A 117,884-nucleotide genomic window follows, 5' to 3' on the forward strand; every position below is an offset into this window, starting at 1 on the left:
TAGCAACATCAGGAAGTTACCCTATATGTCAAAAAAGGGAAGGCATAAATAAGCCACGCCTTATTTTTTTTTTTTTTTTTTTTTTTTGAGACAGTCTCACTCTGATGCCCACGCTGGAGCGCAGTGGCGCGATCTCGGCTCACTGCAAGTTCCGCCTCCCAGGCTCATGCCGTTCTCCTGCCTCAGCCTCCCGAGTAGCTGGGGACTACAGGCGCCCGCCACCACGCCCGGCTAATCTTTTTTTGTATTTTTAGTAGAGACGGGGTTTCACCATGTTAGCCAGGATGGTCTCCATCTCCTGACCTCATGATCCGCCTGCCTCAGCCTCCCAAAGTGCTGGGATTACAGGCGTGAGCCACCGCACCCAGCCAGCCACCCCTTATTTAGCATAGCATCAAGAAATAACCATAAAATTGGGCAACCAGTCACCCTCGGGGCTGCTCTGTCTTTGGAGTAGCCATTCTTTTATTCCTTTACTTTCTTGATAAACTTGCTTTTGCTTTGCACTGTGGACTCGCCCTGAATTCTTTCTTGCGCGAGATCCAAAAACCCTCTCTGGGGGTTTGGATGGGGACCCCTTTCCTGTAACACCGCTATACTGTCTGGGTTCAGGCATTGAAGTTATTGGACTGCAGAGGGCACTGCCTCATTCAGTTAAGATGAAAAGCGTCGCTAGAGATCTTCCTGAGACAGCCAGGGATTCTCATTCCCAGCAAAATGCCAATTAGGGCAGATTTTAATGTGTGACCTTGACCTTCATCTATTATGGAAAGGTCTTCTAAAAAGTTTTGTGTGCTAGATCTAAAAGATCCATCTAAAGGAAACAAACTTACAATGAAGCATTGTGTATTACAAGCCCCTTGTTCCTGGGGTCAGAGCTGCTGTTCTTCAGGTCTGGTCTTTTTTTTTTTTTTTGAGACAGGGTCTCACTTTGTCACCCAGGCAGAAGTGCAGTGGCACAATCTTGGGCTCAAATGATCCTCCCACCTCAGCCTCCCAAGTAGCTGGGACTATAGGTCCATACCACCAGGCCCAGCTAATTTTTGTAGAGATGGGGTTTCACCATAGCATATGGACACCATTCTTAGGCTGGTCTCAAATTCCTGAGCTCAAGCGATCCACCCTCCTCCGCCTCCCAAAGTACTAGGATTACAGACATGAGCCACTGTGTCTGGCAGTTCTGGTCTTCATATACCAGTGCTTTGAGGGCTGCTGCCAATGTAAACAAACAATTGTACAAAAAAAAAATATGTTGAATAAGTGTGGTATAATAAGAAATACATTTGGTCTTTGGGCCTGGTTCCTGTCACAGAGATCTTAAAATCCTTGGAATTTCCTGAGTGATAAGAGTGTCTTTTGTTATTCACAACAAGCCCCTGATCTTGCATAACCATCAGTCACACCTGAACTTGTGCTACGTTAATGCATGACGTAAGGTGTGGCTCCTATTCCGGATGAAACTGCTCACGTAAAGACCAAGGGATAAGAGGACTGGAACTATCAGCCCCACCCATTGACCTTCAGGAAGCAGGCAGGAGAGGGGGCTGGAAATAAAGCTCTATAAAAACTCATGAACAGTGGGTCTTGATGAGCTTCCGGGTTTATGGATTCATGGGCTGCTTCCAACTGCTAGGAGGGTGGTGTACTCTAACTCAGGGACAGAAGCCCCTGTCTGTGCTCAGGACTCTTGCAGACCTCTTTACCTGGCTGTTCATCTTCCATAATCAACTGGTAAGTAATATGTTTTCCTGAATTCTGTGAGGCATTCTAGCAAATGATGGAACTCAAGGAGAAGGTCATGGGAACCTCCAAATTTATAGCTGGTCAGTCGGAAGTACCGGGACTTTCAACTGGCATCTGGGTGGGAGCAGTCTTGTGGGACTCAGCTCTAAACTTGTGGGATCTGACATTGACTGCGGGTAGATAGTGTCAGTATTGAGTTGGATTGTAGGACACCCAGCTGGTGTTGGAGAATAGGTCAGTGTGGGGAAAAAAACTCGCACATCTGGTGTCAAAAGTGTTCTGTGTGAGGGTGTAAAGAAACAAGTGTATTTCTTAGAATACATGCATTAAAAAACACATAAAGTTAAAGGAATCAGAATTCTTCAAAGTGGAGGGAAGAACCTGTAGTTCCTAAATCGGAACACAAGAGGGCAACAAATAACCTCCAGAGTCTTGTCGTCGAACTGCTTTTCTTTCCAAGGGGTTTACACTTCCAGTTGATTGCTAATATAGTTCATGTAGCAAGAATATTGAACTATGCCTGACAGGATGAAAGTCTCCTAATAACTAAGACCTGTACTTCATTTATAGTCGGTTTCCTTCTCAATGCCAGGCACTGCGTTGAGTACTGATATTTTAAAATGATGAATCAGTCAAGGAGTCAAGAATTTAGTGGGAAATGGCTGGGCGCGGTGGCTCACACCTGTAATCCCAGCACTTTGGGAGGCCGAGGCGGGCGGATCACGAGGTCAGGAGATCGAGACCATCCTGGCTAACACGGTGAAACCCTGACTCTACTAAGAACACCAAAAATTAGCCGGGCGTGGTGGCGGGCGCCTGTAGTCCCAGCTACTCGGGAGGCTGAGGCAGGAGAATGGCGTGAACCCGGGAGGCGGAGCTTGCAGTGAGCCGAGATCGCGCCACTGCACTCCAGCCTGGGCGACAGAGCAAGACTCCGTCTCAAAAAAAAAAAAAAAAGAATTTAGTGGGAAAGAGAAACAAGTGATTCTTATTTTTTCATTTCCCCAAAATATAAAGAAACAAAGGGTCAAACCCATTTCCATTAGTAATACTAGCTGCTTAGGATGGTGGAGAAAGGCCGGGCGCGGTTGCTCACGCCTGTAATCCCAACACTTTGGGAGGCCGAGGCGGGCAGGTGATCACCTGAGGTCGGGAGTTGGACACTAGCCTGACCAACATGAGGTGAAACCCCTTCTCTACTGAAAATACCAAATTAGCCGGGCGTAGTGGCGCATGCCTGCAGGAGAATCGCTTGAACCCGGGAGGCGGAGGTTGCGGTGAGCCGAGATCTCACCATTGCACTCCAGCCTGGGCAATAAAAGCGAAACTCCATCTCAAAAAACAAACAAACAAAAACCCAAAGATGGTGGAGAAAGATCGGGCGAGGTGCCTGTAATCCTAGCACTTTGGGAGGCCGAGTCAGCCTGGGCAACCTGGCAAAACATGCCACATCTTAAACCCGTTTTTCCTTTTACATAGACTTGATTTTTAAAGAAGTTTTAGGTTCACAGCAAAGTTGAAAGGCAGATAGAGTTCCCATGTATTCCTCGCCTTCACACACGTGTCCTCCTCTAGCATCAACATCACTGATCCAGGGTGGTACGTTTGTTAAAAATGATGAACCAACATTGACACATCATCACTCAGAGTCCAACACCACCCCCAGCTAATTTTGTATTTTCAGTAGAAACGAGGTTTCTCAGACCGGGCGCGGTGGGTCACGCCTGTAATCCCAGCACTTTGGGAGGCCGAGGCGGGCAGATCACGAGGTCAGGAGATCGAGACCATCCTGGCTAACACGGTGAAACCCTGTCTCTACTAAAAATACAAAAAATTAGCCGGGCGTGGTGGTGGGCGCCTGTAGTCCCAGCTACTCGGGAGGCTGAGGCAGGAGAACGGTGTGAACCCGGGAGGCGGAGCTGGCAGTGAGCCGAGATCGCGCCACTGCAGCCCTGCCGGGGGGAGGGAGCGAGATGCCGCCTCAAAAAAAATAAAAATAAAAATAAATAAATTAAAAAAAAAAAAAAAGAAACGAGGTTTCTCCATGTTGGTCAGGCTGGTGTCTTACTCTGACCTCAGGTGATCCGCCGGCCTCAGCCTTCCAAAGTACTGGGATTATAGGCGTGAGCTCCCGCGCCCGGCCTGCAACTACTGATCTTTTTAACATCTCCATAGTTTTGGGTTTTTCCAGAATGTCATATAGTTAGAATCATACAGTATGTGGACTTTTCAGATTGACTTCTTCCATTTAGTAATATGCTCTTAAGGTTCCTCCATGTCTTTTGGAGGCCTGATAGGTCATTTCTTTTTATTGCTGATTAATATCCCGTTGTCTGAATATACCACAGTTTATTTATTCCTTCAGCTACTGAAGGACGTCTTGATTGCCCACAAGTTTTGGCAATTAAGAATAAAGCTGCTATAAACATTCATGTGCAGGTTTTTGTGTGGGCACTAAGTTTCCTCTCCTATGGATGAATACCAAGGAGTATGATTGCTGGATCATATGGTAAGAGTATGTTTAGTTTTGTAAGAAACCATCAATCTGTCTTCCAAAGTGGCTGTCCCATTTTATGTTCTACCAGCAATGAATGAGAGTTTCTGTTGCTTCACAGCCTCCCCAGCATTTGGTGGTGTCCGTGTTCTGAATTTTGGCCAATCTAATAGGGGCAGAGTGGTATCTTATGTTTTAATTTTTATGCCCCCAATAACATATAATGTGCAGCACCTTTCCATATGCCCATTTGCCATCTGTATATCTTTGATGTGGTTTCTGTTCAGATATTTTGCCCATTTTAAGAATTTAGGTTAAATTGTTGTTTTTAAGTGTTCTTGTATTATTTTAAATAATATGCCTTTTCCAGAAGTGTCTTTTGCAAATATTTGTTCCCAGTCTGGCTTGTCTTCTCATTCTCTTGACATTCTCTTTAGCAAAGTAGATGCTTGTAATTTTGGTTTTTTGTTTGTTTGTTTGAGACAGAGTCTCACTCCTGCCGCCCAGGCTAGAGTGTGGTGGCACGATCTCGGCTCACTGCTACCTCCACCTCCCGGGTTCAAGCAATTCTCCTGCCTCAGCCTCCCAAGTAGCTGAACTTAAAGGCGCCTGCCACCACACCCAGCTAATTTTTGTATTTTTAGTAGAGGTGGAGTTTCACCATGTTGGCCAGGCTGGTCTCAAACTCCTGACCTCAAGTGAACCACCCCCCTCGGCTTCCCAAAGTGCTGGGATTATAGGCTTGAGCCACTGCGCCCCACCAATGTTTGTAATTTTGATGAAGTCAAATTATGAATTTGCGTTCTCAATTATCTCTAAGTTCTTTCAAAGGATTATGCCTTTGGTGTCGTATCTAAAAATTTATTGCCATACTGAAGGTCATCTAAATTTTCTCTTTTTTTTTTTTAGATGGAGTCTCGCTCTGCCACCCAGGCTGGAGTGCAGTGGCACCATCTCTGCTCACTGCAACCTCTGCCTCCCGGTTCAAGCGATTCTCCTGCCTCAGCCTCCCGAGTAACTGTGACTACAGGCACACGCCACCACATCCAGCTAATTTTTGTATTTTTAGTAAAGCTGGGCTTTCACTATGTTGGCCAGGGTGGTCTGGAATTCCTGAGCTCCAGTGATCCACCCGCCCCCGCCTCCCAAAGTGTTGGGATTACAGGCATGAGCCATCACACCCGGCCTAAATTTACTCCTATGTTATCTTTTAGGAGTGGTATCTTTTGCATTTTGCATATAGGTCTGTGATCTATTTTGAGTAAATTTTTGTGAAGTGTGTAAGGTCTGTGTCTACTGTCTAGATTCTTTTTCTTTTTTTCATGTAAATGTCCAGTTGTTCCAGCACTTTTTTATTTTTTGAGACAGAGTCTCACCCTGTCGCCCAGGCTGGAGGGCAGTGGCACAATCTCGGCTCACTGCAACCTCCCAGGTTCAAGTCTCCCGTGTTCAAGTGATTCTCTCACCTCAGTCTCCTAAGTAGCTGGGACTACACGTGCATGCCACCATGCCCAGCTAGTTTTTTTGTATGTTTTGTAGAGACGGGGTTTCACCACGTTGTCTAGGCTAGTCTTGAACTCCTGAGCTCAGGCAGTCTGCTCACCTCGGCCTTCCAAAGTGGTGGGATTACAGGAGTGAGCAACTGCACCCAGCCTGTGTTTATTTCAAATTACACTTGCTCATCACTGATATATAGGAAAGCAATTAATTTTTGTATGTAAACCTTTTATCCTGCAATTGTGCTAGAATTGCTTATTAGTTTCAGGAGCTTTTTTGTAAATTCTCTTAGATTTTTTATATAGGCAATCATGTCATCTGCGAACAAAGAGTTTTATTTCTTCCTTCTCAATCTGTACACGTTTTATTTCCTTTTCATGTCTTGTTGCACTAGCTAGAACTTTCAGTATTGAAAGTGGTAAAAGAAGCCATGCTTGCCTTGGTCTTTTGTCTTAGTGGGAAAGCTTCAAGTTTCTCACCAACATGATGTTAGCTGTAGTTTCTTTGTAGATGTTCTTTAAGCAGTTGAGGAAGTTCCTCTTTATTTTCAGTCTTTGGAGAGTTTTTATTTTTATCCCATACTTCATTTCAAAATGCTGAGAGTTTTTTTGTTGTTTTGTTTTGTTTGATCATGAATGGGTGTTGGATTTTGTCAAATGCTCTTTCAGCATCTATTGGTATGATCATGTGATATTTCTTTAGTCTGTTGATGCGATGGATTGCATTAATTGATTTTTCAAATATTGAGTCTGCCTTGGTTGTGGTATATAATTCTTTTTATTAAATTGTTGCATTCTGTTTGCTAATATTTTGAGGATTTTTACATCTTTATTTATGACAGATACTTTAATATCCATAGGATTTGCAGTGATGCCTGCTCTTTCATTTCTTACTTTTTTTTTTTTTGAGATGGAATCTCCAGCCCAGGCTGGAGTGCTGTGGCGAAATCTCGGCTCACTGCAACCTCCGCCTTCTGGTTCAAGTGATTCTCTTGCCTCAGCTTCCCAAGTAGCTGGGACCACAGGTGTGTGCTGCTACGCCCAGCTATTTTTTATTCTTTTTTGAGACAGAGTCTCGCTCTGTCTCCCAGGCTGGAGTGCTGTGGGGCAATCTCGGCTCACTGCAACCTCCACCTCCCAGGTTCCAGCGATTCTCCTGCCTCAGCCTCCCGAGTAGCTGGGACTACAAGCGCCCACCACCACGCCCGGCTAATTTTTGTATTTTCAGCAGAGACGGGGTTTCACCATATTGGCCTGGATGGTCTCGAACTCTTGACCTTGTGATCCGCCCACCTCGGTCTTCCAAAGTGCTGGGATTACAGGCATGAGCCACCGCGCCCGGACTAACTTTTGTGTTTTTAGTAGAGACAGGGTTTCACCATGTTGGCTAGGCTGCTCTCGAACTCCTGACCTCAGCTGATCCACTGATCCACCCACCTTGCCCTCCCATAGTGCTGGGATTACATTACAGTTGTGAGCCACCGAGCCCTCTCCCCCTTCCCTCCCCTCCCCTCCTCTCCTCTCCTCTCATTTCCTTTCCTTTCCTTTTTGGAGACGGAGTCTCACTCTGTCACCCAGGGTGGAGTGCAGTAGCCCGATCTCTGCAACCTTCGCCTTCCAGGCTCAAGCAATTCTCCCACCTCCGCCTCCCCACCACAGACGCATGACACCATGACCAGCTATTTTCTTTTTTCTTTTCTTTTTTTTCTTTCTTTCTTTTTTTTATTCAGGGTTTTCTTTTGTTTTTGAGACGGAGTCTTGCTCTGTTGCCCAGGCTTGAGTGCAGTGGCGCGATCTCGGCTCACTGCAAGCTCCGCCTCCCGGATTCATGCCATTCTCCTGCTTCAGCCTCGCAAGTAGCTGGGACTACAGGCGCCCGCCACCACGCCCGGCTAATTTTTTTTGTATTTTTAGTAGAGTCGGGGTTTCACCGTGTTATCCAGGACGGTGTCGATCTCCTGACCTCGTAATCCGCCCGCCTAGGCCTCCCAAAATGCTGAGATTACAGGTGTGAGCCACCACACCCGGCCTCCATTGACTTTTAAAAAGTTAATGCTATATAGACAGCTGCATATATATAGATGCAGTGTTCAATCCTATGCAGATTTGGAGAGGGCGCCTCAGAGGAATTATGGAGAAATCAGCGGTTATGAACTTTAGTGCATCAGAATCATCAATGTATAACAAAATGAAGAATCTTCAGCTCTTTCTCTAAGGATTTCAATTTGGTGTGTCTGTGGTGGGGTAAGAATACGTACTTGGCGACCACCTTCAAGTGATTCTGATTCAGATGATCTCATTAAATGCAGGCTTTCTTACTTTATACCAGTATTTCTCAAATTTGAGTAGGTACCTGAATCCCCCGAGGGCTTGATTGCCAGATAAACACAGGATGATCCGTTTACTGTGAATTTCAGATAAACAAAATATAATTTTTTTAGTATGTGTCTCAAATACTGTAATATTTGGGCAAATAATCTAAGTAAAATTCAAATGTGCTTCCTCTCTAAGCATCATGAGTACTTTCGAATTAGGAGTTTAAATCTCCCTTGTGGCAGATATTTGTGATGATGATTTTGTCTTTTTAGGACATTTCAAAACATACAACCTCATTAAAGGATTTTCCTCTTCATTACTGTTTCTCCTGTTAACTTTTTCTTAGTATCTCCATCCTCCTTCTGTGGTCACTTCTGAAACCAAAAGCTCCAGAGAAATGTTACAACTTATTTTTCATACTTTTTCCTCTTTTCTTTGTTTCTCCTTTTATTTTCACACTTCTTGCTCCATTTCCTCTATCTGCCTCTGCTCTCTCGTCTCTCCTTTGTAAGTCCCCAAGTTGCCCTGGACAAAATGAAATTTCTACCAGGGCTCCCCTCCTTCCTTTCTTCCTTTCTGTTTTCTTCTCTTTTTCCTTCCTTTCTGCTTTCTCCCTAAGCCATCGCCTCTGCCTGGCCGCCCCTACTGGGAAGTGAGGGGCCCCTCTGCCCGGCCAGCCGCCCCGTCCGGGAGGGAGGTGGGGGGCTCAGCCCCCCGCCTGGCCAGCCGCCCCGTCCGGGAGGGAGGTGGGGGGTTCAGCCCCCCGCCTGGCCAGCCGCCCCGTCCGGGAGGGAGGTGGGGGGTTCAGCCCCACACCCGGCCAGCCGCCCGGTCCGGGAGCTGAGGGGCGCCTCTGCCCGGCCACCACCCCGTCTGGGAGGTGTACCCAACAGCTCATTGAGAATGGGCCATGATGACGATGGCGGTTTTCTGGAATAGAAAAGGGGGCAAGGTGGGGAAAAGATTGAGAAATCGGATGGTTGCCGTGTCTGTGTAGAAAGAAGTAGACATGGGAGACTTTTCATTTTGTTCTGTACTAAGAAAAATTCTTCTGCCTTGGGATCCTGTTGATCTATGACCTTACCCCCAACCCTGTGCTCTCTGAAACATGTGCTGTGTCCACTCAGGGTTAAATGGATTAAGGGCGGTGCAAGATGTGCTTTGTTAAACAGATGCTTGAAGGCAGCATGCTCGTTAAGAGTCATCACCACTCCCTAATCTCAAGTACCCAGGGACACAAACACTCTGCCTAGGAAAACCAGAGACCTTTGTTCACTTGTTTGTCTGCTGACCTTCCCTCCACTAGTGTCCTATGACCCTGCCAAATCCCCCTCTGTGAGAAACACCCAAGAATGATCAATAAAAAAAAAATAAAATTTAAAAAAAATAAAAAATAAAATAAAATAAAATCTGTAGGAACAAATTAGGGAGTCAGGGTACTGGGGACCAGCCTACATTATTGTGTTCCAGAAGGAGAATCTGTTCTGACAGTCCTTTTGCTAGAGCAAGTTCCAAGTCAGGAAAAAAAAAAAAAAAAAAAAAAAAAAAGCAGGTGACCTGGGAGAGCTTCAAGAAACAATTGCTTTGCCTGGGGATCTGTTGGGAGAGTGATGGATGGCACTGCAGTTAGGACTTGGAGAACTGCAGGAAAAGGAGGGGAGTCATTGCCAGGCAGCATGAGGGGAGGAGGTGTCTAGAAGAAACAGCCATTCAGGAAGAGCTTATGAAAGGGGTGGAGAATGCACTGCCTGTGTATGCTGCAAGACCTTTCTGCAGACATTGTGTCTTTGTGAGCTGACTGCAGAGGCCATGTGCATGTGAAATGTATGAGAATGTATGTGTTGCTTATTTCAGATCATAGATGAACCTGTGTGAATTGCTGACTGCAAGAAACGGGAGTGGATTGTTGAAAAGATCTTGCAGCCAGAGTGCTTGTTTGTGGTTGTGTGGTATGTGTGGCTTTTTGCCAAATGCACTGTTCTGATTCCAGCTCTGAAAGTTTAGTGGAAGTCTGGCAGATTAAGCCAAGACACAACAAAGTCAGAATTTAGAAGAAAATATGGGGGCAACATGAGAGGGAAACAGAAGCTGTTACAATAAGAGACAAGAAAAGCAAGATTTAGGGAAAGGGGAATGAGAAAACAGAAGATAAATAATAGAAATTATTTTCTTAGGAAAATTTTAAAGAAGAGCAGAAAGAAAAACAACACATTCTTTCAGATATAGGCACTGCATACTTTTAGTTCTCCTGGTACTCCAGTGACATAGTTCTTAGTCTCCCTAATTTCTTTCTGGATGGTTTATCTTGAAATAATGTATATTACAGGTATATTTTGGTTATACCAGAGGATTTTTAAACCTTAACAATTATTCAGAAATGAGCATTACTGTTTTTATATAATTTAAAAAAACTTGTTGTTGTTAAAGGAGGGCTGTTGAGCATAATGAAAGTTTTGATCCAGGGATTAATTGAACAGGATTAGAGAATTTTGTGTGTGTGATTAAAATAATGTGTGAAGTGCATGACGTATTTCTTTCTTTCTTTTTTTTTTTTTCTGAGGTGGAGTCTCTGTTGCCCAGGCTGGAGTGCAGTGGCGCGATCTCGGCTCACTGCAGCCTTGGCCTCCTGGGTTCAAGAGATTCTCCGGTCTCAGCCTCCCAAGTAGCTGGGATTACAGGTGCCCGACACCACACCCGACTAATTTTTTCTATTTTTAGTAGAGACAGGGTTTCGCCATGTTGGCCAGGCTAGTCTCGAACTCCTGACCTCAGCTGATCTGCCTGCCTCAGCCTCCGAAAGTGCTGGGATTACAGGCATGAGCCACTGCACCCGGCCATGCATGACATATTTCAAAACAGGGATAATAAAATACACCTTATCTCCACATTCTAAAGATCTATGGTTATTACTTTATTAGCAAAATTTAACAGGGGCTACCTATACCTGGAATAAGATATTTAACTTAGTCATGAGATTTTCTTCTAGATTTGGTAAACACAAGGACAGCATAACTTTTAGACTGAATGTGGGCTGAAAAGAGACGTCCTCGTTGGGAGCAGCCTAGTTTTGCTTTGTTGCCAAAACATTATAACTATATATTTTGACTTCAAACTGCAACCATTACAATCTCTCTTTCTCAGCATTTTGCTCAATTAATATTTTAAACCAAAATAATTAATAGAAATTATATTTCTAACACTACTTTGCTCTATTCATTAATCTGTCTTGTTTCATTCAGCCATATTTTCCTCCTGTACTTCCTACTCTTTTTTCCATCTGCCTCTCTTTGTTATTTCTTCCTCTCTGTCACGTTTCCCTGGATTTGATTAAAGTCTCCTTCACTTTTTCCTCATCTTTCTCTCTTTTATTGAAATCACTCCTTTTCAGGTTTGTCTTTCTCCCCAGTCCTTTCTCCGGTGTCTTTGTCTCCAGCAGAGAGGGTATGGTGGTGATGCGGAGGTGGGGAATGAGGCCTGGGAGAACGCAGGCTGGGTATAGGTAGGAGAAAATGGGGCTTCAGCTGTTTCTGCAATCAGCCTACAAAAGGCTGACTTAAAACCTGCCTCTGTAAATCCCCCCTCTTCTGCGCCCTCAAAGGGTCTCTCTACTTCCCCACCTTAAATTCCACCTCCCCCATCCCCATTTCTCTAGTGACATCACTCCTTACCAGCTGTGACTGTCAGGGACTCTGACCTACTTTTGGCCACTCTATTAGGCAATAAGCCATGTTTTCTCCACTAAACTCAGGATTTTCTGCTAAACCCTCTTTGTCCCAGCATGTCAGTGGGTCCCTTTTTAAACCTCAAAACATTTTACAGTTACCTACAATACAGTCATTTTTTCATGCCTGAAGTTCGAGAAAAAGCATAATTGATAAAAAGATTCTATGACTGTAGAAAATCCATTTATGACTTAAATGGAGTTATACTTTATCAAAATAGAATCCATACATATTTGAAGAATCATGTATGTGTTAGTAACAATTTTTTGTTGAATCTTTAGAGGTGATGCTCAGTTAATGGATTCTTGGGTCCTTTGTGGCAAATTATAATGTATGTACCATTATTTTTCACATGTTAGTAAATGCTACTGAAGCATGAACCCAAACAGCAGGCATTGATATCTAAGTAAAACTTTACTAAGAAGTGGGGGGAAACTGCAGACAATCCTTTTTATAGTCTTCGGAGGGATTACAAACAGTGTTTGACAAAGTAGTTAAGAGCATGTACTTTGCTACTTGGATTCAAATCTTGGCTCTGCTATTTTGCTGGCTGAGTGACTTTGGACAAGTTACTTAACCTCACTGTGTCTCCGTTTGCTCATCTGTAAAAAGAAGATACTCCAGGCCAGGTGCAGTGGCTCACGCCTGTAATCCCAACACTTTGGAAGGCCAATGCAGGTGGATCATGAGGTCAGGACATCGAGACCATCCCGGCCAACATGGTGAAACCCCCTCTCTCCTAAAAATACAAAAATTAGCTGGGTGTGGTGGTGCATGCCTGTAATCCTAGCTAGTTGGGAGGCTGAGGCAGGAGAATCACTTGAACCCGGGAGGCAGAGGTTGCAGTGAGCCAAGATTGTGCCATTCCACTCCAGCCTGGCGACAGAGTGAGAGTCCGTCTCAAAAAACAAAACAAAACAAAAAAAGAAGATAATCCAAACCCAGTAGGGTTAGAACACTCCATGTTCTAAGATACGATAGGTTTATTATGAGACTGGGGACAGTGATGTAACTATGTGTTTCAAGTATTTCTGTGGTGTGATCCTCATGCCTAAGTCTACCTTTACCATTTATTTATTAAGCAAGTATCTAAGATGTCTGTCCCAGTTACCCAGAAAAGTTCTGGGAAACAAAACAAAAGATGGGAACCTGTATGAGCGCAGTAGCATGATCATGGTTCACTGCAGCCTAGAACTCCTGGGCTCAAGCAATCCTCCTGCCTCAATCTTCCAAGCAGCTGGGACTATAGGCATGTGCCACCACACTTGGCCAATTTTTTTTTTTTTAAGTTTTTGGTTTTTGTAGGGGTTGGGTGCAGTGGCTCACGACTGTAATCCCAGCACTTTGGGAGGCCAAGGCAGGCAGATCAACTGAGGTCAGGAGTTCAAGACCAGCCTGGGCAACATGGTGAGACCCCCGTCTCTACTAAAAATACAAAAATTTGCCAGGTGCAGTGGTGCATGCCTGTAATCCCAGCTACTCCGGAGGGTGAGGCACCAGAATTGTTTGAACCCGGGAGGCAAAGGTTGGAGTAGAGATCGAGCCACTGCACTCCCGCCTGGGTGACAGAGTGAGACTGTCTCAAAAAGACAAACAAACAAACAAAAAAGAAAAGAATTAGGAAATAGGACAGGTTAAGAATTTAGATTGAATAGAAATAAACTGATGTTTCTTTGAACATAGGATAACCACATGAACTTAGACTACTGAACAGGGCTCCCCAGTCTAAGTCTTTCATTGTACAAAAAACAGCAAGGCAGATCAGGATAATTATGGTGGTGCCAGGCCATTAGGATGCTTCCAGACTTCATTCATTCATTTAATCTGTAAATGTTCACTAATCATTCAAGGTGTTGCTGGTGACACAGATGTGTGACAGATGCACACAGCCCTTATGTGGTTTGCATATTATCATTTCTCTGGTTGGATTCTATGGATGCATTATCTACAAATTCAGTCATGTTTCCCTGCACCAAGAGAGGGTTTTTTTTTTTCCTTTAATACTTGATGCTTCCTCTATTCTTTAAATGAGAACACATCTAATGTGCCTTTCCATATTTTCTTATTTCATTTTTTTCTTCTTTCATTCTTCCCAGGTTGTTATACTTCTAAGATCCTCCCAAAGACAGGGAAATCAGGACTAGGAAATTGCTGCCAACGATTTAATTTCATTGCCTCATTTTCTCTTCAGTCAGAGAGGACTAACAATATTTGCTCAACCTTAGAATGTTGCTTGAGGCTACAATGAGTTTATAAATGTTGAGGGCTTTAAATAAAGAGCATTTTACAAATGGTTATTTTGGTCTCTAAGACACTGTGCTCAAACTTTCATGTGTCTAAAGATCATTTAGTATGCTTATTCCAAATGCAGATAAATTGCTGATTTTAGATGCTTTGAGTTGCTCAAGAAATGCAGGTACACAGGCTGATTCAGGTCAGAGGCAGAGGTCAAGGAATCTGCATTTTAAACAAGCATTCCAGGTAATTTCTATGTGGTAGAGGAAAAAAAAAATCTTAACCAGATACAATTAAAGAAGTAGGGGGAAAACCTGTATCATGTTTCTTGCCAAGACTGTGTTTTCTTTCCACCCATTCTTTCTCTTCTGTGATTCAGCCAATGTATGGTCTTTCCTCCCTTTGTGTCTGGCATCTGCATTTTCTTAGCATAGAGAGAAAGCTCAGTTTAATGTGCTGAGATGGAGCAGGGAAAAGGAGGAGGGATGTGGGTGGAGAAAGGCTAGATCAGTGTTTAGCTATTCTACTGCAAAGACTGTTGTCAGGCTGGTTCTAGCCGGCTGGCTCCAGGAGAGGAAGCAGTGGGGAGAGCTAGATTTACTGCAGCTGCCGCTACCATTCCTTATTTGCTAGTCAAGGTTCTGACATTAGACACCAACCACCTTTTCTCCAGCCACGTGAATTTTGCAGTTATAACGTTAGATAATCCACAAAGAACACTATTTTAGGTACTGATGATAACTATCTCAAAGATTAAATTCTTGTTTACAATTCTCTTTACTACTTCGAAGCCTCTAGTTTTGATCAAATCCCCGCTAGTTTCCTTGTCTTCAAACCCAGGGGGAAATGATTTGCAACAGATGATGTGTATAGGGCACTTAAAGGTTTTCGCTTGACCTGCAACAGACAAACAATTTATTGTTATTTCATTTGTAAATTATGTTTTTCTGGCTGATGTAGATATACTGTGTACTCAAGTAGAATCAGAGACGTGGGGTTGACTGGACCTGGGTAACTCTGTTAGGGAAGATTTTGTTTTCATTAAACCCTCAATTTTATAGGCCTTCCCCCAGTACCTTCATATTATACCATCAAAAACTTTAAAATGCTTTGTACTGCAATTTGTTTTCTTTTTCTTTCTTTCTTTTTTTGAGACAGAGTCTCATTCTGTCACCTAGACTGGAGTGCAGTGGCACTATCTCAGCTCACTGCAACATCCGCCTCCCAGGTTCAAGTGATTCTCCTGCCTCAGCCTCCTGAGTAGGTGGGATTACAGGTGCCCACCACCACGCCCAGCTAATTTTTATATTTTTAATAGAGATGGGGTTTCACCATGTTGGACCAGGCTGGTCTTGAACTCCCGTCCTTAGGTGATCCGCCCACCTCAGCCTCCCAAAATGCTGGGATTACACATGTGAGACACCACACCGGGCCTGTACTGCAAATTTAGTTGTCATATTCTAATCAGCTAATCTGACTAGCTGAAATGGCTAGATAACATGTGTATTTCAGCACAACCAAATGGATAGTTAATTCTAACATCTCTGTTGTGTAAACTTGGGTCTTTACCCTGGCTGTGTATTAAAATCCCCTGGAGGGCTCTGAAAAAATATTGGTGCCTGGACGCCAATGCTGATTTAATCAGTTTTTGGGAGCTCTCCTGTTGATTCTATTTATTTTTTAAAAATAGAGACAGGGGCCAGGTGAGATGGCTCATGCCTGTAATCCCAGCACTTTGGGAGGCTCAGGTGGGCGGATCACTTGAGGTCAGGAGTTCGAGGCCAGCCTGGCCAACATGGTGAAACCCCAAGTTTCTACTAAAAATACAAAAATTAGCTGGGCACCTGTAATTCCAGCTAATCAGGAGGCTGAGGCAGGAGAATCACTTGAACCTGGGAGGTGGAGGGTGCAGTGAGCCAAGATCTCGCCACTGCACTCCAGCCAGGGCGACAGAGCCAGACTCCGTCTCAAAAAAAAAACAAAAAACAATAAAAATAGAGACAGGCTCTCCCTGTGTTGCCCAGGCTGGTCTTGGACTCGTGTATTCAAGCGATCCTGTTGTCTCAGCCTCCCAAACTGCTGGGATTACAGGTGTGAGCCATCACACTCAGCCTCCTGTTGAATTTTTTTTTTTTTTTTTGAGATGGAGTACCCGTCTGTTGCTCAGGCTGGAGTGCACTGGCCCAATGTTGGCTTGCTGCAACCTCCACCCCCAGGTTCAAACAATTCTCCTGCTTCAGCCTCCCCAGTAGCTGGGATTACAGGCAACTGCCACCACGCCCGGCTAATTTTTGTATTTTTAGTAGAGACAGAGTTTCACCATGTGGGCCAGGCTGGTCTCGAACTCCTGACCTCAGGTGATCCACCTGCCTCGGCCTCCCAAAGTGCTGGGATTACAGGCATGAGCCACCCTGCCCGGTCCCTCCTGTTGATTCTCATGTGTCTAGGAATAAGAGCAAAAATCTGGAAGTGTTTTGGTGCAGGCAAAGGATGAACCCTAACTTCATCTCAAAGACATTACTTACCCATAGAGTTGGTCTTACACTCATAGGGATATGCAATAAACATAACTATTTGTATGATTATCACACATATCTAAACATTGTATAATTTCTCTTTGATTACTATTTGACTGTTTTGGTATCAGTTAGTCTTGAATAATAATAGCTAACGTTCATTGAGACTTACTATGTTATGCATTACATTTGAGTTACCTCATTCATCCTTCTATCTTAATAAAGTGGTGCTAATATGATCTTCATTTTGCTGATGAGAAAACTGAGGTTTATGGAAGTTAAGCAACAATCTCATGCTGCTAGTAAATACAGCTAGGATTTCAAATCAGATTGATCTGACTCCAGACATGCTAGGTTACTTATAGTACGTCTTCCCAGGGGATTCAATTGCCGCCCCGCCCCGCCCCCCCGCCCCGCCCCGCCCCGCCCCGACACCTCCGAACTTCCAGAAAAATATTAATTCACTGGTTAAAAATGTGTGGTGCATGATTATGTCAAGAAAAACTACTTAAAATATTTTTGAGCAGGTGTTGCTACCCAAAGGAGATGTGAGTCCACAGCCGCCTAAACATATCAACCATGAATGCTCAAAGATTATGACTGAATGTATGTACAGCCTTTCTGAACCTTGGGTTTCCAATATGGAAATGGTGTAAATTTTTGCCCCCTTATTACTTCATATAAAAAGTATGATGTATGAATTTGATCATTACTCACATAAACATTATCTTAACAATATCATGATAATGGTAATGTGTTTAAGCCTTATCATTGGCTTTGTTTTTTTAAATACCCTCCTGAGCTTTGTTTTACTCCCTATTAGCTTAAGTCAAAAGCAACGTTGTTACATACATGAGAATATCTTAGAATGTGTATGGCACATAGAAGCAATAAATTGAATAACAACTTTTTTTTTTTTTTGAGACAGAGTTTTGCTCTTGTTGCCCAGGCTGGAGTGCAATGGCACCATCTCGGCCTGAAACCTCCACCTCCCAGGTTCAAGCGATTCTCCTGCCTCAGCCTCCTGAGTAGCTGGGATTACAGGCGTGCGCTATCACGCCTGGCTAATTTTGTATTTTTAGTAGAGACAAGGTTTCTCTATGCTGGTCAGGCTGGTCCAAAACTCCCGACCTCAGGTGATTCGCCTGCCTCAGCCTCCCAAAGTACTGGGATTACAGGCGTGAGCCACCGCGCCCTGCCCTGAATAACAACTTTTAAGGGCAAGTAGCAAGTGAGTTAATAGTCATACTTCCTATCCTCAGTTTCACCAGTACAACCCACTTTTTCTGGGGATGCAGTTACCACGAATTGGATTCCTTAAGAGTGGGACTGAAGGAATAGGTTAATTAAATATTATTATTGATCCTCTGTACATTTTTTTCCCTGTGTCAATTTCACTGTGTTTATTTTGTCAGATTTTCAGTGTTAGTATCTCTGTGCTCAAGCTTCCCTTGATCACAAAATGCTTCTCTTGGTCTTGGAGTTGAATATACTTTATGTCCCAGGGGGCTGAATATCAGAGTGGAAGTAAATAGCAACATTTTAGTTCTGTAGACCTTATCCCCTTTGTTCTCAAGATAGTGTATCTATCTTATAGGGCGTTTGTTCCTCTAAATTTTGTAAACCAACTAGACGCCTATCCTAGGTTACTCTCACTGACGTAACATTATAATAGCACTAAACACTTTGAACAGCACTTGATCTGTGTCAGCTGTTAAATATTATATACTTATTAACTCATTTACTCCTTATGACAACTCCATGAAGTAGGTAACTATTTTTATCCTCACTTTTACAGCTCAGCAGATAAAGATACAGAGAGGTTAAGTTACTGCAGAGGTTCACATAGGGAGTGGAACCATAAATCCAATCCGGGCAGTCTGGATCCAGAAGTTACCACCCTGGTTTATGCTACATCTTTTAAAGGACTCTCGAGACGCTGAAGGAAATTAGTCAAAAAATTTTTTTAAAGCAGAAAATGAATTATATTGTCAATTGACTGGGAGAGGAGCAGTGAAAAGTTGTTGGCTGAGGTCACTGAGACAGGGCTGAGACCAGCAAGAAGGCAAACTGGTGAGCACATTACCGTACCTCACACCTGGTGTCTCCGGTGACTGAAGTTATTTGGAAGTGAATCTTCCATGTAAACCTGGGAGGTCGTCTGTAGCCCTTTTTTTCTCCTTAAGAAAAAGTAATAGCGTAGTTGAACATTCATATTCTTAGCCTCCTTTGGGCTATACTTTTATTTTTTATACATAGTTTTAGAATTTACAAAATGCTCTTAAAATATCTCATTTCATTCTCACAACGACTCCGGACTGTACTCTTATCTTTTCACAACAAAGGCTCAGAGGAAGCGTAGCAACTAACTTGTCCAAGGTTTACGCCGGTTTCTAGGGGGCAGAGCTGGCGCTATCCACCCCGCCTGTATCTCCAAACCCGCTTCAGCCAGGAAATTTATCATGTGGTTTTAAATTTGCCTCTCAATATACAGAGGTATTGTCTTTACTCCAGTCCCGGATAAAGACCTTCTAGGTATGAATGATCTTTGTCTACCGGAGGGAGGAACCACCGTAAGCGGGGACTCCGGGCGGCGGCCGGAGGAAGGGCTGGGCGGGAGGCGTCGGGATGCCGGCAGGACCCTGCGCCCGAGGGGGTCGGGGGCTCGCGTCGGGGTTCCAGGCACAGATTGATGGGGCCTAAGCAGGGAATGTGAGGGCGGGGAGGGCGTACAACGGAAGGGACTAATCTCGCGGTTTCGAGTTGGGAGCAAACCTCGCCCCCCACCCCCCCCATCCGTTTCCCTTTCTCAGTGAAGACGGTTTGGGGGCGGGTGGGGAGGCGCGTCCTCGGAGCGCCCTCGCGCTCCCTTTTCGCTCCCCGCGCGCGATCCATCGCCTCTTTTCCCCCGAGGCCAGCGATGGCTCGGGTGCGGGTGAGGAGCTGGGAGGGCGGCTCTCGACGCAGGTGTCAGATCCGCTCGGCAGTGCTCGGCGCGCTGGCCCGGCCCCCAGCTCCTCCGGCCGCCGCCCCCAGCCCGCCGCGCCGCCGCGCCGCCGCGCCGCCGCGCCAGGAGGGCGGGGCCGGGGCGCGCGCCGCTCCTCAGCAAGCGGGCGGGCGGCGTTCGGTCTGAGGGAGCGGGGCGGTCTCCGCCGGCGTCGCGCGCGCTGTGTGTGAGCGGGGTCGCGCGCGCGCGCGCGGCAGGCGAGTGAGGGAACGAGGAGCGGCCGGGTGTGAGTGTGTGGGAGTGAGAGTGTGTGGGAGTGGGGTGAGGGAGAGGCTGACGGGACGCGAGGCTGTGAGAAACTGGGCGAGTGTGCGAGGACGCCCGGCCAGCCTGCGGGAGCCGCGGTCGGCGGAGGAGAAAGGAGGCGGCTCCCGGTATCCCGACCCCCTCCCCCTCCTCTCCTTCCCCCAGTTCCAGCCGCCCGGCGGCCCGCGCTTCCTCGAAGGCCCCAGCCCGGCTCAGTCGGCCGAGAGCGAGGGAGGAGCCCCCCGAACCAGGTGAGCGGTACGACCGCTGTTGCCCTCGGGTGTAGAGCAGTGAGGCGAAGGCGCGCCCTCCCGAGTGGGCGAGTTCAGCGGAATGGATCCCCCGATTAGCGGGGGCTGGGCCGGGGAGGGGACCGGCCCGAGCGCGCCCGGGGTCCGGGGCTAGTTGAGGCCGGTGGTCGCCGCTCCGCGGAGTCGGTGGGGAGCGAGGCGGGGCCCGGCCTTGGCGCGTGTGCCGGGAGGCGCCGGCCCGTGGCGTGTGCGTGAGACTGGGCGAGCCGTGTCGAGGGGGCGGCGACCTCGGGCGTGTAAGGAGTATGGTTTCCCCGCCGGCGAGGGGGTGTGGTAACCCCGGGAACGCCGGCTGGAGTCGGACCCGCGGGCTGCTGACCTGTCCTCGGGATTGCGGCGACACTCCCCCTCCCCCCACCCCCGCCCCTCATTCCCACAAATTCTATGGAGCGACCGCGGGAGGAGGATCACGTGGTGCGGTCCCGCAGCTACTGTATTCGATTCCACGTTTTCCTCCTTCCGTGTAAATTTTAGAGAGTGTGACAGTCATTCCATCTTTTCCTTTGACAGCCTCTGAATGAGAAGGGGATGACCAAATAATTGCTTGTCCAGTTTTCATTCTTTAAAAATTTGAGCATGATGTAAATATTACACTACTTGCCCCTCACCCCCCCAAAAAAACCCCAAACCAGAGTGGTAATAATTTCAATCTCCCCTTATTAATATGTCCTTATCTCTGATCACACATTTATTATTCCACTGTTTTATCCCATTTGTATTGGCGAATAGCGATGGGGTGGTAATTCTGTTCTGTGAGGGGTTATTGCACTAACCATGCTCGATGCAACTGCTATGTAAGTTGTTTCAGTATGCTGTCATTTTCCCATTAGTTATATATATTGTTACCACATCTTTGTGGAGTTAGGTTCAACTCTAAATCGGTATAGAAAGTATATGGGCAGCCTACTATGCAGATTTTTTTTTTGTGGGCTTGATATGTTCATTATATTTATGGGTATTCTTAATTATTAACTATAACCATTTAAATTGAAATGTTTTTAAATCTCATTTTTGTTACTTTCACAATATTGGGTACCTTAAAGGTCATTTCTTCTATTTTAAAAAATGATTTCTTAAAAGCAATTATGAGAATACTTTTAAGATATTCATTTGGAATAAAACACTCTCTGAAATTCCGGTCTCAGAGATTTAACAATTATTTCCTAAATTTTAGTATGTAACTCTCTAATTTTAAAAATAATCATAGTTAAATTTCTTTTCCAATGGTTACTGTTTTATTTGGTTAGTGTGTCAAAGGAGAGGAGGCCTATTTTGTCTTGAGGTAATCAATCCTATTTTATTCCTTTCTAACTTGGTTAGTGCTGTTAATTTCCTTCTTTCATGTCATTGATTTAGTTGTTAGTTTGGCAACATGGCTGTTGATGTTTTTTATCTTTCTCTGTCTCCCTTTTTTCTCTCTTGTCTTCTCTTACCCCTACCAGGTGCTGGAGTCTGCTTGTCAGGGAGGGGGGCAGTCTGTGATTCTGAGAACAGAGCCAAGAAGGGGAACAGCAAATTCAGTCACATACAATCCTCCACTCGGTCAAGAGCCACTTTTCTCTTCCTGCCTTGCCCCCCGCAGGGGGTAAGGAACTGAGCGTTTAACCTTTAGCCGGTTGGCTACCAGCTAAAATTCTACTTATCTTAGTTTCTAGTGGATAGCTTTCTTATTTTGCCCATGTTTTCTTAGAATCCCTGTTTAATATACTTTTGTCAGTAGTAGTATCTAGGAGTAGCAGGGAGAGTGACAATAAATTAGCCCCTTCTTTTTTCCCTTGTCATTCAGGCCCCTTTTCCTCTCCAGAGGGAAATTACCAGTAAACTCTTCTAAATCTTCCACCCCTTCTCAGTCATACTGTGAAGAAACACACTAAAGTGGACATTATTTGACCAGTGATCACGAACCCAGCTTCAGGCATTGGTTTGTTGTGGCACATGGAGAAACATCTCTTTTAAAATATCTCCCAATTACCCTTTTCACAATTTGTATCCACCTAGGATTTGCTGCTGGGGTAAGTCACTAGATTTATTTCTCAAAGCTCCCCTCTCTATAAGCTGAAAGACTGACCAACCATGAACACTAGTAGGGGATGGGGAAAGGGGACAGAGCAGAGCCAGTTGTTCCACACTTTGGGAAGCAGGAGTAGCTTTTATCGTCTTCCTCTGGGGAGCAGGCATAGAGACATAAACTGAGTGAAAATGGGTGGAGGAAGAACTTCTATACCCACGAACAACATGTGAAGAGAGAGAACCAAACATAAAGTAAGGAGGGTGAGTTTTATTGTATGTTGCTTGCTGACAACTGTTTTGGGGGTGCTTCAGTGATATACATTCATAGAAAGACTTTGTTTTATGGCAGATTAGTTTACAAAGAGTATTCTGCAAGTGGGATTAAGTCACAAGCAAATGAGAAAAGAGCCTCTAGAAATTGTAATTATGTGGCCTGGCCCAGTGGCTCACACCTGTAATCCCAGCACTTGGGGAGGATGAGGCAAGCTGATCACTTGAGGTCAGGAGTTTGAAACCAGCCTGGCCAACATGGCGAAACCCTGTCTCTGTGAAAAATATAAAAAGTAGCTGGGCATGGTGACGCACACCTGTAGTCACAGCTACTCAGGAGGCTGAGGCACAAGAATCGCTTGAACCTGGGAGGTGGAGGTTGCGGTGAGCCGAAATTTTATCACTGCACTCCAGCTTGGGCAACAGAGCAAGACTGTCTCAAAAAAAAAAGAAAAAAGAAATTGTAATACGTTATTAGAATCTGAGGGAGGAGGAGACTGCGATAGTGAAAAAAGTATTATTTTTAAATGTTAGCTGTGCTGATATGTGGAGTTGTTTCAAGAGGTTGAGTAGGGAGATTACGTACAGATGTTGGAAATTGTCTCTTAATTGTCTCTTGGAATTTTCTGCTTGTCATATGAGGGATTGTTAAGAAATAAGATAGTACCTCCAAAAGTATGTACGTAATACATTTTAGATTTATATGCCATATGTATCTGTGTACATGTTATGTTTGTAGAAAAGTACTGACTTTCTGGCTTCATGGTAACTAATGCCATGGTGTTATTTTTAATGTTTTCTTTTTCAGTGTTTTTTTTTCCCCTCTCAAAATTGGCTTGGAGGACAAAAGCCACAGAGCTAGCCGGCTCTACTCCCCTAGAGGCTGGTCTGCATGGAACCCATCTGTTTATATCTTTTTTCTTCTTTCTGAAATTATGTTTTTGTTTTTTTTCTAACTTTGTTAACAAAGCTAATCATTTCTGGATCAGTTATATGACCGTTATGGGAAGTAAGCACAGGCCTGATCTCTTTTTTTTTTTTTTTTAAGAGAACCCGAAAACATTAATTAGGAATTTTGGATAGCTACATTTAGATTTTACAGGGGCCAGGTGCGGTGGCTCACACCTGTAATCCCAGCACTTTGGGAGACTGAGGCAGGCGGATCACTTGAGGTCAGGAGTTTGAGACCAGCCTGGCCAAAATGGCAAAACCCCATCTCTACTAAAAATACAAAAATTAGCCAGGTGTGGTGGTGTGCGCCTGTAGTCTCAGCTACTGGGGGCGCTGAGGCAGGAGAATTGCATTAACCCTGGAGGCAGAGGTTGCAGTGAGCTTAGATTGCACCACTGCACTCAAGTCTGGGTCAAAGAGCAAGACTCCATCTCAATAAAAAAAAAAAAAAATAGATCTTATGGGGACACCCATTTGCCTGGTATTTAATATTAAAATAGCTATGATTTTTTGATACTCTCTTACAACTTGATATAGCAGATTATTAAGATATGTTCTATTCCATAACTTGTCAGTGTTACATGTCAGGTTATGCATTTCCCACTGGGGATAACATCAGGGAATAAAATGGTTGTGGGTTCTTTCTTCATGGAGTTTACAGACTAATTTTGGTAATCTCTGTATTTTTTATCTGTCTATCAGTTATCCGAGCAGTGTCTGAAGGAGTCTACTGGATTCTTAGGAAATGCGTACTAATTTGTGAATTGATGAGCTGGCAAAACAAAAATCTGTTTAAGCATTTACATGCCTGATTAATTTTACTACCTTTTATTTCAAAAGTGTCTATATCAAGTTGTGACAAAAAAGATTCAAACTTGTTCCTTTCTTAAATGCTTTTATTCTGTATTCAGCTTCTTACATTTCTTTTTTTTCCTTCTGATACTAGCTTTTGGCTTCATGTTCCTATAAATTTAGAAATAAGGTCTCTAAAGTGGAATATAGAATTGCTGTATAAGATCAGACCATTTCTTACTACTGTGCTTTCCAATTTTGAGGAGTATTTGAATTTTTCATACTTTATCAGAAAACTGCATTTTGAAAAGTCAGGCAGGGTTGCCCAAATAGCAACCTTGGAATTCTTCCCTGAGGCTTTGGAGTTCTCAGTTGTTAGTTTATTCCTTTGACATGTGATTTAGTTAGCCATATCTGTAAAGCCTTGGGCTTGAGAGTAAATGAATAGCTTTCTAACTCCTTTTTCAAAGTAATATCTGGGAAGAAAATTTAGACAGAAGGCCAGACATTTATCATGTTAAATATGAAACTTGGGGACTTTGAACTGTACTGTGCATTAAACCTAGGAACTGTCTTCTGTGCCATGTTCCAGAAATAATTTGATGTAAGTTTCTTCTATTAAGTGAAATCATTAGAAATGTTTGGAGGCTGGGCATGGTGGCTCACACCTGTAATCCCAACACTTTGTGGGGCCAAGATGGGTGGATCACCTAAGGCCAGGAGTTTGAGACCAGCCTGGCCAACATGGCGAAAACCCATGTCTACTAAAAATACAAAAATTAGCCGGGTGTAGTGGCACATGCCTGTAATTTCAGCTACTCGGGAGGCTGAGGCAGGAGAATTGCTTGAACCCAGGAGGCAGGTTGCAGGGAGCCAAGATCGCACCATTGCACTCCAGCCTGGGCAGCAGAGTGAGACTCCCTCTCAAAAAAAAAAAAAAAAAGAAAAGAAAAGAAAAAGAGAAATGTTGTTTGGATTCCAGAAGAACTTTTTTAAGGCAGGGTTTTGCTTTGTCACCCAGGCTGAAGTACAGTAGTATGTGATCATAGCTCACTGTAGCCTTGAACTTCTAGGCTCAAGCGAACCCCCTGCCTCAGCCTCTTTAGTGGTTGACACTGTAGGCCTGTGCCAACATACCCGGCTAATTTTTTTTTCTTTCACTTTTTGTAGAGATAAGACCCCACTATGTTGCCCAGGCTAGTCTTGAACTCCTGTCCTCCTACTTCAGCCTCCTAAAGTGTTGATTTTTTGTAGAGATGAGGTCCCACTGTGTTGTCCAGGCTGGTCTCAAACTCCTGGCCTCAAGCAATCCTTTTGCTTCAGACTCCCAAAGTACTAGAATTACAGGTGTGAGTCACTGTGCCTGGCCCCTACCACTTTCTAATTGTGACTTTAAACAAGTTATCTAACCTTTCTGCTAGAACAGCGTCACTGCCAAATGAAGACCATAGCACACTGCAGAGGGATGGTTGTGAGGATTAAATGATAAGAATAAACCATCTCATATTGTGTTTGTACATATAATTACTCAGTATGTGAATTTATTTTATTTATCCAAATTAGCTTTGATGGTTCTGATTTCTTTGTAGAAAAAAAGCATAGAGAAATAGAAAATCTTAATTCCAGTCTTGGGTCTACTATTGTGATATCTTGGGCTGGTCTTTCTTTAAATTGGAATAATAGAAGCCTGTGTTCCTCACATTATTATATACAGATTAAGTGCCAAAATATATGTAGAAAGTGTTTTATGGGTCGGACGTGGTGGCTCACGCCTGTAATCCCAACACTGGGAGGCTGAGGCAGGCGGATCATTTGAGGTCAGGAGTTTGAGACCAGCCTGAGCAACGTGATGAAACCCCGTCTCTACCAAAAAATACAAAAATTAGCCGGGTGTGGCGGTGTGTGCCTGTGGTCCCAGCTATTCAGGAGGCTGAGGTGGGAGAATCACTTGAACCCAGGAGGCGGAGGTTGCAGTGAGCCAAGATCACACCATTGCACTCCAACCTGGGTGACAGAGTGAGACCCTGTCTCAAAAAAAAAAAAAAAAATTGATTTGGTAAGGAAAATGGTATTTTATAAACTCAGATCACTTAAACATGCTTATTTGTTGAACATGTTTTCAATCATGACTTAACCTGTAGAAAGAGAAATTGTCTTTAACAAATAGAATTGTTTAAACATAGACTTTAAGAATTCATCTTATAGCACTGGCAGACCCTAGTTTTTAAAAGTAAACCTTAATTATGTACTATGATAATGGCTTGGGTGCAAATGTTAACACGTCTGTTAAGTGTTCCCTGACTCCTAAAGTCATTCTTCTGGAGGATGTGTTATTTAACTAATGCATTAACACTTGAGCCATGGCTCATGCCTGTAATCCCAGCTATCCGGGAGACTGAGGCAGGAGAATTTTGCTTGAGGCCAGGAGTTTGAGACCAGCCTGGGCAACATAGTGAGAACCTGCCTCTAAAAGAAGAGGAAAAAATTAGCTGGGTGTGGTGGTACATACCTGTAGTCTCAGCTACTTGGGAGGCTGAGGTGGGAGGATTATTTGAGCCCAAGATTCAAGGCTGCAGTTGCGTCACTGCAGGCTTGGTGCAGAGCAAGACCTCACCTCTAAAACACACACACACAACCCCAAACTAAAACCATTTGAGCTCAGACTTTACTAAATAGGTAAGTGTTTGGGGTATATATTCCAAGCAGCAGGAAGCATGGACGAATATAATGTGTTTAGAAAATTGGAAGTGACGGAGGGCAGATTTATTTGGAGGCTTTTATAGTAGTCCAAGTGTCATAAGTTGAATATACTGGAGATAAGAGTAAAGTGGGCCAGGCATGGTGGCTCATACCTGTAATCCTAGCACTTTGGGAGGCCAAGGCAGGAGGATCACTTGAAGTCAGGAGTTCGAGACCAGCCTGGCCAACATGGCAAAACTCCATCTCTACTAAAAATACAAAAATTAGCCGGGTGTGGTGGCACACGCCTGTAGTCCCAGCTACTCGGGAGGCTGAGGCAAGAGAATCGCTTGAACCCGGGAGGCAGAGGTTGCAGTGAGCCAAGATCACGTCACTGTACTCCAGCCTGGGTGACAGATTGAGACTCCATCTCAAAAAAAAAAAAAAAAAAAAAAAGTAAAATGCCGGTGATATTAATATTTAGAAGTTAGAATTAGCTTTTTGTAAACAGTGAAAGAAGGATGGAAATAAAAATTGATGCCCAGTTGTCTGAATCGAGTGCCTTAATAAGGATAGGTACATCAGTCAGAGTTCTCCAGGGAAATAGACTCAATAAGATATGTTTATATATGTATTTTTAATTGTATATGTATTTTAAGCATTTGGCTTATGATTGCGGAGTTGCTAAGTTCAAAATCTGTAGAGTAAGCAGCAGTCTGTAAACTCAGACAGGACTTGATGTTGCAGTCTTGGGTCCGAAATTTTTGGGGAGACCAGCAGACTGGCAACTCAGGTAGCATTTCTGTGAGTCTGTCTATAAGTCCTGAGTCTTGAGGAAGAGTTCCTCCTCAGTTTTTACTTTTTAGCAAGACCTTCAACTGATTGGATGAAGCCCCTCCACATTATGGAGGGTAATTTCCTTTACTTAAGGTCAACTCATTAGTTGTTAATCACATATAGAAAATACCTTCGGCAATGTATAGACTAAAATTTAATGATCACAATGGGGAATATAGGTGCTGAACCATTTCTGTGAATAAAAATACATTCTTTGTTTTGTTTTTTGTTTTTGAGGCAGAGTTTTGCCCTTGTCACCCAGGCTGGAGTGCAATGGTGCGATCTCAGCTCACTGCAACCTCCGCCTTCTGGGTTCAAGTGACTCCTCTTCCTCAGCCTCCCAAGTAGCTGGGATTACAGGTGCCCACCACCATGCCTAGCTAATTTTTGTATTTTTAGTAGAGACGGGGTTTCACAAGGTTGGCCAGGCAGGTCTTGAACTCCTGACCTCAGGTGAGGTGATCCACCTGCCTCGGCCTCCCAAAGTGCTGGAATTACAGGCGTGAGCCACCACGCCTGGCCTTTTTTTTTTTTTTTTTTTTTGAGACTGAGTTTCGCTCTTGTCACCCAGGCTGGAGTGCAATGGCAGAATCTTGGTTCACTGCAACCTCTGCCTCCCGGGTTCAAGCGATTCTCCTGGCTCAGCCTCCTGAGTAGCTGGGACCATAGGTGTGCACCCCTACGTCCGGCTAATTTTTTTGTATTTTTAATAGAGACAGGGTTTCACCATTTTGGCCAGGCTAATCTCAAACTCCTGACCTCAGGTGATCCCGCCCACCTCAGCCCTCCAAAGTGCTGAGATTACCGGCGTGAACCACCGTGCCTGTCCTTTTTTTGTTTTAAAAAACATGCTTAACTGAGGCAACAGTGGGTGGCATTTAGTTAGGGATGCCCAGTAGGCTCATTGAAATGGATTCTGAAATTTAGTTGAGAAAGAAATATCTAGTGGGTCAGTGGTTCAGAAGGAATAAAGTTGAAACCTGGATTCGGATGACATTTCTAGAAAGTGGAAAGCAGAGTTTAAGAATGAAACTCGGGGGATCATGTGCAGAAGGAGAGATGTCGGGAGGAAAGTCACAGAAAAAGAGACTTGATAGCATACCTAAAATTTAATGAGAGAGCGTGGAAAAAACAACATTCAATGTGCTTTTTCCTGTTCTTTCAGCAACACCAATCAACACAGAAGATCCACTGATGGAGATTTCTCCTCACCAACAGTCATTTCTGCAACGGACACCAGCTAGGTGTCCTCTAATTAATTTCTGACACTGTCTCCCACAGGTTAAGTGCTCAGTCGCCAAAACGACCCCGTACCATGCCCCCCACCAGTACAGGCCTCTGGACTTCAGCCAGAAGGCTGACTGGCTTTAAGTTGGAGTTCCCACCAACCCTGTCTTTGGGTTTGATTAATTTGCTGGAGCAGTTTACATAACTCAGGGAAACATGTTTACGTGTATGTTATAAAGGATACAGATGAAAAGGTGCATAGGGCAAAGTATGGAAAAGGGGCACGGAGCTTCTTTGCCCTTCCTGGGTGCGTCACCCTCCAGGATCTGCTACGTGTTCAGCTATCTGGAAGCATTTTGAGCCCAATCCTTTTGGGTTTTTTGGAGACTTCGTTACATAGGCATGATTGATTAAACCACTGGCTACTGGTGATCAACTTGACTGTTAGCCCATCTCCCGTCTCCAGAGGTTAGGGGATGAGACTGAAAGTTCCAACCCTCTGATCATGCCTTGGTCTTTCTGGTGACCAGCCTCCATACTAAAGCTGCCTAGGCTAGGCTGCCAGCCATCAGTCAATTATTAGCATACAGAAAGACATCATTTTGGAGATTCTTATGATTTTAGGAGTTGTATGCCAGGAAACAGGGTTGAAGACCAAGTATATATTTTGTAATATCACACTTTTAAGAGACACAAATTTGTTATTTTTCTCCACAAACCTGATTCAACTCCTGTGATTCCTATCCAAGAGGGGATAGTGTTGAAAACAAGTCTTTAGTATTATTATTTTTTATCCTATGTACAGTCTTTCCCGAAGCAAGTCTGTATTAACTGACAAATGGAATAAATGCTATTAAAATTCTATTGTATGTTCCAATAGAATTCTATACAGATTCCACTGTGTGTTACAGTAGAGTTCTATACAGATTCCATTATGTGTTACAATAGAGTTCTATACAGATTCTATTGTGTGTTAGAGTAGAGTTTTATACATATTCTATTTTATATTAGTGTATTTTTTTCCTTTAGCTTTATTTTTCTTCAGTAGTTGGAATTTTGAGCTCATATGTTAAATGGATTTTCTTAGTAAGAGGTACCTTAATATCTTCAGACAGTAGATTGTGATTTTTTGCTTTTTCTGTACTAGAATAAATACCTTTGGGAAGGGTCCTCACAAGAAAGATGAGAGGGAGAGAAATGACTTTCATTTTAACTTTTTTTCTTTTATTCTGTGATGTAATAGAAATCTTTTATGCTCTCATTTGTCCTCTGTACAGAATAGGTTGACACATCCTTTTGGAAGCTTTACGTATTTGTAATGTATTTTGAGATTTTGACTCTAAACATTGAACTTTTCCTTTGTTTATTAAGGAAATTTGATCCAATAAGAAACAACGCTAAGTTTTAGATCCCAGGATGTTGACTTGAAAAAACTTTTAAAGTAGAAAAATTATTCCTCAGGTTGGTCTAATAAGGGAACTAAAAGTTGGGAGAAACAAAGTGGTACTTTCTAAACTATTACCTTAGAAAAAATTTAGGAAATCTTAAGCAGTGAAACAAATGTCTGCTTATTTCCTATTTCAGAAGATGAATGAAGCACTTTAAGATTCCCATATACTCAGTTTTGCCTGAGTATTCCAGTTTTTTATTGGTATGCTGATCCAGAAGTTTGTGTGGGAAAACTCTCAAAAATAAACTCTCTTTGTAGAATTTCTCTTTATTTCAAAAAAGGTACTTTTGTCAGTAGTATTTATTCAGCATCTGATATTTATACATTGTTTTTCTTGATACACTGGAGGAAATAAAGAGAGGATGGGATTGGTTGACCTGAGCTTACATTCTAAGAGAGGAAATACTATACGGTACTCATCTATACTATATGTGGACATTTGCAAGTGCTGCGTTTATGTTTCGCTACTGGAGAATATTTTCTTACAGTTACCTTATTGGGTAACCAAGTTTACTCCTTTAAACTACTAGGAAAAAAGTTTGCCATTTTATTTTATAGAGGACTCTACTGTCTTTTAAAATAGTGAATATTATCTGAATTTTAAGATTCTGGATCATTAGCAGGACTGTCATTTTATTGGTGCACTTTTGAGCTCCCGTACTATTTAGATTTACTGGAGTCCTTTTGACTTGTCAGCATTTCTGTTTTTTCCGGTTTTTCTTTTTTCTTTATGTTAGCAGATGGGAAAAATAGAAAAGTAGATGTTTTGAAATTCTGTTAAGAAGAGGAAACAGCTGTGCCCAAGGCTAGGAGAGAACCATTGAGGGGCAGAAGCAGGCAGGCACGCCTGGAGCCTCTACCTTTGGGATTGAAGTCTTCACCCAACACTTCTGGCATCTCAGATGTGAATCCAGTTGGAGCACCCCTAAGAAGGCGAGCAGCTGTTGCTGCAGCAGCCCTTGGGGAGGCCCCATCGCTTGGGCACCGAGGAAGGCTAGCCGCATGTCCTCCTGTGGGAATGGCAGTGTACCACTGGACAGGTTTCACTTTCCCTGGTTTCACTTTCTGTGGTTTCAGTTACGCCCTGACACAGTACAACAGGATATTTTGAGAGTGGGAGAGACACCGCATTCATATAACTTTTATCATAGTATATTGTTATAATTGTTCTATTTTATTGCTAACATCTTACTGTGCCTAATATGCAAATTATCATAGATACGTATGTTTAGGAAAAAACGTAGCATATGTATGTGGTACAGTACTATCTGCAGTTTCAGGCATCCACTGGGGGTCTTGGAATTATCCCTTGTGGATATGGAGGGACTACTGTACCTGGTAATCAGAGGTTTAATGTAGAAAAATGTGTTTTTTGTTTTGTTTTGTTTTGAGATGGAGTCTTGCTCTGTTTCCCAGGCTGGAGTCCAGTGGCATCATCTGGGGTCACTGCAGTTTCGACTTCCCAGATTCAAGTGATTCTCCTGCCTCCGCCACCTGAGTAGCTGGGTTTACAAGCATGCACCAACACACCCGGCTATTTTTTTTTTTTGTATTTTTAGTAGAGATGGAGTCTTAATCATGTCAGCCAGGCTGGTCTTGAACTCCTGACCTCAAATGATCTGCCCACCTCAGCCTCCCAAAATGAGCTACCACTCCCCGCCAGTTTTGTTTGTTTGTTTGTTTGTTTCCTTCTTTTTTTTTTTTTTTTTTTTTTTTTGATGGAGTTTCGCTCTGTCACCCAGGCTGGAGAGCAGTGGCACGATCTCCACTCACTACAACCTCCGCCTCCTGGGTTCAAGCGATTATCCTGCCTCAGCCTCCCGAGTAGCTGGGATTACAGGCATGTACTGCCACACCTGGCTCATTTTTGTATTTTTAGTAAAGACAGGGTTTCGCCATATTGGCCAGGCTGGTCTCAAACTCCTGACCAAGTGATCCGCCCACCTTGGCCTCCCAAAGTTCTGGGATTACAGGCAGGAGCCATCATGCCTGGCCTAGAAAAACATGTTGACTGAAGGCTTTGTGGCTCTTCAGAGGGGAATATTATTTTCTGATTTCAGAATCATCGGGAACACTGTTGTAGCCCATGTAATTTCTGACTACTGATGTATCAGCAGCGGAACATTTCTGCTTCCCAATTGCTAGTGACTATAACATTCCATCCTGACTGCTATTGGGGCAGCAACTGCCACACTCAGGTGAAGACCCACTGTGCAATGAAATTAATCATTGATTGGCAAGGCATGGTGGCTCACAGCCATAACCCCAGCACTTTGGGAGGCCAAAGTGGGAGGATTGGTTGAGGCCAGGAGTTTGAGATCAGTCTGGGCAACGTAGTGAGACCACATCTTTACCAAAAAAAAAAAAAAATTAGAGACCGGGCCTGTTGGCTCACGCCTATAATTCCATCATTTTGGGCAACATGGCAAAACCCCATATCTACTAAAAAGAGAAAAGTACGAAAATTAGCTGGGCATGGTGGTGGACATCTGTAATCCCAGCTACTCAGGAGGCTGAGGCAGGAGAATCGCTTGAACCCAGGAGACAGAAGTTGCAGTGAGCCAAGGTTGCGCCACTGCACTCCAGCCTGGGTGGCAGAGCAAGACTCCATCTCAAGGAAAAAAAAAAAAATTAGCCTGATGTGATTTGCTCCTGTCACCTCAGCTACTTGGGAGGCAGAGGAGACAGGTGGATCACTTAGGCCGAGGAGTTTGAGGCTGCAATGGGCTATGATTGCACCACTGCACTCCAGCCTGGGTGACTGAAACCATGTCTCAGAAAGAAAAAAAAAATCATCTGCAAACGGATGAGTTTCAAGAGCCGAGTGTCAGGCCAAGGCACGGACATAGCTTCAGAGTGTTGGAAGTCAGTGACAGAGTCTTTTAATCACTACTGATTACAAACTTTTTTTTTTATTATTATAAGTTTTAGGGTACATGTGCACAATGTGCAGGTTAGTTACATATGTATACATGTGACATGCTGGTGCGCTGCACCCACTAACTCGTCATCTAGCATTAGGTAACCTATCTCCCAGTGCTATCCCTCCCCCTTCCCCCAAACATTTTAAGGGCATTTTTACAATTCCTTCGTCAAGGGAAGCTGGGGATATTCTACGTCAGGTATTCTGGCGTGACTTTTTCTTTTGTGGAGCTTTGCTTTCTGAGATCTTCCCAAGTGGCCTGGAAGGCCCTGTGTGGCTATAACTTTTTTCTAATGAGCGTAGTATGTCTTTGGGTACAGCGTCTGGTCAGGGACACACTGTGGCCTTCCCTATGATTGTCCACAGGGAAGAGACTGAAATGCAACCCATAAAAAAAAGTCGTTCCATCAGGTTGAATTGACAGTGCAGGTTTGCACTGTACCTTTCCCATACTGTGGTTAAAATGGAAATCTCTTTTCAAGAAAAGCTTCATAGGAGAAAAAGTTTATCAGAAACATTCTGTTTAAGGAGGAGGGAGGATAAGGTTTACTGCCTGTAATATGCATGGAATATCCTGCTGTAGGGAAGCCATAGTGTTTATATATTTTTCATTTTAATGAGCCTGGTCCTTATCTTCTTTTTTGTGTGCGTGAGACAGAATTTCTCTCTTGTTGCCCAGGCTGGAGTGCAATAGCGTGATCTCGGCTCACTGCAACCTTTCCGCCTTCTGGAAGAAATTAGCTAGGTATGGTGGCACATGCTACTTGGGAGGCTGAGGCAGGATAATCACTTGAACCCAGGAAGCGGAGGTTCCAGCAAGCCGGGATCACACCATTGCCCTCCAGCCTGGGTGACAAGAGTGAAACTCCATCTCAAAATAAATAAATAAATAAAAATAAAAAGTTATTAAATATTCAGAACTGCTAACCCTAGAGCATCCGACATTAAGTTAGCATAGTTCCTTCCTAGCATGTGTGTAAGCTGAGTTACTACCATAATCCAGTTTAGATACCCTGCTTGTTTAACAGAGGCTTAGGCCTTTGAGGCAGTGGATTGTGGGGTAGTAGGTGGGTCAAGAGAGAGGTAGGTGGTCAAGTGTGGCAGACATGGCATTTCAAGGTGCTTGGGAATGTGTGCTGTTGGCTCTGATGGGGCCTCTGCCCAGCAATGCTCTGCTTTCAAACCATGTGCACTGTGGAGCAGGCCCTTCTTGCTGGTACCTGGGAGGGTGGACCATGTCCAGCTGCCACTATTCAGGAAGCTGCTGGTCTGTACAGCCTTTCCTTCCTGTAGTTTTTGCCCAGGACCTTTCCTTTTGTGTTAGATGTGCCATGTTATCTGGAATAATACTTGAATGATACTTGACATTTTGTTTTTTTTGGTAAACATTTAAAAAAATCGTTTTGTTGCTTGTTCTGAAACTTGTAACTTTTTTGCTTCTCAGGAAGGTGATTTTTAATGTTGCATTGTTCATGATACAAACTCAGAGAAGCAACACCATCTGGAAAAAAAGTCCTTTTTTGCATTTTAGTAAACAAGCTGCATTTATTTTTAAAAATTCTATTTATAGGAAGAATAAAAACATTGAGTAAGAGCATGCTGTCCTCTGACTGAAATAAATGAAATTTAGTGAATAGACCTGGACATTTATTTTGGTTATTGAGAGCCCTTTTGCTCATTCTCCAATTATTTATTTTCACTAAAGCTACTGTGTAAATGACTTCATCATTGAAGCTTACCTAGTAAGATAAGTGCTACTACCTATTTTTTTTTTCTACATACCTATAACAAAACCAGGGAAGAAAATTGAATATAAAGTTAACCACAGATACAAAAATATACTTAAGTGGGGTTTCTAGTGATGGGAAAGATGGAAATATATTGATTGGCATTTCATTTCATATCAAGAACAGAATGTTGAGGGAGGAGATAAAACAAAAAGTCAGTGATCAGATTAAAGTATATTCCTAGACAATATATAATATTGGGAAGGGTATTTAAACTTTCTGCTAAGTGACGAGCTACAGTTATTAAGTTGCAGTGCCAGTTTCCCCAAGGAAAAATGGAGAAATCATATTTCTGAAGAGGTGGTCAGTTTCCATATTACTAGTGTATAAAAATTTTAGTTTGAATGAAAAGGAAACAATATCTCTACACTTTTTTCCTGTTAATATAATTAGTATATAATCACGACATTTATTTGTATGAAATCCAGAAATCAAGTAGATTTCTTGATTTACCTTTTATGTATATTTTTTCTTCCATCTAGGTAGACGTTACATCCAAGAGGAAATAATCCAGGCAAGGAAGCACAGGCTGATCAAGATGTGTAGTTCTGTGGCTGCCAAGTTGTGGTTTTTGACAGATCGTCGCATCAGGGAAGACTATCCTCAAAAAGAGATTTTACGAGCATTGAAGGCCAAATGTTGTGAGGAGGAACTGGACTTCAGGGCTGTGGTGATGGATGAGGTGGTGCTGACAATCGAGCAAGGAAACCTGGGTAAGTCTATATACTAAGTGATCTTTTGGATTTTTACCTAGAATATGATGAATCTGCATGTTTTAGGAATAATTAGGACAGAGGAATTCTTAGCCTTGTCATTACTAAGTATCTTCTAATTATAAGGTCTAATACATTTTATGAAAGTAATATAAACACTAATATTTATTAACTTTATTAGGAAACAGTTGTGAGGGAAATTAAAGGTGACCTTCAAAACAGATAAACAATAAAACAAAGTAGGCGCATATCTGTAGTTCCAGAGGCTAAGGTGGGAGGATCACTTGAACCCACAAGTTCGAGTCCAGCCTGGGCAACATTGTAAGACACAGTTTCTTAAAAATAAAAGTAAAGATGATTCTCAAGTTCCTTTCATTTTTACTGTCTTCTGTTTTTAAAATACCTTGTTTATAAGGTGCTGCTAAGGAAATTTGTATCTTTGGAGGTTCTTTGATTAGTACTTGATTAATAAATTAGATCCATGTGATTCCTTTTTATAAAACACTATACATGTAATATAAACTAATACGGTTTTATAGGTGAAAGTGTCTTAATGATTTAACTCAATTGGTGATAAATTTTTCTAGTATTTTTAATATTTCGTATTTGTTTTGGGATTGTAGGGGAAGATATCCTAGAAAAGTATAGAAATTCTTTAGTATTAATTTTCAGAAAACTAAATTTTTGCTTTTGAAAGTTTTATGGCTTACTATAGCTAAATTGGTAGTTTCTGTCAGGGAGCATTATATGGTGTCATATAAATGGACTTTTTGACTGGCTTTCAGAAAATACTTCATAATTTAATGATAGTATAAATACATTTTAGATCACTTTCTTCCTTTGTGACTGGAATTATACTGAAGCCCCATGATTTAATTTCCTCATCAATGAAATGGAGAAAGACAGTTTTTGTGAGAATTAAGGCTATGCAAAGTACAATAAAATCTTACCTTTATCTGCCATGGCAGGATAATTTCATTCACAGGCTAACAGATCCAGAATCTTGTCTAAATTAAAAATGTTACCATAGGTTGAGTATCACACTAAGTATAATCTCTTAGCAAGCATCACTTTTATTTTCAATCCTCTTGTAACATTTATTTATTTCATCCACAGTACTTTTGATCAGTTATTGTTGCCAGAAATGTTTCTTTGTTGTTTTGCTTAAATGGATAAGTGCTCTTGTTTTTTTTTTTTTTTTTTTTTTTTTTTTTGTAGGCAGGGTCTTTGTCACCAGGCTGGAGTGCAGTGGCACTATCACAGCTCACTGCAACCTCTGCCTCCCAGGTTCAAGTAAATTCTTGTGCCTCAGCCTCCTGAGTAGCTGGGATTGCAGATGTGCACCACCATGCCCGACTAATTTTTGTATTTTTAGTAGAGACGGGTTTCACCATGTTGGCCAGGCTGGTCTCCAACTCTGAACTCAAGTGATCCACCCGCCTCGGCTTCCAAAAGTGCTGAGATTACAGGCATGAGGCACCATGCCCACCTACTCTCGTTCTCTTGAATGTAGTTACTGCCTTTATCAGGATGATGCTCACTATTTTATTTTCAATGTAATTCTCTTTTCAGTATATATTGCCTGGGTCCAATACCTAGTTATTTAGATTCAGGAAATCTGGGATAAGAGTCTACTTCATTCTTTCATTAAGTATTATTTGAGCATTTACTATGTGCTGGATAGTGGTATGGTATACGAAATAAAATAAAGTCCTCATATATTCTAAAGGATGAGGTCAACATTAGTCAATCACACAAATAAATGTAAAGTTATAACTGGTAAGTTATGAATGAAAAATGTGAATGTCACTTTGAACCCCTCTCACATCTGTGACGAAGATCCTTGATCAAATCAAGGTAAATCTCTAAAACTCAATATTTGTGACATGCTTGTTCAACTTACACAGCTTTTTCAGTGTAAGTGTGTATGTACAGTTATTATTGAAATTGGAGTCAGAAACTCAGACACTTACTGTATTGGGAGCCGTGTTCTTGAAGTCTGCATGAGAAGAGACATGCCAGTGTAAAACGTGAGTTCACTCAACACTGCTCCTACAAGGCTTCTGGTGGTTGGAAAACCAAAGGTTACAGCCATACTTCCTTATGAAATCTAGTGGCTACTAAGTAATAACACAAAATTTGGGAGGTAGAAATGGGCATCTCTATTTTTTAAAAGTGTGTAGGTTGAAAAGGATCTAGGGTTGAAAACCATTGCTCTTGATATTTTTCCCAGTTACCTAGTGAACATTTTCACTTTATTCTCAAGTGGCATTTCTGTGCCATTCTATCACAGTGGAACTTGCTTTTTTCCATCAAAGCTGTCTTGTTATTTCAGCTTCTCTGTCTCTGTTTGTAATATCACCTTTCTCCCATTAACCTAGCCTTACCATTAACATGTCTTTCTTTTTTTTTTTTTTTTTAAATTCGCAAGAGCCAGTATGCTACAAAATTTTTGTTGCTTTTTCCTTCTAAGCCATAACTGTTCTATCTTCTCACTATCCTGGGTCAGGCTATCATGGCTTCATTTTTTTTTTTTTTTTAGACTAAGAGTGAAGTTTTAATTAATAGGTAAAAGAGAAAGGAGATCAGCTCTCCTGTGAGAGAGAGGGGCACCTGAGTGGGGCTTCCCATGGCTTCAAATTTTAATGACTTTAGTTAGCCCTCTAGCTTTTTCTTTCTTTCTTTTCCTTTTTTTTTTTTTTTTTCTTTTACTTTGAGACGGGGTCTCGCTCTGTCACCTTGGCTGGAGTACAGTGGTGCGATCTTAGCTCACTGCAGCCTCAACTTCCCAGGCTCAAGCGATCTTCCCACCTCAGTAGCTCTTTCTTTTTCAAAATTGTCTTTTCCTCTCTAGCATTTTCACATCTTCATTAAACACAACTTTTATCATCTTAATATTCTTTTAAAAATCTTCAGAAGCTTACTTTTCCCCTGTAGTGTTAAATCTAATTTAAAAAATTTTCAGACTTTTTGTTGATGTGTCTCCTATATATTCAGGCATTTCTAGGAGGGTTTTTCTTTTTTTCTTTTTTTTTTTTTTTTTTTTACATTTTTCATGTATTATTTAACTCTCATATCTTAATAAGGGAGGTGATATTACCGTTATGCAGATGAGGAAACAGCCTCTTTCACAGAATTAAGTGGAGAAACTTAAACAAATTGGGATAAGGGAAATGTTCTAAAATTGTGGCCATTTTGCATAATACAGTGAAAATACTAAAAACCACAGTTCTGTACTTTAAATGGATGAATTTTACAATATGTGAATTATATCTCAAAGCCGTTTAAAAAATGTTACACGTCATTTACACATTATCTGTGCAGTGTTTTCACAGTCAGGTTAAAGAGAGGGTATAGTTGTAAATGAGTAGAAGGCATAGAAGTTCTTTTGCTTTTCCTTTTTTTTTTCCCTCATTGCCTCTCCCTTTGTGTCAGTGTATGTAAAACTGCTCTCTTGAACTTCTCTTACAAATCTGTTCTAGCTCCAATATTAGTCTTTTCTATTAATGGTGTCCTATTCCTAGCCTAAGCTTGAAGAAATCATGGAGTCAACTTTCTTCTTCATTCTCCCTTACTTCCAGATATAATGTTGTAAAAGGCTTGTCTGTTTTGTTTGTAGTATATCTGACATAATGTCTGTTCTTACTACTGCTAATGAAATCAAAGTTGCCTGAACTATTACAGTAACCTCTAAATTTGTTTCCACTTTAAACTCATCTTCTAACGTACTGTAGTCAAATTAATCTCTCGGAATTACGGCTCTAGTTATATTTGCCTTTCCCAAATCCCCTTTATGTTTTTATTGCCTAATCCTCCAAGTTTTTTGTTGTTGTTGTTATCTTCATCGGTTAAAAACTTTTGAAACATTCACCCCAATATACACCTATTATAAAATAATGAATAATGTACTGTGCTGTTGCCTGTTGTAGCACTGTCCTTGGGCTAGCAGAATTGTATTTTCCTTGTTCATCACTTATACTGACAGTGTGGTCTTGGATTTTCAGCCTCTGTGCCTCAAATTAAAACCATCCCCCGGTAGCAAGTGTGCTGATTTTTCACAACTATCCCACTGTAGTCAAACTACTGTGCCAGCTATTCCATTTCCTCTATGGAAATGGAATCAGATCTAGGTAAAAAAGACCATAGATTTCCATTGTCGATACCCAGTGTTCTAGCAGGTTTTTGTTGTTGTTGTTGTTTTAAATGTGTCTTAATTTGTCTGTCTTTGATTAATTACCAGAGCTCTGAAATAGAATTGACAAAAATATTTCCAGTTTTATGCTTGTTCTTTGGGGTGAAGGTTTGTTGACCTCTTTTTAAAAATATAACTTCGGCTGGGCACAGTGGCTCATGCCTGTAATCCCAGCACTTTGGGAGGCCGAGGCCGGCAGATCGCGAGGTCAGGAGATCGAGGCCATCCTGGCCAACATGGTGAAACCCGTCTCTACTAAAAATAAAAAAAATTAGCTGGGCCTGGTGGCATGCACCTGTAGTCCCAGCTACTCAGGAGGCTGAGTCAGGAGAATCGATTGAACCCCGGAGGTGGAGGTTGCAGTGAGCCGAGATAGCACCATTACACTCTAGTCTGGCAACAAAGCGAGACTCCGTCTCTCTCTCTCTCTATATATATGTGTGTGTGTGTGTGTGTGTGTATAATCATTTTTAGAGTAATTTTAGGTTTACAGCAAAATTAGGCAGAAAGTACAGGGATCTCCTATGTATCCTCTGCCCACATACATGGATATCTTTGCCCCATTTTGAACATCCCTTACCAGAAGGACATGTTTGTTGAACTTGATGAACTAACATTGACACATCATCACGCAAAGTCCATAGTTTACATTACTGCTTACTCTTGGGTGTTCTATAGTCTGTGGCTTTGGGCAAATGCATAATTACATGTATCCACCACTGTGGTATCATACAGAATAGTTTCCCTGCACTAAAAATCCTGTGCTCTGGCTGTTCATTCCTTTCTCTTTCTCCCTCCTGTTCATCCTCCTCCTTCCCTCCCTCTCACCCATCTCTTGACAACCACTGACCCTCTGACTGTCTCCACAGTTTTGCCTTTTCTAGAATGTTATAGTTGGCACTGTGCAGTATGTAGTGTTTTCGTATTAGGATCTTTCACATAGTAATATGAATTTAAGGTTTTTCCATGTCTTTTCCTGGCTTGAGAGCTCATTTCTTCTATTGTATAATTATATTTCATTGCTTTCATATACTGTAGTTTATTTATTCAACTGCTAAAAGACACCTTGCTTCTAATTCTAAGCCCTGGGATTATAAATTAAGCTGGGTTTTTTTGTTTTGTTTTGTTTTGTTTTGTTTTTGAGATGGAGTTTCGCTCTTGTCACCCAGGCTAGACTGCAATGGTGCGATCTCGGCTCACTGCAACCTCCGCCTCCCAGATTCAAGCGATTCTCCTGCCTCAGCCTCCCAAGTAGCTGAGATTACAGGCGCCCACCACTACGCCCAGCTGATTTTTGTATTTTTAGTAGAGACGGGGTTTCACCATGTTGGCCAGGCTGGACTCGAACTCCTGACCTCTGGTGATCCGCCCGCCTCGGCCTCCCAAGGTGCTAGGATTACAGGCATGAGTCACAATGCCCAGCCTAAGCTGGGTTTTTTGTCTTCCAATTTAATAATTATTGAGGATCTACTTAGTAATGTGGGAGATTCAAAATAACTATTACAAGTGCTTAGATGCTTAACAGCAAAAAGATATATAGAAAACCAAGTAAAAATACAAAATTGCATTCATGAAATGCCTGTTTCGTAAAGGACAATGTACAAGGTTGTGGATACAAGGATGGAAAAGACAAAATTGTCAACTCCTGAGGATCTTGTTCTGATGAAGGAGACTGACAAGGAGTCTGGCCTCAAGGTAGGGCCTGGTTGTGAGTAGAGATAGATCATGAGCTCTTTTCATATTTGGGTTACTTGGGAGTGAGTGTAGGTGTGCACCAAGGATGGTAAAGAATGAAGCCTTCATTCAAAGCAAGATTGGTACTGAGACTTGGTGATAAGTTTGGTATAGCTAGATGATGGAACTTTCAGTGCCAGGATAGAGTCCGGATTTGAGCCAGTAATGAAGACATTTTTCAGTTGTGAGTAGAATATAGAACATTAAGACATTGAGGACATATATTTTGACACCACAAAATCCATATTAAAACACATTCATTAAGAGAATATGAGAAGTCATATCATCAGTAACATTCTTTTTCTTAGTTTCTTTTGATGGGTAAAAGACCTAATTAAAAGGTACAAAGTTGGATTCATACTTTTGAGTTCAATCTTTTGACGCTTAGTGGTCAACTAATATTTGAGAAACTTTTATGTGCCAGATACTTTCCAGCGTATAATAGTAAATAAAGGGTCTCTGTTCACATGGAGCTCAGGAGTCTAGTAGAATTAAAGACTATAAACTATACTAAGCAGCTGAGGATGCATTTTAATTCCCTTTGAGCGTAAAGTATCATTATCCCTCGTGTGTGTGTGTGCGACACGGAGTTTGGCTCTTGTCGCCCAGGCCGGAGTGCAGTGGCGCGATCTCGCTCACTGCAACCTCTGTCTCGGGTTCAAGCGATTCTCCTGCCTCAGCCTCCTGAGTAGCTGGGATTATAGGTGCCTGCCACCACGCTCAGCTAATTTTTGCATTTTTGGTAGAGATGGGGTTTCACCTTGTTGGCCAGGCTAGTCTGGAACTCCTGACCTTGAATGATCCGCCCCCCTCGGCTTCCCAAAGTGCTGGGATTACAGGCATGAGCCACCGCGCCTGGCCTACCCGTTTTAAATAAGAGATTAAGAAGCTTGCCTATGGCCTTGTAGCTAGACACAAAGTGAGACCCCTTTGAATATTATGTTATGCTGCCTCAGAGTCTACTGGGACAGATTTAATACCCTGGAACCAGGTAATTTTTAAAAGACTATTTAAAAACACAAATGTTAACCAGTGACTCTTCCAGAAGTGCTAGGATATGGTTTAAAAAGGAGAATGTTAATAGGTAATGTCTGCCTTTTGAGAGTTTAATTATAATGTGTTTTGATGAAGATCTCTTTATAGGCACACCTTGGAGATACTGCAGATTTGGTTTCGGACCACCACAGTCAAGCAAATATCACAATAAAGCAAGTAACACAAACTTTTGGTTGATGGCTACTGACTAGTCAGGGTGGTGGTTGCTGAAGGTGGCTGTGGCATTTTCTTGAAATATGAAAACAATGAAATTTGCCCCATTGACATTAAAGATTTCTCTGTAGCATGTGATGCTATTTTCCAACATTTTACCCACCGAATTTCTTTCAAAATTGGAGTCAGTCCTCTTAAACCCTGCTACTGCTTTGTCAACTCAATTTATGTAATATTCTAAATCTTTGTCGTCATTTCAACAATGTTCATAGCGTCTTCACAGGAATAGATTCCATCTCCATTGGAATGACCATTTGGTCATCTGTAAGAAGCAACTCATCTGTTCAGCAATCTCTCATGAGACTGCAGCAGTTTAATCCCGTCTCAGGCTACACTCTCAATTATAGCTCTCTTGCCATCTCCACCACATTTGCTGTTATTTCCTTCACTGAAGTCTTGAAGCCCTCATAGTCATCCATGAGGGTGAGAATCAGTTTCTTCCACATTCCTATCAATGGTGATATCTTGACCTTCTCTCATGAATTATGAGTGTTTTTTTTGTTTTGTTTTGTTTTGAGATGGAGTCTGACTCTGGCACCCAGGCTGGAGTGCAGTGGCACGATCTTGGCTCACTGCAACCTCAGCCTCCTGGGTTCAAGCGATTCTCCTGCCTCAGTCTCCCAAGTAGCTGGGACTACAGGTGTGTGTCACTATGCCTGGCTAATTTTTGTATTTTTAGTAGAGACGGGGTTTTGCCATGTTGGCCAGGTTGGTCTCAAACTCCTGACCTCAGGTGATCCACCCACCTCGGCCTCCCAAAGTGCTGGGATTACAGGTGTGAGCCACCGCGCCTGGCCTATGAGTGTTCTTAATGGCATCTAGAATGATGAATGCCTTTCAGAACTTTTTCAGTTTACTTGCCGAGATCTTTTAGAGGAATCACTGTGGCAGCTATAGCCTTATGAAATGTATGTCTTAAATTATAAGATTTGAAAGTAGAAATTACTCCTGTTTGTCAGCTGTCTCACAGAGCTAAAAAAAAAAAAAATTACTTCTTGATCCATGGGCTGCAGAGTCCATGTTGTGTTAGCAGCTATGAAAATAATGTTAATCTTTTTATACATCTTCATCAGAGCTCTTGGGTGACCAGGTGCATCATCAGTGAGTAGTAATATTTTGAAAGGAATATTTTTTTTCTGAGTAGTAGGTCTCAACAGTGGGCTAAAGATATTTAGTAAACCATACTGCAAGCAGATGTGCTGTCATTCAGGTTTTGCTGTTCCACTTAGCACAGGCAGAGTCCATTTAGCATAACTTTTAAGAACCCTAGGATTTTTGGAATGCTAAATGAGCATTGGTTTCAACTTACAGTCACCAGCTGCCTTAGCTCCTAACAAAAGAATTAGCCTCTCCCTTGAAACTTTAAAGCCAGTTATGGACTTCTCTTTAGCTGCTATCAAAGTCCTAGAGGGCATCTTCTTCCAGCAAAAGGCTGTTTTGTCTACATTGAAAATCCATTGTATAGTGCGGCCACCTTCATCAATTATCTTAGCTAGATCTTCTGGATAACTTGCTGAAGCTTTCACATAAGCAGCTGCCGCTTTACCTTGCACTTTGCACTGTGTTATACAGATGGCTTCTGTTCCTAAATCCCATGAACCAAACTCTGTTAGATTCACGCTTTCCTTCACCTCCGTCAGCCTTCAAAGAATTGGAGAGTTAGGGTCTTACTCTAGATAAGGCTTTGCCTTAAGGGAATGTTGTGGCTGGTTGGATGTTTTATCCAGACCACTAAAACTTTCTCCATATCACCAATAAGGCTGCTTTGCTTTCTTATCATTCATGTGTTCGCTGGAGTAGCACTTTTAATTTCCTTCAAGCACTTTTCCTTTGCATATACAACTTGTCTAACTTTGGCACAAGAGGTCTAGTTTCTGGCCTGTCTCACCTTCTAAAATACCTTCTTCACTAAGCTTAATCTTTCAATTTAAAGTAAGAGATTGTGTGACTCTTTTTTGCCCTTGAACACTTAGAGCCACTGTAGGGTTATTAACTGGCCTAATTTCAATATTGTTGTCACAGGGAATAAGGAGGCCCAAGGAGAGGGAGAGAGATGGGGAAGCCAGTTGGTAGAGCAGTGAGAATGTACACATTTATTCAGTTTGCCCTCTATGTGGTTGCAGTTAGTGTCGCCCATTTATAATAGTAACATCAAAGATCACTGTAACAGATATGATCAAAATGGAAGTTTGACATACTGTGAAAATTATCAAAATGTGACACAAAGACACAAAGTGAGCACCTGCTGTTGCAAAAATGACACTGATTGACTTGCTTGACACAGGGTCGCCACAAATCTTCATTTGTAAAAAACACAATAACTGCAAAAGGCAATAAGTTAAAGCACAATAAAATGAGGCATGCTTGTATATTTAATCTATTTGGAGTTTGCTGGGCTTCATGGATCTAGATGTTTATTTCTCTCTAGATTAGGGAACTTAAAAAAAAATAAACTGTTGTCCCTTTGTCTTTCTCTACTCCTTCTGGAATATCCATAATGCATATTATGGTTCACTTGACACTGGCCTGTAATTCTCATAGGCTTTCTTCAGTTCCCTTTTTTTTTTTTTTTTGAGACAGAGTCTTTCTCTGTCGTTCAGGCTGGAGTACAGTGGTGCAGTCCTGGCTCACTGCAACCTCTTGCCTCCTGGGCTCAAGCAATCTTTCCACCTCAGCCTGCCAAGTAGCTGGGACTACAGGCACGCGCCACCATGCCTGGCTAAGTTTTGTTTTGTTTTGTTTTGTTTTGTTTTGTTTTGTTTTGTTTTGTTTTTATGGAGTTGGGGTTTTGTCATGTTGCCCAGGCTGGGCTTAAGCAATCTGCCCACCTCAGCCCTCAAAATGCTAGGTTTGTAAAGGTGTGAGCCACCATACCTGGCCATTCTTCAGTCGTTTTCATTCTTTTTTGTTTCTGTTTCACTGACTTGGTAATTTTGGATGGTCAGTTTTCAAGTTCGCTCCCTAGGGAAGATTTTCAATTCCGTCATTTGTTTTCTCTAGCTGTAAAATTCGTTTGATTTTTAAAGATGATTCTCTTTGTTGAACGTCTCATTTGATTCATTGATTTTTTTTTCTTCCTGATCTTGTTTATTTGTTTATCTGTAAAATTATTTTGAATTTTTTGTCAGGTACTTTGTAAATCTCCATTTCTTTAGGATCATTTACTTTTGCAGTATGTTATTATTTGATGGTGTCCTTTTTTCTGATTTTTTTTTTTCCTGATCCTGAGGCCAAGTGTTCGTGTTTGTGTAATTGGTGATGTGCACACTTATTCCAGTCCAGTGGCTTTAGCAGAGAAAGCCTTTGAATAGTCAGCTCATGCAGAGATTTCTGTATGGTGTGGTGTCTGAGTGGTTTGGACTGCCACTTGGGTCTGCAGCACTGGGCCTGGAGTCTAGCTTCATAAGTGCTTCACTTAGACCCTGAGCCTGAGTCTGCAGGAGCTGGCCAGGTGTTGGGATAGGCTTGGCACCTGAGTCTACAGTTGCTGACCTGACAGTGGGATAGGGCTGGAGGCTGGATCTGCAGGTCCTGGCCTGGAAACTAAGTCCTCAGTTACCAGTGTGGGATATGGTGCTGTGGGGAACTGCCTGTCACTGGGTTTTACTGATATAGGGCTGGTGTTGGGATCTAAGGCACATCTGTTACTTGCTTCATTCTCCTGCTTAGGGTTAGTGGAGGGCTGATGTAGGTAATGTGACACTGTCCTTCTTACCCTCTTTAATGCATTTGTCTTATTTCCATGCTACACCCAGGTACTATAATTTCTCAGTCGATTTTTTAGCTCTGATAAATGTATTTTTGTGGTAGTTGTTTAAACTGTTGTTTCTGTGAGATGACAAACACTGGACCATCTTATTTCACCAGCTTGCTAACATCCGGAAGAAAATTACTTGTTACACACAGATATCAGACATTCCAGGTCCTGATGGAGGTAGGCTTCTCATTCAGGTGAAGACTTCTCTGAAAACTCCATGTGCAGACTGTGTGCTAGTTACAATTTTCTCTTCCAGGAAGGCAAAGGATGCTCTACTTTCTTTTTTTTTTTAATTATTTTTTGAGATGGAGTCTTGCTCTGTTGCCCATACTGGAGTGCAGTGGTGCGATCTTGGCTCACTGCAACCTCCACCTCCCCGGTTCCAGCGATTCTCCTGACTCAGCCTCCTGGGTAGCTGGGATTACAGGTGCACGCCAGCACGCGCAGCTAATTTTTGTGTTTTTAGTAGAGATGAGATTTTGCCATGTTGGCCAGGCTAGTCTCACCTGAGGTCAGGATGCTCTACTTTCAAGTCATCCTAGAGTTGCATCTTCCCAAAGTCTGCCCCTGGCCCCTTTGCATATGTTCTCAGCCTGCGAGGCACACCAGCCCTGGCAGAGGCTGCAAGGGGGCAGGTAGGAGCCAAGGGGAGCCCTGCTCTGGAGTGGCTGCTGGGTAGGGCTTTAGCGCCATATAAAGCTGGTTTAACCATCTATGTTCAGGTATGTGTGGGCATAAATTTTCAACTCCTTTTGGTACACACCAAGTAGCACAGTTTTCCTGGACCATATGGTAAGAGTATGTTTACTTTTGTAAGAAACTGCCACACTGTCTTCCAAGGTGGTTGTACTGTTTTGGTTCGTTTGTTTTTTGAGACAAGGTCTCACTGTGTCACCCAGGCTGGAGTGCAGTGGTGCGATCTTGGTTCACTGCAACCTCCGCCTTCCAGGTTCAAGCGATTCTCCTGTCTCAGCCTCCCGAATAGCTGGGACTATAGGCATGTGCCATCATGCCCAGCTAATTTTTGTATTTTTAGTAGAGACAGGATTTCATCATGTTGGCCTGGTTGGTCTTGAACTTTTGGCCTCAAGTGATCTGCCCGCCTCAGCATCCCATGGTGCTGGGATTACAGGCATGAGCCACTGTGCCTGGCCCAGGTTGTACTGTTTTGCATTCCCACCAGCAATGAGAGTTCCTGTTGTTGCACATCCTCTTCATTGTTTCGTGTTGTCAGTGTTCTGGATTTTGGCCAGTAAGATGTAGTGGTATCTCTCACTGTTAAAATGTGCAGTTCCCTGAAGACATGACATGAAGCACTTTTTCGTATACTTATTTGCCATCTGTATATCTTCTTTGGTGTGGTGTCCAGGTCTTCTGCTCTTTTTTTTTAGCTGGGTGGTTTATTTTCTTATTGTTGAATTCTAAGAGCCCTTTGTATATTTTACATAACAATCTTTTGTCAGTTATATTATTTGCACATATTTTCTCCCAGACTATAGCTTGTTTGAAAATAATACAGTTATTTTTCTACACTTTCTTTTGGTTACTGTAGCATGGTATATCTAGCATGGTATATCTTTCTCTATCCATTTGCTTTTTTATTTTTAATTTTTAAACTTTTAATTCTTTTATTTTTTACCCACAAGTTTGCTGGGCCATTTTATTCTTTTTTTTTTCATTTTATTTACTGTTAAAATGTATGTTTGTCTATATTTACAGTAAATTTTCTTATAGATGGCACATAGTTGAGTCTTGTTTTTTGATCCACTCTGACGATCTCTGTATTTTAATTGGAATATTTAAACCATTGACATTTACAGTGCTGTTGATATGGTTAAATTAACATATCATGTTTGTTACTGTTTTCTCTTTGTTACCCCTGTTTTTCTTATTTTTGTCTTCCATTCTTTTTTTGCCCTTTGTCATTTTAATTGAGCATTTTAATTCTGTTTTCCCTCCTTTCTTGGCATTTCATTTATGTAGCTTTTTAAAGTGGTTACCCTAGGGTTTGCAATATACATTTACAACTAATCTAAGTCCACTTTTAAATACCCACCTCATGGGTAGTGCAAAATATTGCTAATTCCTCCCACCAGTCCCTGAGATCATTGCTGTTATTCATTTCTTTTAAGTGTTATATGTAACTGTATGTGTGTGCCTGCACGTGCACACAGACACACACACACACAGAGTGATTATACACGCAATCAAATAAAGTTGGCACTTTGGTTTGTTGTTGTTGTTGTTATTGTTGTTGTTTTTGAGAGAGACAGAATCTCTGTTGCCCAGGCTGGAGTGCAGTGACACGATCTTGGCTCACTGCAACCTCTGCCTCCCAGGTTTATGCAATTCTCTTGCCTCAGCTTCCCAAGTAGCTGGGACTACAGGCGTGTGCCACCACGCCCAGCTAATTTTTGTATTTCTTTAGTAGACATAGGGTTTCACTATATGTTGATCAGGCTGATCTTGAACTCAACCTCAGGTAATCCACCTGCCTCGGCCTCCCAGAGTGCTGGGATTACAGGCATGAGCCACTGCACTCAGCCAAAGTTGGCACTTTGTATCCATGGGTTTTGCATCTGAATTTCACAGTCACAGATTCAACCAAATGCAGATCAAACATCTAGTGTTTTTAGCCGGACCTTGTTGGCTCATGCCAGCACTTCAGCAGGTTGAGGCGGGCGGATCAGTTGAGGTCAGGAGTTCAAGACCAGCCTGGCCAACATGGTGAAACCCTGTCTCTATTAAAAATATAAAAATTAGCCAGGCATAGTGGCGGGCACCTGTAATCCCAGCTACTCAGGAGACTGAGGCAGGAGAGAACTGCTTGAACCCCAGGGGTGGAGGTTGCAGTGAGCCAAGACCGTGCCACTGCATTCCAGTCTGGGCAACGGAGTGAGACATTGTCTCAAAAAAAAAAAAATCTAGTATTTTTGAACACATGATGAAATATATTTGTCTATCTGTACATGCATACATTCGTGGAATGCAAAACCCACAGTTAGGGCCAACTTTTGGTATCCATAGGTTCTGCATTGCCAGCTAGGGGAACTTGAACTTGTTGTATGCATTTTGGTATCTGGGGGGGATCCTGGAACTAGTTCTTTCTTACAATTCCCATATCTCCCCTTACATTATCCATCAGTTTTTGCTTGTTGTCTACTATTTTTGTGGAAGTCTTTAGCCTATGAATCACAGTCTTTTAAAATCCTACCACTCCTGCTACATCTGTCTCTGGTTAGTTTAGTTTTTGACTCTGGTTTAGTTTCTTCAGACTGTGTTTTTGCCTTTTCAGATAACTTGTATTTTTTGGTTGAAAGGTGGGAATTGTGTAAAAGGAACTGGAGTAAATAGGCCTTTAGTGGTATAGTGGTAAGGTGTGTGGGGAGGTAAAGCATCCTATGATTAGGTCTCTGCCTTTTGATGAGCCTTTGCTACTGGACTACAAACATAACTAGTGTATCCCAGTTATTTTTATTTCCCTTTAGGTGGAACATAATGTCCAGAGGGGGCTGGAGTTTTGTATTTTTCTCCCCCTAGGTAGGTTAGATTTTAGTAAAATCCCAGCAAGTTGGTAGCTTAGTCTTCTAAGCTTACCAGAAACTGGAAGTCCTACTTAGGCTTTTTTTATTTTTTGAGACAAGAGTTTCACTGTTTCCCAGGTTAGAGTGCAGTGGCATGATCTTGGCTCACTGCAACCTCCACATCCCAGGATCAAGCAGTTTCCCACCTCAGGCTCCCTAGTAGTCTGCCACCATGCTCCGCTAATTGTGTGTGTGTGTGTTTTTGTTTGTTTGTTTGTTTTTTAAAAGATGGAGTTTGCCATTTTGCCCAGGCTGGTCTTGAACTTTTAGGCTCAAATGTTCCACCTGTCTCTGAAGCAGAGTAATCTCCCTGACCGCTTTGTGGGATGGGAACTGGAGTGCATGGGCTCCAGCAGGGGTGAACTCCACTCACTTACTGCTCCACCCCTCATGGGAGGGGGAGCACAGGTAAGCGGGTGCAGGAGCTGGGGCAAGTGCTTTTGGGTGCTGGCAAGAGCAAACTTCATACTGGCGCCACCACAGTGTGTAGGGGAGGGTACCCACAACCCTCTAAAGCCCCAAAGGAAGTGTTACAGTGCCCTTTTAGCTTTGCCACCCACAGACGGCTTAAGTGTTAACAGCTCAATGGAGGGTCTGTGACAGCATTTTGCACCCACACTCTTGGCACCCAAGTTCTTGTCCAGTGTTGAGGAGGAATCAGGTCGCATAAGTGAATTGAAGGTGGTAAATGTGGGGTATTTTGCTGCAGATGAAAGTGGCTCTCGGTGGGAAGCGGAGCTGAAAAGGGGATGGAGCGGGAAGGTAATCTTCCCCTGGTGTCCAGCCAGAGGTGGCTGGACTCTTCTCCGAAGCTGCGCTCTCGCGCTGTCCCTCTGAAGTCAGGCTGCTTCTCTCTGATATCTAACCATAGTCTCCGATGTCCAGCTGCTTCTCCTGTCTGTGCTGGCTGAGCCTGGGGTTTTTGTGGGCACAAGATGGAGAGTGGGGAGGGGCAGGCCATGGGTGGTTTTGGAAAAGGCAGCATTCGAGCAGGAAAACAGGGATGTAAATTCTTACTTTGGGCCATGGTACCAGGCTTTTTGGCTTGAGGGTTGGGCCCTCACCAGGGATCTGCCCTCTTTTGCCCAGAATTTCCCTGCCTCCTGTCCCTATGACCTCAGCCTCCCAAAGTACTAGAATTACAGGCATGAGCCACCATACCTGACCTAATAGTCCATTTTATGTGTTTGCTGCATTTTGTTTATCCATTTTGCATTCCCATCAAGAGTGTACAAGGGTTTCAATTTTCCACATCTTTGTCAACTTCTGTTTTATAATAGCCATCCTAATGGGTTATCCCATTGTGGTTTTGATTTGTGTTTCTCTAATGATTAGTGATTTTTAGCATCTTTTCATGGACCTATTGGCTATTTGTATATCTTTGGAGAAATATGTGTATTCAAGTCCTTGGGATAATACTGACACAAGAGTTTAAGAAATTGTCAAGCCTTTTCTGAGCATGTGTTTTGACTGGCCTTGGCTGCTTTTGTTCTTTGTGTGTGTGTTACTGGGTTTCTCACTCTGTCACCCAGGCTGGAGTACAATGTTGCAGTCATAGCTCACTGCAGCCTCCAACCCCTAGGCTCAAGTGATTCTCCCACCTCAGCCTCCCAGGTAGCTGAGACTGCAGGCATGCATCACCACATCCGGCTAATTATTTTATTTTATTTTTCAGTAGAGACAGCTCTTGCTGTCTTGCCCAAGCTGGTTTTGAATTCCTGGGCTCAGGCAGTCCTGCCTCAGCCTCCCAAAGTGCTGGGATTACAGGCATGAGGCACAGTGCTCAGCCACCCTGGCTGCTTTTAGATGTCTTAATTTCCCAAATCATCTCACTCCAGCTTGGTCACAGGGCCTAAGATGATCCATTGCATGTCTCCAGCTATAATAGCTTGCCTCAGGCATCTGCTGGACTGTAGCTGGCTTGCAGCTTTTCCAACCTGAGAACCTAGTTAGGTGAAACAGACCAGACCTTAGACAGATCTGAATATTGCTAATGAGATCTGCCCTACACCCTCCAATTTTACGTAGGGAATTGGGCTGCCTAAAGTCTTCTAGATCAAGACAACTTTGCATTGTGGAAAGGGTAGGGCAAGGGTGAATAAAATACCATCTTTTCTACCATTTTCAATGCAGCTCTTTCTTTTTTTAAAATTTTCTTTGAGACGGAGTCTTGCTCTGTCGCCCAGGCTTGAGTGCAGTGGCGTGGTCTCGGCCCACTGCAACCTCCTCCTCCCAGGTTCCAGAGATTCTCCTGTCTCAGCCTTGTAAGTAGCTGGGATTACAGGCATATGCCTTCACGCCTGGCTAATTTTTATATTTTTAGTAGAGATGGGGTTATGCCATGTTGGCCAGGCTGGTCTTGAACTCCTGACCTCAAGTGATCTGCCCACTTCAGCCTCCCAAAGTGCTGAGATTACAGGTGTGAGCCACCGTGCCCGGCCTCAATGCAGATTGGGCATTTGCTTGGTGCTGTAGACCTTTCACTGTTTCTCTTTTTCTTTTTCTTTTTCTTTGAGACGGAGTTTCGCTCTTGTCGCCCAGGCTGGAGTGCAGTGGCGCAATCTCGGCTCACTGCAACCTCTGACTCTTGGGTTCAAGTGATTCTCCTGCCTCAGCCTCTTGAGTAGCTGGGATTACAGGCGCCCACCACCACACCCAGCTGATTTTTTGTATTTTTAGTAGAGACAGGGTTTCGCCACGTTGGCCAGGCTGGTCTCAAACTCCTGACCTCAGGTGATCCACCCACATCGGCCTCCCAAAGTGCTGGGATTACAGGTGTGAGCCACTGCCCTGGGCCTCCTTTCACTGTTTTTCAGAGGTTCAGTAAGATTATTTTAGCCAGTTCCTGGTGTTTTTTTTAATGTTAGGCAAGGAGGGGATGATGAGGGCTTGGAATTTCCTATTCCACCACTTTGCTGACATCCTTTAGTGGTTCTTTAAGCTCTGGTCAGCAATTGGTAAACAATCTTTGCTGTGTGCCTGGAAATGTCTTTATTTGCTTTATTCTTCAATGATAGTTTCGTTGGGTTTTAAATTGTGGAGAGTCAGTTACTTTGTACTCCAGTGTTTTAAAGATGTTGTTTTTATTTTGGCATCTTATATATGTAGAATAGTCTCCTGTCATTTATAGTTAATCTGATATTCCTCTTGGATACCTGCGGATTTTTTTTTTTTAACTTTTTTAGCTTTTACAATATCTCAAGCGAGGATATATATTTTATCCTTTTGAGGATCTTGAGCATACTTATTTTAAAGTCATTTCAGATTGCTTTATCATGTTTGTTTCATCAGGATAGAATTCATCTCTTGATTACTAAGTTTATTGCCTGTTTTTCTTACTTTTTTCATGTGCCTTAACATTTTACTTTGCAGGCTTATTTTAGAGTATGAAGTACTCTCCTTCCTCTTCCCCTGCCCAAGTTTGTTTCTTGCTGAATAGTAACTTTGGTTGCTTCTGCTTGGTGTCTTGGGTCCCTTGGACTAGAACTAGAACTAGAACTTTTATTGTGGACTGGAGCTTGAGACCCTGTTGGTATTGGAGATTTTTGTAGATTTAATGACCAAATCAACACATAAATGGGCACGGGTCTGTATAATGTGAGGCTGTTTTCTCTTGCCACTCTAGCCTTTAGCTTTTACTTAGCAGGTGATTCCTACTTGCCCTTTGTTTCTGCCATTGATCAAGACTTTAGTTGCCTATCTCATTTGGAGCACTTTTGATCCTAAGGAATCAAATTACTGGACTCTTCTGCCCTTTGTAATATATGGAGCCCAACACATCTAGGTCCATTAATTGAAGTCACATTCACGCTTTTGTATTCCATTTCTGTTTATGGAGATAGTAATCTTGTGTTTTAACATGGCTGAGTATTTAAAAAATTAAAAACTGTATATTTACTGCATTGTGTATTTTTGGGGTGGTGTTACCTCTTCTTTAATAAGGAAGAAGGAAAAATGGTTCAGAATCTTAGCATTCAGATAATCTGACATTTTAACATTAATAACTATTGTATGCGTATCCTAAGAGTCAAAAAGTACTAATAGCATAATTAAAATGCAGACAGTTTGTGAAGATAATGCCCATCACCTGCCTTCTTGAATATTCTTCCGGGGGAAAGCATTATGCATGTAACAGAAAATTATATATATACACACACACACACTCTTTAATTTTTTTACGCAAAAGAATCATACACATTGCTCTGAATATTATTTTTCCCTGACTTAATATTTTAGAGGTTTTTATATGTCAGCCCAGCCAAAATTCTTTATTTTTCCATTTTTAGTTGAGGTATAATTCATACAATATACCGCATAGGTCTTCTTATTGGTGGACGTTTGTGTTGTTTCCAATTTGCAACTTTGAATAAGTCAGCTATAAACAAATCTTTTTGATGACGTTTATTGTTGTTTTTTTGGGGGAATATACCTAATATTTAGTATGGCTGTATACTATTCAGTTGTATAGAACTGTGATTTAGAAATACCCGTAGACATTTTGTTTGAAACAACTGGGCAGGAGGTTGCTCTTGGCAGCTAATGGATAGAGGCTAAGGATGCTGCTAAATATCTCGTAACGCATAGTACAGCCCCCAACAACAAAGAATTATTCTGTTCAGAAATATCAGTTCTTGAATTTATATTATACGTATTTTATTTAGAAAACAAATGCTTCTTGTTAAAGCAAAAAAAAAAAAAGACTCACATTTTAAAACCTTTGCTTAGATCATTGCCACATCTTAACTCAGGATCTACTATTATTTCAAAGTTACAAGATGAGATCCATCATGTAGTATCTGTTTACTACCATAGCCATGAATAGACACGGAGGAGGAGAATGTTCTATTATTAAGTAACCTGAATATAAGGAAAAACATGAAATTGCTTTAAGTCTGAAAAAGTGAGAAACTAGAATAAGTTGAGATTTTAAATTCATGTGAAGAAAAGAGTTTGTTAATTAAAATTGATTCAGGCTGGGCATGGTGGCTCACGCCTGTAATCCCAGCACTTTGGGAGGCCAAGGCAGGAAGATCATGTGAGGCCAGGAGTTCAAGACCAGCCTGGGCAACATAGCAAGACCTTGTCACTACAAAAAATAAAATAAAAATAAGAAATTAGCCGGACGTGGTGGTGCACACCTGTAGTCCTGGCTACTCGGAGAGGCTGAGGTAGGAGGATTGATTGAGCACAGGAATTTGAGGCTGACGTGAGCTATGACCATTGCACTCTAGCCTGGGTGACACAGTGAGACCCTGTCTCTGGATAGATGATAGATGATTGATAGATTGATCGATTGATTTAGGTAGATTGTATGACTACTTACTGAGTGTCTACTATATATTGACACTTTGAAAGGTACAGTGTTTGAGGAGGACACTGTCCTCACCCCATCAAGTGCTTGTAGGTCTACTAGAGGACAATAAAATAGTGGTTATAATAGATGTACAAATAAGGTACTTGGAGAACACAGAGGAATTACCTGGTAAGGCAGAGGAATGGTGAAGTTTCATGGAAAAGTTGTATTTTACCTAGGCCTTATGGTACCAAAGTAGACTTAAGGCAAAGAAAGGAGCCTAAATCTGAGATATGGGAGAAGGAAGGAGAACTTGGAGTAAGGATAATTTGACCTAATTATTGCCAAATTCAGAAATATAAGGGTTTGAACTAGGGGAGCAGTTCAAAGCTGTTCATGGGAGACAGTAATCTTGTATTTTAACATGGCTGGAAATAGAATGAGCTAGTTTACCTGAAAGGTATTTTGAAAGTAAATATATTGGTTCTGGTGACCTATTGACGCTTAGAAAGTTTGTTTATGTTCTTATGAGCAGGAAGTTAGTGCCTACTACCCTCACCTTAATACCTTTATTATGTATGCATAAGAAGCTTTGTCTCATAGATGAAAAATATTTTATTAAATCATATAGTATTTAATGACATCTAAGGAATCAAGCTATATTTGGACTGAATGTGAGTTCATTTAGTGGTACTCATGGGTGTAAAAATCCTTGATTTTGTTTTTGTTGGTGGCCACTGGGTTTAGATGTTGTCATGTTTTACTTGCCTGTAGTATTTTGTAGCTTCTCAAAGTTTATTTTAGTTGTTTCTTTTTATTAACTAATTCAACACAGGAACTAGGAAGGGGTTAACTTGTATTCCAAATTATTTTATAAAAATAGATATATTTATTTGTTTAAAATAAAAAGCATCTTCCAGATGGAGAAAGTAATAAATGCCAAGAGGCAAACTGAATTCTATCTTCGATGTTCCAGTTAGCCATTGGTTAAAACCTTTGGAGTTCTTTGTAGTCCTTTTATGAGACTTGATGTCAGCTAAGCAAATAATACATTAAGGATCAGAAATTTCACTTCAGGGGGAAATGAGGAGAATTGAGGTAGTTTTCTCGCTTCTGTCATCTTCTGGATTATATTTCTTAAATTTCATCTAATAGGCAATAAGAAAAACTGTCCTTATATGGGTACAGAAAGTTTGTAGGTCAAATCAAAAATTTTGTTTTCCTTGGTCAGAGAGCTGCAGAATATTTGGTAATGATGTCAGCTGTGGGGTATTGCTGCCTACTTATCAGGCAGCAATATTTATCAAGCAGGCTAAATTTTTTTTTTTCTTTTTTACATGGAGCCTTGCTTTGTTGCCCAGGCTGGAATGCATTGCCACAATCTCGGCCCATTGCATCCTCTACCTCCTGGGTTCAAGTGATTCTCCTGCCTCAGCTTCTAATGTAGCTGGAACTACAGGCGCACACCACCATGCCCAGCTAATTTTTGTATTTTTAGTAGAGACGGGGCTTTGCCATGTTGGCCAGGCTGGTCTCGAACTCCTGACCTCAGGTGAGCTGCCAGCCTCAGCCTCCCAAAGTTCTGGGAATATAGGCGTGAGGCACTGTGCTCAGCCTAAATTTTTTTTTTTTAATGTAAATACCAAGAGATTAAGCTTTAAAACAGAGGGAAGTATTGCTAAGTAGATGAGATACATAGTTAGCTTTGGGGCAAAAATTTTAAAACTTTATTCACTGAACTTTTGCCTGTTTTTGTTTAATGACATATTTATGGGAATGGTTATTGATTTTAGACTTTCTTCGTTTTTTTTTTTGTTTGTCTGTTTGTTTTTTAAGACGTCGTTTCGCTCTTATTGCTCAGGCTGGAGTGCAATGGCGGGATCCTGGCTCACTGCAACCCCTGCCTCCCAGGTTCAAGGAATTCTCCTGCCTCAGCCTCCTGAGTAGCTGGGATTACAGGCATGCACTGCCACGCCCCACTAATTTTGTATTTTTAATAGAGACAGGGTTTCTTCATGTTAGTCAGGCTGGTCTCAAACTCCCGACCTCAGGTGATCTGCCTGCCTCAGCCTCCCAAAGTGCTGGGATTACAGGTGTGAGCCACTGCCCTGGCCTAATTTTAGACTTTTTATTGTCTGTATTAATCTCTTCCGTGCAGCAAGTTAACCAATTTTGTTACAACTGAAAGATTTCTTCCTCACATGGTAGTGTTTTCCAGTTTTGGAGTGGAAAACCATTGTTAGTTCTATTTTAGTTTTAAGGATGGGCCTAATTTTAGAAAGCTACAAGTTTGGTGTCTGCTTGAAAATTATTTTCTTTTTATAAGGTGCTATTTAGGGAGGCTGGGTAATTTCTTTCTCCAAGCAGTTAAAATGAAAAGTCTACTAGCTTTGTCTTTCTTTTAAAAACTTTTTATTTTGAAATAGTTGGAAATTTATAGAGATGTTGCAAAAATAATACAAATAGCTCGTATATACTGTTTATTCAGTTTTCACCCATTGTTAATATTTGGCCACATTTGCTTTGCCACTCCATGTAGTTTGTTTGTTTGTTTTCTGAGCTATTTAGATCAAGGTGCCCCAAATTCTTAAGCATGTATTTCCTTTTTTTTTTTTTTTTTTTTTTGACGGGTCTCCCAGGCTCTGTCTCCCAGGCTGGAGTGCAGTGGTGTGATCACAGCTCACTGCAACGTTGACCTCCCTGGGTAGGAGTATAGGTGTGTGTCATGACGCCCAACTAATTTTTGTTTGTTTTTTGTGGAGATGAGGTATTTCATTATGTTATCCAGGCTGGTCTTGAACTCCTGGGCTCAAGCAATCCCAACTGCCTCAGCCTCCCAAAGTGCTGAGATTATAGATGTGAGCCACCTCACCCAGCCAGTTTCAGGAATTTTAGTACTGCTGTTAATTACTTTCTTTTTTGAGACGGAGTTTCGCTCTTCTTGCCCAGGCTGGAATGCAATGGCACGATCTCTGCTCACTGCAGCTTCTGCCTCCCGCGTTCAGGCAGTTCTCCTGCCTCAGCCTCTCAAGTAGCTGGGATTACAGGCATGTGCCACCACGCCCAGCTAATTTTTTGTATTTTTAGTAGAGACGGGGTTTCACCATGTTGGCCAGGCTGGTCTCGAACTCCTAACCTCAGGTGATCCTCCCGCCTTGGCCTCCCAAAGTGCTGGTATTACAGACGTGAGCCATCGTGCCCAGCCTTATTAATTACTATTAACTAATATATAGTTCATACTCAAAAATAGCTATATCATTTTAGCATTTTTTTCTCCTTTATCCAGGATTTCAAGATCACACATTGTATTTGTCATGTGTCTTTAGTTTCCTTTAATCATGACTTTTTTTTTTTTTTGCTTGTGTCTTTTTTGACATTTTTGTAGAGTACAAGTGAGCTTTTCTGCAGAATGTCCCTCAGTTTGGATTTGTCTGATATATACTAAGGATTAGAGTCAGGTTATGCATTTTTGGTAAGAATATCACATAAGTGAAATGCTGTACTTCATAATTCTTTAGATCAGGAGGCATATACCCATTTTTCTCAACATTTGATTACTTGGTTAAGGTCTTCCAAGTTTCCTTACTATATAGATATAGTGTTTTTCGTTATTAATAATATGTGGGGAGATTGAGACTGTAAATATCCTATTTTTATATCAGACTTTGAATAGTTTTAGCCTCCATGGATGAATCTTGCCTGAATCAATTATATTATGATGTTACAAAATGGATTTTCCCCCCCTCATCTTTATTATTCATTCTGTATTTATTAGTTGGTATTGTACTGTAAGGAAGGATTTTCTCTCTCTCTTTTTTTTTTTTGGAGATGAGTTTCACTCTTGTTGCCCAGGCTGCAGTGCAATGGCGTGATCTTGGCTCACCATAAGCTCCGCCTCACAGCTTCAAGCGATTCTCTTGCCTCAGCCTTCCAAGTAGCTGGGATTACAGGCATGCGCCACCACGCCCGGCTAATTTTGTATTTTTAGTAGAGACGGAGTTTCTCCATGTTGGTCAGACTGGTCTCGAACTCATGACCTCAGGTGATCCGCCTGCCTCGGCCTCCCAAAGTGCTAGGATTACAGGTGTGAGCCACTGCGCCTGGCCCATGAATTTTCTCTATTATCTTCTGGATTTATGGTCTCATTCAAAAAATTATAATCCATTACTGTCACTATTCATTTTGCTTAAATTGTCAGGGTTAGGGACAGTGGGAGCCTCGACCTACCTGGCCTCAGGTGATCCCAAGCTGAGCCGCTTGAGTAGCTGGAACTACAGGCATGTACCACTGTGCCCAGCTAAGTTTTGTATTTTTTTGTAGAGACAGTTTTGCTATGTTGCCTAGCCTACCTTGGAACTCCTGAGGTTCAAGCAGTCTGCCTGCCTCAACTTCCTGGAGTTCTGGGATTACAGGGATGAACCACCACACCGTGCAATTAATGGTTTTTGAATATACATCCTAAGTGTTTCTGCTGGAGAACGCAAAGCTTAAAATAGCATTCTTCATAAAAAGTTGATCTAGTAATAACGAGCTGTTTCTTAGAACTCATTTTGAAAATGCAGTAACCAAGGCCTGAAGTAATGACCTATGTGAAGTCCATTAAAATGTCTTCTTTCCTGGACAGTATTTGTATGGTCATCCGTGATGTTCTCTTCTTGACTATTCATTATTTCATAAGACTTTTAAATCTTTTTGTCTGATTACACACACACAACACGATTGCAAAAATGTATTTAGTCTAAATAAGAAAAGGAGAGTAGAGAGTAAAGTTGTAGTTTTCTTATTGAGAATTACAGTGTTCATGGGGAATGGGTGGGAGGAGTGATACCCCCCGCCCCCCAGCCAAGCTAATTGGTGAGGGAAGCTCCAAGAAATTTCATTTATATAGATGGAAGATGTTACAAAAAGTGACTGGCATGTTACTTCTCAACTGGATAGTTTCTGAGTTAGTAGTTTTGTTGGAATAGTCCATTCCATCAGAACATTTAAGAGATCTTGGTAGTGTGTGTGTGGTAAGACAGGCAAGGACAGTTCCTTCTCTGTGAATTAGAGATCTACCACACAGCTTTGTCACATTTGAGGTTAACACTTAGGATTCTAGTATTGCTGGTGAGCTAGAAAAATGCCTTTTCATTCCACCATTCTGAAAGTCTTGCTTCTAGAAAAGACTTTTTTAAATTGATGATCTTAGTTTGGGCTGCTATAACAAATTACCATAGACTGGATAGCTTAAACAACAGAAATTGTTTCTGTTGTTCTGAAGAACAGTGTTCTGGAGGCTGGTAAGTTCGATATCAAGGTACTGGCAGATTTGTTTCTGATGAGGGCCCACTTCCTGGTTTGCAGATGGCCATCTTGCTGTGTCCTTACATGGAGAAGAGAGAGAGCACATGCACAAGAAAGCATGTGTGCAAGCTCTCATCTCTTCCTTTCTTTTTAAAAATTATTTTTCTTACAGAGATGAGTTCTCACTATGTTGCCCAGGCTGGTGTTGAACTCCTGGACTCAAGTGATCATCCCACCTTGGCCTCCCAAAGTGCTGGGATTACAGGTGTGTACCACCATGCAGGGCCATCTCTTTTCTTTTTTTGAGACAGGGCCTGTCACCCAGGCTGGTGTGCAATGATGCAATCACAGCTCAGCTGGAACCTCATAGGTGCAAGCTATCCTACTGCTTCAGCCTCCTGAGTAGCTGGGGCTATAGGCATATGCCATCATACTGGACTGATTTTTAAAAATTTTTTTGTAGAGACGAGGTCACACCATGTTGCTCAGGATGATCTTGAACTCCTTGGGCTCAAGCGACCCTCCTGCCTCGGCCTTCCAAAGTGGAATTACAGGTGTGAGCCACCACACTTGGCTTCTTGTCTCTTCTTATAAAGGCACTAATCCCATTGATGAGAGCGCTACCTCCTTGTGTCATCACATTGAGGGTTAGGATTTCAACACTTAACATTTTGGGGGACACAAACATTGAAATGATGACTGATGTATTTATATTTTCTCTTTTTTTCCCAGACAGGGTCTTGCTCTGTCACCCAGGCTGGGGTGTGGTGGCATAATCTCAGCTCACAGTAACCTCCGCCTCTTGGGTTCAAGAAGTTCTGCCTTAGCCTCCCCAGTAGCTGGGATTACAGACGCCCACCACTGCGTTTGGCTAATTTTTATATTTTTAGTAGAGGCAGGGTTTCACCATGTTGGCCAGGCTGGTCTCGGACTCCTCACCTCAAGTGGTCTGCCTGCCTCGTCCTCCCAAAGTGCTGGGATTATAGGTGTAAGCTACCACACCCAGCCATATTTGTATTTTCTAGTTTCTGAATTCTTTGATACGGTAAATAATAATACCAACATGGTGAATAACAACACATTCTATTTTGTGTCCCCTCTTTTAGAATACTTTTTTCCCCGATGGTCATTATAGACTTATTTTTTACAGTGTTTTTTATTTCAGTAGTTTTTGGAGAACAGGTGGTGTTTGGTTACATGGGTAAGTTCTTTAGTGGTGGTTTCTCAGATGGGTGCACCCATCATCCAAGCAGTGTACACTGTACCCAATGTGTAGTCTTTTATCCCTCACCTCTTCCCACTCTTCTCCCTGAGTCCCCAAAGTCCATTATATCATTCTTATGCCTTTGCGTCCTCATAGCGTAGCTCTCACTTGTGAGAACATACGATGTTTGACTTTTCTTTCCTGAATTACTTCACTTAAAATAATGGTCTCCAACTCCAGGAAGATGCTTTATTCTTTATTAATATTTTAAAGAGCATATGTCTCCTTTTGCTGTTTTCTCTACAATTGACATGCACTTAGAGAATGCTCATGGTTGTTTGACCTAACAGTGATAACTGAGCTACTCTTAAAAACAGGAGAACCCGACTGGATGTGTTAGCTCATGCCCATAATCCCAGCACTTTGAGAGGCTGAGGTGGGCGGATCACTTGAGGTCAGTTCAAGACCAGCCTGGCCAACATGGTGAAACCCCATCCCCTCTAAAAAATACAAAAATTAGCCAGGCGCGGTGGCTCACGCCTGTAATCCCAGCATTTTGGGAGACTGAGGCGGGCAAATCATGAGGTCAGGAGTTCGAGACCAGCCTGGCTGATATGGTGAAACTCCAGCTCTACTGAAAATACAAAAATTAGCTGTGTGTGGTAGTGTGTGCTGTAGTCCCAGCTACTTGGGAGGCTGGAGCAGAAGAATTGCTTGAACCGGGGAGAAGGAGGTTGCACTGAGCCGAGACTGAGCCACTGCACTCCAGCCTGGGCGACAGAGCGAGACTCTGTCAAAAAAATTTTTTTAAATAAAAAAATTAGCTAGGTGTGGTGGTGTGTGTCTATGGTCTTGGCAACTTGGGAGGCTGAGGCAGGAGATTCATTTGAGCCTGGGAGGCAGAGGTTGCAGTGAGCCGAGATCGCACCACTGCACTCCAGCCTGGGTGACAGAGCAAGACTCCATCTTAAAAAAAAAAAAAAGGAGAATCAGTTCTTCAATTTGAAGTATAACTTGATGGAAGGAAAAAATAAATCAATAAAATAGAAGAACCAGGAGGGAGCGGCGCACGGGTTAAAAAACTAACTGTTGGGGCTGGGTGCGGTGGCTCATGCCTGTAATCCCAGCACTTTGGGTGGTGACGCGGGTGGATCATGGGGTCAGGAGATCGAGACCAGCCTGGCTAACATGGTGAAAACCCCATCTCTACTAAAAATCCAAAAATTAGCCTGGCGTGATGGCGGGTGCCTGTAGTCCCAGCTACTTGGGAGGCTGAGGCAGGAGAATGGTGTGAACCCAGGAGGCAGAGCTTGCAGTGAGCCGAGATGGCGCCACTGCACTCCAGCCTGGGCGACAGAGCAAGACCAAAACTAACTATTGGGTACTGTGCTCACTCCCTGGGTGACAGGATCAGTTATACCCCAGACCTCAGCATCATGCAAATATACTCATGTAACAAACCTGCATGTGTACCCCCGAATCTAAAATAAAAGTTTAAATTATTAAAAAAGGAGAGCTTTTTTTTTTTGAGAGAGCCTTGCTCTTGTGCAATCTTGGCTCACTGCAACCTCCGCCTCCCAGGTTCAAGCAATTCTCGTGCCTCAGCTTCCCAAGTAGCTGTGGGATTACAGGCATGCGCCACCATGCCCACCTAATTTTGTATTTATAGTAGAGATGGGGTTTCACCATGTTGGCCAGGCTAGTCTCAAGCTCCTGACCTCATGATCCGCCCGCTTCAGCCTCCCAAAGTGTTGGGATTACAGGCATGAGCCACCATGCCCGGCTGGAGAGCCTTTTAATAACATTTGTTACACATTTAACATAAAAATCATTAATCATCTATAGTTTTAGCCTAAAAAGTAGAAGGGAAAGCATGTGGATTTTAATGCTTTTCATTTGACTATTCTGTGGTTTCTACTGCCATCCTAAAGAATGACACTGTCCCTTTCTACGCTACCTAGAGAGGGAGGGGTCCGTGTGGCCTTCTCATCGTAACTTACAGGGAAGTTTTCATGGTGTCTGGAACCTTTATGTCCTACAAAGAGCACATGGAGGAGGAGGATGTCCTCAAGTTCCTTGCAGCAGGAACCCACTTAGGGGGCACCACCCTTCACTTTCAGATGGAATATGTATCTATAAAAGAAAAAGTGATGGCATCTGCATCATCAATTTGAAGAGGACCTGGGAGAAGCTTCTACTGGCAGCTCCTTCTGTTGTTGCCATTGAAAACTGTATTGATGTCAGTGATATATCCTCTAGGAATGCTGGCTGGCAGCCTGTGCTGAAGTTTGCTACCGCCACTGGAGCCACTCCTGTTGCTGGCTGCTTGACTCTTGGAACCTTCACTAACCAAGTCCAGGCAGCCTTCCAGGAGCTGTGCCTTCTGATGGTTATTGATCCCAAGGCTGACCACCAACCTTTCACAGAGACATCTTAGTTAACCTGCCGACCATTACTCTGTGTAACAGATTCTCTGCACTGTGTGGACATTGGCATCCCATGCAGCAACAAGGGAGCTCTCTCAGGGGGTCCAATGTGGTAGATGTTGGCCCTGGGAAGTTCTGCAAACGCATGGCACCACCTCCTGTGAACACCCATGGTAGATTATGTCTGGTCTCTACTTCTGCAGAGATTCTGAAGAGATTGAAAAAGAAGAGCAGTCTGGGCACGGTGGCTCAGGCCTGGAATCCCAGTACTTTGGGAGGCCGAGGCGGGCGGATCACCTGAACTCAGGAGTTGGAGACCAGCCTGGCCAACATAGGGAAACCCTGTCTCTACTAAAAATACAAAAATTATCCGGGTGTGGTGATGCTCACCTGTAATCCCAGCTACTTGGGAGGCTGAGGCAAGAGAATTGTTTGCACCTGGAAGGCAGAGGTTACAGTGAGCTGAGATTGTGCCACTGCACTCTAGCCTGGGTGACAGAGCAAGAGTCTGTCTCAAAAAAAAAAAAAAAAAAAAAAATTCCGGAAGTCCTAAAAAATCATCTGGAACGCTCAAGGATGGAATGAAAGTAAATATCAGTAAGGAAGGAGGCTGCCATTTATCTGTTCCTTGATTCCTGAGAAGAAAACCACTCGTACTTACTATTATTAAGAGTATAGCCAAACTCTGTCCACTAGTACTTACTATTATTAAGAGTATAGCCAAACTCTGCTTTCAAAAAACAGAATTTTCCCACTTAATTATGGGGAGGGAGAGATTGTTACCATTCAGATCAGAGCATGATCAGCCCTTAACAATGTCACTCTGCTTTGACAACAGCAGCAACCTTTTAATACACACAATACCTTTTATATCCTAATCAACAGGAACAAAGATTGCTTCCCCACCCCATTGCTGTTCGAGGGTTAACTTATTAACCTTATTGTTACGTTAGCACTTTATTATACACTGATCCGAAACTTATATCTAAAATATTTGTACCAAAATCTTAATTTCAGTATTAAGTCAACAAGCTAGATGAAAAATTTTTAAGTTGGGGTTTAAGATGTTTATTAAAAAGACAATATGTGTTAGAGGAAATGGGGTTGAAAACAAAGCACATTCAGTTGGAATACATGTTTTTACAATGAGAGTGGAATCGTGGGTAAAGTTCTTTGAACAATTATGTGCATCTGTTTACTAAATAACATGGGTCTAAGGGAAGAAACCATTCCTTTTATATCCATTTATAAGCTCTGCGTCAAAGGCATGAGTGATATTTGGTGAGTGCTCAAGAGATCAGTAGCTCATAAGGCAGAGTCCTAAGAGATGCCACTTTGACTTTTTGGCTCACATTCATCTTTCCAGCCTTGGATCACTTCTGTTTTCCTAGAATAACATCAGGTATTTGTTACAGGAGGCATTGAATTTCTTTCCATCCTCACTAATACCCCCATAGTACACTGTGCAGATCCAACTATACTTTGGGTAGAGCACTCCCATTTTCCGGTGGCAACAGATAGGCTGTTTATACTGGAGAGTGGAACAGTTTTTTGCTTTCTTTATCCCATTTTTAAAAAGGAGCAAAAGCTGTTTCCAGGTTAGCATAATGACAAGGTAATAATGGTTGAATTTTTTCTTGACAATTTACATTGTCTTTCTTCCTGATGACTCAAGCTTTTCTCAAAATTTAATCTTCTTGTTTTGTTTCTTTCATTTAATGGTTTTGATTGTTCTCTCCTGATTTTCTTATTTTTTATAATACTATTTAATAATTGTAGATTTTGCTAGTTTTTTAAACTTTATTTATTTATTTTGAGATGGAGTCTCGCTCTGTTGCTTAGGCTGGAGTGGAGTGGCAGTCTCTGCTCACTTCAACCTCTGCCTCCTAGGTTCAAGTGTACCTCCAGCCTCAGCCTCCCAAGTAGCTAGGATTACAGGTGTGTGCCACCATGTCTAATTTTTGCATTTTTAAAAATTCTTTCTTTTTTTATTATTGTACTTTAAGTTCTAGGGTACATGTGTACAACGTGCAGGTTTGTTACATAGGTATACGTGTGCCATGTTGGTTTGCTGCACCCATCAACTGGTCATTTACATTAGGTATTTCTCCTAATGCTATCCCTCCCCCAGCCCCTCACCTGCCAACGGGCCTGGTGTGTGATGTTCCCCACCCTGTGTCTGTGTGTTCTCATTGTTCAACTCCCACTTGTGAGTGAGAACATGCAGTGTTTGGTTTTCTGTCCTTGTGAAATTTTTGTATTTTTAGTAGAGACGGGTTTTGCCATGTTGGCCAACTGGTCTTGAACTCCTGACCTCAAGTGATTTGCCCACCTCAGCTTCCTAAAGTACTGGGATTACAGGCGTGAGCCACTGTGGCTGGCCTTGCTGGTTTGTTTTTTTAACTGATTTTTTTCCTTTAAGTTTTACTTTCTTCTCCTGGCTCTTATTGAGGTCCTAGGTGTCCCTTTTTTACTTTCATATTTTCAACTTATATATTCCTATTTCTTTAGCTGTTCTCAGGCTGATTCCCATAAGTTTTTTTTTTGAGATGGTGTTTCACTCTTGTTGCCCAGGCTGGAATGCAATGGCAGGATCTTGGCTCACCACAACCTCCGCCTCCCTGGTTCAAGCAGTTCTTCCACCTCAGCTTCCCAAGTAGCTGGGATTTTATGCATGAGCCACCATGCCCGGCTAATTTTGTATTTTTAGTAAAGATGGGGTTTCTCCATGTTGGTCAGGCTGGTCTTGAACTCCTGACCTCAGGTAATCCACCCTCCTCAGCCTCCCAAAGTGCTAGGATTACAGGCGTGAGCCACTGCACCCAGCCTTTTTTTTTTTTTTTTTTTTAACACAGAATTTCACTCTGTCGCCGAGGCTGGAGTGCAGTGGCTCCATCTCAGCTCACTGCAACCTCTGCCTCGTAGGTACAAGTGATTCTCCTGCCTCCTCCTCTCAAGTAGCTGGGATTACAGGCGCCTGCCACCATGCCTGGCTAATTGTTCTATTTTTAGTACAGACAGGGTTTCACCATGTTGGCCAGACTGGTTTTGAACTCCTGACCTCAGGTGATCCACCCACCTCGGCTTCCTAAAGTGCTGGGATTACAGGCGTGAGCCACTGAGCCTGACCCCATAAATTAATATTTAAACATAAATATACAGTTTTCACTCCACCAGTATGACTGTATACATATATGTATAGTTCCAGTCTACATTTCAAGTACAGTAATTCTACTTTAAAATCCTTATGTCATTACCAACGTCTTCCCTATCTAGATCCAAATCCAACATCTTCTGCCCCAAACCAGCTTCCCTTCTTAACATTCCCATTCTCTATATCCTTATCTCAAAATTTTGCATCCTCAAACTGGCGCCGAGGTTTTTTTCAATTTTTAGAATGCTCTTTAGATTTGCTTATCTAGGCAAGTCACTGCTAAAGCCTAAGAAATGATATCAAGGGCCGGGAGCTCATGCCTGTAATCCCAGCACTTTGGGAGGCTGAGGTGTGCAGATCACCTGAGGTCAGGAGTTTGAGACCAGCCTGGCCAACATGGTGAAACCCCATCTCTAAAAAATACAAACAAGTAGCCGGGCGTGGTGGTGCATGCCTGTGGTCCCAGCTACTTAGGAGGCTGAGGCAGGAGAATTGCTTGAACCCAGGAGGCAGAGGTTGCAGTGAGCCAAGATAGTGCCACTGCACTCCAGCCTGGGCGACAGAGTGAGACTCTGTCTCAAACAGAAAAAAAAAAGAAAAAGATATCAAGATGCTGGTAACAAATGATTGTGAGGAGAATGGTGTTAGCCACAGGCAAACCTCACATCTGCTGATGACCACATACCTACCCATGGGTGCTCCTGGAGAATAATTTCTACTTTTTTCACCTTCAAAAAACTTTTTTTTTCCCTTTTAGGGTCAGGGTCTTTGTCATCCAGGTTGATCATAGGTCACTGCAGTCTTAAACTCCTGGGCTCAAATTATCCTCCTACCTCAGCCTTCTGAGTAACTAGGGCTACAGACACACACAACCACACCTGGCTAATTTTTAAAGTTTTTTTGTAGAGACGTGGATCTCATGTTGCCTAGGCTAGTTTCGAATTCCTAATCTCAAGCAATCCTTTTCCCTCTGCTTCCCAAAGTGCTGGGATTACAGAGTAATCCACCAGGCCTGGCCAAAATTTTGTATAATTGTCATCTTGGTGGTGGATTCTCAAGATGGAATTCTGCTGGCAGAGGAGTATATGGAAAATGCTTCTAGTCCCTACTATACGTACAGGGGAAGAATTGAAAGATGGGATGGCATGGACTATCAGCAGGCAATATACAGCACAGACTCTCAGTTCTCCTAATCAGAACAGATATAAATTCTTTAGTTCAGAACATACGGCTTTGCATATTTGACACTTCACCTGACCAACCATATCTTTTACTGTACATCAATACCATCAATACAAATCGCAGAGAGACACACATATTGTTAACATTTTTGCCCCGTGATTTATGCTCTGCCTTACATTTGAATTGTCCTTTCTCTCTTTTTTTAAACACACACACCCCCGGCTCATGGTTTATGCCTTAATTTTGCCATTAGTTCTACCTCCCTGATTTTTCTTCCATCAGAACTATTACCATGTTTAAAAGTTAATACCATAAAAATTAATATACTGTCTGTCTCCCACTAGAAAGCTTCGAGAGCAAGGACCTTATCTTATTTATCAATCTATTTTGACCATATAGAAAAGAATCTGACACATAGTACTTAATATTTACTGGATGAATATCAATTATTAGTAAGGAATTGATCATATGGTGTATCTATAAAATGTAATTCCATTCAGCCCACCTAAAGTAATGAAGCTATATATACTCTGATACAGAAAGATGTCTCTGGTACAATTTTTTTTTTTTTTTTGAGACAGAGTCTCACTCTATTGTCCAGGCTGGAGTGCAGTGGCACAATCTCAGCTTACTGCAACCTCCGCCTCCCGAGTTGAAGCGATTCTCCAGCCTTAGCCTCCCGAGTAGCTGAGATTACAGGCATGCACCACCACACCTGGCTAATTTTTGTATTTTTAGTAGAGATGGGGTTTCACCATGTTGGCCAGGCTGGTCTCAAACTCCCAACCTCAGGTGATTCACCCGCCTCTGCCTCCCAAAGTGCTGGGATTACAGGTGTGAGCCACCACCCAGCCAATAACTTTAAGTGATTATATATCTATATATGTTTCTGTATACTTAGATGACAGTAGGGAAAATACATACTAATAACCGTAAGTACCTAGAATGTTGTATGGAAGGTGAATATGTTCTGTAGTTTTGTGTTTGAATGTTTTAAACAACTATAGTAGTCTTCCCTAGCCACAGTTTTGCTTCCCATGGTTTTGCATTCTGCAGTTTTCAGTTACCCATGGTACAGTACAATAAGATTTTGAGAGAAAAGGACCACATTTACATAACTCTTATTACAGTAATTGTTATAATTGTCCAGTTTTACTAGTTATTATTTCTTACTGTGCCTAATTTATAAATTAAACTTTATCACAGGTATGTGTGTATAGGAAAAAAAACAGTATATATAGTTCTTACAGTTTAGGCTTTTCACAGTTCCAAGCATCCATTGAGGGTTTTGAAACATCCCCCACAGACAAGGTGGGATTATTTGTGTGTGTGTGTGTGTGTGTGTGTGTGTGTGTGTGTGCGCATATATATATATATTATATATATATACACAAAAAAATTTATATTCATACACACAATTTCTATATTTTATATATATATATAATTTTTTTAAAAATGAAAATAGGGTTTAAGAAGAAACTCGGGGCGGCCGTGGTGGCTCATGCCTGTAAGCATTTTGGGAGGCCGAGGCAGGCAGATCACGATGTCAGAAGTTTAAGACCATCCTGGCCAACATGGTAAAACTCCATCTCTAATAAAAATACAAAAAAATTTGCCAGGCATGGTGGCGGACGCCTATAGTCCCAGCCACTCCGGAGGCTGAGGCAGGAGAATTGCTTGAACCCAGGAAGCAGAGGTTGCAGTGAGCTGAGACCATGCCACTGCACTCCAGCCTGGGTGACAGTGAGCCTTTGTCTCAAAAAAAGAAGCAACTCATATAAATACCTTGTTTGTGTATTATTTGGGGTCTTCCTAAATAGAATGGTATTGGATAAATGTTCAAGAAACATTTATTTTAAAAAATTATTTTCTTTTTTCATTATAGAGGCATATGTTCTCACTTTTTAAAAAACATACAAAACATAATATAGATTGAGAATTGCATAGGGCACAATATTAAACTTTTCTCTTCAACCTTTTTCCTGTCTTGACACCCAGTCATATTCAGAGGAAGCCAGTTTAAATTGTTAAACCACTTAAGATTTTTTTTTTTTTTTTGAGTCTCTCTGTGTCACCAGGCTGGAGTGCAGTGGCACGATCTCTGGTCACTGCAACCTCCACCTCCCTGGTTCAAGTGATTCTCCTGCCTCAGCCTCCCGAGTAGCTGGGATTAGAGGTGCCTGCCACCACACCCAGTTAGTTTTTGTATTTTTAGTAGAGTTGGGGTTTCACCATGTTGGCCAGGATGGCCTTGATCTCTTGACCTCGTGATCCACCCACCTTGGCATCCCAAAGTGTTGGGATTACGGCATGAGCCACTGCACCCGGCCCACTTAGGTATTCTTTATGTGTATGCACAAATAAAACTTTTTCTCAGATTTGCCCTTTAAAATAAAAACTCAGCATTATGTATCTGGGCATTTGTTCATCTCTGAACATATATGTTTATGACATTCTTTTTAATGGCTATGTGGTAATTCATTGTAGTGATGTGTACTATAATTTCTTTAATCAGATTTTTCTAATTAAATTTTCTTTTTTCTTAGGAGTATCTCTATCCCAATTTAATATTAACAAAATAGTACATTTCATTTTGTGATCCAAACTTTGGCGTATTACTATTCCTCTATTTTGTTGTATATTTCCCTCTAATGGTTTTGGTCTTGTATTTATATATTTCAGGTCTGCGGATCAATGGAGAGCTAATCACTGCCTACCCACAAGTGGTGGTAGTCAGAGTACCAACCCCTTGGGTGCAAAGTGATAGTGACATCACTGTTTTGCGCCATCTAGAGAAGATGGGATGTCGGTTAATGAACCGACCTCAAGCCATCCTGAACTGCGTTAATAAGTTCTGGACATTTCAAGAGTTGGCTGGCCATGGTGTTCCTCTGCCAGATACTTTCTCTTATGGTGAGCCTACTAAAGAGCATACATAGCCTGAATATTAACCACTGATAGTTTAATAGGATAAATTTACAGACATGAAAGAACACCTTATAGAAGTGTCTTTCAGTTTTAACACACTGGACAGGATAATTATAAATTATATCTTAAGATTTGTCTCATATTATGGGGGAAAATAGGGTTAGAAAACTTTTTCTGTAAAGGGCAAGATTATAAGTATTTTAGGTTTTACAAGCCATAAGTTCTCTGGTAACCCTCCGTAATGCTGTTGTAGCATGAAAGCTGTTATAGACAATGCTTAAACAAATGAGTAGCTTTGTTCCGATGAAACTTTATTATTATAAAAACAGCCGATAGGTCAAATTTGACCTGCAGGCCTTAGTTTGCCAACCTCTGTGGTAAAAGATAATTCTAATTTTATGACATTAGTTTTTCATTTTCTTCAGTACCATTTTGATAAATATTTTAATGTTTTTAAAGAAAGTAACACTTTAGTAGGTGTAGCAATGCTTTCGAACTTCTGGTAAAAGGGTTTTTTTTTTTAAAAGATCAATCTGTGGTAGATTAATACTCATGTAAAATATAATAAAATGATCACAGCAGTGCCAGATTGCTATAAAAGCTTCTGCTGCCTACCCTTTTTGTATTTATCTGACCACATAACAGTAGTGAACAAGTCCTATACAGGCATAGGTTACAGGACCACATTCTGAGTAGCACTGCTTTAAACAATATTTTGCTAATGTATTTCCTGCCTTTAATTCTCTTGTTTGGAAAAGATCAAACTTAAATCAGTGCAGAGTTTTCCATAAAGGTATTTCTCCAAATAAATATCCAGTAGAGTGCTTGGAGATTTCATGAGGCTTTACAAAAGAACCCTTGTCCTCTCCTTATTGTTAATATTTTTTAAAAAAGGAACTCTTCCCCCTCAACCCCCACCAAGCCTGTATGGCATGTGTGGACGCAGTTTCTGTTTTTAGCAATTGCATAAGAAGAGACAGAATTAATATAAGTTGAGAATTCTGTGTTTTTAGTGCTTTGGGGATATTAATAGTTTATAACATGATTGTACAATTTTGATATTATGAGAATGGAAAGAAGGAAAAAAAGGTTAACCAAATTAACAAGTATTACCTTTGTTCTGTTGATGAAGGATTAAAATTTGGTGACCAAGTCATAATTTTGCAATGCTACAAATTTCTCGTATTTCACTTGTTTAATGGACTTTTTCCTGTCTCAGCTTTTCTCTCTAATCATGCTGATTTTTGTAGCTACAATCTGTTTTTGCTCTAATCTTGTTATTGTATCATTTGTTTTTGGGCAATAAAAAGAATAAGAAAGGAGACTTAACCCAGGATGCTTAGTTACCCTAGTGTAGAAAGAACTCTGATTAGTAATGGAGATAAGAAAAATTGGTGTGTGTGTGTTTGTTGATAATAAAAAGAGAGTGTGTCAATGTGTGCAGCATCTCTTCAACCTTGGATAGATCTTAACCAACTCATTCTTCAGTTCCTTAATCCAAGCAGGGAATTGAATATATTAAAGTAAATCTTGGGGCTTCTGTTATTTGTGTGGGAGAATAATAAGGATAAAAACATGAGAAATGGCATAGAATTAGGAAACTCTTTAGCTGAAAGATACTTAAGTTAGATATCAGAATATGTATAGATTAAGAGAGCTATTATTTGTTTTAAACTGATATTCTGTTATATTTTCAACTTAAACATACTTTCTCCAAGAAAAAAAGATAGCCATCAGGCTCTTACCTTCAACTTCCTTGTGCTGTTGGTTGTCTTTAGTGTTGATAAAATTGATCACAAAATACTTCTGCTGCTGTTTGTCTTAAATTTTTGTATTGCTCAAACCAGGTGGCCACGAAAATTTTGCTAAAATGATTGATGAAGCTGAAGTACTGGAGTTCCCAATGGTAGTAAAGAATACGCGGGGTCATAGAGGTATGTATGAGTTGTTGGTAAGGTATATAGTTTTGAAACTATTCTTGCTTATTAATATGAGTGACTTTGAAGAATAGTTAGAGGGAAATTGTTAGATGCATAATACCTCAGACTTACAGAAGGCTACTATGAGTTGTTCAGTTTGGCTAAAAGCTATTTGTTTACTGGTTACCTAGAGATTTTAACATACATACTTAGACTGAGTCTCAAGTTAATGTCTGTATCTTCCTCAATAATGTAAAGACCGCCCGTAATCCCAGCACTTTGGGAGGCTAAGGCAGGCGGATCGCCTGAGGTCAGGAGTTCAAGACCAGCTGGCCAATGTGGTGAAACCTCGCCTCAACTAAAAATACAAAAATTAGCCAGATGTGGTGGCATACGCCTGTAATCCCAACTACTCGGGAGGCTGAGGGAAGAGAATTGCTTGAACCCGGGAGGCGGAGGTTGCAGTGAGCCGAGATCACACCACTGCACTCCAACCTGGGCGATAGAGCCAGACTGTGTCTAAAAAAAGGCAAAGAAACAATAAGACCTTAGATCACTAACTCCAGTCATTGCCCTCTAAAGATATATAGTTTGAAGACTTAAATGCATAAGGTAAAACTATAACACTTTACAAGATGGCATATGAAAATATCTTAATGACTTTGAATTAAGGTAGTTTAGGTAGTTTGTTGTTGTTGTTGTTTGTTTTTTGTGTTTTTTTTGAGATGGAGTTTTGCTCTTGTTGCCCAGGCTGGAGTGCAGTGGCGTGATTTCAGCTCACTGCAACCTCTGTCTCCCAGATTCAAGCGATTCTCCTGCCTCAGCCTCCCAAGTAGCTGGAATTACAGGCATCCGCCACCACGCCCAGCTACTTTGTTTTTTGTATTTTTAGTAGAGACGGGGTTTCACCATGTTGGCCAGGCTGGTCTCGAACTCCTGACCTCTGGTGATCCACCCGCCTCGGCCTCCCCAAGTGTTGGTATTACAGGTGTGAGCCACTGCGCCCAGCCTAAGGTAGAATTTTAAGGCATAAAATGATACATCAGTCTGAGTACAGTGACATATTTTGTGTTTCGGCAGGGATGGCTGGATCAGAGTTCAACTGGAACTATTGACTGGATTCTTTATATTTGGCTTCTCCAGTAGAGCAGCCTAGAGTCTCAGGCCTCCGGCAGTGAATGCTAAAGTGAACAAAGAATCTGTATGACCTTTTATGGTCTACCCTTATAAGTCATAATAGAATTACTTCTGCTATATTCTCTTGTTTGGAGCAATCACAAGCCCTCCTAGATTCAGCCAGAAGTGACATAGATTCAGTATCCCTCCTTTCCCCTCCCCACCATGGGAAGAATTTAGAACCATATATCAAAAACAGCCACTTCCATTGGCACAAAAATAGACAAATAGAGCAGTGGAACAGGCTAGAGAATTCAGAAATAAATTGAGGTAACATACTGCTATATTACTATATCCTAATATCGTATATCAATGTATTGTATAATAATATATCACACATGTTTTAATTCAGAGATAAAAAGTTTTGCTAGTGAATAAGGTTTCATTATTGGCTAACCTGGAGAAGTACAAATCTAGACCCCTGCCTCAGCATATATCAAAATAAATTTTAGTTTGTCATGAAAGAGTTTAGAGAGTAGTAAAAGGAGACTATTTACCTTGTCTTTATATATTTTTGTATTATTTCACTGTTAAAACAGTTCTAACAAGGAAAACTTAAAAAAAAATGTAATTGGTTCTGAAATAGCAGATTGTGATACAAGAAGATTCAGATAATAGGTATCATCTGCCCACAATTGATAACTTAACATGTATTTTTATTCTTTTCAATCATAGGTAAAGCTGTTTTCTTGGCTCGAGATAAGCACCATTTGGCTGATCTAAGCCATCTTATTCGCCATGAAGCGCCATACCTGTTCCAGAAGTATGTTAAAGAGTCTCATGGACGGGATGTACGTGTCATTGTCGTGGGAGGCCGTGTGGTTGGCACCATGTTACGTTGTTCAACAGATGGGAGAATGCAAAGCAACTGCTCATTAGGTAAAAATAATGCAATTATCTTTCTAGTATATAAAGTAACATTTATAACTGTCCAGTGAGTATTCATATGTGTGTAACTCTAGACCTTCTTAATAAGTTGAAAAATGTATTTCCTTTTACATGTAAATACGATTTTTACACATGCCATCAATGTAATTAAACTCTTGAGTTATTTTTCTAGTAATATAATTCTGTTTCACTGAATCATATTAAATCTGCCTTCACCCATTCTCAATTTGTAACCCAATTTACACATGTATTGGTTATCTGACAAAAGTTAAGAGATTCCCTTTTTGGTGATGTACTTATTTTGTATATAATTGGAGTTCCTATAAGATGTCATAACCCATTTTACCCATTGGTCCAAACAAGATTGCTGATTTTGATTTTCTTAAATATGTATTTTCTCAGATCTCTTATTGTTAGGTACATCAGAGCTTAGGCTTTGGGTTTTTATCCTCCTCTTCTCTGTTTATATCACTTCCTTAGTAATCTTGTACAGCTCATGACTTTAAATACCATTTGTTATGTTTATTATTTCCAAATTTCTATCTCCAATTTAGGCTTTTTTCCCTGCTCCACCTCCAGGTTTATATAAGGAATTGCTTACTCAGTATCTCCAAAACTGAACTCCTTACAATGTGTTCTACCTGTAGTTATCTCCTTATCATTTTATTCTTATATATGTATATATGTATGTATGTATGAGTGAGTGAATGATGGGGTCTTGCCTGTCTCCCAGGCTGGAGTGCAGTGGCAGGATCACAGCTCACTGCAGCCTCAACCTCCCAGGCTCAAGCGATCCTCCTGCCTCAGCCTCCTAAGTAGCCGAGACCACAGGCACATGCCACTATGCCCGTCTAATTATTTTATTTTTTGAAACGAGCCTCACTCTGTCACCCAGGCTGGAATGCAGTGGTGCAATCTCAGCTCACTGCAACCTCCACCTCATGAGTTCAAGTGATTCTCCTGCCTTAGCCTCCTGAGTAGCTGGGACTACAGGCACCTGCCACCATGCCCAGCTAATTTTTTTATTTTTAGTAAAGACGGAGTTTCACCATGTTGGCCAGGCTGGTCTCAAACCTCTGACCTAGGTGATATGCCTGCCTCGGCCTCCCAGAATGCTGGGATTACAGGCATGAGCCACCACACCCGGCGCCGGGCTAATTTTTTTTAATTTTTTTTGGTAGAGATAGGGTCTCCCTATGTTGCTCACGCTGGTTTCAAACTCCTGGGCTCAAGTAATCCTCCTGCGTTGGCCTTCTAAACTTGTGGGATTATAGATGAGAACCACCACATCCAGCCTCTCTCTATTGCTTAATGACAGCTCTGTTTTTCTGATTTAGACCCAAATCCTTAGAGGCATCCTGGTCCCTCTCTTTTCTTATACCTCATATTCAAATTGTCAGGAACCCCTTGAAATCTCTACTCAGAATGTTTCCAAATCTGACCATTTTTTACCATCTGCACTCCTAATACCATCTTCTCTTATTTGGATTACCTACAGTAGCCCCTTAAGGGGTCTTCTTGCTTCTACCCTTCCCTCCTAATCTCTTCCTAACACCGCAGTGATATGACGGATGCTTTTACATTGCAAGTCAAATCAGCCTTTGCTCAAAATCCTCCAATAGGGCCGGGCACAATGGCTCACACTGGTAATCCCAACACTTTGGGAGGCTGAGGCAGGAAGATCATCCTGAGCTCAAGGTTCAAAACCGGCCTGGGCAATCGAGGGAGAGACCCTGTCTCTACAAAATATAAAAATAAATTAGCTGGGGCCAAGCTTGGTGGCCCAAACCTGGAATTCCAGCACTTTCGTAGGCCAAGGTCGATGGATCACTTGAGGCCAGGAGTTCAAGACTAGCCTGGCTAACATGGTGAAACCCCATCTCTACTAAAAATATAAAGTTGGCCAGGTGCAGTGGCACATTCCTGTTTAGTCCCGGCTACTCTGGAGGCCGAGGCATGAGAATCTCTTGAACCAGGAGACAGAGGTTGCAGTGAGTCAAGATTGCACCACTGCACTCCAGCCTGGGCAACAGAGTGAGACTCTGCCTCAAAAAAAAAAAAAAAAATTAGCTGGGCATCATGGCATGCACCTGTGGTCCCAGCTGCTCAGGAAGCTAAGGCAGAAAGATTGCTTGAGCCTGAGCGGTCAAGGCTGCAGTGAACCATGATCGTACCACTGCACTCCAGCCTGTCTCAAAAACAAAAATAAAAAAAATTCCTCCAATAGCTCCCCAGTTTCATTCCCAGAAAAATTTTAAGTTCTTGCCCTGGCTACCAGGCCCCAGATTCTTACTTATCTCTCTGAGATCTATAATCACATGGATGAATCTCAAAAACATAATGTTCATTTAAAAAGGCAAGTCAAAGAAGAGAATACATGTATTGCATTTATATAAAATTTAAATATATGCAAAACTAAACAATGCAGTGTTGGGAATACAAACATTTAGTAAAACTAAAGAAAAGGCAATATATTGATAAGTATGAAATTCAATATGGTGGCTTATTCAGAATACATGATAGAGTAAGAACACAGTGAAGATTTGAAAGATACTGGTTATATTAATTTTACTTTCTACTTTTTTTTTTTTTTTTTTTCTGATGGAGTCTTGCTCTGCCACCCAGGCTGAAATACAGTGGTGTGATCTCAGCTCACTGCAACCTCTGCCTCCCAGGTTCAAGCAATTCTCGTGCCTCAGCCTCCTGAGTAACTGGGACTACAGGTGTGCACCCCCATGCTGGGCTAATTTTTATATTTTTAGTAGAGGTGGGGTTTCACCATGTTGACCAGGCTGGTCTTGAACTCCTGGCCTCAAGTGATCAGCCTCCCAAATTGCTGGAAGCCACCAGGTGTGAGCCACCGTGCCCAGCCTACTTTCTATTCTTGAAAAAGACTTCTGCCTCCTTGAATTAGCTCTTCATGTCTCATTTTAATTTTTCATTATAACACGTCCTGCTGACTAGCTAGAAGAGAGCTAAATGGCATCTTTTCTTTTATGAGTCACTTTTACTTTACTACATTGAGATTTAATTAATAGTTACTCTTCATAGTTCAGGCAAAAGGAACTTTAGAAAGTAACTTAGTTTTATATTAAGAAGTATACTTTTTTCATTAAGTTTGTTTTGAGGTCGGGTGCTGTGGCTCAGTCCTGTAGTCCCCCACCCAACACTTTGGGATGCCGAGGCAAGAGAATGGCTTGAGCCCTGAGGTTTGAGACCAGCCTGAACAATGTAGAGAGACCCCATCTCTATAAAAAATTAATTAATTAAATAAGCCAGACGTGGTGATTCACACCTCTGGTCCCAGCTACTTGGGAGGCTACATTCTGGCCTGGGTGACACAGCAAGACCCTGTCTCAAAAAAAAAAAAAAAAAAAAAAGTTGTTTTGAGATCAGTGAGGCTTACAAAAAGGTATAAAGGATTCCTTTGCACCCATTAACCAGCTTTAGAAATAAGTTGTCAATATAGTTATCTGTTTACTCTCTCTGATCATTTTCTTCTCTCTTCCCCACATCCTGAACTTGGTATTTATCTTTCCTATAATGTACTTTTAGTTCTTCTGTCTGTATTCCTAAACTAGTTATTATTTTATGTTATAAAACTTCATCCTTAGATACATCGTCGAGAGTATTTCTGGGTTAGCCCATTCACCCAGAAGTGGGATTTCTGTGTTGTAGTGTATTACAATAACTTCAGCTCTACTAGATATTGCCAAATGATTCTCCAAAGTGAGCATACTACCTTAGAATTTCTCCTCATTGAATACTGTTTCTTATAGTGCCAACTTCTTGCCAACCTGTAAGGTCGGTAGACATTAAACCTGCCAAAATAATGTGAACTTTTGTCTTTTTTTTTTTTTTCCTTTTTCTGGAGAATGGGGTCTCGCTATATTGCCCAGGCAGGTCTCGAACTCCTGGGCTCAAGCTATCCTCCTGCCTCTTGCCTCCCTGAGAACTGGGATTACAGGCGTGAGCCACCGCGCCCGGCCTGTCATGTCATTATTTTAATTTATCTCTCACTGTTGAGATTATGCATCTGTTCACTTTTTTTTAGTGCCTATTCTGGTATCTCATCTATGAATTGCCTGTTCAGGTCCTTTGTGTCCTTTTTTAATCGAGATTTTTTTTTCCTTTTTTGTATTGATCTGCGGGCTCTTTTTCTTTTTTTCCCTTATAAAAATATCTTATTTTTTATCGAGATGAAGTCTCGCTATGTTACCCAGGCTAGTCTTGAACTCTTAGCCTCAAGTGATCCTCCCATCTCAGCCTCCCAGAGTCCAGTGATTACAGGTGTGAGCCACTGCACCTGACCAGATTTATCTAATCTGACTTCAAATTCTTCTGTCAGTTATATGAATTGTAAGTACAGTATTCATCCCAGTCTGTGGTATTTCTTCTTTTTTTTTTTTGATTATAGATTTTGATGGACAAAAATTGTCACTTTTAATGTCAAGCATATTCATCTATTTCTTTATATTCTCTACTATTTTTAAATTGAAGAAATTCTTCTCCACCCTTTGGTCATGTTCAGTTCTTGAATAGTCTTCTAAAAGCTTTTCTGTGTTTAGGACTTTAATCTACCTGAAATTGATTTTGCTGTTCAGCATGATGAAAGAGATCCTGTTTTCTTTTTTCGAAATGAGTAACTGGTTGTCTGAACACTACTTATTGAATAGTCTGTTTATTACTACTTTGTAACGTGTTTAATTTCCATATGTGCATTGGTCTATTGCAAGGTCCCTTAGTCTATTGTATCGTGCTTTTTATGTATGAATACCAGTCTTTATTCTTTTGGTACTATGGGTAGATATCTGATAGAGCAAGAGCCTCTCTACCTTGTTTGCCAGAATTGAATTGCAATTTGTATTCAGTGTTTTACTATTGTGAGCAATAATACTATAAACATCCTTGTGAATATGCTTTGCTTTATATACTGGTGCTTTTGTCTTGATAAGTCTCATCAAGATTGGAATTAATGGAACAAAATACATATTTAAAAAAATGTATGGCCAGGCACAGTGGCTCATGCTGTAATCCCAGCACTTTGGGAGGCTGAGGTGGGAGGATCACTTGAGGTCAGGAGTTTGAGACCAAAGGGCAACATGGTGAAACCCCATCTCTACTAAAAATACAAAAATTAGCTGGGCATGGTGGCAGCCACCTGTAGTCCCAGCTACTCAGGAGGCTGAGACAGGAGAATCACTTGAACCTGGGAGGTGGAGGTTGCAGTGAGCCAAGGTCGTGTCACTGCACTTCAGCCTGGGCAACAGAGCAAGACTCCGTCTCTAAATAATCAATCAGATTACTTTTTAAAAAGCCCATAACTTTTTGCATTTCAGCTTGCAATTTTTTTTCCAATCAGATGAGAATTAATTGCTATCTTATGGCTATTTTAATTTGTATTTTTCTCACCATGAACGATGAGAGAATCTTTTCATAGTTTATTTGGTCATTTGTATTTACTTGTTTATGTATTGCTCTTCATTATATTTGCTTAGTTTTAAATTGGGCAGTTTTGTCTTTTGCATAGCATTTCTGACCAACGACTACTAAATGCTAATATGTCCGCCCCAGATCTCAAACAAGCAGAAATGCCACCATACAATTTCCAGATTCTCCCCAGTTGAGAACCACTGCTTTAGAACCTCCAATATAGTGTTAAGCAATAAGGATTGCAGTGATTTCTGTCTAGTTTCTGATTTCCACTGAAATAGGTTTAGTGTTTTGCTATTTAGGATACTGTATTTAAGGAGATTGATTCTATTAGAGATTCTATTAGAGTGTTTAGGAGGGATGATTGTCAGATTTTATCCTGTGCCATCTTGGCATCTTTATTTTTTATTTTTATTATACTTTAAGTTCTAAGGTACATGTGCACAATGTGCAGGTTTGTTACATATGCATACATGTGCCATGTTGGTGTGCTGCACCCATTAACTCGTCATTTACATTAGGTATATCTCCTAATGCTATCCCTCCCCCTTCCCCTACCCCACAACAGGCTCCCATGTGTGATGATCCCCTTCCTGTGTCCAAGTGTTCTCATTGTTCAATTCCCACCTATGAGTAAGAACATGCGGTGTTTGGTTTTTGTCCTTGTGATAGTTTGCTGAGAATGATGGTTTCCAGTTTCATCCACGTCCCTACAAAGGACATGAACTCATCCTTTTTTATGGCTACATAGTATTCCATGGTGTATATGTGCCACATTTTCTTAATCCAGTCTATCATTGATGGACATTTGGGTTGGTTCCAAGTCTTTGCTATTGTGAATAGTGCCACAATAAACATACGTGTACATGTGTCTTTATAGCAGCAGCATTTATAATCCTTCGGGTACATAACCCAGTAATGGGATGGCTGGGTCAAGTGGTATTTCTAGTTATAGGTCCCTGAGGAATTGCCACACTGTCTTCCACAATGGTTGAACTACTTTACAGTCTCACCAACAGTGTAAAAGCATTCCTATTTCTCCACATCCTCTCCAGCACCTGTTGTTTCCTGACTTTTTAATGATCGCCATTCTAACTGGTGTGAGATGGTATCTTATTGTGGTTATTGATTTGCATTTCTCTGATGGCCAGTGATGATGAGCATTTTTTCATGTGTCTGTTGGCTGCATAAATGACTTCTTTTGAGAATTGTCTGTTCATATCCTTCGCCCACTTGTTGATAGGGTTGTTTTTTTCTTGTAAATTTGTTTGAGTTCTTTGTAGATTCTGGATGTTAGCCCTTTGTCAGATGAGTAGATTGCAAAAATTTTCACCCATTCTGTAGGTTGCCTGTTCACTCTGATGGTAGTTTCTTTTGCTGTGCCATCTTGGCATCTTTAATTTAGGACCAGAAAGGTTCACAGCTCAGTTTTATTTAGCTATCCTAATAAGGATCCTTAAGACCTTTAATTTCTTGGTGTGATGGATTATGTTGATACATTTTAGATTAAAAATAATTTTTCTGGCTGGGTGCAGTGGCTTATTCCTGTAATCCCAGCACTTTGGGAGGCCAGGGTGGGCCTTGAGCTCGGGAGTTTGAGAGCAGCCTGGGCAACATGGCTAAACTCTATCTCTACAAAAAATACAAAAATTAGCTTGGCATGCTGGCACATGCCTGTAAACCCAGTTAACTCAGGTGGTTGAGACAAGAGGGTGAGGGGGAGATAGCAAAAAAAAAAAGAATTTGTTTTTCCAAATTGCCCTTTGCATTTTAAAAATAAACCTTCTTTGGATAGCTTAACTGTTCTTTCAAAAATTACCGAATTTGTTTTTTTCATATTTTATTTAGATCTTTTTTTGTTTCAGTTGCAAGATTTAATAGAGCGAAAACAGAGCTCCCATAAAATGGGAGGGGACCCAAAGGGGGTTGTCGCTCCCTGCTCAAATGCCTGGGGTTTATATACCGATCATTGCCCCTCCCCCTGTGCTCTTCAGGCGATATATGATTTGACTATTTCTTTACCCCCTGCTTTAGCCTAATTTGTATTTTAGTGAGCCCTATTTACTACCTGATTGGTCGGGGGTGAGCTGAGTTACAAGCCCCGTGTTTAAAGGTGAGTGCAGTCACCTTTCCCAGCTAGGCTTAGGAATTCTTAGTTGGCCTAGGAAATCCAGCTAGTCCTGTCTGTCAGTCCCCCCTCTCAACAGGAAAACCCAAGTGCTGTTTGGGAGGTTGGCTGACGACTGCTTTTAACTGCTTCCTGCTGAATTGGGGTATAGTAGGGGTCGTGCAGTCGAGATTTCCTCGGGAAGGGTGCCTTCGATGTCATTAACATCGGAGCATGGGCTAGCAGGCCGGTCCAGGGGTCTGCGGTAGATCTTAGTCATGGACTGCATCTGGGGCCCCATTTGAAGAACCATTTGTAGTTTTATAGCTTTGATTCTAGAAGAGACAAACTTAACAAGGAGGTTAAAGACACAGGAATTGAAATGTATGACCTGAAGTGCAGGGGCATATGGGTGTGGGTGGTGAAAGTGGGGTTTCCTTTAGAAAAACTACAATGGGGCGTCAATATTTCTGGGAAGCCGCATTCTCCATAGAAGCTCTTGGTAAAGGGAGCTACTGGTAGTAGAGCGGCAAGGAGGAGGTGCAGTGAGAGTGAAAGGTTTGGTGAAGGGTTTTAAGTAACTACCATTGGTTGGCTGCAGGCAAAAGTATTTTTCCTTCTTTGGTGGCCAGCCATCCTGAGGGGAGGAAACTACGTCCTCGTGAGGTTCCCCATTCTATTTCTTCTTCTGAGTACTGGGGCTTGGTTTCCCGGAGGGGATTACCCCATGCTAGGGTCCTTCTATAAGCATTTCTAATGGAGGGTCCTGCCTTGCGGCTCTTTTGGCTTCAGTGTCCTCTTGGTGGTTCCCTTCTACTTCCCTTTCCTGTTCTTTCTGATGACCCCGGCAGTTTAAGACTGCCACCTCTTTAGGTTTCTGTACAGCCAAGAATAATCTCCTAATGGCTTCCTGATGTTTGATAGGTGTTCCTTGGAAGTTAGGAATTCCCTTTCTCTCCATATTGCTGTGTGGTCATGGAGGACTAGATAAGCATATTAGAGTCTGTATATATATTTACCCTTTTTCCTTCTAATTCTAGTGCCTGAATGAGGTCTGTTAGTTCTGCCAGCTGAGCGCTAGTTCCTGGAATGAGGGGGTTACTTTGAAGTATTCCATTATCACTGAGCACTGCGTACCCTGCTTTTCGAAGTCCTTTTTCTACAAAGGAACTTCCATCAGTATACAAGTTGAGGTCGGGATCAGTCAAGGGAACCTCTAGAAGGTCCCCTTAAGCGGCATAGGTGTGAGCAATCACCTGTTGACAGTTATGTTCTTTTTTTTATTGTCTGGAAGAAATGTGGCTGGATTAAGAGTTGCACAAGTGCACAGTTGCAGCACTGGCTCTTTAATAGAGCCTGATATTTAAGCAAATGGTTGTCTGACAGCCACAAGTCTCTTTTAGCAGTGAGTATGCTGTTTACATTATGAGATATCCACACAGTAAGATCTCTTCCCTGTATTATTTTAACTGCTTCAGATCCTAAGACTGCTACTGCTGCCACTGCCCATAAACAATGAGGCTAACCCTTTGCCACTACATCAGTTTCCTTACTCAGGTATGCCACAGGTTGCAAGCTGGTCCCTCAGACCTGTGTAAGGACTCCTAGAGCTATTCCTGTTTTTTTCTGTTACATGTAAAGAAAAGTCTTGGCCTGTTGGCAAGCTTAACACTGGGGCTTGGGTTAGGGCCTTCTTTAGGGCCTGGAAAGCTGCTTTTGCTTTAGGCGTACATCTGACTAAATAGGTATTGGCTTTCTGAGTTTCCTTAATTAGTGTATATAATGGCCTGGCTATTTCGCCATACCTGGGAATCCATATTCAGCAGAAGCCTGTTATGCCAAGGAACCCTCTTAGTTGCTTTAGGGTTTTGGGATGAGGATAAGCCAATATAGGCTGGATACGTTCCTCGCTGAGTGCCTTGGTGCTTTTGGATAATTTTAGCCCTAAGTATTTAACCTGCTGTGAGCAGAGCTGAGCCTTTGGTTTGGAAACCTTGTAGCCACAAGTGGCGAGGAAGTTTAAAAGCGCTTGGGTGGCTTGATGACACAAGGTTTCTGAATGGGTGACTAAAAGTAAATTATCCACGTACCGAAGGACAAGAGTGTCCTTCAGTATGAGAACTGGCTCAAGTCTTGGGCTAATGCCTGGCCAAATAGACGGGGGCTATCCCTGAACCCTTGAGGTAAAACAGTCCAGGTGAGTTGAGACGTTGGGTTTGAAGGATCTTCAAAGGCAAACAAAAATTGACAGGATGTACAGGGATGCAGAAAAAGGCATCCTTAAGGTCCAGAACTGTAAACCACTCTGCTTCCTCTGGCATTTAGGAAAGCAGAGTATAAGGGTTAGGTACAGCTGGGTATAGAGGGACAACGGCCTCATTGATAATCCTGAGATCTTGCACTAACCTCCACTGTCCGTTGGGTTTCTGTACTCCTAAAATTGGAGTATTGTAGGGGCTACTGCATGATTTTACTAGGCCTTGGGCTTTAGGTCCTTAACAATCTTTTGGAGTCCTTGTTGGGCCTCGGGTCTAAGGGGGTACTGCCTTTGGCAGGGAAAGGAGGCGGAATCCTTTAACTTGAACGGGACAGGAATTCTTCGCTTGTCCATATTGTCCTTCTGTTGCCCAGACTTCAGGATTAATTCCTTCCTCAAGTAGGGGACAATAAACGGGTGTTCCTTGTCCTATATTCAGGTGTATAATGACCCTTGCTTTTGCTAGAATGTCTCTCCCTAACAAGGGAGTGGGGCTTTCAGGGATAATTAGAAAAGCATGTGAAAAGAGTAAAGTTCTCCAGTCACAATTTAGTGGCTGGGAGAAGTATCTAGTGACTGGCTGTCGTAGGACCCCTCGGATAGTGACAGATCTGGAGGACCGTTGTCCGGGACAGGAGAGTAAGACTGAGAAGGCTGTGCCAGTGTCCAGGAGACAGTTAACCTCCTGGCCCTCAATGGTCAAGCATACCCGGGGCTCTGTGAGGTCGATGGCATGGGCTGGCACTTGCCCCGGCCACCCTTAGTCCTGCTGCTGGATCATCTGGTTAGTGGCTTCTGACTCAGAGGACCTTCGTCCCCTGGGGCAGTGGGCCTTCCAGTGATTCCCTTTACATAAGGGGCATGGATGAGGGGGCGGCTTATTTCTATTTGGACAATCTTTTTTTAAAGTGTCCTTGTAGACCACACTGGAAGCAAGCCCTATTAGGCATTGGATTTGCCCAGCCTTTCTGTTCCAGAGCCTGCAAAGTCCGCTTGCCTGAGGGCCATGACTAAAGCAGTGGCCTTTTTCTTATCTCATTTGCCCCATTCCACCTGCTCCTCCTGATTTCTATTATAAAAAACCGAGGTTGCCAAGTTCAATAGGGTTTCTAAGTTTTGCTCAGGGCCTAAGGCAGACTTTTGAAGTTTTTTTCTAATGTCTGCAGCTGACTGAGTGATAAACTTATCATTTAAGATTAGTTGGCCTTTATTAGCCAGGTGACAGGGAGGTATGCTTCCTCAGTGCTTCCCTTAGTCTCTCCAGAAGGGCAGTAGGATTTTCTTCCTTTCCCTATGTTATAGCGGACATCATTGAATAATTTGTAGGCTTTTTCCTAGTTTTCCTTAGTCCTTCTAGCACGCAAGTTAGCAAATGTCTGTGGCACCAATCTCCATGTTCTGATTCTGTGTCCCAGTGAGGGTCTACACTGGGAACTGCCTGCTGGCCTTGGGGAATTGTTCTTTCCTCTGTTGTCATCCTATCATTGACCTCACTGAGATACCAGAGATCGCCAAACTCTCGGGCTGCAGTTATGGCGGCCCTTCTCTCATTTGGTGTTAGTGTCTGATTTAGCAGTAACATTATATCTCTCCATGTCAGATCAAAGGATTGTCCTAACCCTTGTAAACCACCAATATAGCCATCAGGGTTATCTGAGAATTTGCCCCGGTCTATTTTAATTTGCTTCAAGCCTGAGAGAGAAAAAGGTACATGCACTCTGACTGGGCCGAATTCTCCTCCTCGCACTGCTTGAAGGGGGCATAATCGGGAAATATTGGCACTCTTTGGTTCACTGTTTACCCCTTTGTCTATCTCCTTTTAGGTCCTTATTAGTTGGGGAAGAAGCTGGGGGGACGCCGGGATAGGGAGGTAGACTCTGAGGGCTTCCTGTAGGGCATAAATCACACTTTTTACATAATTGTGACTTGTTTCTTGATGAAAAGAAAGTTTGTACATATGGCACTTCACTCCATTTGCCTCTTGTTTTATACAAAAGAGGTCTAGCTGTAAGATGTTATAATTTATACTTCCGTCGGGAGGCCAGCTTTCTTCCCCTTGATGAGGATATCGTGGCCAGGCAGTACTGCAGAAGAATATAAGTCATTTCTTTCTTAGCGTTTGAGGGTCAAATTGGTCCCAATTCTCCAAAGTACATCTTAGGAGATGTACTTTGCCTTGGGGGGAACATTTCCCATCTGAAAAAAAGAACATAGGGATGCCAGCACCCCGAGTCATTTTCTGATGAGCATTAGTCCTAGAGCGTCCTCTATGGTCTTAATGCTTATTCCTTTCCAGGGTGCGTTACCACCCATGGACTTCTCCTTATCGGATTAGTTACGCTCACTGATGTAGCAGTCCTGCACCTGTTTTCCCGCCTTTCTTGACCACAAAGAAAGGGGTCCAGGCTGCTGGATTCTAGTGGTCCTTTACCAGCGTGCCCAACGTTGCCTTTGCACTCAGAGGTGAGTTCTAGAGCTGGGCTGGGTTCCTGAGCATTTCATAACACCCCAGCTGCCCCATCAACATGCATTCCCATAAACAACAGTTCTTAGGCAAATTCGTTTCAGAGAGGGTGTAGGTAACCTTTTGAGTCAGGATTGAGATAGAGTCTTTTTGATTCTGTAAGTACTTTAAGGTTTGGCTGAGTGCAAACAGCTCGCAGGTTTGAGCAGACCAATTATTAGGCAATTTTCCTAACTCTGCTTCCACAAGATTCTCCCTATCAATTACTGAATACCCACTGTGTTTTTTTCCTCAGTCACCTGGGAGGAACCCTCTATCTCCTGTCCTGAAGGGAGTTCCTCCTAGGTCTGGTCAGACCTTTGTATGGTAATTAAGATTTAAATCCCCTGTTAGGAAATCTGCTAGGTTAAGGGAATTTTCAGTGGTTAATGTTAAATCACCTTTTTCTAACAGAATAGCCCCATACTTTAAGATTTGAGTTAGTAAGCTAACTTTTTGCTTTTTTGACTTAGGATAATTCTGAACTGGTGAGATGCTCACAATGAGGTTTCCTCTAAAGATTATTTTTCTACTTTTAGCAATGCAGTTGCCGCTACCGACTGAATGCATTTGGCCCATCCACGGGTCACTGGGTGAAAGATTTTTGATAGGAAGGCTACGGGGTTGTCAATGGTCTCAGTGTTTTCGGGCTACGCCCTTGTTTACCCTGACAACAAGGTAGTATTGGAGTGTTACAGGGTCACGGAGAAGACCTTCCATTATCAATTATAGGTTTTAAATTTACCCTGGCTTTTAAAGGAATAGGGCACACTGTTTTTCCTTTACTACTTCTATCTTTCTCTTTCTCTCTTTGGCCCCCTCTTTGTCTCTCTTTTCTCTTTTCTCCTAGCCCTTTACAAACTCGGGGCCCTGGCAAGGGTGGTGGGGAACAGGTCCCACATAACTGCCCATGTCGAGAGCTGTATGCCTAAATTGGGAGGGACACCAGGGACAAGACTCTCTGGCTTCGTAGCCTAGGGGCCTAAGGACGCAGTGTAGAGCTTCCTTAGATCCCTTTGGAACTACAGCTTGCTAGAGGAAATGAAAGTCTGAATCATTAGTACCTAGGAGGCAGGGATCAGAGGAAGTAGATTCAGAGGTAAGGAGAATTTTGGGCTACTCTTTCAAGAAAGTCGTGGTCGGGACCCAGAAGCTATGGGTCAGAAGGAAAGGTAGGGGTGTACGCATGGGCATCTGTTGAGTAGAGACTTCTGTCTGCGCCATGATCTCAACTAGCTAACGCCAGGAGTTCGGGATGACAGCTTTCTGCCTCTAGTCGGCCCTCAGCTATCCCAGGAAAATTGAAAGCGGAAGCTGGTTCCAGGCAGACCAACGCTCCCAATCCAGAAGGTTTGGGTTTGTTAGAAAGCTCTTTCCCAGACAACCTCACACCTGAGTCTTAAGTCTGGCGGCCATGCTAATTATTTTTAACCAGCTGACAGGTACCTGGTATTTTCCTCCATTTCTAAGGAAGGATAGGACAGAATAGCAAGCCAAAGTGGTTCAATATTATTCACTGCTTTGGAGGTCCCTTCGTGGTCACCAAAATGTTACCAGGGGGTCCTTGTGCCTAGAGCTCCCAAGATGGCGGCAGGGCCACTTCCAAGATGGCGGCAGGCCTCTTGTTCTCTGACCTGGGGTTCTTGGCCTCAGGGATTCCAAGGAATGGAATCTTGGGCCATGTGGTGAGTGTTATAGCTCTATTAGAAGCCATGGGTCATTGAAGAGAACTGTGGAACCCAGCGACTACTGTTCAGCTCGATTAGGAAGAACCCAGGCACTTAGTTGTGCAGGAACAATGGCAAGCCTTTAGCCTGATCAGGAGCAGCAATGGGTGCCTCACTGGATCAGGAGCACAGAGGACATCCTGCTGGATCTGGAGGGGTGGAAGTCAATGGTGGGTCTGGGACAGTGGCAAACAGCAGTGATGGACAGTGAGCAAAAGCTCAGCTCGAGCCGTAACAAACACGGACCACAAGTGTGTGCAGTTGCATGATTTAATAGAGTGAAAACAGAGCTCCTGTACAAAGGGAGGGGACCCAAAGGGGGTTGCCTTAGATTGTTTTCATCTGTTTTTATAAGATTGGCCAATATTATTATTTTTAAAAAACTTTATCATTTGATATTAAGGTTATGCTGGCTTTATTTAATGTATTGGGGAGTTTTCAGTCTTTTCCTAGGGCATTCTATATTGGTAAAGTAACATTGGAATAAAGGATAGCTAAGTAAAACTGAGCCGTGAACCTTTCTCATCCTAGTTCCTTTTGCAGTAATAGCTTTTATCACTTTCTGAAACCCTTCTGTAATAATTGCCCTGTTAAAGTTTGCCACTTCTGGGGCGGTTTTGGAAATTTATCATTTGCTTGGAAAATGATAGATTTCTTTTAGGTTTCCAGTTTTTTGCCAAAGAGTTTTGTGAGATATTTGCATATGCTGCTTTTAATCTCTGCTTTGTATGTGATTCTATTTATTGTCATTCTTATTCTTGTCAAAATAGCTTTTGTATTTTTAAAAAATTCTATCTTTCTGTTGTATTCATTTTACTTTTTGTTTTCATTATATCTCTCTTCCTAGTTTCTTTGGCTAGAACACTTAGTTTCTTGTTTCAAAATGAAGGCAATTCATGTTAAACATCTTCCTCTGGAGAATTTTCACAGTGTTGGAAGGTATTAATACAAAGCATTTTTCTCTTTTATTTACAGTTGGTTCTCATTTTCCTTTGTGATTTCTTTGATCCAAGGGATCAATTTTGCAACCTCAAAGTAGTTAATATTCTTTTGGCTACCTTTACCATTACCCTATTACCTTCTGATTTTCTTGACTTACTAATATTGTCAGAGAATGTGGCCTGTAACATTTTTTTTTAATTTCATTACTTTTTTTGGTGTGTGACTAGCATAATTGTTTTTTATATTTAACAAAGGAAAAAATGTATATATGGATATATACTCTGGTCAGGAGAAATAAAGCTGTGAAGTAAGTTTATTTTGCCTGTTTTCTATAAGCAGTATATAGCTAAGTTTTGTTTTTTATTCAAATCGGACTAGTTTCCATCTTTTAATGGAAGATTTGGTCCATTTTTTGTGTAATTACTAATATACTTAAAATTTCTTCCATCTTATTTTGTGTTTATTATTTAACTCAAATTGTTCCTTTTTCTTTTTCTTTTCTAATTTTTGCTGGTTAGTAAGGTACCATTTTATTTTCACTCCTGCCACCAAACCCAGTTAATTTGGGAGATCAACCAGGGTTTTGCATTCCATTAATGGTTACCTTCTATTTTCTTATGCTCATAATCAGACAGATTCTCTACAGTTACTTGAGAAGATAATTTTCCTTGATACTTTATTTACTACTTCACTGTATCATCATAATAATAATGAAGTCTTTGGAATACCTTTACTTTCCCCTGGTGTTCCTTGTTCCCTCTCCCCTCCAATGGGAATATTAGAACAATTTTATTTCCTTCCTACTCTTTCCACTTGATTGACTCATTTATTGAGTAAATAGTTTCAAGTACCTCCAAAGCGTCAAGTACTGTTGTAGCAATAATTTCTTTTTTTTTTTTTTTTTTGGGAGATGGAATTTTGCTCTTGTTGCCCAGGCTGGAGTGCAATGGCATGATCTCAGCTCACTGCAACCCCCACTTCCCGGGTTAAAGTGATTCTCCTATCTTGGCCTCCCACATACAGGCACCTGCCACTACACCCAGCTAATTTTTGTATTTTTAGTAGAGACGGGGTTTCACCATGTTTGCCAGCCTGGTCTCTAACTCCTGACCTCAGGTGATCTGTTCGCCTCGGCCTCCCATAGTGCTGGGATTACAGGCATGAGCCACCGCGCCTGGCCTATTGTAGCAGTATTTTGTATATACTAGTGAACAAAACAGACAGAAATCCCTAGTCTCATTGACCTTATATTCCAGTTTTGCTGAAATCATCTAATAGTTTTAGTTCATCTGTTTGGAATTTGTTTTACTGTATGTCTCTTCTGTTTCATGAACCCTTATATAGCACTTTATCCATTCCCAGGCAGTCTGTCTTTATCCACTTAAAATGAATTATACCTATATTGCAAAGTACTCACCATGGTTTACTCCTCATATTCATCTTCCCATATCTTGAGATCTCTGTTAGCCATTTACTAGTATGTTAGTATCATTTCTTGATTATTTTTCCTGGTGGGCTATCAGAGTCATAGATACCCTCACATATTCTGTTAATACAAAAAATACACTCAAAGTGCTTTTTCTATTCTCTCATTCAACAATTCACACGGAACACTTATTTGACCACGTGTGGGGGATTTCTCTATTTGGAGATACCATCAGATCTGACAGGTTGAGGGCTCAGTCACCAGGAGTCACCAAGAATATCCCCAACTTCCCACCTCACCCCCTTCAGATACCAGTTGCAAGTCCAGGCCTACAGAACTTCTGACCAACTGGTTTCAAGTTGGGGTTCCCGTGACTTTCTGCTTAGGTTTGATTAATTTGCTACAGCAGCTCACAGAACTCAAAGAACACTTACATTGTGTTATCTGTATATTATAAAGGATATTTCAAAGGATACAGGTGAAGAGATGCGTAGGGCAAGGTATGGGAGAAAGGATATGGAGCTTCCATGCCCTCCCACGGCTTGCCACCCTTCAGGAGCCTCTACGTGTCCAGCTATCCAGAAGTTTTCTGAACCTTGCCCTTTTTGATATCCAATTGGATAGACATAATTGATAACCATGTAAAAATGTAATTGGACCAAAAGGGTATGACCTAACACTAGTAGACTGTGAGTAGGGAAACCCAGCAAGGCCTGTATGTTCAGATTCTTCTTGGCCTCTCTGTGCCACATTCCTTCCTCCAGGGTATGGGGCAGGACCTCATCTGGAATGAGGTCTTATGACCCACAATCAGAAAGGCTGTGAAAGATTAGAGTCCTGCTGTGGGGTAGGTGAAAGGAGGACAGGGGAAGATTAGATTCTATTTTCTAAGGAAAGTGCCCCAACATTATAACAAAAGACTATAACAAGGGCTGTTGGAGTGATATGCCAGGAACTGTGGACAAAAACCAATATATAATTTAGATCAGAATATCATACGTCTTTCTCCTTGGAAGAAGAATAATACTTTGTCTGAGATATAATTCTTATATTGTAAGAGTCTAGCTTCAATTTTACTGCCTTGAAGATTTTATTGTTGCAGTTTAATGTCCAAATCTACTCTCATTTTTTTCCTTTGTGGGTAATTTATTCTTTATAAATTTTTTTAGTGGCGCTCACATTTTATTGGGATTTTGTAGATATATTTGTGTCTTATCAGTTCAACCTGGATTTTAGCTGTTTTAGTCAGCAGACTAAATTTTTTCCTTATACAGTTTTCTGGAAAATGTCTTCATTAATTATTGCCTCTCCATCTGTTTCTGTCCTTCTGAGGAATATTTTTCTGATTCAGTTCTCCAGTTTTGTTTTTGTTTTGTTTTGTTTTTGTTTTTGTTTTTGAGATGGAGTCTCATTCTGTCGCCCAGGCTGGAGTGCAGTGGCACAATCTTGGCTCACAGCAACTTCCACCTCCTGGGTTCAAGCGATTCTTGTGCCTCAGCTTCCTGAGTAGCCGGAACTATAGGCGCCTGCCACCACACTGGGCTAATTTTTGTATTTTTAGTAGAAACGAGGTTTCACCATGTTGGCCAGGCTGGTCTTGCACTCCTGACCTCAAGTGATCCACCTCAGCCTCCCAAAGTGTTGGGATTACAGGCATGAGCCATCACAGCTGGCCCAAATTTTTTATCTTTATGATTTCACCTCACATTTTTAGCTATGCTTTGCATATTACTTGATTTTCTAAGTCAACTCTCAAAGCGACTGTACTCTCTTTGAGTTTCTCTATTGGATTTTTTAGTTGAGTAATCATGTTTTTGTTTTAACTTCAGAAAATCTTTTTGTGCTGAACTTGAATCTCCTTAAAGAGCTCTTATTTCTTTCATTAAAGTCATAGATGGATTATTATTGTTTTGTTTTTACATCAGGGCTCACTCAGCTTGGGTTATTTGTAGTATTCTACATGGCCTCAGTCTTACAAGTGCTGTGAAGCAGAATCATTTAATTCACGGGCCAGTCTTCTACGGAGGTACCTAAAACAAGCCTTTTGTTTCCTTGACTTCTTTATTCCTACAGCCTCAGTGGTAGGGAGGATCCACCTCACCTGTCCAGCTACTTCTGGCCTTTTTGGGGTCAAACACTACGGGTAAACTCACATGTCATCCTCACTCCTATGGATACCCAGAGCTCTTGGAACCAAGCTCTTCTTAAAGTTCTTTACTTTCCTGTCCTTAGTTCAGAGCTTCGTGAAGCTGATCTCCAAGTGAGAAAATCAAGTTCTACTTCCTTTCTCTTCCTTCCTTTTGGCAAGGCCAAAGACTTCACTTATATCCAGCCAGCTACCTTATAACCCAGAAGCCTTTTGGTTTAGGAATGACAGCTAGATTGAAGTGGGGGCTATAGAGGAAGAAAACTGTGTTCACGTCACCACCTTCCCAGATTTCACCCCATCCTCCGTTCTGTTATGCATTTTTATTATTTTTATGAATCAAAAACCAATAATACTTTTGCCATCTATCAAGTGGTCTAATTGTATTTATGCTGAACTTCCTTATACTTGGTTTATATTATTGCAAGTAAGATAGACTTGCAAAAAATATTGACAACTTACGAAATCATCAATTCCTGGGAGACTGGATAGGGAGAGGATTCCTGATTAAGGAAATCTAGACTTAGAAGTCCTAATTTTACACTAGAATAACACCTTTGTTTTCACTATTAATTTAGAAGAAAGGCTTAGCCTTGGAGGCCAACTTTAATTTTATTTCAAAAGTTTATGATTTTGTTAATTTCCTGTCTTGTTTCTCTTGCCAGGTGGTGTGGGGATGATGTGCTCATTGAGTGAACAAGGGAAGCAGCTAGCTATCCAGGTGTCTAATATCCTGGGGATGGATGTGTGTGGCATTGACCTGTTGATGAAAGATGACGGCTCCTTCTGCGTCTGTGAGGCCAATGCAAATGTAGGTTTCATCGCCTTTGATAAGGCTTGTAATCTAGATGTAGCTGGTATCATAGCAGACTATGCCGCCTCCCTTCTACCCTCTGGCCGGCTCACCCGGCGTATGTCCCTGCTCTCCGTGGTGTCCACTGCCAGTGAGACTAGTGAGCCGGAGCTGGGTCCCCCAGCCAGCACTGCTGTTGACAACATGAGTGCAAGTTCCAGCTCTGTTGACAGCGACCCTGAAAGCACGGAGCGAGAGCTGCTCACCAAGCTCCCAGGGGGCCTGTTCAACATGAACCAGCTGCTAGCCAATGAAATCAAACTACTGGTGGACTGACTCCACTGGTAATTAACCAACAAAACCCTTGTAAAACTTTCTTTCTTTTTTCTTTTCTATTTTTAAAACCAACTTGCAATGCTGTTCATGGAGGATGCTCAGGAAGATGAGAGAAAATTAGTAGGATTAGTTGGAGAGAGTGGGAGATAGATGAGACCTCTGCTAGTAAGATGTTACTTTCATTTACAAATCCTACAAATGAGAGGCAGAATAGGTGGGGTATAGAAAAATGTCAGGCTCTCATAGTTACCCTTTTAAATTGCTAAAAAATGTGTATGCTCATAGGCCATGAGGAACAAATACTTTTTTTTTTTCATGGTCCCTTGCTTTTGTTTTTGTACAAAAAAAAATGGTTTTGCTACAAATATCCAAGTAGCATAACTTCACATTGTGTTGGAAGATTTGTCATCAGTGAGGAAAACATCTGCTTAAATTACAGGAATTTTTGTATTATACAGCTCTGAAAATTCTGCCATTTCCTTATTAACTAGCAGCTTTAGTTTGTAGTTTATGAAATCTTGAGGGGCTCTTTTACTGGGATTTCTTATTTTTTTGTTTTTTCCCGCTTAATTTGGTGGGAGGTCAAATTGAATATAACCCAATAAAGGCTTCTTAATGACAAAATTGGCATGTTTGCATGATGAAATGGAAATGAACAGTATTGCAATGTCCGGTATACAAAATAACATTTATTCAATGTAGATAAAATTACACTAGTTTAAAATATGTGCATTGACTTGTATTTGTTAGTGTTTTAGTCTTTTTTGAAAGATGTGCTCTGTTAATGTTGCTTTTTTTTTTTTTTAATACATGCTAGTCTAACATTTCCTGCTCTATGCCTGCATCTTTAACAATGGCCAAAGTGAAGAAAATGCTACCTTTTTTGTTAACAAGACACTGACTTGAAACATGTACATTTAAAGCCTTTCATTTTTTCCCTTTTTGTTTGGGTGGTTGGGCATTTAAATAAGGACAAGGAAAAATATTTTTGGGGGCAAATCAAGAGCCTATGAGTTCTAAGTATAAAGCTGAAGTGATTTCGAATGCCAGCGTTATATATTTGCATTTTTCACATTTTACGAGGGAGTATATGTGTATGTGTGTGCACGCATGCATGTGTATGTGTTTTGCTTTTTGTTTACATCAACTAATCAAAAAGGATAATTTAGAAAATGGAGCATGATGGGAAACAGAGTTTTTGACTTTAAAAAACAGATGAGTTGTTTTCATAAGTAGACTCCACTGGGGTAGAGGTATTCACCTTAAAACATAGGGTGAATAGATGCTTTTTTAGGCCTTTTTGTGTATATGTACGTTGTTTGTTTTTTTCCTTCTGTTTCTAGCCTGTTCAGTGTACAGTTTATTCAAGGCTACATGCTTTTCTTTAATGCTTCTGGCTATGCATTTTCTCTTTTTACATATAGGATTTGGGATTGGGGGTGGGTTGGATGTTTTTGTTTGGGGACTTATTTAGTAGTATTGAGTCTCTTATAGCCCTACTCTTAAGCCTTCAATACTGTCCACTCTTTATATTCCTTTACTTGCAGAATTTATAAAAGCCCCCAAACTGCATATAATATGAGCCTTTAAAACATGGGTAAAACTAATCCCATTGATGGGTTTGGATGGTATGTTAAGAAATGGAGATGCTGCAGAGCCCAACGTAATTTTTTAAACAGCAAGTTTTCCATCTCCCTACAAATCCTCTGAAGCTTTTACCCAAGCCCTTTCTTGCCTCTCCAGTGCTATTTTCCTTCAGATGGACCTTAAACATAATTTCTTGGACACTACTAGAGAGACTTCGAGGCAATAATAAAAGATCAGTATTAACCAGCTATAACAGAGGTTTGATCATGCTTACTTGTACAGTTTTTCCCCCGTTTTAAAAAGGAATGTAATAAAATTTGTTTTTTCCATAGAATTAAATAATATTAAAATTGAGTGAAAGGTTGATTGTTGATGAATAGAATAGTACCTCTCATCTGTGCAGTGTCTCATTTCACCTCAGAGAAAAGGATACATAAGAGGAGTTTGTAATTTATCTTAGGATATTCTAATTGCATTTAAAAGAACTTATCTTGCACAGGGTAAATGGGGGACTCACATACATATATTAATACCTCTGACTCATTAACAGAAAGAAATACTTGGTACTTCTTTCGCTGAATGACCATACTGTGGAGGATGCATACTATTTGGTATAGAGAAATAAATGAGGAAGAAAGAACTGCTTAATTAAATTATCATTCATATGTTCATATAGAGACCATCTGGTTGCCATGTGTATTATGACACATACACTTTGAATAGTTACATATCACAAGTATGTAGTTCATGTTTGTGTTGGTGGGGTAAGGCATCAGGAAAAATGTAGTTAGTCTTTTCTTAACTTATACCAAATTAACCAACTATATTATAGGAAATATGTGAAATTAGCTCATTAGCTTTATTCACTATTATGCATTCACATGATATTAAAACGTACACTCACATGTTAGAATGAAAAGAGCAGTAGTTATCTTAGATTTTAAAAACATGGATATCTTCTTGAATTCCTTCAAGATTGAGGTAGAGAATAAGATCAAATCATTCTGGAAGTACCCTAAGGAAACAGCAGCAGATATTTAGGTTAAATTTATTTTCGTAATTGTTTAATAACTTTTGTATAATCTTCATTGCTATTATGAGAGAGAAAATGTATATATCAAATATGTGTAATGATAAAATCTGAATTGTAAAATTTTTGTATATTGTTAAAATTGTAATTCTAAATTGTATTTCAAAAATAATTATTTCTGATATTGTTTTTATGTCACCCATGATGAAAACTGGACTTTATATATCTAAACATACAAGTATGAACTATTCTATTTAAAATTTTTAATAGTTTTTTTCTTTTTTGGTGCCTATAATTGATTGGTCATTTCTGCTGGCTTTTCTCCAATGAACATTGAAATCTTTCTGTATGTGTTACCAATAAGAAAACTACCCTGGAACAGTAGAAAAACCCAACAAGAGACTTGGCATTCATCAAGCACATTATCAGACTTTGAGAAGATATTGAAGGCATTGACTTTGAAAATCATCTCTTTTTCTCAAGAAGAAAGCAATGGAGAAGCAAATTTGCTTCATTCAGTGAATCCCCAGTTTGGGGCTTGTGGGGCTTAGAGACATTGTGAAATCAAATCTTGTGTTATACTTTTCTCCTGGCTCACTTTTTTTGAGAAGGTTTATGGGCTATTTGGCTGGTGAGACACGATCCCCTCCTAAGAAAATGTAGGTGCTCAGACAGGTAACCACTGCTGCTACTGTTTTTATTTGTTTGTTTGTTCAATTTTATTTAAGATTTGTTTTTGTTGTACTAGGATTTTAAAAAATGTAATATATTGCAGGATTTATAACCAGGTTCACTGACTGCTTGCTTGCTTTCTTTTTTTTTTTTTTTTTTTTCTTCTTAAAAAAACAAAACAAAGTTTCATTTAAAATACATTTAGGCACCTTTGGAGCTTGGATTTTGGAATGTTTCAGTAGTGGACAGAAATCTGCTGTTGGAATCTTCTAGTCTTCCAGGTTTAATTTGAAATGTTTTTAGTTTTGTTTTGGATTTTTGTGTGGTATTTTATTTCCTTTATACCAATGCCATTTTGCCATGTTGTTTTGGGGTGGCTGCCTAACTCTAGTGAAAATTCTTTCTATATTAATGAAAGTTTGGCCTTTGAAGATCCTTAATGTTTTGCATTTTTTACATTGTTTTTAAAGAAATATTCTAACTGCTTGCACTGTTACTGTTCTTTACCAGCCTTTTCAGGAGCCAAAAAAACAAATACAAACAAACAAAAAAATACCCAGAGAAAAAACTTTCCTTCTTCCCCCTTCCTGATGATGAGTGAGAAGTATTGAGAACTTTCGGGGTCAGTGCCCTTCTAAACTCCCCTTCCCCCAATAATGCAGCTGTATAATGAATGGTAAATGCACCGGTTTGGATTCAGGCACAGCCCCAGTCTGCCTGCAGGTAATTTAACTCTTTCTCCTTTCTTTCCATCACTAGGCTAACTTTCTTTTTTAAAACTTCCTTTCTTTACGTACTTTAAAAAGTAACCATGGGTTTGTCATAATTCTCACTTTAAAATAATGCATAAATGTATCTAGCAAATAATATGATTAAAGAAGAGCTTTTGGGGGTAAAGTTTGACTTGGTTATGATATACTCAAGACTTTCTTGGGAATTTTGTTTAGCCATTTAGATGACTCCATTTCTTGCATATATGTCTATAATTAAGTATTTCAGAGTGTGAATTTTTTGGCTTTGTTTTTGTTTTGGGTTTGTTTGTTTCTTCCATTGTGCTACTCTGGCTTAAGCTTTTTCAGGGGTTGGTGTTCCGAATACACAGTGAGCTCACAGTATAAAGACATCAATTAGGAGTTGACAGGTATGGAAAACTAGAGTTTTGAAAGGTAAAATTAGGCTCTAGGTTATATATATGGTAAAAACTCAACATAGCATTCATTTTACCTTAGTGCTTCTCTCTGTGACTTTATAAAAGTGAAAGGGAATAGTAAGACGAAGATAATACAAAAAAATTTAGTTCTTTTAGGAGCAATGTGATTTCAGAACTAATCGTTTTAGCATTTCTAAGATACTAGTTCTAACAAGGAGATGTGATCAGTTTGAGATTATCAGAAAATCATGGTTTAAACCTTCAAAAATTACAGGTTTGAACAGATAGGAGGACATTTCTGAAGCACAAGATGGCTAAGCACGTTAACCAAGGACATAAAATGTCAGGGATAGGACTACAACTCGTCCATTTTAATAGCCTTTCTGTTAGGTAATAAACTAAACTATCCTCTCCTCTGTCTTTACCCCAGTCTACCTACGCATTCTTCCTTTCTCCTATACTTCCTAAAGTTTTAGCTCTGAGCTTTTATTATTTTGGGATATTGTCATCTTTCTAATAGGTAGAATTTTAGTGAAAGTAATCAGGACCTTTTCAAGATATACTTCTGCATAATTTCATCCTGTGGCTTTGGACATACTATCCAAAGAGGCTATACGTCCAGCAAGTCACTAGTTAGTGAATAGGAATTCTTGGCTTGTAATGCCATTTCTTGTAGCTGAAGGAAGACATGTGATAAGTGATTAACCTGTTCTGTGCTTCAGTTGACTCTTATAAGGACAGTCATTCCCTTTAAGCATCTTAAGACAAAAATATTTATCTGTTGAATTGGAATTTACTAACAGAGGGAATTTGAATTGGAATTTACTTCCAGCTGCACTCATGCAAGAATTTGTGATGTATACTAAAAAATTTAAAAAGGCTCATTCAGGAGAGCCTTGTACTCAGCAAGAGTGGCTAACATTAGAGCATACAGACTATGTGATTGTATAAGGCATGGAGAGTTAAACAACCTCCGGTCAGCTGCCTGTTTGAATACCACTGACTTGTTAAGAATGATCTTGCTTTTAGATTTTACCATATTCAAACTTATTAGGTGAGCCTTATATAGCATATATACCTGGCTGCTATTGTGGGGTTTGGGAACATGAGGGGTGGGGTGAACTGTTGTTGTTTTAGGTTTCAGTCAGACAGACATCCCTGTGCCTCAGTTCCCAGAAGCACAGCAGGCCTCTAGGAGCATCCGTGGGAACGGCGCAGTCCTGACATCACCAACTCTCCTGCTCAGGCTCATCCCATATACAGAGGTCAAAGGGTGGGGTTTGAGATTGGGGGAAGGAATGAGAAAGTAGAAGCAATGTCACTTCAGTGCCACTGTTGACTAGTCTTTGGTGCTTATGTCAGTATTTGTTTTATTTCCTGATTTTTTAAAGTTGGCAAAACTACATATTTTTATCTTGATGAAGGCAGTGGGAGGGTGGAACAAAAGCCATTACTGCTATTTCTAGTTCATTACCGGAGGACTGTCCCTTAATAGCTAATGTAGAATAAATTTGAAACATAGACCTAGATGGCAAAAAGAATGGGAATAGAAATGAATCTCAGGATTTGAACAAACAGAAGACGTTTATGCTGTGTTGATCCCCAGTTCTACAACTGCTATTACATTTGTCATTCTGTCTCCCCTTTTCCCCTAATTCTTTTATGTATGTATGTATACAGTTTGAGGAAATGTGCATCTATGGTCAGTCCTTTTTAAAAGACTTAATGAATTTATTACTCTTTTGCAAAAAATATACCCACTGCTTATATGGGCATACAAATGCTACCCTATTTTAAATGTAGGTGGCGTATGTGTTCGTGTTTTAATGTATTCAGAGCCATTGGGCAATAAGCAGTCCAGAACATTGAAAACTCAAGCAGGTAAAGCACCTAACACCCTTAGTTTCTAGAATTACTTTAAAAAACTTTTATATTGCTGCATCTTCCACAGTTCTTTGGGTAGTCTCTGAACTTAAAATTTGTAGGAGTTGTAGACTACCTAAATTTTTAAGTTATGGTATTTGTTCATAGGTTGTAGGGGTAGGTAAAGAAGGAAACAGATAAGAAAATGGCTTCTTGAGGTGGCAGCTGCTGAGTGGCTAAATCTTACCACTTTCTTTCTACTTTTTTTGGAAATTTTCCCAGCTTAGCATGAACATGGATCATACAGTGTTTGATTTTATGTGATTGAGATTTTTGTTTTTTATTTTTGGAGGGAAGGTCTTGGAGAAACATTAAAAAGTTGGTGTATTTGCAAAAATACGAAATGTTAAAGGAATTTTTTCTTATTTAATCTGAATGGTAAGCAAGAACTTTTTCTATATACCCTTCTGCTGCAGCAGACAACTAAACTGGTAGGTGGCAGCAGAGGAAGGAATTCTTCAGATTGATGGCTACTGACTTAAAGTCTGCATAGGAGAAGAGATAGAGCATGACATACCAAGTGAAGCAAGGGGGACAAAAATGGAAACAGGACTAAGATTCCTGCATTTTGACTCTAAATGGTAAGTTATCTTTAACTAAGAATGTGTTTTTAGTCTGATAGCAATGTTATATAAATTATATGATTGGTACTATGGCATGTAATCATAAATGCCTGTAGGTCCTTGCCTTAACATTGAATTTGACCTCACTGGTAAACTGTCATTCTTTACTTTGAATAATAATAGTATGTAAAATTAGGATTTTCTCCTCAGCATGTTGGTATATGTGACCTTTAATTATGGCAAAATTATGCTGACAGTAAATCTGAATGTTTTTAATTTGCAAGATAAATAAAATATGCATTGTTAATCATTTTATACAAATAAAAGGTTCTGGCCACGTACTGTGGCTCACGCCTGTAATCCTAACACTTTGGGAGACTGAGGAGAGTGGATCACCTGAGGTCAGGAGTTCAAAACTAGCCTGGCAAACATGGAGAAACCCCATCTCTACTAAAAATACAAAAATAAGCTGGACGGGGTGGCGGGCACTTGTAATCCCAGCTACTCGGGAGGCTGAGGCAGGAGAATCGCTTGAAACCCAGGAGGCAGAGGTTGCAGTGAGTGGAGATCAAGTCACTGCACTCCAGCCTGGGCGACAAGAACAAAACTCCATCTCAAATAAATAAAAATCAAAACTAAAAGATTCTTCCCTTTTTAGTGGGAGCTTTGGGAGATAACAAAAGAGTATAATTGGAAAAAAATTACTGGGGGTGGCGTGATCTCTTCCAGCTGGCTGTCTAGGTCAAGACCCATTTCTTTGTCACTGTGCCATGTTCCACTCTGCCATCAGTTCCACCCTGCCTGTTTACCTTTCTCTCTTGCTTATCTGGCTGGGCTTTTCCCCTGTTCCTCTATCTCTCCCTGTCTTTGTGCCTCTCCCTTATCCAAGTCTGTTTGTAAGCTGCTTTTTCTCACATTCAGTCCTGAATTTTAATTATCCGATGTTGCCATTTTCCATCTCTGCCTGCCTGTGTTTCCTAAGAGAGTGTGCATGTCTGTCTTTCTCTTCCTCCCTCTCTCCCCACTTTTCATTTGCATTCTTCATTAGAATTTGACTAGACTGAATAGAAATTAAATGATACTTTGAAGTTCTCTAGAATTAAAGAATGTAAATTTCAATTAAATTTATAAGATGCAGACCTGTTTATTCACCCAACTACTTATTTATTTTAACTATAGTATCTGTTGTTTCTGGCAACCAAGCTGTGTATGATCAGTTGGACAGAAATGAAAGGCATATGGTTCTTATCTTATTTCAGCTTTTTTTTTTTCCTTGAGACAGGGTCTCACTCTTTCTCTACTGTACTTGAGCCTGGGTGACAGAACAGTAATTTTGATTACTATATAAAAATTTTAATGCTTTAGAACTGAAAGAAAATGATAAACTTGAGTTTTAATCTGAATCAAAAATTGTTTTTTTCTGTAATTTATTGTTAAGTTAACCTGGAACACAAGAGAGCATTTAACTTGAATTTTGTTTGTCTAGGCATATTGGCACAATAATTTTGTTTTATTTTGTATGTTCTACAAGGAATTTTCGTTAGATTTTTTCTTTTGGTACAATTTTTCTGACTAAAATGCAGCATAATTGTCTTTATTATAGGATTGCTAAGGAGTAATAGTACAGAGACATCTTTGTGGTTTTATACACACACACACACACATATATGTATATATATGTGTGTACATATATGTGTGTGTGTGTGTATATATATATATATATATATTTTTTTTTTTTTTTTTTTTTTTTTTGAGACAGAGTCTTGCTCTGTTGCCCAGGCTGGAGCGCAGTGGTGCGATTTCGGCTCACTGCAACCTCCGCCTCCTGGGTTCAAGCAGTTGTCCTGCCTCAGCCTCCTGAGTAGCTGGGATTACAGGCATGTGCCATCACGCCTGGTTAATTTTTGTATTCTTACTAGAGACGGGGTTTCACCATGTTGGTCAGGCTGGTCTTGAACTCCTAACCTCGTGATCTGCCCGCCTCAGCCTCCCAAAGTGCTGGGATTACAGGCGTGAGCCACCGTGCCTGGCACAATTTTTAAAGTTAGGAATATTCAGTGTCTGAAATGGGGTTGTTTTGTTTTTTTGTAAAATGTTATTTCTGTAGTGCAGTTTAAATTAATTCCCTGGAGGCTGGGCACTGTGGCTCTCGTCTGTTAATCCCAGCATTTTGGGAGGCCAAGATGGGAGGATCACTTGAGGCCAGCCTAGGAGGCCAGCCTAGGTAACAAAGCAAGACCCTGTCTCTAGACAAAAAAAAAAAAACTTTGGGAAAATGTATTTAACTAAATAAGCTGTCTAAAATAAGTCACAAAACTTGCAGATTAGAAAAGGAAGCACATTTTGGCTGTTTTGGTGTCAGCATCTTAAGTAGAAAATATTATGGACCTATAAATTGAACTTATGACTATTCACTCACTAGAGAGAACAATTTCCAGGGAGTTAGAATAGTTTTTCCTGAAGGAGAGTCAAATAAATTTGGGAAATAAGGTTGCTCTTGTAAAACAGTAATAGATTTAGCTTTTATTTTTTAATGATAAGAACATTAAATGCCTTCTAAGTCAGAATCAGAGTATATCTTTGTTAACTGAGCTCACCAAGACAAAGTGATAATAACACAAAACTGTGGTTTTTGGTAGTCTAATCAATTTAGAATGTTTTATTGTCATGTTAGTTGATTTTCTGTCTTTATTTGTATTTTTTCTTATCCTGGTTATAGAGACTTTTAAAATCTATGATTTAAATAAGTTGTTTTTCCCCTCTAGGTTCTTTTGAAGTAACCAGTGATCTTTTTTGCTTACCCTCATCAACAGAATGGATGAAGATAGATTTGACTGTGTGCTTTTTCAAGTGGAGAATATGAATATACAGAACAAGAAAGCAATAACTCCAACCTGTTTGATTCCGTCTGTTTTCTAAATAAAGAAAGACACCATGCACTGGAAATAACATAGCATGCAGTGTGACTTGTTCTTTATATCAGTTCACTTTGGTCCAGATATCTAGACTTGATTTCTAGCTCCACATGTCATTCCCTTTTTTCTACTCTTCGCCTTTTGCTCTTGAGTCCTTTGGTTCTTAACAGACTGAAATGATTACTCCTTTTGGCACATAGGTGAGCACTATTCAATGGATTTTCCCTTGTCCTTTTTAATCACACTTTAATCTGTCCATGCTGAATAGTTGTTGCTGTACTTTTTAATCTCTGAAGAAATGCAAACTTCTTAAAAATTTCACCCTGAACATCATAGAGTGTACTTACACCTATATGGTACAGCCTACTATACACCTAGGCTATGTGGTATAGCTTACTGCTTGTAAGCTACTAGCCTGTACAGCATGTGAATACTGTAGACAATTGCAACGCAATGGCAACTATCTTATTAAAATTTAATGGCCGGACACGGTAGCTCATGCCTGCAATCCCAACACTTCGGGAGACTGAGGCGGGCAGATCACTTGAGGTCAGGAGTTCAAGACCAGCCTGGCCTGGAAACCCTGTCTCTACTAAGAATACAAAAAATTAGTGGGGCATGGTAGCGGGCACCTGTAATTCTAGCTACTTGGGAAGCTGAGGCAGAATCCCTTGAGCCCGGGAGGCAGAGGTTGCAGTGAGCCAAGAACACACCACTGCACTCCAGCCTGGGCGACAGAGCGAGACTCCGTCACCAAAAAAAAAAAAAAAAAAAAAAAAAGCATGATGCTGGGCATGGTGGCCTATGCCTGTAATCCAGCACTTTGGGAGGCCCAGGTGAGCAGATTGCTTGAGGTCAAAGAGTTCGAGACCAGCCTGACCAACATGGTGAAACCCTATCTCTACTAAAAATTATATATATAAAAATCAGCCAGGCATGGTGGCGCATAATCTCAGCTACTCAGGAGGCTGAGGCAGGAGAATCGCTTGAAAAGCCTTAGCTGGGCACGGTGCCTCACGCCTGTGATGCCAACACTGGTAGGTTGAGGTGGGTGGCTCACTTGAGCCCAGGAGTTCAAGACCAGCCTGGGCAACATGGTAAAATCCGGTGTCTACAAAAAATGAGCCCAGGGTGGTGGTGCACTCTTGTCCCAGCTACTCAGGAGGCTGAGGTGGCAGGATCACCTGAGCCCAGGAGATCGAGGCTGCAGTGAGCCATGATCATGCCATTGCACTGCAGCCTGGGTAACAGAGTAAGACCCTGTCTCAAAAAAAAAAAAATTTGATTATCATCATTTAACAAGTTTATTTTTAAAGCATGCATGGTAGTGTCACCTTGGATCCTCCAAAAGGCAGACACCAAGGTGGAGTCAGATACACTAGAGCTGTATTGAGGGAAATGCCTGTGAGGGATACAAGGGAGAGGGATCAGTAGGCAGGGAAGGCCTTCAGAATGCAATGTGCATGTGACAAGAGAGAGAAGAGAACTCAAACCTCAGCTGCTCTGAGAGTCTCCCAGCCTGATGAGGAATCTCAGAGCAGATTACCTATTAAGAGCAGTCCCAGATTGGGCAGAGATGGCCTGACTACTAGTCCAGAGCAGCCTGGGGAGAACACATGGTTTTCATGTGAGTGCTGTAACAGATCAGGAGGACTGGCAGCTGGTGGCTGTCAGATTTGTTACTTGCATCCAGTTTTCTTGAGAGCTGAGTGGCACAATTCCACTCCTTAACTGCACAGATCCACTTTACACCTTTGGGTAGCCCCTCCACAGTTCCATGAGCTTCTGATGTAAACTCCACATCGCATTGCATCTTTTCCTGCCACTGATACCCTCTTATACTATAAAGTTTGTCAGATCATGTGGTCCAGTTTGTAGGGCTGCTTGCATCATAGCCTGAATCTTAATTTTCAACAGCCCTTTCTTGCTCCAAGTCCCTACTCAAGCCTAACATTTTTTTCATGTCATTTACTATATGGGTTGGAGTAGTGTTTCTAGGTGGAATGTCTTGCTTTCTGAATCTAGAGAACCCCAGAGTTACAGTGCTTGCTTCCTTGTAGCAGGTGATGCAAAATGTAGTGTGTCTTTTTACTTTGTAGAGTATTCCAACATGCCCATGTCCCCTGGTCTCCTAGAACCCTTAAAGGAATGGCAGATCCTGGCCGGGAGCACTGGCTCACCCGGTGGCTCTGGGATTACAAAGCCTGTAATTCCAGCACTTTGGGAGGCCGAGGCGGGTGGATCACGAGGTCAGGAGTTCGAGACCAGCCTGGCCAAAATGGCGAAACCCTGTCTCTACTAAATACAAAAATTAGCCAGGCGTGGTGGCGCACACCTGTAGTCCCAGCTACTTGGGAGGCTGAGGCAGGAGAATTCCTTGAACCCAGGAGGCGGAGGTTGCAGTGAGCCGAGATCGTACCATGGCACTCCAGCCTGGGCAACAAGAGCAAAACTCCATCTTAAAAAAAAAAAAAAGGAATTGCAGATCCCCAAATCTATGTAGAGTTTCTCTCTCACCTGGGACACATAGCAAGGCTTCCGGTGTGCTAGCTACCTTACATTCATTTTGCTTATTTAGCATGATGTCATTGATGTAATGTTCTATGGAATGCCCAGATGGCCCATGTATTAGGCCATTCTTGCATTGCTATAAAGAAATACCTGAGACTGGTTAATTTACAAGAAAAGAATTGGCTCATGTTCCTACAGGAAGCATAGCAGCATCTGCTTCTGGGGAGGCCTCAGGAAGCTTGCATTTCATGGCGGAAGCCAAAGACAAAGCAGGTACGTCACATGGTGAAAGCAGGAGCCAATGCGGGGAGATGCCACACACATGACCAGATCTCCAGAGAACTCACTGTCATGAAGACAGCAGCAAACTACACAGGATCTGCGCCTACGGCCCAAACACCTCCCACGAGGCCCCACCTTTAGCATTGGGGATTACAGTTCAACATGAGATTTGGGCAGAGACAAATATGCAAACTATATCATTCCACCCCAGCCCCTCCCAAATCTCGTCCTCACATTACGAAGTACAATTATGCCTTCCCAACAGTCCCCACAAAGTCTTAACTCATTCCAGCATTCATTCAAAAGTTCCAAGTTTCAAATCCAAATTCTTATGTGGAAATGAGTTCCTTCTACCTATGAGCCTGTAAAATCAAAACAAGTTATTTACTTTGAAGATACAATGGGGGTATGGGTATTGGCTAAACATTTTTGTTCCAAGTGGGACAAGTAGGCCAAAAGAAGGGTTACGGAGCCCATGCAAGTTCAAAACCTAGCAGGGCAGTCATTAAATCTTAGACTCCATATTCCATATCCAGGGCACACTGCTGGCAGGGATGGACTCCCAAGGCCTTGGGCAGTTCTGCCCCTGTGTCTTTGCAGGGTTCACCCCTCTCAGGTGCTCTCACAGGTTGTTGAGTGCCTGTGGCCTTTTCAGGCTCAGGGTGCAAGCTGCAGGTGCATCTACCATTCTTGGGTCTGGAGGATGGTGGCCCTCTTCTCACAGCTCCACAAGGCAATGCCCCAGAAGGGACTCCATGTGGGGCCTCCAATCCCACATTTCCCCTCCGCACTACCCTAGTAGAGGTTCTTTATGTGGGCTCCACTGCTGCAGCAGGTTTCTGCCTGCACACCCAGGCTTTTCCATACATCCTCTGAAATCTAGGCAGAGGCTGCCAAGAACCCACCACTCTTGCACTCGTTGTACTTGCAGGCTTAACACCATGTGGAAGCCATTTACAACTTGTATTATCCAAAGTGGTAGCTTAAGCTGTACTTCGGCCCCTTTGAACCCTGGCTGGAGCTGGAGCTTCCGAGATGTAGGGAGCAGTGTCCCAAGGCTGTGCAGGGCAGTGGAGCTCTGGGCCTGGCCCATGAAATCATTCTTCCCTCCTAGGTCTCAGGGCCTGCAATAGGAGGGGCTGCTGCATAGGTCTCTGAAATGTATTCAAGGCCTTTTTTCATTGTCTTGACTGTTAGTGAGAGGTGACAGCATGCTGGTGGTCCTCACAGCCCTCGCTCGCTCTTGGCGCCTCCTCTGCCTGGGCTCCCAATTTGGTGGCACTTGAGGAGCCCTTCAACCCACTGCTGCACTGTGGGAGCCCCTTCCTGGGCTGGCCAAGGCCAGAGCCGGCTCCCTCAGCTTGCAGGGAGGTGTGGAGGGAGAGGCGCGAGCGGGAACCGGGGCTGCGCGCGGCGTTTGCGGGCCAGCTGGAGTTCCGGGTGGGCGTGGGCTTGGCAGGCCCTGCACTCAGAGCAGCCAGCCAGCCCTGCGGGCCCCGGGCAATGAGGGGCTTAGCACCTGGGCCAGCAGCTGTGGAGGGTGTACTAGGTCCCCCAGCAGTGCCAGCCCTCTGGCACTGTGCTCGATTTCTCGCTGGGCCTTAGCTGCCTTCCCATGAGGCAGGGCTCGGGACCTGCAGCCCGCCATGCCTGAGGCTCCCACCCCCTCTGTGGGCTCCTGTGCAGCCCGAGTCTCCTCAACAAGGGCCACCCCCTGCTCCACGGCACCCAGTCCCATCGACCACCCAAGGGCTGAGGAGTGCGGGCACACGCAGGGGACTGGCAGGCAGCTCCACCTGCAGCCCCGGTGCGGGATCCACCGGGTGAAGCCAGCTGGGCTCCTGAATCTGGTGGGGCTTTGGAGAACCTTTATGTCTAGCTCAGGGATTGTAAATACACCAATCGGCACTCTGTATCTAGCTCAAGGTTTGTAAACACACCAATCAGCACCCTGTGTCTAGCTCAGGGTTTGTGAGTGCACCAATCGGCACTCTGTATCTAGCTCAAGGTTTGTAAACACACCAATCAGCACCCTGTGTCTAGCTCAGGGTTTGTGAGTGCACCAATCGACACTCTGTATCTATCTGCTCTGGTGGGGCCTTGGAGAACCTTTGTGTGGATACTCTGTATCTAATCTGATGGGGACGTGGAGAACCTTTGTATCTAGCTCAGGGATTGTAAACGCACCAATCAGCGCCCTGTCAAAACAGACCACTGGGCTCTACCAATCAGCAGGACGTGGGTGGGGCCAGGTAAGAGAATGAAAGCAGGCTGCCCCAGCCAGCAGTGGCAACCCGCTCGGGTCCCCTTCCACACTGTGGAAGCTTTGTTCTTTTGCTCTTTGCAATAAATCTTGCTACTGCTCACTCTTTGGGTCCATGCTGCTTTTATGAGCTGTAACACTCACCACGAAGGTCTGCAGCTTCACTCCTGAAGCCAGCGAGACCACGAGCCCGCCGGGAGGAACGAACAACTCCAGATGTGCCGCCTTAAGAGCTGTAACACTCACCACAAAGGTCTGCAGCTTCACTCCTGAGCCAGCGAGACCACGAACCCACCAGAAGGAAGAAACTCTGAACACATCCGAACATCAGAAGGAACAAACTCCAGACGCACCACCTTAAGAGCTGTAACACTCACCGCAAGGGTCCGCAGTTTCATTCTTGAAGTCAGTGAGACCAAGAACCCACCAATTCTGGACACATTTTGGCAACCCAGATGGGACTTTCGCCTATCACCAAGCGGTGAGACCATCACCTATAGCTGAGCGGCGAGACCATCACCTATCACCAAGCAGTGAGTACCACGGACCCCTTTCACTTGCTATTCTGTCCTATCTTTCCTTAGAATTCAGGGGCTAAATACCGGGCACCTGTCGGCCAGTTAAAAGTGACTAGCACGGCTGCCGGACTAAAGACATGGGTGTCAGGCTTTCTGGGAAAGGGCTAACAACCCCAGCTCTTCAGAGTTGGGACCATTGGTTTGCCTAGCACCAGCTTCCGCTTTTCTTGTACTTCTGGGCTGAGCCAAGGGTCGACAGAGAGGAAAGCCATGCAGCTCCAGGGTCCCAACAAGAAGTTGGTTGACACTGCGGCCATGAGTGGAACTCTCAAAGGCATGTCGCCCAAGTGAGACTCGCCCATCTATCCTATCTATCCTGACCCTTGCCCCCTGGGTCCTAATGCCTGCCAGACAAACTTCCTCTCGCCTCTCTTCTCTGAGGTTAGTCCCGCTTCTAAAAATTGCTACCTGTCTCTGGTGCTTTTCTAGTTTCTCCTATAAGAATGATTTCTAGTATAAACTCCAGGACTCTGCTACTTTCTGTAGGCACCCGGGCTCACCAATCAGAAAGACTGAATTTTTGCCCAAAGCCCCATTGTAGTGGGGACTACCTGGAATTTTAGGATCCCTCCTCAGACTAACAGGCCTAACAAAAGCTATTCCTGAAGCTAGGATATGGGGAGCCTCAGAAATTGTATCCTTCCTATTCATGTAATCGAGGACAAAATGTGTCACTCTTCCAATCCTGAAGATCCCTTCCCTCCCTCAGGGCATGGCCCTCCACTTCATTTTTGGGGCATAACATCTTTATAGGAAAGGGGTAAGGTACCAATACTGACAGGAGAATGCTTAGGACTCTGACAGGTTTTTGAGAATGGGTCAGTAAGGGCCACCAAATCCGATTTTTCTCAGTCGGTCCTCCTTGTGGTCTAGGAGGACAGGCAAGGGTGCAGGTTTTCAAGACTGCGTCAGTAAGGACCACTAAATCCAACATTCCTTGGTCCTCCATGTGGTCTGGGAGGAAAACTAGTGTTTCTGTTGCTGCATCAGTGAGCGCAACTATTCCGATCAGCAGGGTCCAGGGACTGTTGCTGGTTCTTGGGCAGGGGTTGTTTCTGCTGCTGTGTCGGTGAGCGCAACTATTCTGATCAGCAGGGTCCAGGGACCTTTGTGGGTTCTTGGGCAGGGGGAGAAACAAACCAAAACCGTGGGCTGTTTTGTCTTTCAGATGGGAAACACTCAGGCATCAACAGGCTCACCCTTGAAATGCATCCTAAGCCATTGGGACCAATTTGATCCACAAACCTTGAAAAAGAGGTGGCTCATTTTTTTCTGCACTATGGCTTGGGCCCAATATTCTCTCTCTGATGAGGAAAAATGGCCACCTGAGGGAAGTACAAATTACAATACTATCCTGCAGCTTGACCTTTTCTGTAAGAGGGAAGGCAAATGGAGTGAAATACCTTATGTCCAAGCTTTCTTTTCATCGAGGGAGAATACACAACTATGCAAAGCTTACAATTTACATCCTACAGGAGGACCTCTCAGCTTACCCCCATATCCTAGCCTCCCTATAGCTCCCCTTCCTATGAATGATAATCCTCCTCTAATCTCCCCTGCCCAGAAGGAAATAAGCAAAGAAATCTCCAAAGGTCCACAAAAACCCCCAGGCTATCGGTTATGTCCCCTTCAAGCTGTAGGGGGAGGGGAATTTGGCCCAACCCGGCTACATGTCCCCTTCTCCCTCTCTGATTTAAAGCAGATCAAGGCAGACCTGGGGAAGTTTTCAGATGATCCTGATAGGTACATAGATTTCCTACAGGGTCTAGGGCAAACCTTTTACCTCATTTGGAGAGATGTCATGCTACTGTTAGATAAAACCCTGGCCTTTAATGAAAAGAATGTGGCTTTAGCTGCAGCCCGAGAGTTTGGAGATACCTGGTATCTTAGTCAAGTAAATGATAGAATGACAGCCGAAGAAAGGGACAAATTCCCTACCAGTCAGCAAGCCATCCCCAGTATGGATCCCCACTGGGACCTTGACTTAGATCATGGGGACTGGAGTTGTAAACATCTGTTGATCTGTGTTCTAGAAGGACTAAGGAGAATTAGAAAAAGCCCATGAATTATTCCATGATATCCACCATAACTCAGGGAAAAGAAGAAAATCCTCCTGCCTTCCTTGAGTGGCTACGAGAGGCCTTAAGAAAATATACTCCCCTATCACCCGAATCACTTGAGGGTCAATTGATTCTGAAAGATAAGTTTATTACCCAATCAGCCTCAGATATCAGGAGAAAGCTCCAAAAGCAAGCCCTGGGCGCCCTGAACAAAATCTAGAGACATTATTAAACCTGGCAACCTCAGTGTTCTATAATAGGGACCAAGAGGAACAGGCCCAAAAGGAAAAGCGAGATCAGAGAAAGGCTGCAGCCTTAGTCATGGCCCTCAGACAAGCAAACCTTGGTGGTTCAGAGAGGACAGAAAATGGAGCAGGCCAATCACCTGGTAGGGCTTGTTATCAGTGTGGTTCACTAGGACACTTTAAAAAAGATTGTCCAATGAGAAACAAGCTGCCCCATTGTCCATGTCCACTATGCCGAGGCAATCACTGGAAGGTGCACTGCCCCAGAGGACGAAGGTTCCCTGGGTCAGAAGCCCCCAACCAGATGATCCAACAACAGGACTGAGGGTGCCCAGGGCAAGCGCCAGCTCATGTCATCACCCTCACTGATCCCCAGGTATGTTCAACTATTGAGGGCCAGGAAATTGACTTCCTCCTGGACACTGGCGCGGCCTTCTCAGTGTTAATCTCCTGTCCTGGACGACTGTCCTCAAGGTCCGTTACCATCTGAGGAATCCTGGGACAGCCTGTAACCAGGTATTTCTCCCGCCTCCTCAGTTGTATTTGGGAGACTTTGCTCTTTTCACATGCCTTTCTTGTTATGCCTGAAAGTCCCACACCCTTATTAGGGAGGGCTATATTAGCCAAGGTTGGAGCTATTATCTACATGAATATGGGGAACAAGTTACCCATTTGTTGTCCCCTACATGAGGAGGGAATCAACCCTGAAGTCTGGGCATTAGAAGGACAGTTTGGAAGGGCAAAAAAATGCCTGCCCAGTCCAAATCAAGTTAAAAGATCCCACCACTTTTCCTTATGAAAGGCAATATCCCTTAAGGCCTGAAGTTCATAAAGGATTACAGAATATTGTTAAACATTTGAAAGCTCAAGGCTTAGTAAGGAAATGCAGCAGTCACTGCAACACCCCAATTCTAGGAGTACAAAAACCAAACGGTCAGTGGAGACTAGTGCAAGATCTTAGACTCATTAATGAGGCAGTAATTCCACTATATCCAGTTGTACCCAACCCCTATACCCTGCTCTCTCAAACACCAGAGGAAGCAGAATGGTTCATGGTTCTGGACCTCAAGGATGCCTTCTTCTGTATTCCCCTGCACTCTGATTCCCAGTTCCTCTTTGCTTTTGAGGATCCCACAGACCACACGTCCCAACTTATGTGGATGGTCTTGCCCCAAGGGTTTAGGGATAGCCCTTATCTGTTTGGTCAGGCACTGGCCCAAGATCTAGGCCACTTCTCAAGTCGAGGCACTCTGGTCCTTCAATATGTGGATGATTTACTTTTTGCTACCAGTTCAGAAGCCTCATGCCAGCAGGCTACTCTAGACCTCTTGAACTTTCTAGCTAATCAAAGGTACAAGGTGTCTAGGTCGAAGGCCCAGCTTTGCCTACAGCAGGTCAAATATCTAGGCCTAATCTTAGCCAGAGGGACCAGGGCCCTCAGCAAGGAACAAATACAGCCTATACTGGCTTATTCTCACCCTAAGACTTTAAAACGGTTGAGGGGGTTCCTTGGAATTACCGGCTTTTGCCAACTATGGATCCCCGGATACAGTGAGATAGCCAGGCCCCTCTATACTCCAATCAAGGAAACCCAGAGGGCAAATACTCATCTAGTAGAATGGGAACCAGAGGCAGAAACAGCCTTCAAAACCTTAAAGCCGGCCCTAGTACAAGCTCCAGCTTTAAGCCTTCCCACAGGACAGAACTTCTCTTTATACATCACAGAGAGAGCCGGGATAGCTCTTGGAGTCCTTACTCAGACTCGTGGGACAACCCCACAACCAGTGGCATACCTAAGTAAGGAAACTGATGTAGTAGCAAAAGGCTGGCCTCACTGTTTAAGGGTAGTTGCAGCAGTGGCCGTCTTAGCGTCAGAGGCTATCAAAATAATACAAGGAAAGCATCTCACCGTCTGGACTACTCATGATGTAAATGGCATACTAGGTGCCAAAGGAAGTTTATGGCTATCAGACAACCACCTACTTAGATACCAGGTACTACTCCTTGAGGGACCGGTGCTTCAAATACACATGTGTGTGGCCCTCAACCCTGCCACTTTTCTCCCAGAGGATGGGGAACCAATTGAGCATGACTGCCAACAAATTATAGTCCAGACTTATGCCGCCCGAGATGATCTCTTAGAAGTCCCCTTAACTAATCCTGACCTTAACCTATATACCAATGGAAGTTCAGTTGTGGAGAATGGGACACGAAGGGCAGGTTACGCCATAGTTAGTGATGTAACCATACTTGAAAGTAAGGCTCTTGCCCCAGGGATCAGTACCCAGTTAGCAGAACTAGTGGCACTTACCCAAGCCTTAAAACTGGGAAAGGGAAAAAGAATAAATGTGTATACAGATAGCAAGTATGCTTATCTAATCCTACATGCCTATGCTGCAATATGGAAATAGGGAGTTCCTAACCTCTGGGGAAACCCCCATTAAATACCACAAGGAAATTATAGAGTTATTGCACACAATGCAAAAACACAAAGAGGTGGGAATCTTACACTGACAAAGCCATCAAAATGGGAAGGAGAGGGGAGAACAGCAGCATAAGCAGCTGGCAGAGGCAGCAGAAAGGAAGGAAGAGACAGGAAGTCAAAGAAAGAGACAGAGAGGAAGAAACAAAGAGAAGGAGTCAGAGTGAAAGAGAGACAGAAAGACAAAGTCAAGGAGAGAAAAAGAGATGGAAGTAGTAAAGAAAAAACAGTGTACCCTATTCCTTTAAAAGCCGGGGTAAACGTCTATCTACCCAGCCAAGGCATATTCTACTTATGTGGATCTTCAACCCATATCTGCCTCTCAGACAGTTTGCAAGAAATAACGAAATCTATCCTTACTTTACAATCCCAAATAGACTCTTTGGCAGCAGTGACTCTCCAAAACTACCGAGGCCTAGACCTCCTCACTGCTGAGAAAGGAGGACTCTGCACCTTCTTAGGGGAAGAGTGTTGTTTTTACACTAACCAGTCAGGGATAGTACAAGATGCTGCCCAGCGTTTACAGGAAAAGGCTTCTGAAATCAGACAACGCCTTTCAAATTCTTATACCAACCTCTGGAGTTGGGCAACATGGCTTCTCCCCTTTCTAGGTCCCGTGGTAGCCATCTTGCTGTTACTTGCCTTTAGGCCCTGTATTTTTAACCTTCTTGTCAAATTTGTTTCCTCTAGAATCAAGGCCATCAAGCTACAGATGGGCTTACAAATGGAACCCCAAATGAGTTCAACTAACAACTTCTACCAAGGGCCCCTGGACCGACCCACTGGCACTTCCCCTGGCCTAGAGTTCCCCTCTGAAGGACACTACAACTGCAAGGCCCCTTCTTCACCCCATCCAGCAGGAAGTAGCTAGAGCGCTCATCGGCCAAATTCCCAACAGCAGTTGGGGTGTCCTGTTTAGAGGGGGGATTGAAAGGTGACAGCGTGCTGGCAGTCCTCAGCCCTCGCTCACTCTTGGCACCTCCTCTGCCTGGGCTCCCACTTTGGTGGCACTTGAGGAGCACTTCAGCCCACCGCTGCACTGTGGGAGCCCCTTTCTGGGCTGGCCAAGGCCAGAGCCGGCTCCCTCAGCTTCCAGGGAGGTGTGGAGGGAGAGGCGCAAGCGGGAACTGGGGCTGCGCGCGGCGCTTGTGGGCCAGCTGCAGTTCCGGGCGGGTGTGGGCTTGGTGGGCCCTGCACTCAGAGCAGCCAGCCGGCCCTGCCGGCCCCGGGCAATGAGGGGCTTAGCACCTGGGCCAGCAGCTGTGGAGGGTGTACTGGGTCCCCCAGCAGTGCCAGCCCACCGGCGCTGCACTCGATTTCTCACCGGGCCTTAGCTGCCTTCCCATGGGGCAGGGCTCGGGACCTGCAGCCTGCCATGCCTGAGCCTCCCACACCCCCTCCATGGGCTCCTGTGCGGCCCGAGCCTCCTCGACGAGCACCACCCCCTGCTCCACGGCACCCAGTCCCATCGACCACCCAAGGGCTGAGGAGTGCAGGCGAATGGCGTGGGACTGGCAGGCAGCTCCACCTGCAGCCCCTGTGGGGGATCCACCGGGTGAAGCCAGCTGGGCTCCTGAATCTGGTGGGGCCTTGGAGAACCTTTATGTCTAGCTCAGGGATTGTAAATACACCAATCGGCACTCTGTATCTAGCTCAAGGTTTGTAAACACACCAATCAGCACCCTGTGTCTAGCTCAGGGTTTGTGAGTGCACCAATCGACACTCTGTATCTATCTGCTCTGGTGGGGCCTTGGAGAACCTTTGTGTGGATACTCTGTATCTAATCTGATGGGGACGTGGAGAACCTTTGTATCTAGCTCAGGGATTGTAAACGCACCAATCAGCGCCCTGTCAAAACAGACCACTGGGCTCTACCAATCAGGAGGACGTGGGTGGGGCCAGATAAGAGAATGAAAGCAGGCTGCCCCAGCCAGCAGTGGCAACCCGCTCGGGTCCCCTTCCACACTGTGGAAGCTTTGTTCTTTTGCTCTTTGCAATAAATCTTGCTACTGCTCACTCTTTGGGTCCATGCTGCTTTTATGAGCTGTAACACTCACCACGAAGGTCTGCACCTTCACTCCTGAAGCCAGCGAGACCACGAGCCCGCCGGGAGGAACGAACAACTCCAGATGTGCCGCCTTAAGAGCTGTAACACTCACCACAAAGGTCTGCAGCTTCACTCCTGAGCCAGCGAGACCACGAACCCACCAGAAGGAAGAAACTCTGAACACATCCG

At 42.3% G+C, this 117,884-nt stretch overlaps 1 protein-coding gene and 1 long non-coding RNA gene across 16 annotated transcripts; both read left to right on the forward strand.

Annotated features, from left to right (window-relative positions):
- Window positions 1–1,641: 1,641 nt before the first annotated feature.
- On the forward strand, window positions 1,642–105,261 carry RIMKLB (ribosomal modification protein rimK like family member B). Of its 15 annotated transcripts, XR_010147751.1 has the most exons (11): window positions 19,662–19,726; window positions 19,941–20,026; window positions 35,495–35,725; window positions 71,489–71,719; window positions 73,582–73,668; window positions 75,505–75,708; window positions 94,924–95,069; window positions 99,187–99,399; window positions 101,630–101,707; window positions 102,166–102,330; window positions 105,078–105,261. XR_010147751.1 is itself a non-coding variant. In XM_063784865.1 (8 exons), exons 4-8 carry the CDS (start codon window positions 35,551–35,553, stop codon window positions 95,385–95,387), a joined length of 1,161 nt encoding a protein of 386 aa, XP_063640935.1. In that variant the 5' UTR covers window positions 19,337–19,457; window positions 19,941–20,026; window positions 21,529–22,357; window positions 35,495–35,550; the 3' UTR covers window positions 95,388–98,793.
- Window positions 105,262–110,250: 4,989 nt separating this feature from the next.
- Window positions 110,251–117,664, forward strand: LOC134807545 (uncharacterized). Its single transcript, XR_010148257.1, has 2 exons — window positions 110,251–110,816; window positions 116,339–117,664. It is a non-coding gene; the product is annotated as an uncharacterized LOC134807545 (long non-coding RNA).
- The last annotated feature ends 220 nt before the right edge of the window (window positions 117,665–117,884 follow it).

This window comes from Pan troglodytes, chromosome 10 (assembly GCF_028858775.2).
Source record: "Pan troglodytes isolate AG18354 chromosome 10, NHGRI_mPanTro3-v2.0_pri, whole genome shotgun sequence".
Taxonomy (NCBI): domain Eukaryota; kingdom Metazoa; phylum Chordata; class Mammalia; order Primates; family Hominidae; genus Pan; species Pan troglodytes.

What these genes read in the sequence shown, in the direction of transcription:
- RIMKLB (XM_063784862.1), top strand. An exon ending in AATCGAGCAAGGAAACCTGG is followed by an intron (nt 35,726 to 71,488) that starts GTAAGTCTATAT and finishes TATATATTTCAG; the next exon opens with GTCTGCGGATCAATGGAGAG. An exon ending in GCAAAGCAACTGCTCATTAG is followed by an intron (nt 75,709 to 94,923) that starts GTAAAAATAATG and finishes TTCTCTTGCCAG; the next exon opens with GTGGTGTGGGGATGATGTGC.